The sequence below is a fragment of the Osmerus mordax genome, chromosome 27 (assembly GCF_038355195.1).
Source record: "Osmerus mordax isolate fOsmMor3 chromosome 27, fOsmMor3.pri, whole genome shotgun sequence".
Lineage (NCBI taxonomy): Eukaryota > Metazoa > Chordata > Actinopteri > Osmeriformes > Osmeridae > Osmerus > Osmerus mordax.
Genome location: NC_090076.1, coordinates 5,254,131 through 5,397,624, shown reverse-complemented (window position 1 = coordinate 5,397,624; position 143,494 = coordinate 5,254,131). Strand labels below are relative to the sequence as shown.

Sequence of the window (143,494 nt, the reverse complement as noted above, 5' to 3'; positions counted from 1 at the left end):
TATTTAGGCATATCTAAATATTGATCTATTTAGTTTATAGTTGAGTTTATGTAGTTTACCCAGCAAATTTTAGCTAGAGTTTGAAAGGATTCAAAGCAAAATATCCCACCACCTCCCTTCAAAGCCACTCCTTCAAAACACATGAATGTGCTGCCTGACTACTGCCGGGAGGTAGTCAGACAGACAGACAAAGTAGCCTGTCCAATTTGGTTCGAATGCCGTCCAATCATTAGTGCCGGTCTGACCTTAATGATTGGTCGTGTTTATTACAGTCCTCTGACACCCACAGATATCGGGATTAATTTAATTCTGCTGTCCAACCTTTAGATTTTGTGGTTGCTATCAGGGTGAGAAGTTTATTTCAGCAAATAGGACAAAAAGTGGTTCTCAACATTGCCTACCCTGCCTTTAATGTTTTGACATGGTCACGGTACATAATTTTCCTTTTATTTTTTACCTCTATTTAAAATGTACATGTAACAACAGGTTATCTTGCAACACATCTAAGTTTATAAAGGGGCAGACTTGTTATGAGTATAAAGCTTGTGCTTATGCAACTGTTGGGATTTTCATGGGTGAAATACCCAGTGACTGTGTATAACCTGTATTGAAAAGAATAAAGCCACTTGTATTTGATTCAACCAAAGACTGAGCGTCCTTGTCGATCATCTGAGAAACCAGATCCAACACTACTTCATAAACAGTTTTCTACAATCAATTTCTAGATGTACTCGGGATATGACAGGAGAGTGGCGATCCCGCTCCGGATTCACGTGCACACCGACCAATACGAACGGGGAGCAGTCCGACTGCCACTTCTTCCTGCATGAATTTCAAACGGCCAAAGCATCCGTTATGTATCTTCAGAGTATTGACTCAGTGGGTACAATCTATCTGATGAATTACATTCCAGGTTGTACAGTATATGAATGCTGTTTCTGATACCGCTGTTTGTATGTTCATTGATGTGTCTGTATTTTTACTGTATTCTGTATCTTCTACATTCCTTACCGTTATAGATTGAATCAAGAATGCATTTGTAATTCATCTTTCAAATTTGTATTAGCAATAGACTCCTAATTTGTACTTGTTGTCTCTGCCCAGGTAGTCCAGTTCTGCAATGAAGAAAATCACAACACCAAGGCTCCAAACGATCAGAACAGGATGTGTGGTGGCCGAAGTGTACAGGAAGTTATATTTTATTTTAGCGTGGACTCACAAAATATCCCTTCTACTTCTTTACCATCACCCAGTCCAGAACCCACATTCTCAGTGGTGCAAAGAAAACAAAGAGTAGTTTGTCTCGTTCTAGATGTTTCAGGAAGCATGAAGGTACAGTATGTTGACATTTCATTACAGTAAATATGTTTTTATTGTGTAGATACAAAAGTGATTGAGTGAGTAATATATACACACATTTTTATTTTCTTAGGGTCAGAGAATTGTAAGACAACGTCAAGCAGCTTCACTTTTCTTGAAGCAAATTATTGAAGACCAATCCTATGCTGGGATTGTCACCTTTCACTCAACTGCCTCAGTCCTAAAACCACTGACCTTGATTGATAATTTGGAGACCAGAGAAAAGCTGGCTGATTTACTGCCCACCAACCCCGATGGTGGCACAGAAATCTGTCTAGGTCTTTTTAAAGGACTGGAGGTCATTAAACCAAAGAAGAATTGATCAATTTAATGCAATATCATATCTGACTAGATTGCATCAGTGAACATTTACTTTATATTTCAGGTTCTCAAAACACTTGATGGGTTTTCAAATGGAAAAGAAATTATATTCTTGACTGATGGAGAGTCTAATAGTCCAATAGATTGCGTAAAGGATGCCGTCACAAGTGGTGCTATAGTACACACAATTAGTTTAGGACCCAAGGGAGATCCACTTATGGAAGAGATGTCTAAAAAAACAGGTGAGGTATAGAGCATCCTTTAAAAGGAATGTATAGGCATGCAGCCATGTCCATCCTTTTGATTGCACTATGGATAAATACTTAATAATTTTTATGATCATTTGATTTTTCCTTCTTTCTTCATTACAATTTGTAGGCGGTAAATTCTTCTATGCAGGAGATACTTTGACTTCCAATGAGCTTGTGGATGTCTTTGCCTCACTAACAACTTCTGATGGAGATCTGACACAACAGACAATCCAGGTTAGCTGACTGTAGTCGCCATGATGGTAAGTAAACATTGATCTGCTTTTAATTTAGTACTCTGTTTTCACTATCTGCCACCTCTACCCAACAGCTTGAAAGCCTTGGATCTACTGTGAGTGGGTCTGGCTTGTTCAGTGGGACTGTGTCCATTGACAAGACAATTGGCAACAACACAGCTTTTGTGATCCTCTATGAACTCAGTCCACCACTAATTGTCCTTATAGAAAGCCCCTCTGGAAATAAATATAATACATTTACACCTGATCCTAAAGGGAAATCTCTCACCCTGAATATTCCAGGAACAGCAGAGGTGTGTGTTTAATTACATTCTTTTCAAATGTTAATGGCATTGATTTGTACTTACAGACACGTACATGCAAATTTCAACAATTACTTTGACCTGTTTACATACAGTAAGAATGAGTTATTGTTGCGGTTGTGGTTAGTTGTGACATCTGTTACGTTTAATCTCATATTTAACCCCAGACAGGAAAATGGACGTACACCATTACCAACAACGGACAAGCACAGACTATATCAATAACAGTGACCAGTCGTGCGGTCAGTGCAGACGTGCCGCCTGTTATAGTGAAGACTCACATGAACCAACAGTCCAGTAACGGTGCCCAAGCCATGGTGGTTTTTGCAGAGGTCAGCCAGAATGGACTTCCTGTCATTATGGCAGACATACGAGCTACTCTGGAGTCTGATGCTGGAGACAAACAAGAGCTGGATTTACTAGATAATGGAGCAGGTGAGTTAGAAAGAGCTACATATCGCTTTTGTGTCCTTCAAGGCCCTAGTTAGAGATCAAAATACCCCAAGATCACACTTTTTCAGATATCTTCAAGCACGCAGTTTTGCCTCTAAACATTTGCCTACTTACCCCATGTCGCCTAATAAAGACTCAGCATATGACCTCTAAGACGTATAATATAATACACAATATTGATCCTCTAACACACACTGAAATACATGAAGACTGGGAAAGGGACCTGGAAATTGTAATCCTGGATGATGTCTAGGCTAAATGCATCTCCAGCATACACTTCTATATGTATAATATATAGGAGTCAGGTGGCTGAGCGGTTAGGGAATCGGGCTAGTAATCTGAAGGTTGCTGGTTCAATTCCCGATCGTGCAATATGACGTTGTTTCCGTGCGCAAGGCACTTCACCCTACTTGCCTCGGGGGGAATGTCCCTGTACCTACTGTAAATCGCTCTGGATAAGAGCATCTGCTAAATGACTAAATCTAAATGTATAAGACATGGACTGATACAATTCAAGGTATTTCACAGAGTGCATTACTCCAATGACAGGCTAGCTAAAATATACCCATCTATTCACCCTATCCGTCCCAGATGTGGAAACTGTGTCATTGGGTCACATGTTCTGGTCATGTCCCTCCCTGGTTGATTTCTGGTCCTCCATATTTGATTGCCTTGCAGCTTTATGCAACACATCCCTCAAACCCACTCACTGCTATATTTGGAGTCACATACCACAAGTAATCAAAAGAGAGCAATAGCATTCTGTAGTCACATAACGCATAGGTTAATCTTAATGAATTGGAAATCTAATAAATGCCCACCCTTCTGAAGATGGATCCAGGAGGTGCTATCTTTATTTCAGCTAGAAAAGATTAGACCTACTCTGACAGGCTCTGGTGACACATTCAATGGAGTGTGGACTCCCTTCATTGAGTATGTGAAGGAGTTGAATCTCTAACTGATCATGTTATCATGGTATCTAAGTGCTCTCTCTAGTCAACTGTCTGACCAGCCCACTGACATACTGTACCTCTGCAGAATTGTTTTTTTTTCCTTGCTTTTTTGTACTCTTTGTTCCATGGGAGGGTATATGGGGAGGGTACTAATCTGGGACTATGTTTTGAGTTTGTACGTTTGTATTTGTATGTAAGTATGCTTACTTCTGTATAATTGAAAAACCTAAAGTAAAGAAAAGAGCTACATATCAAAAATGTAAAACTTAAATAAAGAACATGGCATTTTGTCATTTCCTTCATTATTGATCACACAAATCTTTTTTTTTTAGGTGCCGATGTTTTCAAAAATGATGGCATCTATTCCAGATACTTTACGCAAATGAAAGGTGGGAAATACAACTTGAAAGTGAAAGTACAGAACGGATATGGAAAAGCCAGATTCTCCCGCAAGAGACGCAGTGCTGCCATGTACATACCTGGATATGTGGTTGATGGTATGGCTCCATTATACACATTACGTTTGGACACAATGGATCTGTGTGAATTCAAGTGAATGACTGCATCCTCTTAAAATCTAAAGTCCTATGTTGCCAACAACATCAAATATATTTTGATTTCCTTCTTCAGTTAACTGTTTGATGACTGTGCCTTCAGGAAAGTTGGAGCTAAATCCACCAAAGCCCTCTGTTGGTGAGGAGGACCTAGTGGCAGATGTTGGCAACTTCAGCAGGACAGCCATAGGTGAGACCTTCACTGTGACTCTGCCACCTGGTGTTCTTACTGCGACGAAATTCCCCCCCAACACCATCACAGACCTGAACGCAGAGTTGGTGAAGGACAGAGTGCTGCTCACCTGGACTGCACCTGGGGAAGAGTTGGACCAGGGCACAGGTGAGAACAAATGTGTACTCACACAACATGGTTTCTGTTTCGGACACTTTCCTGAAACAGAAGGGACTGTACATCACAAGTACATTTACATTTATTCATTTAGCAGACGCTTTTATCCAAAGCGACTTCCAAGAGAGAGCTTTACAAAAGTGCATAGGTCACTGATCATAACAACGAGATGGCCCCAAAACATTGTGGGTAGCCAAATATGAAGCATACATTGTGAAAAGCAAATAAGTGCGAAGGGGAAGTGGAAGTGGGAAGAACCATAAGAGCATGTACTTAAACAAGTTACAAATTAAACAACATGAACCTCAAAAAGTGCAAGAGTGTACCTGTAGAAAAAGCAAGCAACAATAATAGTACAAGAAGTTAAATCAGTTACAACTAACCAACAAGGGCAACAAGTCCCTCAATAAAAGTCATTGTGTTCCTGGAGGAAGCTAACATCAGGTCCAGCAAATCATTCCTAAGTACCGTTGTACTCCCAGAACAAGTGCGTCTTGAGGCTTTTCTTGAATGTGGGGAGACAGTCAGTGTCTCTGATGGAGGTGGGGAGGTGATTCCTCCATTGGGGGGCCAGACAGGAGAAGAGCTTGGGTTGGGAGCTGTACCTGACGTGTGATTTCTTCTCAGCAAGTGAATACGAGATCCGCTACAATGAGGATCCTGACCTGCTCAGATCCAACTTCAGCACCGCTCATCTGATCAACTCATCTAACCTGCTACCAAATGAATCTGGATCCTCAGAACAGCTCTTCTTCACTCCCACGAATGGAACGATGAGAAACATCACCACTCTGTTCTTTGCAGTTAAAGCAGTTGACAAGGAAATGCTTTCCTCTGAAACCTCCAACCTTGCTCAAGTGACCATTGGCAATGGTGTAAACATTGTTACGTCCCCCAGTCCTGTCGTGTGTTCTGTGTGTGTGTTTGTTTGGGCTCTCTGTGTCTTTTCTTTACAGGTGGCGCCAATCACCCTCATTGCCAGTCATCACTGACTCCTCTCTCCCGGTATCACGTCCAGCTGGTTCCTGTTCCCATCATCCAGTCCCATCATCCCTTCAGCTGTATATCTGTGCCACTGTTTGTTTCGTGCGCGGCCTCTCTCTGTGTATATGGTTGCTCTCTCTTTGAGCAGGAGGGGAAGTACCTTGGGAGTGTTAGGAAAGACGCCCTGGGCTTACATCATCCATAGGGTACATTTAGTCATTTACATTTTACATTTAGTCATTTAGCAGACGCTCTTAACTTCCTTGTCTAAACACATTAGGTTAGATCGGGGCGGACCATCCCCTGTATGTGGTGTTAGGGTGTGGGTAGGGACTAGGTTTATTGTTGGTTATAGTAGGTTTAGTGTTGGTTATAGTATTACAGTGTTCAGCATGGTGGCCGGCCGCGAACGTTGGTACGTTTATTGATGACCCTTCATATGAAGTACATTTACATTTAGTCATTTAGCAGACGCTCTTATCCAGAGCAACCAACAGTAAGTGCAGGGACATTCCCCCCAGGCAAGTAAGGTGAAGTGCTTTGCCCAGGGACACAACATAATTTGGCACGGACAGGAATTTAACCGGCTACCTTCTAATTGGTAGCCCAATTATCTAACTGCTCTGGCCATCCATCTGACCCCCCTGGAAAACGATTCCCCCGGAAGTAATGTTAGGACTGCGTAAAGAAGACCTTATAGCGGTCGCTGGCCATTACAATATAGTAATAAGAAAGCAAGCACTCAAGGCTGAGATAGCAATTTACATATCCATCGCCGTGGTAGCCATAGCGGGCGGTTTGATCGTAGGTGTGACAAGGACTGCACTAAAACGAAAACAGAGTCTGCAAATGACATCACATATTATAAAATAGGATGATTCTGTTTTGCAAGCAAATAAGCTCTGGTATATTGAAAAAAGGATTCTGATGAAACCAACAATGTCCATTCACAAATATTGATTAATTCCTGAACATTGATAAACAATTCCAACACCTTTAGTTGGACCTTTCTTCTGGCATTTATTAGTCTCATTTTAGGTGGAATGATGGTCACGCGTATGTGCATGCACTGTAAGTCTTGGGCCATACATAATGTTAAAATAGCTCAGATTATGCAACATAATGTTTTCAAATAATTTCCAATAGCTTCGCTACATCTGCATTGCAGTGTGTTTACACAGGCCAATTCTAAATGTGTGTTTCTTTCAAAAACTCAATTTATAAACTGAAGAGCCTGTGGTATTTACTACTTTAGATGGTGGAGAATGTCACAATGTCAACTCTGTCAACTCTTATAATAAAAAAATGAAATGTTTTATGTGTCTATTCACATACATTTGTCTGTGCTGTGATTGGTGTAGTGAGTTTTTGATGGTGTGTGTGCAAGCGCAAGAGTTTGTGGGAGCCCAAACATCTTACATTTAGTCATTTTTTTTTTTCTTCAGTACAGTCTCAGAGGCCTGGGATGGAGTCAAATTCCCAACCTGAAGTATTGTCTCAGTCCGTCCCTGGTCAGAATCTCTTTTCACAACCAGATATTTTAATAATAAACGATGGCATCCTCACTCATTTTGTATTTTTCGTCTCTTGCAGGCCACATTTAAATGCAATTATGCAGTGTCACCACTAGGTGACAGGCATGCTCTTCTGTGTTGTCTTCTATACTTTACTGCAACAGTAACCTCCCTACACTGGCTGTCCTCAGAGTTCCAAAAAACTGTTCGATAACAGTCCTAGTGCACAAGAGTATGGTTACATCATGTTTGTATGCCTTGAAAGGATGACTTCCAACATCTCACTAAGCTGACTGGTTGTGTGTGTCTGGACAGGTTTTATTCTTTTTTTTTTTTGGTCTCTCTTATGCAGTCACCAGACACATCTTATGTAGCTCTTTGTCCTTCCACCTCAACATCTGTGTCCAAAATCCGCTGGAATGTTGACCAGTGGGTGACTGGAGAAAGACATCCCCTCATAGAAAACCAGGTTTCTCTGTAACATCGAAGAACCAAAGATAATCGGCAAACGTGCTGTTTATGAATCAAAGCACCAGTATAAGCAGCATGTCTACCAAGTTTCAAGTCAATCGGACCTACAGTTCACGAGAATAGTTTTCCTCCTGATTGAGGAATCCCAAAAATGTCAAATATAGTTCCAAACACAGAATGTGTGACAACCGCCAGCATTGTTTGTTTATCCATGAAAACGAGTTGAACAAAAGTGCAAACGATTAGATTCTGTCATGTAATTATGTAGCATTGAGTATTTAAAAGAAACAAACTGGACAGAAAACTATTCCAGAGAAAATACTGAAACATATGAAAAGGTAAAATGTCCTTTTTTATTACACTGTGAAATATTTAATCATCACATAAATAATGGATAATGAACAAGTCTGTGTGCTTTGTGTTGATATTATTCTCTCTGTATTATATTTATTCTCAAAGTGCTTGTACTTTTTTTTAAAGGCCGACATCATAGTAGATGAGCCAAAGTAATTAAATGGGATTAATCCTTACACTCTTCACTATGGGGAATGTGGGACTGAGGGTCGCTATATCCGTCTGACTCCTGATTTCCTGAAACGTGATGAATTAATAAAATTCTATGGACCCAGAGGTACTGTACGCATTTCCTTCAGTGATTGTATCTTAAACATTATGAATGCTAGTTAACCTTTAACTGGTGTTGGTAGGTAGGGTCCTTGTACATGAATGGGCACATCTAAGATGGGGTGTTTATGATGAATATGATGAGAGAAAACTCTTCGATAAAGCCGATTGAAAACTGGAGGTCATTTACATTTGCAATATTGCAATATTATGAATAGAAGACATACAAACTACGGTAAGGATTGATTTGAATATTGTTTATATCTATTTAGTTTACAGTTTAGTTTATGTAGTTTACCTAGCAAATTTTAGCTAGAGTTTGAAAGGATTCAAAGCAAAATATCCCACCACCTCCCTTCAAAGCCACTCCTTCAAAACACATGAATGTGTGCTGCCTGACTACTGCCGGGAGGTAGTTAGACAGACCAACAAAGTAGCCTGTCCAATTCTGTCCGAATTGGACAGAATTGCAGAAACAGCAGGCTTTGGAGGCCTGCTGTTTCTGATACCGCTGTTTGTATGTTCATTGATGTGTCTGTATTTGTCTTACTTCATTCCTTACTGTTTAAAAATTATAGATTGAATCAAGAATGCATTGTAATTCATCTTTCTAATTTTAATTAGCAACAGACTCCTAATTTGTAATTGTTGTCTCTGCCCAGGTTCTGCAATAAAAAAAATCACAACACTAAGGCTCCGAACATGCAGAACAGGATGTGTGGTGGCCGAAGTGTAGAGGAAGTTATATTTTATTTTAGCGTGGACTCACAAAATATCCCTTCTAGTTCTTTACCATCACCCAGTCCAGAACCCACATTCTCAGTGGTGCAAAGACAACCAAGAGTAGTTTGTCTCGTTCTAGATGTTTCAGGAAGCATGGGGGTACAGTATGTTATGTTTTATGTAATGTATTATGTATTTTATGTAATTATGTTTTTATTGTGCAGATACAAAAGAGATATAAATGTAAACACAAATGTTTTCTTTCCTTAGGGTCAGAGAATTGTAAGACAACGTCAAGCAGCCTCACTTTTCTTGAAGCAAATTATTGAAGACCAATCCTATGTTGGGATTGTCACCTTTCACTCAACTGCCACAGTCTTAAAACCATTGACCTTGATTGATAATTTGGAGACCAGAGAAAAGCTGTCTGATTCACTGCCCACCAACGCCGGTGGTGGCATACAAATATGTCAAGGTCTTGATAAAGGATTAGAGGTAATTAAACAAAAGATTAATTGATCAATTTAATGCAATGTAATCTGTGACTAGATTGCGTCAGTGAACATTTACACTATATTTCAGGTTCTCATAACACATGATGGGTTTTCAAATGGAAAATAAATTATTTTCTTAACTGATGGAGTCTACTATAAATTGCGTAAACAAAGCCATCACAAGTGGTGCTACAGTACACACAATTAGTTTAGGGCCCAGTGGAGATCCAGGTATGAAAGAGATGTCTGAAAAAACAGGTGAGGTATAAAGCATCCTTTAAATTGATTTTACAAGTTTTCAGCCATCCTTTGATTGCACTATGGATACTTTAAAGTATTGGAAAGAAAGAGCCACTTCCTCGGGGTCCCCCAGGAAGAGCTGGTGGAAGTGGCCGGGGAGAGGGAAGTCTGGGCCTCCCTGCTTAGGTTGCTGCCCCCGCGACCCGACCCCCGGAAAAGTGGAAGATGATGGATGGATGGATGGAAAGAAAGAGTGGAAAGATTTTTTGTTGTTTTGGTTGATTGATTTTATTATTTGAATTGATCATTCCTTCTTTCTTCATTACAATTTGTAGGCGGTATATTCTTCTATGCAGGAGATACTTTGAATTCCAATGAGCTTGTGGATGTCTTTGCCTCACTAACAACTTCTGATGGAAATCTGACACAACAGACAATCCAGGTTAGATGACTGTAGTCGTCATGATGGTACGTAAACATTGATCTGCTTTTAATTTAGTACTCTGTTTTCACTATCTGCCACCTCTACCCAACAGCTTGAAAGCCTTGGATTTACTGTGAGTGGGTCTGGCTTGTTCAGTGGGACTGTGTCCATTGACAAGACAGTTGGCAACAACACAGCTTTTCTGATCCTCTATGAACACAGTCCACCACTAACCATCCTTGTAGAAAGCCCCTCTGGACAGAAATATAATCAATTTAAACCTGATCCTCAAGGGAATTCTCTCACCCTGAATATTCCAGGAACAGCAGAGGTGTGTGTTTAATTACATTCTTTTAAAATGTTCATGGAATATATTTGTACTTATAGACATGTACTTTGCAAATTTCAACAATTACTTCCACCTGTGTACATACAGTATGTGTTAGTTATGGTTGCAGTTGTGGTGAGTTGCGGTTGTGATGAGTTATGATATATGAAGAGTATTGCCAACATAATAATTTTGTCAAGTGACTAGTTTATGAAGTGTTAACATTTCCTGTCCTATTCAACCCCAGACAGGAAAATGGACTTACAACATTACCAACAATGGACAAACACAGACTATGTCAATAACAGTGACCAGTCGTGCGGTCAGTGCAGATGTGCCGCCTGTTACAGTGAAGACTCACATGAACCAACAGTCCAGTAACGGTGCCAAACCCATGGTGGTTTTTGCAGAGGTCAGCCAGAATGGACTTCCTGTCATACTAGCAGACGTATGAGCTACTCTGGAGTCTGATGCTGGAGACAAACAAGAGCTGGATTTACTAGATAATGGAGCAGGTGAGTTAGAAAAGAGAATACATTTTCTTAAATCAAGAATATGGAATTTTGTCATTGCCTTCATTACAGTTTTTCACGATGGCTAAAACACATTTCTTGTAACAGTCAACCATTTTCTCAAGAACTGTAAACACAAAACCGAATATTCCAACTCAATTTCCAAAACCTCTGACACTTCTGGCAAAATCAAACACTCGCACCTAAACCATGTAACCTGTGCTCAAAATCAAACAATGCTGTCAGATCATAAACACAGCAAATCAATATATAAACACTATGGAGCAATCATTAGACACAACACAAAAAATGGAGAACACAGCGTCCAGGCCATTTAGTTACATGTAAAGACAAATTTGTTTTTGTATACACAGTAAATGCATTTACGTAGCAATAAAGAAAATGAATTTTGAAACACTGGATTTTGGTGTTTCAACACCCTGTGTTCTGCACCTCTCTTTTGCCAACCGTCTCTGGAGGAGGGGATCCCTCACTGAATTGCTCCTCCCAAGGTTTCTTAAATTTTTCTCCTCTACTGAGTTTTTCCCTGTCTTTCTTGCGGGTTGAGGTTGGCTGAGGGGCAGTTATGTGGCCGTATATGAAGCCCTCAGTGACATTGCTTGTAAAAAAAAGGGCTATACAGATACTGTACATTTGATTTGAAAATATTACAGTAGTTGTGATGGTTAGATAGTCAACAAAGAACAAAGAAAAACGGGGTAAAAACCCTCTGGTGTGCTAGATCCAGCCTTGAAAACAGTCTACACCTATATGTCACCACAGGCCAATTCCATTGCCTGTAGGAGATTTACCCTGGTATATGGGTTTCGGTCATAGATCTTTCACCGCCACACAGAGGAAAAACTCTTCAATTGGGTTGAGAAAAGGGCTGTATTGTGGACGGCAAACATTTACAGTAAAGAATACTGGTTGATGTTGAACTATTCTTGTGTACGGACACTGCAGTGAAGGCTGACATTGTCCCAAACCACCATTAGAAAAAAGAGTGAACAATTTTGAGTTATTGTGTTTTACAGATGACAACTGTGTTGTAGTTTTGTTTACTTTTTGCCGCCTGTGTTTACCATTTTGCAGCACAAGTGCATCACAGTGAAAAATGTGTTTAGTGAATGAGAATATGTTTAGAGTTTTGCCAAAAGTGTCTGATTTCAAAAATTGGTTTAGTTCACTGAACATTTGACTTAGAGAATGGGGTTTAGTGTTTTAGCAATTGTCCATCCATCCATCCATCATCTTCGGCTTGTCCGGGGGTCGGGTCGCGGGGGCAGCAACTTAAGCAGGGAGGCCCAGACTTTCCTCTCCCCGGCCACTTCCACCAGCTCTTCCTGGGGGACCCCGAGGCGTTCCCAGGCCAGCCGAGAGACATAGTCCCTCCAGCGTGTCCTGGGTCTTCCCCGGGGCCTCTTCCCAGTGGGACGTGCCCAGAACACCTCACCAGGGAGGCGTCCAGGAGGCATCCTTATCAGATGCCCGAGCCACCTCAACTGGCCCCTCTCGACGCGGAGGAGCAGCGGTTCTACTCTGAGCCCCTCCCGGATGACCGAGCTTCTCACCCTATCTCTAAGGGAGAGCCCGGACACCCTGCGGAGAAAACTCATTTCGGCCGCTTGTATTCGCGATCTCGTTCTTTCGGTCACTACCCACAGTTCGTGACCATAGGTGAGGGTAGGAACGTAGATCGACTGGTAAATAGAGAGCTTCGCCTTTCGACTCAGCTCCTTCTTCACCACAACGGACAGATGCAGAGCCCGCATCACTGCGGACGCCGCACCGATCCGCCTGTTGATCTCGCGCTCCATCCTTCCCTCACTCGTGAACAAGACCCCGAGAGACTTGAACTCCTCCGCTTGGGACAAGATCTCCTCCCCGACCCGGAGATTGCACTCCACCTTTTTCCGGTCGATAACCATGGCCTCAGATTTGGAGGTGCTGATTCCCATCCCAGCCGCTTCGCATTCGGTTGCGAACCGCTCCAGTGAGAGCTGGAGGTCACGGCCCGATGAAGCCAACAGGACCACATCATCCGCAAAAAGCAGCGACCCGATCCTGAGGTCCCCAAACCGGACCCCCTCAACGCCCTGGCTGCGCCTAGAAATTCTGTCCATATAAGTTATGAACAGAATCGGTGACAAAGGGCAGCCCTGGCAGAGTCCAACCCTCACCGGGAACAAGTTCGACTTACTACCGGCAATGCGGACCAAACTCTGGCACCGGTCGTACAGGGGCCGAACAGCCCCGATCAGGGAGTCCGGTACCCCGTACTCCCGGAGCACCCCCCACATGAGCCCCCGAGGGACACGGTCGAACGCCTTTTCCAAATCCACAAAACATGTGTAGACTGGTTGGGCGAACTCCCACGCACCCTCCAGAACCCTGCCGAGGGTATAGAGCTGGTCCACAGTTCCACGGCCAGGACGAAAACCACATTGCTCATCCTGAATCCAAGGTTCGACAATCCGACGGACCCTCCTCTCCAGCACCCCTGAATAGACTTTCCCACGGAGGCTGAGGAGTGTGATCCCCCTAAAGTTGGAGCACACCCTCCGGTCCCCCTTTTTAAAGAGGGGAACCACCACCCTGGTCTGCCAGTCCAGAGGCACTGTCCCTGATGTCCACGCGATGTTGCAGAGTCGTGCCAACCAAGACAGCCCTACAACATCCAGAGCCTTAAGGAACTCCGGGCGGACCTCATCCACCCCAGGGGCCTTGCCACCGCAGATCTTTTCAACCACCTCGGCGACCTCAGCCCCAGAGATAGAAGGGCCCCTCCCAATGTCCCCAGACTCTGCCTCCACGTCGGAACGCGTGTTGGTGGGATTAAGGAGGTCTTCAAAGTATTCCTTCCACCGATCCAGGACGTCCCCCATCGAGGTCAGCAGCGCACCATCTCCACCATATACAGCGTTGACAGTGCACTGCTTCCCCCTCCTGAGTCGCCGGATGGTGGTCCAGAACCTTTTCGAAGCCGTTCGGAAGTCATTCTCCATGGCCTCGCCGAACTCCTCCCACGCCCGGGTTTTTGCCTCCGCGACCGCCAAAGCCGCATTCCGCTTGGCCTGCCGGTACACATCAGCTGCCTCTGGAGTCCTACCAGCCAACAAAGTCCGATAGGCCTCCTTCTTCAGCTTGACGGCTTCCCTGTTTTACAAGGTTTTTCATTGTGAAAAACTGTAATGCACTTATCACACAAATCTTTTTTTTAAGGTGCCGATGCTTTCAGAATTGATGGCATCTATTCCAGATACTTTGCGCGAATGAAAAGTGGGAAATACAACTTGAAGTACAGAACGGATATGGAAAAGCTAGATTCTCCTTCAAGAGACGCAGTGGTGCCATGTACATACCTGGATATGTGGTTGATGGTATGGCTCCATTATACACATTACGTTTGGACACTATGGATTTGTGTGTGAATTCATGTGAAGGACTGTGTCCTCTTAAAATCTAAAGTCCTATGTTGCCAACAAAATCAAATGTATCATAGACCTCACTGATTTCCTTCTTCAGTTAACTGTTTGATGACTGTCCCTTCAGGAAAGCTGGAGCTCAATCCACCAAAGCCCTCTGTTGGTGAAGAGGACCTAGTGGCAGATGTTGGCATCTTCAGCAGGACAGCCATAGGTGAGAGCTTCACTGTGAATCTGCCACCTGGTGTTCCTACTGCGACGAAATTCCCCCCCAACACCATCACAGACCTGAACGCAGAGTTGGTGAAGAACAGAGTGCTGCTCACCTGGACTGCACCTGGGGAAGACTTGGACCAGGGCACAGGTGAGAACAAATGTGTACTCCCACAACATGGCTTCTCTTTCTGACACTTTGCCAAAACAGAAGTGACTGTACGTCACAAGTACCTGACGTGTGATTTCTTCTCAGCGAGTGAATACGAGATCCGCTACAGTGAGGATCCTGACCTGCTCAGATCCAACTTCAGCACCGCTCATCTGATCAACTCATCTAACCTGCTACTAAATGAATCTGGATCCTCAGAACAGCTCTCCTTCACTCACACCAATGGAAAGATGAGAAACGGCACCACTCTGTCCTTTGCAGTTAAAGCAGTTGACAAGGATACGCTTTCCTCTGAAACCTCCAACCTTGCTCAAGTGACCATTGGCAATGGTGTAAACATTGTTACGTCCCCCAGTCCTGTCGTGTGTTCTGTGTGTGTGTTTGTTTGGTCTCTCTGTGTCTTTTCTTTACAGGTGGCGCCAATCACCCTCATTGCCAGTCATCACTGACTCCTCTCTCCCGGTATCACGTCCAGCTGGTTCCTGTTCCCATCATCCAGTCCCATCATCCCTTCAGCTGTATATCTGTGCCACTGTTTGTTTCGTGCGCGGCCTCTCTCTGTGTATATGGTTGCTCTTTCTTTGAGCAGGAGGGGAAGTACCTTGGGAGTGTTAGGAAAGACGCCCTGGGCTTACATCATCCATAGTGTAACTTCCTTGTCTAAACACATTAGGTTAGACCGGGGCGGACCACCCCCTGTATATTGTGTTCGGATATGGGTAAGGACTAGCTAGGTTTATTGTTTTTTACTGCTTTCCTTTACTGTTGGTTGTAGTATTACAGTGTTCAGAATAGCGGCATCGGCCGTTGGTGCGTTTATTTATGACCCTTCATATGAAGTATTGTTAGGGCTGCGTAAAAAAGACCTCATAGCGGTCGCTGGCCATTACAATACAGTAATAAGAAAGCAAGCACTCAAGGCTGAGATAGCAATTTACATATCCATCGCCGTGGTAGCCATAGCAGTCGGTTTGATTGTAGGTGTGACAAGGACTGCAATAAAACAAAAACAGTCTGCAAATGACATCACATATTATAAAATAGGATGATTCTGTTTTGCAAGCAAATAAGCTCTGGTATATTGAAAAAAAGATTCTGATGAAACCAACAATGTCCATTCACAAATATTGATTAATTCCTGAACATTTATACACACTTCCAACACCTTTAGTTGGACCTTTCTTCTGGCATTTATTAGTCTCATTTTAGGTGGAATGATGGTCACGCGTATGTGCATGCACTGTAAGGCTTGGGCCATGCAACATGTGAAGTTTTTTACAATCACTTTGGCACTAATTTAGGAATGCACTAATGCACTTAGGAATGCTTGGCTGGACCTGATGTTAGTTTCCTCCAGGATCACAATGACTCGTATTAAGAGACTTGTTGCTCTTGTTGGTTAGTTTCAAATTCTTGTACTCGCTGTGAAATATTTTACTGTTGATTGTTTTTTCTACAGGTACACTCTTGCACTCTTGTGGGGAGTTTCATGTTGTTCAATTGTAACTTGTTTAACTGCATGCTCTTATGGTTCTTCCCTTTGGCACTTATTTGGTTTTCCACCATGTATGTTTCATGTTTTGGCTATCTCGTTGTTATGATCAGTGACCAATGCTCTTTTGTAAAGCTCTCTCTTGGAAGTCGCTTTGGATAAAAGCGTCTGCTAAATGCATAAATGTAAATGTAATTTCAGAACCTTGATATCCTTTTCCAAAACTCACAACTGATGCTCAAAAAAAAACCGCTAACACAATTTTCAATTTCTTGGATACAATACACATACACCTCAGATCATTTGTTCATTTAACTATAATCATCTGTTCAAAATGGCACAACTTAACATCATTAACATACCGGACACCTGTTTAGCCTGTTGGTCTGTGTGCTATTGTGTCGTTGAATAACTTGCCTTTCCAGATTAAATGTCTGTTCTTGGTCTTGGATTTTGAAATACATTTCTAAATAAATGCAATTTATAGTCCAGTGGGACTTATATATGTTTTTTTCCTCTTAATTACGCATTTTTGGACTGATGCGACTTATACTCCGGAGCGACTTATAGCTCGAAAAATACGGTAATTGTCAATCGATACTACTGCTCAAAATGATAAGTAACTGTTGCATTACTCTTAATGCATAGTTTTATACACTGTAAACCCAAATAAGTTAGCCGAACTCCAAAAAATTAAGGCAAGTGATTGCCTTACATTTTAAGTTAATAAACTTAAATGTTATGTGTTTTCAGAGTTTAGATTATTGGATTAGATGCTACATGTACCTTTTGATTACAGTTAAATTAAAGTGTTTATTAAGTCAACTCAAATATATCTGTTTTTGACACAAAGTTTTCATTCACCTCTCCAAAGGGATTAATTAACAGAACTTATAAAAAATAAGTACAGAAATTCACTCTATTATTTAAACTTGACTCAATTGTTATTAGTTTCCATTGTATTTTTTTATGACACAAAAGTTAAACACTTTGACTTAGGAAACTCAAAAAGGTGAGACTCAAACTCTAACCCTTTGTGGTAACTCATTGCCTCACTTAAATTGAGTACAAATAACTCAAATAGCTTGGATAAGACTTGAGGGATCTTCACCTTGTGGAAAGTTGGGTAGAAAGTTTGGCTCTTTTAATGTTGGAGTGTGGAAGTTCTTTGCCAGGATTGCTTCTACTTATTTCTCCAGCATTTACAGTGACCTCCTGACATCCAGCCCATCTCATCTTGTTCCTGTAGTTGCCCATCTTAAACTTGATGCTGTTCTGGATCCATTCCATCCAGTTTCCGATCTTACTTTCTGAAGGCAAGGATGCTTGGCCAAAAGAGCCTTAGCTATCATTGCAATGTCTTTATCACTTGGATAAGCCTTGAAGCCATTCATTGAAGCAGCAAAAAAGAATTATGGTGCAGCAAGATGATATGCCATCATGTGTTGGTGTCTAACTGCCATTGTCTTTAAAACGTTTTGAGTGTCATGCACTACTCTTTTGAAAAAGCGTTGTTTGGCCTCAAACCGCATGGTCCAAACATGCAGCATGGGCCCAAAGCACTTGACTAGGGTGAGACAATGCTCAACATAATGATGTTTAGGACGAAGCTTAACCTCAGGGAAAACCTCTAGTAGTACCCGCCTATGATCACTGATTTTGCACTCAAAATAGTCTAAGGTTTCATTCGTATACGATGGACGCAGAGCTAACTCCACCAAGTCTTTCAATTCCATCAAAACTGCCCATGCACCTTCACCCTCTGGTACTACACCACCTACAAGCAATGGAAGCAGTCCAAGCAGAGTGGCATTTTCATGCCCATTGCCACCTATTGTTCCTCGAGACAGAAATGTCTTTGGAATTGGGTGAGGTCTATCCACTTTATCAGTGTGCTGATATGGGAATGATGCAATCTTTTGGTTCAAAAACTCCAGAGTGAAGTACTTCAGCCGGATCAGCTCCTTAATGCAAAGAAAAAGCTCCACAGGAACGATGCCTTCCAGAAGATCATGTAAGATATCTGGAGGAAATCCTGTGATTGGATGGAAGTAATTCAGGGACTCTTGCAAGACACAGCCACGCTTAACACCAAAGTGACTGCTCAGTGTCACTTTCTTGAACATGATGTGCATGAAGGTTATGGCTGTCTTTGGTTCTCTGAGAAAACATCTTCTCTCTGACTTCAGTTGCTTGAAACTGTTCCCTTGTGGCCATACAGAATCTGCAAACATAGCCAGCTGTAAATGACTCCACAAAGCTACTCAATCCATGGGCACCCAGATTATCCGCAGAAACACAAAAAATGGTGCCTTTGACATTCTGACCAATTTTTTTAATGAACACACCATCCTGTTCAAGAGTACGGATATCACGCAATATACAGCTGCATATCCATACTTACGGAGGTCTGTCACTTTTACTAGCATTGCTAGCTGTATAGTGTGTAATGCTGATCTGTATTTTGGTGGCACACAGATACTCTACTGGCATTACACATGGATATTTGCGCTCAATAAAAGGTTTTTCTGCGCTTGGATGAAGACAACTCTGCACCTTTAGAGGTAGCAGTAAACAGAACATTGGTGTCTATGACAGCATTAACAATTTAATCCAGTGTAGGTTCTTCTATGTTGTGACCATTTCTCTGCAATATCTCACTAATCGCTGTTAGGATGATACAAGAAATCGCATGGAACTACCGCTCCTTTCCAGCCTAATGGGTGTTCGCTCTGGCCTGGGTGGACCCAACCCCTACTTTCAAACCTTTCCGTCAATTGTTGGGGAGATAACATTCTTCCGTCTAGTAGCCAGCAAGATCATTTGGCTTGCGCAGTGACTGTATATAGTTCTTATTCAAGGAATGGACGTTTTGCTACTTTGACAGTATCAACGAAGTTCTGCGTACAGGTAAGGGCATTTTTATGTAGCCTACTGTTGGGTTAGTCAGGCTAATTGTAACCGGTAAATTCTAGAGATTCATTTTTATGTTTGTGACCGTGGTAAAGTTGGTTTGAAGTTCGATATTCAACAGATATTCGGACGCCCAGTATTGTGTTAATTTAACCGGGGTTTAGCGCCGCTATCCACCGGTCAGAATGCTTCTGGCTGCCTAAACAACGCGTACGTTTCGGGACCATCAACAAATTACAAATGTCAACAGTCAATAGCTTTTCAACAACATGAACTAGGAGCATAAAAATAATGTTAAACTGTTCAAGATGTATGCATACACGTTGCACAGCCTTTATTTTGTTAATTTTCACCTCACACTATTTTCAGTGAATTTTTGAATATATGTAACTTCAATAGCTTTTTCGCCATGTGACCTATAATCCTCAAATCCATTTCAGAGTGTTCACTGACTATGCATACATGTTGCACAGCCTTTACTGTGTTCATTTTTATCTCACATTATTTTCAGTGAATTTGTGAAAATGTCAAACCACCACCTCAGAGGCTTTTTTCTCCAATAAGGGCTTTTACCTGAATATAATACAATAAAAATGTGGATTGTTCATTTCACCATGGAACTGATCTTTGGAGTCTTCTTCTTTTACATGCTCTACTTTTATGTGTTTAGCATGGGATATGCTCTTGTCCAGAGTGTTTTTTGCATGTTTGACAAGATCACCAGCCTCCATTGAAGTGAGAAGTACACACGTGTTGGAACACAGGAAAGTGCTTCATCCATGCTTGTACTGTTCAACAATAATGCAAAGCAATATGTGACGTACTCCTTCAGTACATTGTCTTGCATCCTTTTCCCACATCCCTGTGAGACAGCTTTTACAATGTGGACAGAGTAAAGGTGTAAAACTGTGAACTTATGAAGGTCACTGTTGATTTTCTGAATTTCTATGACAATATGGGCTCTTTCAAGATAGGCAGATATAGTCTCCCTGTTAAAGGACATCAGCACACTATCCATCAGAGCCCAGCTGTAGTCTGTTTCTACCTGTCGTACTCTGCGCGATGTGCACTTGGAGACTTTTCTGACTGTTTCCAATCAACCAATATGTTAATGTGGGTATATAATGTTGATTGGTGATAAGCTCAGAGATAGGGACAGGTGGCTTATCTTTGCCAATACCTGGCAATATAAGGGCATATCACCCTTTTGTTTTGATTTGGGATCTTTGACGCAACCAGTAGCATCAAGATGAAGAATATTTTTCAAAATGGTATGGGTAATTTTCACCCAGTCCCTAATGCGACGCTGCAAAGTAGCGTCTTCTGAATGTGAGACGAAAGTCGAATATGAAACTAACTTCACCTCGGTCAATTAACACACTTTTTCGATGTATTTAGTGTGAAATGCTCCCACACCTTGGATGACTTAGGTCGTACTGATTTCTCTGCCTCCGCCATGTGTTTCAGAACAACGTTACTCAACAACGTCTCTCCGATGGTCTTTCCTCTACCTCCGCTCTGCTCCGCGCTCAACTTAACTTTTTTTTTAAATACTCAAACATCTCTGCGACTTATTCAACGAATCGATAATGAAATTCGTTGCCAACGCTTTTAATACATTTTAATCGATGTAATCGATTCGTTGTTGCAGCCCTATTTCAGATTTAACTGTAATCTTTCTTTTTCCAAACTCATGTGCAACAAATGCCTGTATTATTGTTTCTCTGCCACCTGCTTTTTTGCCAGAGATATATGAATGCTGTTTGTCCTTTCTTTAGGTGCCCCATCACATGTTTTCATTTTAAACAGGAACACCTATGGAAAATACGTTGTGTACACATTTACATTTACATTTATTCATTTAGCAGACGCTTTTATCCAAAGCGACTTCCAAGAGAGAGCTTTACAAAGTGCATAGGTCACTGATCATAACAACAAGATAGCCACAAAAACAGCCAGTAGCCAAAACATGAAGCACACATTGCGAACAACCAAAGTAAGTGCCAAAGGGAAGAACCTTAAGAGCATGTAGTTAAACAAGTTACAATTAAACAACATGAACCGCTATAAGTGCAAGTGTACCTGTGGGGAAAAAAAACAAGCAACAACAATAAAAACAATATATCACAGCGAGTACAACATTTTTAAATCAGTTACCACTAACCACAAGAGCAACAAGTCTCTAAGCAAGAGTCATTGTGATCCTTGAGGAAACTAACATCGGGTCAAGCGGACCATTCCTAAGTACCATTGTACTCCCGGAACAAGTGCGTCTTGAGCCTTTTATTGACGGTGGAGAGACAGTTGGTGTCTCTGATGGAGGTGGGGAGTTGATTCCACCACTGGGGGGCCAGACAGGAGAAGAGCTTGTGTTGGGACCGGGCGGTCTTGAGCGGTGGGACCACCAGGCGGTTGTCTGAAGAAGACCGTAGGTGACGGGTGGGGGTGTAAGGCTGCAGGAGAGACTTGATGTAGACGGGTGCAGTCCCGTTCAGTGCTCGGAAGGTCAGTACCAGGGTCTTGAATCTGATACGGGCCATGATAGGTAGCCAGTGGAGAGAGATGAGGAGCGGGGTAACATGGGAGCGTCTGGGAAGATTGTAGACCAGGCGGGCCGCTGCGTTCTGAATCCTCTGAAGAGGGTGGGTTGCACATGCTGGGAGACCAGCGAGCAGCGAGTTGCAATAGTCCAACTTGGAGAGGACAAGTGCTTGGACTAGCAGCTGGGTGGAGTGCTCAGACAGGTATCTCCTGATCTTCTGGATGTTGTAGAGGGTGAATCTACACGACCGGGAGACCGCAGCAATGTGGGCCGTGAGGGAGAGCTCGTCGTCCATGGTAACCCCAAGGTTCCTGGCAGAGGATGAAGGGGTCACCGTCGCAGATCCCAGGGTGATTGAGAGATCGTGGGAGATGGAGGGTTTAGCCGGGATGATGAGAAGTTCTGTTTTGGCGAGGTTCAGCTGGAGGTGGTGCTCGGTCATCCAGGCGGAGATGTCTGTGAGGCAGGCCTCAATCCTAGCTGAGATCCCCGGATCGGTCGGGGGGAACGACATGTACAGCTGCGTGTCGTCAGCGTAGCAGTGGTAGGAGAAGCCATGGGAGGTGATGATTGGTCCAAGTGAGGTGGTGTACAGAGAGAAGAGGAAGGGTCCAAGGACGGAGCCCTGTGGGACACCAGTGGAGAGCTGGCGAGGGCCTGACAGTTTGCCTCCCCAGGAGACCTGGTAGGATTTTCCCGACAGGTAGGATGAGATCCACTGGAGTGCAGTGCCAGTGATGCCCATGTAGAGAAACTAAATAATTATATTAGTGTTGTACAGCATCATCATGGCCCAAACATTTTTTTTTTACTGTATTTAATTGTTTGGTAAAACCTGAGGTCCCAGATTGGGTAACCATATTATACTGCAGGTTTCTGCTGCAGCTGAGATTGACCCTATGTAAATTAACATCTTCAACATCTCTCTAGACCACTAGGGCTTCAAAAACACCATTATCTTCGTGCACATATCCACAAAGATCTCCTGCCTCAATGACCATAGCCCAAATATTGTTTCACTCATTCACAGATCAGTTGAAAACACCATTAACGTTGCATTCCACCACCCACAGCACCTCATTCATAAATTCAGTTGTCAACACCATTGATAGACCCATTCAAACTCTTAAAAAATATAGTAGTGAGTTTAGACCAAATTTATTTAAGTCTATATATTTTCCTTATAGTTCTCCATTAACTTCCAATAATGTACTAATACAATATGGATAGTAGCACGATAACTTGTCTGTCAAAACTTGTATACTTGAGGGAATCGGGCTAGTAATCCGAAGCTCGCTAGTTCGATTCCCGGTCACGTTGTGTCCTTGGGCAAGGCACTTCACCCTACTTGCCTCTGGGGAATGTCCCTGTACTTACTGTAAGTCGCTCTGGATAAGAGCGTCTGCTAAATGACTAAATGTAAATGTAATCAAGGACAACCTCTGGCAAAAGTCCAGTAAACTCCTGTACGTGAATTACAATTTAAACCATATATGGCTCTAATCGGCAAAAAATACACTGGACACACTTAAATGTAAATGTGAATGTGATTAGAGAGAAAGTCTCAACCTCTAAATGGACATGATAAATGTCCACCCCAAGGCTATTTTTGACATGATAAATGTCCATTTACGTGTAAATGTACTTTGTTAGCAATTGAACAGGGCTTTGAAATGTACAGGTCACATGACCAAAAAGCTATTGACGTTTGAAAGCACTGAGAGCAGCACATAGTTGACAAAAAATACACAGCGCTATCTTGCAGCGCTAGAGCCATCGTTACTGGAGCAATTAAATATATATCTTGTTCTGCCTGTGTTGTGATATACATGCCTAAAAAGTGCCTAATATTTCTATACTGAAATAATATCTGCATCATAATTATTATGACTATGATGATTTTTCATTAGGCTATTTTTAGTGCCCCCTCAGCACTTGGTGGCTTACGCACTCTCCTGATACGTGTACCTCTTTCTATCTTTGTAGATCATTCAGTAGAAATCTCAGATAACATACCACTCTGAGTATTTGAACCATGGCATCCAAAGTGGCAGTTGTGCTCGTGATGTTCTACCTGTCAGGATTTACCTGTGGGATCCGACTTGATGGCAATGGGTACACAGATATTCTAATAGCTATCAACCCTGCTGTGACTGAAGACCCTTTGCTCCTTGAACGAATCAAGGTAAGATGGAAATAAATATTCTACAATACAAACATTACCCACTGGGAAGAGGCCCCGGGGAAGACCCAGGACACGCTGGAGGGACTATGTCTCTCAGCTGGCCTGGGAACGCCTCGGGGTCCCCCAGGAAGAGCTGGTGGAAGTTGCCGGGGAGAGGGAATTCTGGGCCTCCCTGCTTAGGTCGCTGCCCCCGCGACCCGACCACCGGAAAAGCGGCAGATGATGGATGGATGGATGGATGGATATAAACATTACAAAATACATTTATTTTAGCTTGGATCTATTTTAAGTGTAAGGCTGGGTGTCACCCTGCTGGACGGAGTCTCTGCTTGATGGGTCGCACACCTCATTGTGTAACTTACTGTTGCATTGCTAGGCATATGTTGATAAGTAAGTTAAGATGTGGTCTGATTGGTTGTTCAGGGAGAGGAAGCATTGTTCTATGGATTCTTCATCTCCTGAGGGCTTCTCCTCAGCTCTGGCTTGTCCTACTGATTCTCGTTTGCTCACCTCTTACTCTCCCTTTCTCTCTCTGTCTCTGATATACCATAATCAAGGTAGAGTTGGTAAGATTTAAAACCTTCACTTTGTAGCATGTTTGCCTTTCTTGATTTCATTCATTTGCAATGTTATTAAATAAACGATCACCTTACTTTGACCATCCTTGCTCTGATTTAACCCATAGAATAAAATACCTGCAATTCCATTGGTATATGCAGTATTTGGTTAATGGTAATACACTGTTCAGTCTGCCATCTTCCTTTAAACATAGGGGAATTCGTTTTGGTTGTTTGGCCAATATTAAACCCCCTACATAAGCGTGGAGTTAAGTTGAATCCCTTGACTTTGGCATGACATACTGTGGACCACTCTCGCTCGCCCTGATATAACTATTAATTCATTCTTTTAGGAAATATTGTCTGACGCCTCCTCGTATTTATTTCAAGTGATGAACAACAAATTGTACTTCAAGGATGTGACGATATTAGTACCCCCAAAGTGGACAGGAAAGTATTCCAGAGCAAATACTGAAACATATGAAAAGGTAACATTTTCGTTTTTATTACACTGAAATATTTAATCATCACATAAATAATGTATAGTGAACAAGTCTGTGTGCTTTGTGTTTATATTTTTCTCTCTGTATTATATTATCTCAAAGTGCTTGTACTTTTTTTTTAAAGGCCAACATCATAATAGATGAGCCAAACAAATTCAATGGGAATGATCCTTACACTCTTCAGTATGGGGAATGTGGAACTGAGGGTCGCTATATCCGTCTGACTCCTGATTTCCTGAAACGTGATGAACTCATTCAATTCTATGGACCCAGAGGTACTGTACGCATTTCCTTCAGTGATTGTATCTTAAACATTATGAATTATAAATAACCTTTAACTGGTATTTGTAGGTAGGGTCCTGGTACATGAATGGGCACATCTAAGATGGGGTGTTTATGATGAATATGATGAGAGAAAACCCTTCTATACAGACAATGGAAAACTGGAGGCTACAAGGTAATTTACATTTGCAATATTGCAATATTATGAATAGAAGACATACAAACTACAGTAAAGATTGATTTGAATATTGATTATATATATTTAGTTTACAGTCTATGTTATTTAGTTTACGGAGCAACTTTTAGCTTGAGTTTGAAACGATTCAAAGCAAAATATCCCACCACCTCCCTTCAAAGCCACTCCTTCAAAACACATGAATGTGTGCTGCCTGACTACTGCCTGGAGGTAGTTAGACAGACAGACAAAGTAGCCGGTCCAATTCTTTCCGAATGCTGTCCAATCATTAGTGTCTGCCGGTCTGATCTGTGACACAGATATCGGGATTAATTTCATTTTGCTGTCAAACCTTTATATATGTAAAGTTTATTTCAGAAAATATGACAAAAAGTGCTTCTCAACATTGTCTACCCTGCCTTTAATATTTTGACATCGTCAAGGTACATAATTTTCCTTTTATTTTTTTTCCTCTATTTAAAGCCCCAGACTACTTAATAAACAGTTTTTCACAATCAATTTCTAGATGTACTAAGAATATGACAGGAGAGTGGCGATCCATCCCAAGTGGAGCCATGTGCACACCGACCAATATCAACGGGAAGCCGTACGACTGTTACTTCATCCCGCATAAATCTCAAACAACCAAAACATCCATTATGTATCTTCAGAGTATTGACTCAGTGGGTACAATCTATCTGATGAATTAAAATTCCAGGTTGTCCAGTATATGAGTGCTGTTTCTGATACCGATGTTTGTATGTTCACCGATGTGTCTGTATTTTTCTTACTTCATTCCTTACTGTTTAATAATTTTAATTAGCAATAGACTCCTAATTTGTACTTGTTGTCTCTGCCCAGGTAGTCCAGTTCTGCAATAAAAAAAATCACAACACTAAGGCTCCAAACATGCAGAACAGGATGTGTGGTGGCCGAAGTGTAGAGGAAGTTATATTTTCTTCCAGCGTGGACTCACAATATATCCCTTCCAGTTCTTTACCATCACCCAGTCCAGAACCCACATTCTCAGTGGTGCAAAGACAACAAAGAGTAGTTTGTCTCGTTCTAGATGTTTCAGGAAGCATGGGGGTACAGTGTATTGACATTTTATTACAGTAATTATGTTTTTATTGTGCAGATACAAAAGTCATTTCAATGTACACATAAATATTTTCTTTTATTAGGGTCAGAGAATTGTAAGACAACGTCAAGCAGCCTCACTTTTCTTGAAGCAAATTATTGAAGACCAATCCTATGTTGGGATTGTCACCTTTCACTCAACTGCCTCAGTCCTAAAACCATTGACCTTGATTGATAATTTGAAGACCAGAGAGAAGCTGGCAGATTCACTGCCCACCAACCCCAATGGTGGCACAGAAATATGTCAAGGTCTTTATAAAGGATTAGAGGTAATTAAACAAAAGAAGAATTTCGATCTAATCGATTTAATGCAATATAATCTCTGACTAGATTGCATCAGTGAACATTTACTATATATTTCAGGTTCTCAGAATGAATGGTGGGTTTTCAAATGGAAAAGAAATTATTTTCTTAACTGATGGAGAGTCTAATAGTCCAATAAATTGCGTAAACAATGCCATCGCAAGTGGTGCTACAGTACACACAATTAGTTTTGGACCTAGTGGAGATAAACTTATGGAAGAGATGTCTGAAAAAACAGGTGAGGTATAGAGCATCCTTTAAAATGAAGTTTTAAACATGCAGCCAGTCCATCCTTTTGATTGCACTATGGAGAAATTCTTTATCATTTTGATGATCATTTGATTTTTCCTTCTTTCTTCATTACAATTTGTAGGTGGTAAATTCTTCTATGCAGGAGATACTTTGAATTCCAATGAGCTTGTGGATGTCTTTGCTTCACTAACAACTTATGATGGAGATCCGACACAACAGACAATCCAGGTTAGCTGACTGTAGTCACCATGATGGTACGTAAACATTGATCTGCTTTTAATTCAGTACTCTGTTTTCACTATCTGTCACCTCTACCCAACAGCTTGAAAGCCTTGGATTTACTGTGAGTGGGTCTGGCTTGTTCAGTGGGACTGTGTCCATTGACAAGACAATTGGCAACTACACAGCTTTTCTGATCCTCTATGAACACAGTCCACCACCAACCATCCTCCTGATACGTGTACCTCTTTCTATCTTTGTAGATCATTCAGTAGAAATCTCAGATAACATACCACTCTGAGTATTTGAACCATGGCATCCAAAGTGGCAGTTGTGCTCGTGATGTTCTACCTGTCAGGATTTACCTGTGGGATCCGACTTGATGGCAATGGGTACACAGATATTCTAATAGCTATCAACCCTGCTGTGACTGAAGACCCTTTGCTCCTTGAACGAATCAAGGTAAGATGGAAATAAATATTCTACAATACAAACATTACCCACTGGGAAGAGGCCCCGGGGAAGACCCAGGACACGCTGGAGGGACTATGTCTCTCAGCTGGCCTGGGAACGCCTCGGGGTCCCCCAGGAAGAGCTGGTGGAAGTTGCCGGGGAGAGGGAATTCTGGGCCTCCCTGCTTAGGTCGCTGCCCCCGCGACCCGACCACCGGAAAAGCGGCAGATGATGGATGGATGGATGGATGGATATAAACATTACAAAATACATTTATTTTAGCTTGGATCTATTTTAAGTGTAAGGCTGGGTGTCACCCTGCTGGACGGAGTCTCTGCTTGATGGGTCGCACACCTCATTGTGTAACTTACTGTTGCATTGCTAGGCATATGTTGATAAGTAAGTTAAGATGTGGTCTGATTGGTTGTTCAGGGAGAGGAAGCATTGTTCTATGGATTCTTCATCTCCTGAGGGCTTCTCCTCAGCTCTGGCTTGTCCTACTGATTCTCGTTTGCTCACCTCTTACTCTCCCTTTCTCTCTCTGTCTCTGATATACCATAATCAAGGTAGAGTTGGTAAGATTTAAAACCTTCACTTTGTAGCATGTTTGCCTTTCTTGATTTCATTCATTTGCAATGTTATTAAATAAACGATCACCTTACTTTGACCATCCTTGCTCTGATTTAACCCATAGAATAAAATACCTGCAATTCCATTGGTATATGCAGTATTTGGTTAATGGTAATACACTGTTCAGTCTGCCATCTTCCTTTAAACATAGGGGAATTCGTTTTGGTTGTTTGGCCAATATTAAACCCCCTACATAAGCGTGGAGTTAAGTTGAATCCCTTGACTTTGGCATGACATACTGTGGACCACTCTCGCTCGCCCTGATATAACTATTAATTCATTCTTTTAGGAAATATTGTCTGACGCCTCCTCGTATTTATTTCAAGTGATGAACAACAAATTGTACTTCAAGGATGTGACGATATTAGTACCCCCAAAGTGGACAGGAAAGTATTCCAGAGCAAATACTGAAACATATGAAAAGGTAACATTTTCGTTTTTATTACACTGAAATATTTAATCATCACATAAATAATGTATAGTGAACAAGTCTGTGTGCTTTGTGTTTATATTTTTCTCTCTGTATTATATTATCTCAAAGTGCTTGTACTTTTTTTTTAAAGGCCAACATCATAATAGATGAGCCAAACAAATTCAATGGGAATGATCCTTACACTCTTCAGTATGGGGAATGTGGAACTGAGGGTCGCTATATCCGTCTGACTCCTGATTTCCTGAAACGTGATGAACTCATTCAATTCTATGGACCCAGAGGTACTGTACGCATTTCCTTCAGTGATTGTATCTTAAACATTATGAATTATAAATAACCTTTAACTGGTATTTGTAGGTAGGGTCCTGGTACATGAATGGGCACATCTAAGATGGGGTGTTTATGATGAATATGATGAGAGAAAACCCTTCTATACAGACAATGGAAAACTGGAGGCTACAAGGTAATTTACATTTGCAATATTGCAATATTATGAATAGAAGACATACAAACTACAGTAAAGATTGATTTGAATATTGATTATATATATTTAGTTTACAGTCTATGTTATTTAGTTTACGGAGCAACTTTTAGCTTGAGTTTGAAACGATTCAAAGCAAAATATCCCACCACCTCCCTTCAAAGCCACTCCTTCAAAACACATGAATGTGTGCTGCCTGACTACTGCCTGGAGGTAGTTAGACAGACAGACAAAGTAGCCGGTCCAATTCTTTCCGAATGCTGTCCAATCATTAGTGTCTGCCGGTCTGATCTGTGACACAGATATCGGGATTAATTTCATTTTGCTGTCAAACCTTTATATATGTAAAGTTTATTTCAGAAAATATGACAAAAAGTGCTTCTCAACATTGTCTACCCTGCCTTTAATATTTTGACATCGTCAAGGTACATAATTTTCCTTTTATTTTTTTTCCTCTATTTAAAGCCCCAGACTACTTAATAAACAGTTTTTCACAATCAATTTCTAGATGTACTAAGAATATGACAGGAGAGTGGCGATCCATCCCAAGTGGAGCCATGTGCACACCGACCAATATCAACGGGAAGCCGTACGACTGTTACTTCATCCCGCATAAATCTCAAACAACCAAAACATCCATTATGTATCTTCAGAGTATTGACTCAGTGGGTACAATCTATCTGATGAATTAAAATTCCAGGTTGTCCAGTATATGAGTGCTGTTTCTGATACCGATGTTTGTATGTTCACCGATGTGTCTGTATTTTTCTTACTTCATTCCTTACTGTTTAATAATTTTAATTAGCAATAGACTCCTAATTTGTACTTGTTGTCTCTGCCCAGGTAGTCCAGTTCTGCAATAAAAAAAATCACAACACTAAGGCTCCAAACATGCAGAACAGGATGTGTGGTGGCCGAAGTGTAGAGGAAGTTATATTTTCTTCCAGCGTGGACTCACAATATATCCCTTCCAGTTCTTTACCATCACCCAGTCCAGAACCCACATTCTCAGTGGTGCAAAGACAACAAAGAGTAGTTTGTCTCGTTCTAGATGTTTCAGGAAGCATGGGGGTACAGTGTATTGACATTTTATTACAGTAATTATGTTTTTATTGTGCAGATACAAAAGTCATTTCAATGTACACATAAATATTTTCTTTTATTAGGGTCAGAGAATTGTAAGACAACGTCAAGCAGCCTCACTTTTCTTGAAGCAAATTATTGAAGACCAATCCTATGTTGGGATTGTCACCTTTCACTCAACTGCCTCAGTCCTAAAACCATTGACCTTGATTGATAATTTGAAGACCAGAGAGAAGCTGGCAGATTCACTGCCCACCAACCCCAATGGTGGCACAGAAATATGTCAAGGTCTTTATAAAGGATTAGAGGTAATTAAACAAAAGAAGAATTTCGATCTAATCGATTTAATGCAATATAATCTCTGACTAGATTGCATCAGTGAACATTTACTATATATTTCAGGTTCTCAGAATGAATGGTGGGTTTTCAAATGGAAAAGAAATTATTTTCTTAACTGATGGAGAGTCTAATAGTCCAATAAATTGCGTAAACAATGCCATCGCAAGTGGTGCTACAGTACACACAATTAGTTTTGGACCTAGTGGAGATAAACTTATGGAAGAGATGTCTGAAAAAACAGGTGAGGTATAGAGCATCCTTTAAAATGAAGTTTTAAACATGCAGCCAGTCCATCCTTTTGATTGCACTATGGAGAAATTCTTTATCATTTTGATGATCATTTGATTTTTCCTTCTTTCTTCATTACAATTTGTAGGTGGTAAATTCTTCTATGCAGGAGATACTTTGAATTCCAATGAGCTTGTGGATGTCTTTGCTTCACTAACAACTTATGATGGAGATCCGACACAACAGACAATCCAGGTTAGCTGACTGTAGTCACCATGATGGTACGTAAACATTGATCTGCTTTTAATTCAGTACTCTGTTTTCACTATCTGTCACCTCTACCCAACAGCTTGAAAGCCTTGGATTTACTGTGAGTGGGTCTGGCTTGTTCAGTGGGACTGTGTCCATTGACAAGACAATTGGCAACTACACAGCTTTTCTGATCCTCTATGAACACAGTCCACCACCAACCATCCTTGTAGAAAGTCCCTCTGGACAGAAATATAATACATTTAAAACTGATCCTCAAGGGAATTCTCTCACCCTGAATATTCCAGGAACAGCAGAGGTGTGTGCTTACTTAAATTCTTTTGAAATGTTCATGGAATATATTTGTACTTATTGACATGTACATGCACATTTCAACAATTACTTTGACCTGTGTACAGTAAGAATGAGTTATGGTTGCGGTTGTGGTTGTGGTTAGTTATGGTTGTTTCAGATTTTTGGGATTTTTATTTTTGCAAGGTGAAGACTACATAATACACTTTGTCACGTAACTAGTGCTGTGCCGTCTGTTACGTTTCATGTCCTATTCAACCCCAGAAAGGAAAATGGACGTACACCATTACCAGCAACGGACAAGCACAGACTATGTCAATAACAGTGACCAGTCGTCCGGTCAGTGCAGACGTTCCGCCTGTTACAGTGAAGACTCACATGAACCAACAGTCCAGTAACGGTGCCAAACCCATGGTGGTTTTTGCTGCAGTCAGCCAGAATGGACTTCCTGTCATACTGGCAGACGTGAGAGCTACTCTGGAGTCTGATGCTGGAGACAAACAAGAGATGGATTTACTAGATAATGGAGCAGGTGAGTTAGAAAAGAGCTACATATCAAAACATTTTAACTTAAAAAAGAATATGGCATTTTGTCATTGCCTTCATTATTGATAATACACTTATCACACAAATCTTTTTTTTAAGGTGCCGATGCTTTCAGAAATGATGGCATCTATTCCAGATACTTTACACGAATGAAAGGTGGGAAATACAACTTGAAAGTGAGAGTACAGAACGGATATGGAAAAGCTAGATTCTCCCTTAAGAGACACAGTGGTGCCATGTACATACCTGGATATGTGGTTGATGGTATGGCTCCATCTTACACATTACGTTTGGACACTAAGGATTTGTGTGTGAATTCATGTGAAGGCCTGCATCCTCTTAAAATCTAAAGTCCTATGTTGCCAACAAAATCAAATGTATCATAGACATCACTGATTTCCTTCTTCAGTTAACCGTTTGATGACTGTCCCTTCAGGAAAGTTGGAGCTCAATCCACCAAAGACCTCTGTTGGTGAGGAGGACCCAAAGGCAGATGTTGGCAACTTCAGCAGGACAGCCATAGGTGTGAGCTTCACTGTGAATCTGCCACCTGGTGTTCCCACTATGACGAAATTCCCCCCCAACACCATCAAAGACCTGAACGCAGAGTTGGTGAAGAACAGAGTGCTGCTCATCTGGACTGCACCTGGGGAGGACTTGGACCAGGGCACAGGTGAGAACAAATCTGTGCTCACATGACATGGCTTCCATTTCGGACACTTTGCCGAAACAAGTGACTGTATATCACAAGTACCTGACGTGTGATTTCTTCTCAGCGAGTAAATACGACATCCGCTACAGTGAGGATCCTGATGTGCTCAGATCCAACTTCAACAACGCTCATCCAGTCAACTCATCTAACCTGCTACCAAGTCAATCTGGATCCTCAGAACAGCTCTCCTTCACTCCCACCCATGGAACGATGAGAAACGGCACCACTCTGTTCTTTGCAGTTAAAGCAGTTGACAAGGATATGCTTTCCTCTGAAACCTCCAACCTTGCTCAAGTTGCTGCTGCCCTGAAATTTCCCCCCAACAAAATCACAGACCTAAATGCAGAGTTGGTGAAGGACAGAGTGCTGCTCAAATGGACTGCACCTGGGGATGACTTCCACCAGGGCACAGGTGAGAACAAATGTTTACTCCCACGACATGGCTTCCGTTTCGGACACTTTGCCGAAACAAGTGACTGTACGTCACAAGTACCTGACGTGTGATTTCTTTTCAGCGAGTAAATACGACATCCGCTACAGTGAGGATCCTGATGTGCTCAGATCCAACTTCAACAACGCTCATCCAGTCAACTCATCTAACCTGCTACCAAGTGAATCTGGATCCTCAGAACAGCTCTCCTTCACTCCCAGCCATGGAACGATGAGAAACGGCACCACTCTGTTCTTTGCAGTTAAAGCAGTTGACAAGGATATGCTTTCCTCTGAAACCTCCAACCTTGCTCAAGTTGCTGCTGCCCTGAAATTTCCCCCCAACAAAATCACAGACCTAAATGCAGAGTTGGTGAAGGACAGAGTGCTGCTCAAATGGACTGCACCTGGGGATGACTTCCACCAGGGCACAGGTGAGAACAAATGTTTACTCCCACGACATGGCTTCCGTTTCGGACACTTTGCCGAAACAAGTGGCTGTATGTCACAAGTACCTGACGTGTGATTTCTTTTCAGCGAGTAAATACGACATCCGCTACAGTGAGGATCCTGATGTGCTCAGATCCAACTTCAACAACGCTCATCCAGTCAACTCATCTAACCTGCTACCAAGTGAATCTGGATCCTCAGAACAGCTCTCCTTCACTCCCACAAATGGAACGATGAGAAACGGCACCACTCTGTTCTTTGCAGTTAAAGCAGTTGACAAGGATATGCTTTCCTCTGAAACCTCCAACCTTGCTCAAGTTGCTGCTGCCCTGAAATTTCCCCCCAACAAAATCACAGACCTAAATGCAGAGTTGGTGAAGGACAGAGTGCTGCTCAAATGGACTGCACCTGGGGATGACTTCCACCAGGGCACAGGTGAGAACAAATGTTTACTCCCACGACATGGCTTCCGTTTCGGACACTTTGCCGAAACAAGTGACTGTATGTCACAAGTACCTGACGTGTGATTTCTTTTCAGCGAGTAAATACGACATCCGCTACAGTGAGGATCCTGATGTGCTCAGATCCAACTTCAACAACGCTCATCCAGTCAACTCATCTAACCTGCTACCAAGTGAATCTGGATCCTCAGAACAGCTCTCCATCACTCCCACAAATGGAACGATGAGAAACGGCACCACTCTGTTCTTTGCAGTTAAAGCAGTTGACAAGGATATGCTTTCCTCTGAAACCTCCAACCTTGCTCAAGTTGCTGCTGCCCTGAAATTTCCCCCCAACAAAATCACAGACCTAAATGCAGAGTTGGTGAGGGATAGAGTGCTGCTCAAATGGACTGCACCTGGGGATGACTTCCACCAGGGCACAGGTGAGAACAAATGTTTACTCCCACGACATGGCTTCCGTTTCGGACACTTTGCCGAAACAAGTGACTGTATGTCACAAGTACCTGACGTGTGATTTCTTTTCAGCGAGTAAATACGACATCCGCTACAGTGAGGATCCTAATGTGCTCAGATCCAACTTCAACAACGCTCATCCAGTCAACTCATCTAACCTGCTACCAAGTGAATCTGGATCCTCAGAACAGCTCTCCTTCACTCCCAGCCATGGAACGATGAGAAACGGCACCACTCTGTTCTTTGCAGTTAAAGCAGTTGACAAGGATATGCTTTCCTCTGAAACCTCCAACCTTGCTCAAGTTGCTGCTGCCCTGAAATTTCCCCCCAACAAAATCACAGACCTAAATGCAGAGTTGGTGAAGGACAGAGTGCTGCTCAAATGGACTGCACCTGGGGATGACTTCCACCAGGGCACAGGTGAGAACAAATGTTTACTCCCACGACATGGCTTCCGTTTCGGACACTTTGCCGAAACAAGTGACTGTATGTCACAAGTACCTGACGTGTGATTTCTTTTCAGCGAGTAAATACGACATCCGCTACAGTGAGGATCCTGATGTGCTCAGATCCAACTTCAACAACGCTCATCCAGTCAACTCATCTAACCTGCTACCAAGTGAATCTGGATCCTCAGAACAGCTCTCCATCACTCCCACAAATGGAACGATGAGAAACGGCACCACTCTGTTCTTTGCAGTTAAAGCAGTTGACAAGGATATGCTTTCCTCTGAAACCTCCAACCTTGCTCAAGTTGCTGCTGCCCTGAAATTTCCCCCCAACAAAATCACAGACCTAAATGCAGAGTTGGTGAGGGATAGAGTGCTGCTCAAATGGACTGCACCTGGGGATGACTTCCACCAGGGCACAGGTGAGAACAAATGTTTACTCCCACGACATGGCTTCCGTTTCGGACACTTTGCCGAAACAAGTGACTGTATGTCACAAGTACCTGACGTGTGATTTCTTTTCAGCGAGTAAATACGACATCCGCTACAGTGAGGATCCTGATGTGCTCAGAACCAACTTCAACAACGCTCATCCAGTCAACTCATCTAACCTGCTACCAAGTGAATCTGGATCCTCAGAACAGCTCTCCTTCACTCCCAGCCATGGAACGATGAGAAACGGCACCACTCTGTTCTTTGCAGTTAAAGCAGTTGACAAGGATATGCTTTCCTCTGAAACCTCCAACCTTGCTCAAGTTGCTGCTGCCCTGAAATTTCCCCCCAACAAAATCACAGACCTAAATGCAGAGTTGGTGAAGGACAGAGTGCTGCTCAAATGGACTGCACCTGGGGATGACTTCCACCAGGGCACAGGTGAGAACAAATGTTTACTCCCACGACATGGCTTCCGTTTCGGACACTTTGCCGAAACAAGTGACTGTATGTCACAAGTACCTGACGTGTGATTTCTTTTCAGCGAGTAAATACGACATCCGCTACAGTGAGGATCCTGAAGTGCTCAGATCCAACTTCAACAACGCTCATCCAGTCAACTCATCTAACCTGCTACCAAGTGAATCTGGATCCTCAGAACAGCTCTCCTTCACTCCCACAAATGGAACGATGAGAAACGGCACCACTCTGTTCTTTGCAGTTAAAGCAGTTGACAAGGATATGCTTTCCTCTGAAACCTCCAACCTTGCTCAAGTTGCTGCTGCCCTGAAATTTCCCCCCAACAAAATCACAGACCTAAATGCAGAGTTGGTGAAGGACAGAGTGCTGCTCAAATGGACTGCACCTGGGGATGACTTCCACCAGGGCACAGGTGAGAACAAATGTTTAATCCCACGACATGGCTTCCGTTTCGGACACTTTGCCGAAACAAGTGACTGTATGTCACAAGTACCTGACGTGTGATTTCTTTTCAGCGAGTAAATACGACATCCGCTACAGTGAGGATCCTGATGTGCTCAGAACCAACTTCAACAACGCTCATCCAGTCAACTCATCTAACCTGCTACCAAGTGAATCTGGATCCTCAGAACAGCTCTCCTTCACTCCCAGCCATGGAACGATGAGAAACGGCACCACTCTGTTCTTTGCAGTTAAAGCAGTTGACAAGGATATGCTTTCCTCTGAAACCTCCAACCTTGCTCAAGTTGCTGCTGCCCTGAAATTTCCCCCCAACAAAATCACAGACCTAAATGCAGAGTTGGTGAAGGACAGAGTGCTGCTCAAATGGACTGCACCTGGGGAGGACTTGGACCAGGGCACAGGTGAGAACAAATCTGTGCTCACATGACATGGCTTCCATTTCGGACACTTTGCCGAAACAAGTGACTGTATATCACAAGTACCTGACGTGTGATTTCTTCTCAGCGAGTAAATACGACATCCGCTACAGTGAGGATCCTGATGTGCTCAGATCCAACTTCAACAACGCTCATCCAGTCAACTCATCTAACCTGCTACCAAGTGAATCTGGATCCTCAGAACAGCTCTCCTTCACTCCCACAAATGGAACGATGAGAAACGGCACCACTCTGTTCTTTGCAGTTAAAGCAGTTGACAAGGATATGCTTTCCTCTGAAACCTCCAACCTTGCTCAAGTTGCTGCTGCCCTGAAATTTCCCCCCAACAAAATCACAGACCTAAATGCAGAGTTGGTGAAGGACAGAGTGCTGCTCAAATGGACTGCACCTGGGGATGACTTCCACCAGGGCACAGGTGAGAACAAATGTTTACTCCCACGACATGGCTTCCGTTTCGGACACTTTGCCGAAACAAGTGACTGTATGTCACAAGTACCTGACGTGTGATTTCTTTTCAGCGAGTAAATACGACATCCGCTACAGTGAGGATCCTGATGTGCTCAGATCCAACTTCAACAACGCTCATCCAGTCAACTCATCTAACCTGCTACCAAGTGAATCTGGATCCTCAGAACAGCTCTCCATCACTCCCACAAATGGAACGATGAGAAACGGCACCACTCTGTTCTTTGCAGTTAAAGCAGTTGACAAGGATATGCTTTCCTCTGAAACCTCCAACCTTGCTCAAGTTGCTGCTGCCCTGAAATTTCCCCCCAACAAAATCACAGACCTAAATGCAGAGTTGGTGAGGGATAGAGTGCTGCTCAAATGGACTGCACCTGGGGATGACTTCCACCAGGGCACAGGTGAGAACAAATGTTTACTCCCACGACATGGCTTCCGTTTCGGACACTTTGCCGAAACAAGTGACTGTATGTCACAAGTACCTGACGTGTGATTTCTTTTCAGCGAGTAAATACGACATCCGCTACAGTGAGGATCCTAATGTGCTCAGATCCAACTTCAACAACGCTCATCCAGTCAACTCATCTAACCTGCTACCAAGTGAATCTGGATCCTCAGAACAGCTCTCCTTCACTCCCAGCCATGGAACGATGAGAAACGGCACCACTCTGTTCTTTGCAGTTAAAGCAGTTGACAAGGATATGCTTTCCTCTGAAACCTCCAACCTTGCTCAAGTTGCTGCTGCCCTGAAATTTCCCCCCAACAAAATCACAGACCTAAATGCAGAGTTGGTGAAGGACAGAGTGCTGCTCAAATGGACTGCACCTGGGGATGACTTCCACCAGGGCACAGGTGAGAACAAATGTTTACTCCCACGACATGGCTTCCGTTTCGGACACTTTGCCGAAACAAGTGACTGTATGTCACAAGTACCTGACGTGTGATTTCTTTTCAGCGAGTAAATACGACATCCGCTACAGTGAGGATCCTGATGTGCTCAGATCCAACTTCAACAACGCTCATCCAGTCAACTCATCTAACCTGCTACCAAGTGAATCTGGATCCTCAGAACAGCTCTCCATCACTCCCACAAATGGAACGATGAGAAACGGCACCACTCTGTTCTTTGCAGTTAAAGCAGTTGACAAGGATATGCTTTCCTCTGAAACCTCCAACCTTGCTCAAGTTGCTGCTGCCCTGAAATTTCCCCCCAACAAAATCACAGACCTAAATGCAGAGTTGGTGAGGGATAGAGTGCTGCTCAAATGGACTGCACCTGGGGATGACTTCCACCAGGGCACAGGTGAGAACAAATGTTTACTCCCACGACATGGCTTCCGTTTCGGACACTTTGCCGAAACAAGTGACTGTATGTCACAAGTACCTGACGTGTGATTTCTTTTCAGCGAGTAAATACGACATCCGCTACAGTGAGGATCCTGATGTGCTCAGAACCAACTTCAACAACGCTCATCCAGTCAACTCATCTAACCTGCTACCAAGTGAATCTGGATCCTCAGAACAGCTCTCCTTCACTCCCAGCCATGGAACGATGAGAAACGGCACCACTCTGTTCTTTGCAGTTAAAGCAGTTGACAAGGATATGCTTTCCTCTGAAACCTCCAACCTTGCTCAAGTTGCTGCTGCCCTGAAATTTCCCCCCAACAAAATCACAGACCTAAATGCAGAGTTGGTGAAGGACAGAGTGCTGCTCAAATGGACTGCACCTGGGGATGACTTCCACCAGGGCACAGGTGAGAACAAATGTTTACTCCCACGACATGGCTTCCGTTTCGGACACTTTGCCGAAACAAGTGACTGTATGTCACAAGTACCTGACGTGTGATTTCTTTTCAGCGAGTAAATACGACATCCGCTACAGTGAGGATCCTGAAGTGCTCAGATCCAACTTCAACAACGCTCATCCAGTCAACTCATCTAACCTGCTACCAAGTGAATCTGGATCCTCAGAACAGCTCTCCTTCACTCCCACAAATGGAACGATGAGAAACGGCACCACTCTGTTCTTTGCAGTTAAAGCAGTTGACAAGGATATGCTTTCCTCTGAAACCTCCAACCTTGCTCAAGTTGCTGCTGCCCTGAAATTTCCCCCCAACAAAATCACAGACCTAAATGCAGAGTTGGTGAAGGACAGAGTGCTGCTCAAATGGACTGCACCTGGGGATGACTTCCACCAGGGCACAGGTGAGAACAAATGTTTAATCCCACGACATGGCTTCCGTTTCGGACACTTTGCCGAAACAAGTGACTGTATGTCACAAGTACCTGACGTGTGATTTCTTTTCAGCGAGTAAATACGACATCCGCTACAGTGAGGATCCTGATGTGCTCAGAACCAACTTCAACAACGCTCATCCAGTCAACTCATCTAACCTGCTACCAAGTGAATCTGGATCCTCAGAACAGCTCTCCTTCACTCCCAGCCATGGAACGATGAGAAACGGCACCACTCTGTTCTTTGCAGTTAAAGCAGTTGACAAGGATATGCTTTCCTCTGAAACCTCCAACCTTGCTCAAGTTGCTGCTGCCCTGAAATTTCCCCCCAACAAAATCACAGACCTAAATGCAGAGTTGGTGAAGGACAGAGTGCTGCTCAAATGGACTGCACCTGGGGAGGACTTGGACCAGGGCACAGGTGAGAACAAATCTGTGCTCACATGACATGGCTTCCATTTCGGACACTTTGCCGAAACAAGTGACTGTATATCACAAGTACCTGACGTGTGATTTCTTCTCAGCGAGTAAATACGACATCCGCTACAGTGAGGATCCTGATGTGCTCAGATCCAACTTCAACAACGCTCATCCAGTCAACTCATCTAACCTGCTACCAAGTGAATCTGGATCCTCAGAACAGCTCTCCTTCACTCCCACCCATGGAACGATGAGAAACGGCACCACTCTGTTCTTTGCAGTTAAAGCAGTTGACAAGGATATGCTTTCCTCTGAAACCTCCAACCTTGCTCAAGTTGCTGCTGCCCTGAAATTTCCCCCCAACAAAATCACAGACCTAAATGCAGAGTTGGTGAAGGACAGAGTGCTGCTCAAATGGACTGCACCTGGGGATGACTTCCACCAGGGCACAGGTGAGAACAAATGTTTACTCCCACGACATGGCTTCCGTTTCGGACACTTTGCCGAAACAAGTGACTGTACGTCACAAGTACCTGACGTGTGATTTCTTTTCAGCGAGTAAATACGACATCCGCTACAGTGAGGATCCTGATGTGCTCAGATCCAACTTCAACAACGCTCATCCAGTCAACTCATCTAACCTGCTACCAAGTGAATCTGGATCCTCAGAACAGCTCTCCTTCACTCCCAGCCATGGAACGATGAGAAACGGCACCACTCTGTTCTTTGCAGTTAAAGCAGTTGACAAGGATATGCTTTCCTCTGAAACCTCCAACCTTGCTCAAGTTGCTGCTGCCCTGAAATTTCCCCCCAACAAAATCACAGACCTAAATGCAGAGTTGGTGAAGGACAGAGTGCTGCTCAAATGGACTGCACCTGGGGATGACTTCCACCAGGGCACAGGTGAGAACAAATGTTTACTCCCACGACATGGCTTCCGTTTCGGACACTTTGCCGAAACAAGTGGCTGTATGTCACAAGTACCTGACGTGTGATTTCTTTTCAGCGAGTAAATACGACATCCGCTACAGTGAGGATCCTGATGTGCTCAGATCCAACTTCAACAACGCTCATCCAGTCAACTCATCTAACCTGCTACCAAGTGAATCTGGATCCTCAGAACAGCTCTCCATCACTCCCACAAATGGAACGATGAGAAACGGCACCACTCTGTTCTTTGCAGTTAAAGCAGTTGACAAGGATATGCTTTCCTCTGAAACCTCCAACCTTGCTCAAGTTGCTGCTGCCCTGAAATTTCCCCCCAACAAAATCACAGACCTAAATGCAGAGTTGGTGAGGGATAGAGTGCTGCTCAAATGGACTGCACCTGGGGATGACTTCCACCAGGGCACAGGTGAGAACAAATGTTTACTCCCACGACATGGCTTCCGTTTCGGACACTTTGCCGAAACAAGTGACTGTATGTCACAAGTACCTGACGTGTGATTTCTTTTCAGCGAGTAAATACGACATCCGCTACAGTGAGGATCCTGATGTGCTCAGAACCAACTTCAACAACGCTCATCCAGTCAACTCATCTAACCTGCTACCAAGTGAATCTGGATCCTCAGAACAGCTCTCCTTCACTCCCAGCCATGGAACGATGAGAAACGGCACCACTCTGTTCTTTGCAGTTAAAGCAGTTGACAAGGATATGCTTTCCTCTGAAACCTCCAACCTTGCTCAAGTTGCTGCTGCCCTGAAATTTCCCCCCAACAAAATCACAGACCTAAATGCAGAGTTGGTGAAGGACAGAGTGCTGCTCAAATGGACTGCACCTGGGGATGACTTCCACCAGGGCACAGGTGAGAACAAATGTTTACTCCCACGACATGGCTTCCGTTTCGGACACTTTGCCGAAACAAGTGACTGTATGTCACAAGTACCTGACGTGTGATTTCTTTTCAGCGAGTAAATATGACATCCGCTACAGTGAGGATCCTGAAGTGCTCAGATCCAACTTCAACAACGCTCATCCAGTCAACTCATCTAACCTGCTACCAAGTGAATCTGGATCCTCAGAACAGCTCTCCTTCACTCCCACAAATGGAACGATGAGAAACGGCACCACTCTGTTCTTTGCAGTTAAAGCAGTTGACAAGGATATGCTTTCCTCTGAAACCTCCAACCTTGCTCAAGTTGCTGCTGCCCTGAAATTTCCCCCCAACAAAATCACAGACCTAAATGCAGAGTTGGTGAAGGACAGAGTGCTGCTCAAATGGACTGCACCTGGGGATGACTTCCACCAGGGCACAGGTGAGAACAAATGTTTAATCCCACGACATGGCTTCCGTTTCGGACACTTTGCCGAAACAAGTGACTGTATGTCACAAGTACCTGACGTGTGATTTCTTTTCAGCGAGTAAATACGACATCCGCTACAGTGAGGATCCTGATGTGCTCAGATCCAACTTCAACAACGCTCATCCAGTCAACTCATCTAACCTGCTACCAAGTGAATCTGGATCCTCAGAACAGCTCTCCTTCACTCCCAGCCATGGAACGATGAGAAACGGCACCACTCTGTTCTTTGCAGTTAAAGCAGTTGACAAGGATATGCTTTCCTCTGAAACCTCCAACCTTGCTCAAGTTGCTGCTGCCCTGAAATTTCCCCCCAACAAAATCACAGACCTAAATGCAGAGTTGGTGAAGGACAGAGTGCTGCTCAAATGGACTGCACCTGGGGATGACTTCCACCAGGGCACAGGTGAGAACAAATGTTTAATCCCACGACATGGCTTCCGTTTCGGACACTTTGCCGAAACAAGTGACTGTATGTCACAAGTACCTGACGTGTGATTTCTTTTCAGCGAGTAAATACGACATCCGCTACAGTGAGGATCCTGATGTGCTCAGATCCAACTTCAACAACGCTCATCTGATCAACTCATCTAACCTGCTACCAAGTGAATCTGGATCCTCAGAAAAGCTCTCCTTCACTCCCACCCATGGAACGATGAGAAACGGCACCACTCTGTTCTTTGCAGTTAAAGCAGTTGACAAGGATATGTTTTCCTCTGAAACCTCCAACCTTGCTCAAGTTGCTGCTGCCCTGAAATTTCCCCCCAACAAAATCACAGACCTAAATGCAGAGTTGGTGAAGGACAGAGTGCTGCTCAAATGGACTGCACCTGGGGATGACTTCCACCAGGGCACAGGTGAGAACAAATGTTTACTCCCACGACATGGCTTCCGTTTCGGACACTTTGCCGAAACAAGTGACTGTATGTCACAAGTACCTGACGTGTGATTTCTTTTCAGCGAGTAAATACGACATCCGCTACAGTGAGGATCCTGATGTGCTCAGATCCAACTTCAACAACGCTCATCCAGTCAACTCATCTAACCTGCTACCAAGTGAATCTGGATCCTCAGAACAGCTCTCCTTCACTCCAACGATGAGAAACGGCACCACTCTGTTCTTTGCAATTAAAGCAGTTGACAATGACATTCTTTCCTCTGAAACCTCCAACCTTGCTCAAGTAACCAAGGTCATTGGTTACATTGAAAGTCCTGGCAATGGTGTAAACATGATAGCAATTTACATATCCATCGCCATGGTAGCCATAGTGGGCGGTTTGATTGTAGGTGTGACAATGACTGCACGAAAACGAAAACGGACACTGCAAATTAACCCTCCTGTTGTGTTCCGGTCAAAAATAACCGGTCATTCAATTGAGTGGGTAAGACTATACTAATTTTTAGACTAAAGGTTCCATGACTTTGTCTACACAGGGTATCTAAATAGACAAAACATTTTTTACGAAATTTCATAAAAATGTGGGTGTTTTATTTAACTTTTGTACACCTGTGGTGTTCCCGGTCAAAAATGACCGGTCATTCAAATGAGTGGGTAAGACTATTTTTTTTGTTGAAAATGTTGTTCAGGCACACACCCATACAACAGATGGACACACTTACCCTCCCAGACCCAACATGCACGTGTGTTTGAGTATACATATGCACACACATACATACACACACTGACTATGATCCAGACAAAGAGACAACCGATGTTGAACAATCTAGTGATGAGGCAGAGGGGGGGACTTGGGTGGGGAGGTCGACTGTCTACTGAAAATTTCCCATGGCCAACCAGATATGCCATCTCCCGGGTTAATGACATAAAATCCTGCTTCAAACTGTTCCTGACAGAGTCCATTGAAACCATAGTCATAAACATGACTAATTTGGAGGGTAGACGTGTTTACAAAGACAACTGGAAGGAGATACACCGGACCAACATCCAAGCAAACATATTCAAAATAATCCATTTTATGCTTCTTTCACTCAAAAACGAGTTGCATAGGCTTGTGTCAATGAGGCCTACAGGCCATAAATGGCAAACAGAAGTTTAAAACTTTAATGTTTGCTAGAACTTAAGCTGCTAAAAAGATGTAACACAACATTAGTTATTAATATATGTATTATTATGGAGTTATAGTCAGCTACAATGGGGAGGTCACTTTTGACCGGGAACACAAAGTAGTGAACAAGAAACGAACACAACAGGAGGGTTAATAAATAACAAGGATTGAAAGTACTGAGCACTGCATAGAAAGATCAGACATCACATATTATAAATTAGGAGGATTCTGTTTTGCAAGCAAATAAGCTCTGGTATATTGAAATTGAAAATGAGAAACGTTTAATGATTTCAAATGTTTGTTGCTATTTTGTAACTATGTTTATTTTCTGATATATATATATTATATTCTACGCAATTCAAGACTTGCATGTACAGTAAGTAATGTCACATTAAAGAATGTATTTAAACTCAAGCTTGTGTGGTGCGTCGCTGTCTTCAATGCCACAGCCTAAACTTTAAAAGAAACGTTTTTTATTTCCGTCGCATTCAAACAATCCCCTCAGTGTAGTTTGGCTAGCAACACCAGCTAGGCTACAGTAGCTTGCTCGTAGCACAATTCAGCTTCTCCAGGCAGGGCTCTAGACTGAGACCAAAAAGTTTTTAATTAGCCATTTCCCCCTAAATATATATCAAGCTTATTTACGTGTTTGGGGGCATATTTTCAGTCAGCAGATGGTACTGTTTGAATCGCGATCCATCTGAAAAATACTGCCGATGACAACGTTGTTAGGATGACTTGTTTCAAAAGGGGCTCAGCTTGTTTATTAAATGGACCCATCTGCAACCGACGCAAGCAAGCACACCCTACAATTTCCCCAGAAATGGTATCCTCTCTAGTTTTAGGTGGAATGATGGTCACGCGTATGTGCATGCATTGTAAGGCTTGGGCCATGCATAATATTAAAATGGCTCAGATTATGTAACCTAATGTTTTCAAACAATTTCCAATAGCTTCGCTACATCTGCATTGCTGCGTTTTTACACAGGCCGATTCGAAATGAGGGTTTCTTTCAAAAACTAAATTTATAAAACTGAAGAGCCTGTGGTATTTACTACTTTAGATGGTGGAGAATGTCACAATGTCAACTCTGTCAACTCATATAAATAAAAAACTAATTGTTTAATGTGTCTATTCACATACATTTGTCTGTGCTGTGATTGGTGTAGTGAGTTTTTGAGGTTGTGTGTGCGTGTGCAAGAGTTTGTGGAGCCCAAACATCTTCAGTACAGTCTCAGAGGCCTGGGATGGAGTCTGAATTATTGTCTCAGACCGTCCCCTGGTCAGAACCAATCTCTTTTCACAACCAGATATTTTAATAATAAACGATGGCATCCTCACTCAGCAGTCCTCATTTTGAATTTTCTGACTCTTGCAGGCCACATTTAAATGCAGTTATTCAGTGTCACCACTAGGTGACAGGCATACTCTTCTGTGTTGACTTTTTTACTTTACTGCAACTGTAACCTCCCTACACTGGCTGTCCTCATAGTTCCAAAAGACTGTTTGATAACAGTCCTCATAGTGCACAAGAGTATGGTTACATCATGTTTTCTGATCATTTCATTAATTTGTGGCTGACTTGAAGGAACAACTTGAAAGGAAATACTTCCTTGAAATGTTAACCTCGTCCAGAGAAGAGATCGCTTTAGCTGATTGCATTTTTAAAACCTGAACAAATCAACTCGAAAATGTAACCTTGGTCATCTAACTGATAATGTGATAATCCTGTTTTTAGCGCCAGAAAGCAATGTTTACCAGTGGTGGGTGCCTGGAGAAAGTCATCCCTAAATTGAATTTGATAATCAAAGATAATCTGCAAACGTGCTGTTTGCTTATGAATCATCGCAAAGACCCATCACTCAGCCACCAACCCCCAACACACACACACACACCTATCTGCCTGGCTCCATCCATCTGGAAAATCTCCCCTACGGAATCACAACACGGCCTGCACAAACATTCCCTCATAAGGCATTTCACCTCCAGGAAAATAGCTCTTTGGTATCGCAGTAATCCGGAAAAAAAAAGCAGGCGGGTATCCAATGGGATTTCTCTTTGATGCCAAAAACATTGGCAGCTGGAAGTGATCAAATGATGGTGACCGAATATGACCCCAAGTGCATGATGGAGGAGGAAGAAGAGGAGGATGGAGAGGAAGAGGAGGAAGAGCCACATCTTTCCTCTGTTGCAGTTCACAGGTCAGAGTTGACCGGGCTTTTCCCGTCTATCCACACTCCATTGTTGATGTAACAAGGTCAAATGACACAAGAGGACGAGACGCCTCCATTAAGCATGCATCGTTTGGTTGATGCACCTGGATAATTGATTTGAAGCGGAAAAGTTGTCTTTGACCTTTCTGGGGGATTAACACTCATGAGCTTGCCAACATTTTTGAAGAAAATAAGATATATTGAAATATTGACGTAAGCATGGGGCCTTTCATGTGAACAGCCTGTCTTGGCACTAGCCTCCTCCCGGGATTCATGGGAAAGATTTAACAGCTTGACATAGCAAATCCTGCATTGATCGCAAGGCATTAACTGGTGCAGCAATCGCGGGTGTGGGTTTAGCCCCTGGCATTGACTCCTGTTGGCTCTGAAGACCTTACATGTGGGTCAGAGGTCAGAGAAAGGCGAGTTGACTCGAAAACATGCCCCCGCAAAGGAAATGAGAAAATCCTCCGTTCCTGCCGTATAAGACTGATCTTTGGAGCCTCTCCCTTGAAAACCAGTGTAAACAGAGTGAAGAAAAACTCTCTGTTTGGTTGCCTGGCTCGCATGCGCTGCCTGTTGGCTGAATGGATTTCGGTTGGTTGTGGAATGTAAAGCCCCTTACTAATCTTTCCTCTCTCCCTGACGGTCTGCTTGTAGGGAGACTGACATCAGCCCTCGTGGATGTTTTCACAGTCTGGCCTGAGCAACCTCCACACGGGGAGGAGAGGGAGAGGAGAAGGTTTCGAAAAGGGGGAGTGAGATCGGAGAATGGCGGTGGGCGGTCAGGCGAGGGAATGGAGGGAGAGAAGGTATTTCTGGTATTTGGGACGACTGTGAAGAAGAGTATTACCCAGAAGCCCCCCCCGGGGTGCCTACCTCCCACAAGGCGCTCTCTGCAGCCCACCCCTCTAGGCGTTCGACGGGGGATTCCTCACATCCTGACCTCATCGTTCCATCTCATCCTCGCTCCCTGTCCGCCCACGACACACACTCCTCTTTACACGGCGAACTCCCTTGCATCACTCTTCGTCCCCACACCCGTTCCCAATAAACAACTCACCGTAGACACACAAACACACACACACGGTGTGTACAGTGAGATACACACACGACTGGCGCCGCACACAGAGGAGGGAGCATCGGGGGAAACTCCGCCTCCATTGTCGTTTGAGTCGGATCGCGAATTAGGCAACTAGGTCACCCGAGCCCGTTGACAACAAACAGGATCCAAGTGGGTTGGTTGTGAAGGCGTGAGGCGCACATGCTCGCAACAGAGAGCTTTTGAAAACGACCACGAGCGGCAGATGAAAGGGGGTCACGTATTTGCGAAGCGATGTCTAGTGTAACGGGGCCTAGGAAGAAGGTCTTGTTAAAGCATGGGTCACAAAGCATCTTTGTCTTTGGCTAATTGCACGGACAAAGTGCTGAATGGGTTCTTTTCAGCAAAAGACGCTCAATTAAGGGCCACATTAGACGTTCACTTGGACAGAGCAATAGGGTGTTGCCCTGACACTTTGAACATATCCCCTCAGACGAAGAAGTGAAAACAGTCCTCTGTTCTGGACCAGGTAAATGTTCTTGACTTGAGTCAGAAAATACAGAAGACGACAGGAATGTTCTCGACACTGTGTGTGTGTGTGTGTGCGCGCGTGGACCCCCACTACCTGTCAGCAGCTTAGCTCAGAGGGTTTTCTCTTTATGAGGTGTCTTGCTCCTTTAACACATTACTGGCAGTGTCTGACATTCCTTTGACCTCTGGAGACCAACCAGGACAGCAAAGCAATCATCGCTCGCATGATTTACATCATGTGCCACATCAGTCTGGTTACGTGATGCCAAAGAGACTCTAGGAAAGACAACTTTCTTCAGGCGAGTTGGTCCGGGGGCTGCGTTGCATGAAGCCTTTTTTTCAAGACAGATCGATGCCGTTCCATCACATCAGGGCTGTTTGATCAGACAAAACAAACGACCTCAGCAGGAAAACCAACATACATGGGCGCCCTTGAGGTGAAATGTGGACACATTGAGGCTCTTCCTTCTGAGAACAGCCAGGCCCATAAGGTCGATGCATCCCATCCAATCTTCAGCAAAATGTGATTGATGACACGTACTGCCTTGAGACTTTTTCGCCCACTCCCCCCCCCCCCTCCCCACTCTCCCCCCAAACACGCCCGCACACACTCTAACCGAAACCAGATGAGTTTCGATCCCCAATGTGCCGATGGGTTACCGTTCTATAATCAACAACACTCCTCAGGGAACCCAACAGGCCCCCACACACGTTTGGTTGCATCACTCTGTGGGAACACTGTGGCCTATTTCTGCCCCTTTGTTCAGTTCCCTCGACTTCCCAGAGCTCCAAGCATCCTCCGGGTAAAACAATGTACACTCTCACAACCCATCCCCAGGACAGCATTCCAAGATCCCCGCTGAAGGTTCCTCACCAGCAAGGAAACGACGGGAATTCTAAACAGGGAGAAACAGGACGACACTGGAGCTGTAAGTATTTGTGTGACGCAGGCTGGTTTGAAAGTCAGACCCAAAACAAGATTGAGATTCCAGAACTGAGGTTTTCGGTGACTGTGGTCTGGGAGTGGAGTGTATTTGTCTGGGGTGAGGGGGGTTGTGGAGGGGGGGGGGGGTGTTGGGAGTGGGAGGTAGGCCGCACTAGTGTGAGGTTCAGGGCAGAGTGGAGTAATGCAGCTATGGTTTCCACAGTACAACCAAAACAAAGCCTAGTCTGTTACCATGGAGCTGTTCTGCCTTGCCTGGTCTGATCTAGCTTGGTCTGGCAGGGTCTGGCCTGGGTCTAGCCCCCCCCCCCCCCCCCCATGTTGACGGATAATGAAGGTGGCTTGTGGTGTTATTCTGTGCAGATTTAGAGAGCCTTGTGCACTTTAGAGTATTATCCTGCTATTATCCTGACATAAAGAGGGATTTCGGATTCAAGGCACATATTTGGATACAATCATATCCAACAAACCAAACTGTACTATATGGTTCCATAACCAACAGATCGATTTCCTCTGGACTGGTGTCACTGTACAAAGACTGGTAAAGCCATAAACATGATCAATTCGCCAAGGATTCATTCATTTATTTGTATGCATGTGTTTGTTCAAGTACAAGCATATTCAGGCTTTCAAAGCGTCAGAAGGTCCACCGGGTGAGGAGGTGTGAGGCGTGCACCCAATGTTTCCACACACAGCTGCTGAAAACGCTCTTTATGATCAGGATGGTCTGGTTTTGATTTGGCGTTCACCAACATTTCTGATGGGCTCGTTGGATCTCCGTCTCTCTCCTGCTGATCTGTCTCTCTGGTGGACCCCCCTCCCCCCAACATGACCGAGCCTGTCCTGCAGTTAACCCCAGTCGGCAGCTCTCCTCCCCGCTGTTTCACTGCTCCTTCACAGCTTCCTCGCGCCCTCGGTGCTGCCCCTGAGTCAGCTAGCAACCCTTCACTCTGGCTCGGCTCTGTGGTCACCTTCCCAAGGTGTCTCCATGCGAACACACGCACGTCAACACAATCCATGTGTTTTCCGGTTGCTCAAATGATACGCCCTCTTGGGACTGATTTGTAGCCTGCGTTTAGGGACACAACTCTCCAGACACTCTCCAGACACTACAGATCAATGTCCCCAGGAACGGACACGGGCCGGTGGCACGCCAAGCCGTGGCCATTCAGGAATGAGTCTGAGCTCAGGCGACAGTGTTTTTCAATTTCAGTCTAATCCTCGGGGTGGGGTTGACGGAGGGTTTCGCCCACATCTTTGTGTCAGCCCAGCACGCAACCCCCGCCCCCCCACCCAACCGCTTATCGCTTCCCCAGCTTAGGATCAACGACAATATGCGGGACGGATCCCAAATCTTATGACCCACTCCCCTCGCACCCACCTTCCCCTCCTCTCACCAGGGCCTCCTTAATCCAGTCAAAATATGATTTACGTGCGTCCAGACCAAGAGCAAAGATGTTTATCTGTTATCGAAGAGGTTATCAGATCATTCTGGGATGTGTTTGTGCTTTTAAAACTCCACTCAAGGGATTGAACTGTCTAGTGAAGCTGCTACTGTAACCTAAATTCAATTGCTGAAGTCTCAACACCATTCACCCTACATGTTTACCTTTCCCAACTCAGTGTAAGAGAGTAGTCGACATTAGAAGACAGTGTACATTGGATTTACACTGTACAGACCACCACTAAAAGCATTTCTTTATCTGGCCTCTCTCAGATCCAAAAGTGAACCCCTAAAAGTCCTGTGGAATGTAGTTTATTCAGCAAAGAGTGTTTCCGGTTCAGAAGAAACTTGATATGTGGTGCTAAAAGAACTGTTTACAGTTTTTGAGAGAATGGATGGTGGGAATGGTGGGAGGGGGAAGGGGGGTGGGGGGTGAAAATAATCGATAAGAGAATCCATAGTAGAGGCAGCCCATTAACAGCATGGGAGCCATTTAAAACCATTACACTGCTGAATGAGACTGAGCTGGGTCTCTCGTTAGCTTTCGCTGCTGGGAAATATTTGATCCAGTGCCAAAGTATTCCAAAGACAGTTTGTTGGGAACTGGGAAATCCGACCATTCTTTAACTTCTACCTCAGATATAAGGGTTGAATGAAGGAACACCAAAAAACGGACGTAACATTTAAAATAGCTTTAATCATCTGTTCAAGAAGCTTGCACATTTGCATATTGCATACAATTATGAACATCAATGCAAATATCAATCTTTAGACGTACACCTATGCATTCAAAACAAAACAATAAAGACTTTTATTGGTAAAATATTGCATTTGAAACAAGAAACAATGCCATGAGGAAATGTTTCACTCATACAAGCAAACTGTGTGAACTGGTCCAGTGCATGTCAGTCAGTCTCAGTGGCTTGTCTTCCAGTCCTTCCTGCTCACTGTGGATCAAGTTTAGTTGGGGGCCAGTTCGGACCACAGTGTCCACACAGTGGGGGCCTGTTGCTCTGCACTTCCATCTCTTTGAACAGGGAATTGGAATAAGAACAAAACAAAGTTAAAGTCACAGTGGAAAATAAAGGGAAAACCTATCGTTTAAAAGGCGCCATTCTTTCCTGAGCTGTCAGGTGCTTGGCGACCCCCGTATGCCAACGCCCACCAAAACGCAGGGGAAACAGCAGGAAGCTGGAAGCAGAAGCCTCATTCAACTTGTCGCCGTGTGCCTCCTTCTACTACACCCCTATTTCAACCTCTCAAACCACTTCAACGCGGCCCCAGCATTAGACAAGAGAGGCTGAAAGCTTCTTTGTGATACCTCAGATGGCTGTAACAGGGGAACTTGCTCTGTAATCTTGACAACCACACAGTGGGAAAATGAGGATATGCTCAGGTTAATCTGCCCCAATAGCATGACATTGTGACCTAGCAATGCTCTATTATCCTACGGTATAGTTTGGATGACCAGATGTATTTCCTTACCTTAAAGACTGATGTGTAAACAAGTGTAATTACTGAGCATTAAGGACGGTAGTCTTAACCATGTTCTAATAGCTCAAAGGATGTGAGCAGTTTACAATGTTCTTGCTCTATATTGCTTCTCTATTTTACTGCCAGTTGGAAACATTGTCGAGGCCATTACCATGGTAACTGACTGGATATTGGTTACTCTGCAATTATTTCTGTGTTTGCCTGGTGCCCAGAATAGATGATACAAGTGGAGTACCTGCATCCCAGCCAAACCCTACAGTATGTTGAACCCTTGGATTAGGTTTTGCCATTGCATTTGCACAGCGACTTCAAGTGCAATGTGAGTGATCATTTGTAAGCCTCCCTCTCCTTGTCCAGAAAGGAGCATACAGGCTACTGTACATTGATTTTTTCAATTGTATCTCAGTCAGCAACGTTTAGTGTGTCGTTGACTCCGTTTGAGAGTTGAAGCTCTCCCTTGTTAAGGACAATGATCCCTTCCAGAATGTGTGTAAAGTCTCTTCTAAATATGCTAATTTGGACGGAAAACTACACAGAGTACATAGGTAACACAACACACTCTTTGGCCTGTCTTATTACCAGCCAACGCATCTGGGATAGAAAAGAAATGAAGCTTTACATAACAACATGGCTGCACTGGACATCACGGAACATTCCTCTAAACCGCAAAAAGGTCTTTATTTCAGTCACTGGCATGCACATTCTGACGCTCACCATGGTGAGCCAAGCACAACTAGAACAAGGGATGGGAAAAGATCTCCATGTTGCAGTCACGGGTCACTCGGACTGAACATTCTGAAACCCTTCTGCCTTCTCTCCCAAGACTATTCCATGAGCATTGTTCCCTCTGTGCCACTCTTAAAATACAGTTTGTTTGTGTGCGCTGGCGCTGGAAGTGCTTTTTCCAGCGTGTCATCGTGGTGGTGGAAAACGGGAGGCTAAAATGAGGAAGTGTCGGAGGAAAAGTGCCACGGCGCAGTTTAGCAAGTAAAGGAGGAGCGGGGGGGGGAGGAGGAGACCGAAGACTGCAGGGAAAAGGGAGGAGGTGGAGGAGGCGGGGAGGCTGAAGTGAGAACTCATCTGAAACCCATTAAGAAACTAATGATAGCTGGGCTCAGCAGCGCACGGACAAGCTAAAAGAGGAGAACCGAGACTATAAGCCTGGGGAAAGTCCAAACTCAAAATAATACTATTATTATTCTCCTGACCTGATCTGAAAAATGAGCTTACCACCTGATAGTTTAGTTGACAAGGAAAGGGGTGCATGTAATGCATATATAGAAGAAGTACGGTATATACTTCTTGAATGACTGGGTGTGAAGATCGCAAGTGCACATACTGTTTGTTTTCCTCACGCATCGAATACTGTTCCCACATACAGTTGACCAATGGGAGGGACACTGAGATGGGCAAATCTCAGAATGATGAATGATCAGGAGAGGGAGAGGCTCTGCTTAACTGTACCCCCCTGAGACCCCCCCCCCCAGTGCCCCCCCCACCCCCCCCAGTGCCCCCCAGTGCCCCCCCCCCACCCCCAGTGCCCCCCACACCCCCCCACACCCCAAATCTGACAAACCAGCTGTGCACAGCCAGGCATACACACACACACATACACAAACACACACACTTGGCCAATCTGTCTCTCTCCACTGCTGTCGGTAGTCGTGGCAACCTCAGCCTTTAAGTGTGGACCTTATTAGCTTTTCAGTTGTGGCAGTATTGTGTGAAAAGAGACTGTACAGAGCACAAAAGGGCTCAGTGCTATCGCTTTTTTTCTCTCTGAAGATCGTATTAAGCTTTTCACACATTTTTCATGATTCAGCTAATAAAGTTGTCAGCACATGACATGCAATATTCCCCCTGCAAAACCATCAATTCCCATAGTCAGCAGTCAAGAGAAAACTCTGTCCAATAAAGACACAAGCAGAGGATTTGGAAAAGGCCACAAGAAAAACTCCACTAGAATCAAGATTATCATAACAACAGTGCAGTCATCTCGGCAGAGGAAAAACAAGCACATTTAGTTTAGGGTTACACCAGCCTCTACGACTGCTCTCCAAATGAAACATACTGCCATAATCCAAAAACAACAATAGCATTCAGCCATCATTTTGAGTTTTCAACAATCTCTCCCGCTAACACCTGGTGTACAGAGCAACAGTGCCACAGTTCATATGATATACATATTGAGTTAAGGTTAAGGTTAAGTACTGTAGGCGTCAACTCCATAATGACACAGGTGAGGAACAGTGGGTGGATGGTGGGTCCATTCTAAATGAAAGAACTCCATGCTCTGCCTATGTTATGGTGTGACGCCGTGCTGAATCAAAACAACACAAAGTAGCTATCTGGTGGTTTGCTCTCTACCCCAGATACAAATAGATATAGTGTCAGATACTTTTTTTATATAGTCCATGTTTCAGATCTATTTTAGCATACATTATTTAACATACAGTATTTGACTTGAAGCTAATCAGTGGGGTGGATAGGGATAACTTTGGTCATAGTAAGCTAGCTAGAGGCTACAAAAATGATTGGAACAGATTTGGATTCTTCCAATTTTCTCTGCTATAGACTTTTTTCAAATGCATAGAAGCAGGGCAAATTATTCGAAATGAATTGAAATATAAATGATAAAAGTACCGTCCATGTGCTTTACCCCTAATACTGACATCATTGTTTTGTACGTTTGTAAGTGCATTCACAGAGGAGTGAACAGAAATATTGTATTCTTGCTCAGTCACACCTCCTGTCTTTCCCTGTGGTAAATCACAAAGGCCGTCGTCCATCTTCAAGAGCCATCAGCTTCCCCCCTCGAGTGTAGAAGGGGTCAGGGGGTCAACCATCGCTCTCACAGAAATGTCACGTCATCCTGCGACTGGACCCATCGCCAGTGCGCGTCGTACTCCAGGTGCATTTTGCCGTTCATCTTGCAGCCTTCCAGGTCTACCTTGCCGTTCTTGTAGGGTTTGAGTTTGGGGCTCTGGCTGTTCCCCAGCCGGTCTTCCAGGCAGGTCCGGGCTGTGCCGGGACCCCCTGCTGGCCTGGAGGCCCTCTCCATCACCCTGTTGCTCTTCCCAGGCTGCTTCTGCCCGGTGTCCTTGGTGATAGGGTTTCTTTTGACAGCCTCCGTGGCCTTAGTCCAAACGGGAGATGCATCTTTGGGGGGTTTTGACTCGACTTGGGGAGAGCCACGTCCTGCCCCCTTCGCTGAGATTCTTCCAGTTCCAGAATTGGTACCAGCTACCGGTCCTGTACCGGCACTAGAACTAGTACTTGCTCTCGAAGCACTAACAGTCCCAGGGTTTTCCCCAGTACCTGCCCTTGTTTCTTGTCCAACCTTAGCCCCAGCTCCAGACTCTGCTGCAACTTTAGCCCCAGCCCCGGCCCCAACTCCAGCTCCAACCTTAACCCCAGCCCCAGCTCCAACCTTACCCCCAGCCCCAACTCCAGCTCCAGCCTTAACCCCAGCCCCAGCTCCAACCTTACCCCCAGCCCCAGGTCCAACCTTACCCACACTCCCAGCCCCAGCCCCGGCCCCTGCTCCAACCTTACCCCCGGCCCCTCCCGTGGTCCGGCTGATCGTCTCAGAGGCCAGGGTGTTGGAGCAGAGCACCGACTCGGAGCTCGAGGGGCAGTACTCGTCCATGTCGTCGGCCAGCGTGTCCAGGTAGCTGCCGATGGAGATGTTGTCCAGCTTGTCGTTGGGGTCCTGCAGGCTGCTCCAGCTGCCCCTCCAGGAGGTGTCGGGCCCCTCGCCCAGGCTGTACTGGCTGCTGGTCAGGCTGCTGCAGCGGCTGGTCAGGGTGCTGCGTTCCTCCAGGAGCCACTTGACCGCCTCGATGCCCTCGTGGACCGCCAGCAGCTGCTGCAGGATCTTCACGTCCACCGAGCGCAGGTGAGCCTGGAGAGAAGGAGGAGGGAACAGAGGAGGAGAGAGGGGGAAGAGGAGGAGCAGGGGTGGATTTCAGGGAAGCGAGCGGAAGGAAGAGGAGTGCAGCAGAAGAGGGAAGGAAAATGGTTTAGTTTCATTCTTCACAGATAAAAGTCCAAAAGCAGTCCATCGTGAACTCATGGAACAGAAGTAAAAGTTGGTAAAAATCCAAGTTAAAAATGAACCCCTGGATATTACCATGTGTTGAAGGAGGTTGAAAACTCGAGTTGGGGAGTGGAAAAAAACACACAACATCACTGCGACCATGGAAACAACCCCAGAACACATTAGCAAAGGTCTGCCCTGGTGAGTAGGGCCAGGAAGTAATGTAGTGCACGGTCTTGAGATTAATGGCTTGGCTTGACAACATCCATCTCCCTCTGCAGATGGTCCAGTGCCTGTCACCGCAAAGTATACTGTGTTGTCTGGACATGGCCCAGGCCTAGCAGAGAGACTCTAGCCACAGCACACACTTAAAGCACCTCATTCACTCCAATCTGTATTCACGGATTTCAGGATCAATACACACCGTTAATGTAAGGTTCTTTGCCCTTTGCCCTTTGGCAGTCTTTGTGTACCTCTACTATTTCCCCTAGCATCCATGGTCCCGCAAGTCAAATCAATACATCACTGGAGGGTAACCTATTGATGAATCCATCACACCAGTCTACTTATCTCATAGCCACTGCATTTAATAAGTGTTTGGGCCTTCCGGCCTGTTACTAGGTCTGTTACGGAAATAGATCTTATTGTATCGATCCGGCATCCTTCTTAGTCACCATCATTATGGCAAAGATTATTCTGAAAAAAAATACAAATAGGGTCTGTATAAATGGAGAACCATGTGCGTGGAACAGACAAACAACGTGTATCCGGCCATGCTAAGAAGAAACAAAACACATTTCTCCAATCTGATTCACGCCAGCCGACTGAGCGTCCTTTGAGTGAACTGCACTCCAAGCAGGAAAACAAAAACAATCGGTTGAACGCTGCACTACCGCCGGCCTTTCAACAGGCTTTGGCCCTCCTCCATTCTAAGCGTACCCTGTGTATGCACCTCTGCACACTGCCAGCCCAGCCTGGCCCAGAGGGGAACAAGGCCCAGGAAACACAGACCATCCGGAACATGGAGATGAGGCTGAAAGTCAGAGCTTTCTCAGCACAGTTGGTGTGTGTGTGTGTGTGTGTGTGTGTGTGTGTGTGTGTGTGTGTGTGTGTGTGTGTGTGTGTGTGTGTGTGTGTGTGTGTGTGTGTGTGTGTGTGTGTGTGTGTGTGTGTGTGTGTGTGTGTGCGTGTGTGTGTGTGTGTGGTGGGGAGGTGGGTGGGCACCCCTCTCCCTGGTAATTCAGGTGCAGGAGATCTGCTGATGCCAAAGTCAAATTATACAGGCTCCCTCCCGCTCCCCCTAACTGCAATATTTACGCACAGGCAACGAGTTTTACAGATGACCAGACAAAAGACCAGCAAGGTCAACAAGAGGAGTTAACCTGTTAGATTGGCGGAGGAAAAACACGACAGATCGCACCCACTCCTCCTTCAACATGAGGAAACAATTTAGACTCACGACATACAAGACCAGCTAACCGCAGAGAGTGTTACTTTGAAAGGGTTGACGCGGGATCCAATTCAGGAAAGCTGTTTTATTTCTGTGCTCTTTCGATAGCGTCTTGGCATGCAGACACTTTTGTGGTCTGGTTTGGGTGGGGGCTGGGCTGGGTTGAGGCTTGGGCTGGCAGCGTGTCTAGGAGCTTAGAGACTAATGAGCATGGTAGTAAATTTGCCCGACGCTGAGGTGGCACATGCTGACGAGGTGGTGCGCTTAACCCGCCTCGATGCTGATCTCTGCATGTCTACATACAGCATGTCTTCCTTAGCCAAAAGCCAGGACACGTTCTCAAGAAAATGTGCCCTACTCATGCAATTTGCTTCTTCTATCTACAGTGTGTGTGTATGTACAGACAGCATTAAGCATTATGGTCAATGCGGGCAAACTGTCTTTTCCCGCCATATTTGTTTATATGTCTGTCTGTCTACCTGTCTAACAGGTTTGGAGTGGACAGGATGAGGGGGGGCGGGCGGAAATGCTGGCCAAAGGATTGAAGACGTTTTTTTTCACGGTCAAAAGAGATCCCCCAGTTTTCCGGAGAGCGCGTCCTCCTTTTCTCCGCCATCACTCCCACCACGCTATGTTCACAAAGAAACACACAGGACACGCAGAATACACAGCCACGTTCTGGCCCTAAGAATAGAACAGATGTCTCAATTCGATTTCTGAGAACGTCAGCACTTCAAGCACGTCGAGAGGGCTGTGCTGTCAAGTTGACGACGCCAAGAACGAGCTGAAAGTTGTTTCATCACATCTAACTAAGGAGGAACGTTGCTGTCATGTTTGCAATTTCATCATGCTGAAATCAACTCTTTCGGTGCCTTGCATGGTAGCAACAAACACATTTCACTGTCATATCGAAGGCGATATATTCATGTTTAGTAGTGCAGAGCCCACACACACACATGTTAAAGTCAGTGTGTTTAGATTAGTGTGAGAGCTGATGCCCACACTAGCGAGCCCCATACAAATGATGTCACACTGAGACTATTCTCACGATGTCAAATTATGTCACACTGCTAACGGCCTCCGCGACCACACTGGTGCAACCCTGCAGTACGACAGAAAACAAGGTCGTACTCACACAACCCTGCTCAAACACACACACACACACGACACAGACATGCACACCCCCACCAGCAACATGATGTCTCCCTCTTTCACCTTGTCTGTCCCTGTGTCCTTCCCCATCCAGACGGCGCCCCTCTGCCCACAGTGGAGGACCATGTCCGTGAACAGCCCCTCTCTCTCACCCCAGTCCCCAACACAGCTGAAGGGTGATCTCCCTCCACAGCCCTCCCTCCGTGCCATCTGTCTGCATACTGTCATGTCCCACCATCCCGTGCTTCAGTAGCAACTGACAATTGGCCGTCGCCTACAGTTTCCTGGAAAGCAAAGGTGTCTAAAGACGACTTTAGCCCTCGTAGTCTTCACCCATCTGTCTATCCCAATGGGTATCCGACGTGTCTTTCTGTCAACGTTTCATCTATCGCTGTCTCCCCCGCCGACCCCGTCTCGCTCGCGGTTCAATCGCTTTTTAAGACGGGTGGCTATTCCCTCTGGTCCCATCTGTCTGCACTGTCAAACTATTTCGATCTCGTTCTCGTTCTCTCTTTCTTGTGCGTAAAGGAGACAGAGAAAGACCGCTAGAGATAATGGAATGGACAGAGAATAAGACAGAGACAGAGACAGAGAGAGGTAGAAAGAGCCCTAGGAAGGACAGACTTTTCCTCCAAAACCCTTTTCCACCTCCATCTGCCCGCACTCTATCCCCTGTGACTTCCATCTGGGCACTGGTGAGAGCGAGGCAGGGTGAGTCATCCACTGAACTGCACTGATGACCTGTCTCTTTGATAAGATACATACAGGTGGTGAGGAGGGCTGTGTTCATTTCCATCGAGTGGAGTTCAAGACCCGAGCCAAACAGCCAGTCGTCTGATAAATGCATGATTGCGTGTGTGTGTGTCTAACTCAATATCAGGGAGCAGAGAGAGCAGGCTGTCTGTCTTTGTGGAGTGTGGAGACTGGAGAATAACTCAATTTAGCTGTTTAGAACCATGAAGAAATGTCTGCTATTTCACATCTGGTAAACTGGTAGTGGGTAGCACTGAGACTGCATTCACATTCTTGATCGGGAGTGAGTTGTTTCAAGCTCGCAGTGTTTTGTGGTCTAGTCTGATGAGGCTAAGTAGCTGTATCTGGACAAGAAATGCCAGATGTCTGAGACTCAGAAGATTGAACTTAAGACTACCAGTCATCAAGCATTATTTTGGTCATGGGATGTTTGTATAGATTTCTGCAAATTGAAAAGAACATTATAGATCATGTCTCGAAGAAAACTATTCTAAACAAATTCTAACTCTAGAATGGAAAGAGAGTATTACACGGTTGTCTAGATACCCCTGCCAGCCTCACTGTGAACTCAACCAGACAGATGCTTCAGTGTTATCTCTTCAAATAGGGTCTCCCACGCTCTCTCTCTCTCTCTCTCTCTCTCGCTCTCTCTCTCTCTCTCTCTCTCTCTCTCTCTCTCTCCCTATCTCTCTCTCTCTCACACACACACAGTAGGAGGTGAGGTCATAGCTCAGCTATAATGAGTGTAGGCAATGAGTGAAGCTGAGAAAAGGATTTTGTCTGTGTGAACAAGAGTATCTGTACAATCAACATCTGTGCAATCAGCAGGAAGGATCAAAGGTGAAACACTGAAACAAAAGACACCTCTACCAGTTATGGTGTGTGTGTGTGCGCACGCGCACAAGCACAGTGTGCCAGTGTGTGTACGCGGGAATCTGATGAGATTGCAATGTCCGGTAGTGACTCCTGGGCAGCGCCACTCAATGACGATGAAATATATGGCCGAGAGAGGCCAGTTCTGCATTGCGTTGGCAGCCTCTCTCTGCCTAAGAGGGAGCTCTTAATCACTTTCTCCCCATGCATCCTCCCATCCCAGTAAGGCTGATATATGAGGAAGGCGGCTAACAAATCAGCCAGCCATTTAGTCAAACTGGGCCTCCAGAGATACTGTATTCCCTTTCACCAAGTCCTCTCTCATTCCGACTCAGCATTGTCTATTAAAACATCTATTTAATCTAGTTTGCTTTTTTGGAAATCCTTTTCTTCAGACCTGTGGGGGTGTGCATGTCTTGCTTTTCTTCAGACTTGTGGCCATCTGTTTTGAACTGCAAGAGATGATTAACTTTTATGTTCTTTGGGCCGCGGTCTTACGCCTCCATATTGTGCAATAAATTCAGGTAACGCACAGACCTTTACACAAATGTCCACATTGTACAACTAAATTGACACGACACTGCGCAAGCGCCTGGAATGTGTAGGGTAGGCCTACGCACAAGGGGGAACAACAACAACAGCCTAGGAGCGTCACTGATGTAGTGCTGTTGTTTATGGATTACGGATGATTCACTGCGCATTGTAAAACAGTAATGCATGCCTTTTCTGAAAAACTAGCTTTTGACTCGCACTAATGGATTTATCTGAGCCTATGTCTAATTATTGGCCGATAGACTCTCCACCCGTATGCTCTTGCCTCTGAGTGGACTATACCTGTTGACACAAATTACTATACAACAAAGAAATATCAATCGACACAAAAAAGGAAAGCACTAATTAGACAACTGCAATGTATGTGTGCTTTTCAGGGTGTTGCCTACGGCCACGTTATCCTTTAATAGCACCCACCTGCCGCTGATGGCATGGAGGCGCATGTTAAATTATTGATTGTTGTAGGCCTTGTCTCTGGATTAGACTAAAGGTGCAGTAAACCAAGAGCACTAGGCGTACTGTTCCTGATGAAGAAACGTTAACAATAGTACCTCTTAAAGTGAGTTGGGAGGTGGGAGTATAGACTACATTGACCATCCAAGATCTACAGCCTACCGGGCGCACAAATCACAGGGAGAAAGTGAGAAAGACTATTCTATTCTTACCATGTCGACTTTTAATTTCCTTATCTTTTCATCCAGACTCTTTCTTCCTGTGTCACTGTCTTTGGGCTCGTGCGAATTTAACTTGGCATCTCCGCGGTGCGAGGATGCTTCTTCCCGCATCCACTTCAGTAAGCCCTCCGGAGTCTTCCGTCCAATTTTGACTTCTATGTCTTTCAAATCTGGAATAGACTCGCTGACTGTGCCTTCATCCATAGTGGTCCGCGTTTTGATGAGTCAACGGCGCACTATGTCCTTTCTGTTTCTTGGAAATCCTTGTTTGTGAAGTGGCAAAAGCAACCTCTTTTTGCAACGTCTGGCATCCTACAGGACTTCAATCAAATTGAGTTGCATTGATTAAAAAAAAATACTGGCTACCATGGAGCTACTAATCCTGTAGATATTCAATCTTTTTATCGCCTAATAGAAATCCACTGTCCTTTGGCAAAGGTATCCTTTACATGGTAGGTCAAAACACAGCCCCAGTTTCAGTACCAATCGCTGAATATTATGCAAATCGGTGTTTTAAAGTTGGTAGCCACGAAATGTTCTGATCCGGTCAGGAGACTCGTGTGTTCACATTTCTCATAGTGTTTTCATTGGCCAGCGTGCGCGATGCACCTATAATGCGGTCCATGGTATTATTCACAGGCGTACCGAATGTTATTCTCACGTCCTTCTGATAAAATCATCAATTGGTTCGTCTATCCCTCGACTTTGCTGCAGCGAGCTGCACGCAGGCGTCCAGACGCAGATTCCACCTGCATGCGACAGCCGCAGAATGAAAACTGAGCCAGAGCGCACAATTTGACTGCCGTAAGTACTGTAATATCTGTACCAAAATGTGTGTACCATCGCGCCGCCCACATTCCCCTTTCCTAAGAACGTAGTTCATACAAATACCCTAGTTATTACACTACAATTCAGCGTGTCCCGTTGAATCTAACATTGGATTATGTGTAGGGACCGAGTTAAACGATTAAACGATCAGAGCGTGTTGCGGATTTCTTTTCAAGTTTCAGGGTTCATTCGGTGGTAAGATCTTATTCCATATGAGGGGTTAGAAAAATCTATCAGCAGGATGTTTTGCCACCGCACAACTATTGCTATGATAGTCATCCATCATAGGATTCACACCAGTTGTATCATAGTAGGCCTAACAGATTTGAGCATTTGAGTAAACAACAAAGTTTACTCTTAAAGGGAGAGGTTATAACACCTCAGTCACTTTCAGTGTTTCAGGCCTCAATTTTTTTACGAATGAATTTCAGAAACGGCTTAATTCACAAAACAGTGGAACACAGTACATTTTAGTACAAGTCACCCGTTGTTATGCATTTCATGGCTCGTACGTATTCTTTCCTCGAGCATTGTGCAGTCCAGATTCGAACCGCCTCACCATGAGCTCCAAACTGGGAAGCTCTTTGATGAGGGTAGCCTAGAAACGGTGAAAGAACTTGAGTCATTTTCACAATCTGCCTCTCCATCATTGGTGTCTGCTGTTCTCCCAGTTCCAACTCCGAAAAGTGGGTAATCAGTCTCTCATTGGCATCCTGAGTGACTTCCTGTGCCAGAGATCCTCTCAGCTCTCCAGAAGCACTGTCTGGTTAAAGATTACACTTCTAAAAGGTCTGTACACTGCCAGCTGGCTGTCTACACCGTGGACTGGACGTTTTTACTGTAGTTTTTACTAAGGAGATTCAGACATGATAAGGAAATGGCCCTGCTCACTTTCTTAGAGTGAGGCAATGTTGGAAGGTGCTGGTGATGTGAAATCATCTGGTCAGCAGGTGTGTGTGTGTGTGTGTGTGTCTGTGTGTGTGTGTGTGTGTGTGTGTGTGTCTGTGTGTGTGTGTGTGTGTGTGTGTGTGTGTCTGTGTGTGTCTGTGTGTGTCTGTGTGTGTCTGTGTGTCTGTGTGTGTGTGTGTGTGTGTCTGTGTGTGTGTGTGTGTGTGTCTGTGTGTGTGTGTGTGTGTCTGTGTGTGTCTGTGTGTGTGTGTGTGTGCGTGTGCGTGTGTGTGTGTGTGTGCGTGTATGTGTGTGTGTGTGTCTTAATATATGATTAATGATTCAAGTGACACTCTTTCACGCTTCATTTCTCTGATTAGGGCTGATCTCCAGTCCGATGATGACATAAGCTACATTGAACTTGGAGAGGAATGTTCCAGTATGATTTTAGCCAATCCAGATTTTGGGTCTCAACCTTCTCAAATATGAGAAATGTTTTAGTATATATATTTATTTATTTTTGTACAACCAAAGGATGATAGAATGTAGGTTGTTGATATGTCTGATGTTACACAATGCCAAAGGAAATAAAAGATTGACATTGTCCCACCTCCACATTCAAGATAGAACTCTGCCCACTCTGAGATATGGATCACACAACCCACTCCAATGAGTTATGCAGATAGAACATTGTATAACATTGTAAAACACAAGTTACACAATGTCAAATCCTATTGAATAAGCCTAAAGTATTTGAATTAAAACCTCTAACACTGTCTATGTCAGTTTACATGAGAACAGCGATGACCTCATGAACACATGTGCCCCCCCCCCCTCTCGCTCACCTTGGTGTTCTCCCTGGCCCTTGTCCCAGAGTGATGACATCACCAAGCAGCTGCAGACAACACAACAGTGACTTAGCTCCTGTTAAAATCATTTAGGAGGAAAATAGAACGGGTGAGAGAGAGAGAGAGAGAGAGAGAGAGAGAGAGAGAGAGAGAGAGAGAGAGAGAGAGAGAGAGAGAGAGAGAGAGAGAGAGAGAGAAAAGGGGAAAAAAGCTCACAAAAAAACGAATTTTCCAGAGGTAAGCAAAATAATGTTAGTTGGGGGAATTCTGAATATAAACCTAATGAATTATCAGCAGTGAGGATTATGGAATCATTCAGAAAATATTAACCCATGAATACGAGGCTGGAGAGACAATGTCTTTATACATACATGATAGTTATACAAGGGAAGCCAAATCAAAACTCTTGATGTCATAATTGTAATGAATACCCACAGAGAAGGGAACAGCTGTATCCAAATGCTGGGGTATTTATTACAACCAAAAACACACACAGGTCCACATACAGAGAGTGAAAAGGAACAAAAACAGAGATTCAGAACAAACTGTCGTCACTTCAAGAAAACACTAGCAGGCTTGGTAGAGTGACACACATTACCTCACAAAGGACAAGGTGTGAATGAACAGTTTATGAAGTGGCAGTAAGTGGTAGAGGGAGAACAGGTGAGTGAAAATTTGCAATCAGTATACTCTGGGGACTGGGATCTGCTGCGAAAGGTGTGTTCATGGAGTCCGGTGACAGGGGTGTGTTTCCCAGCCTTGTGGGAAGGTTCGGGAAGAGGGGCCGGCCTTACATTAATGAGGTTAAATAAGGAAGAATGTGTTTACTAGTCAGTAAGGCTTGGCCCCTATAAGGAGAAATGTTGTTTTAGAATGCGGTTTCAAGTCTAGACTATTCAAAATCCAAAAGCTCAAAATGATATCAGGTTAGTTGCATGGCATTTGTGGTATCCACATTCGAAGTAAGAGCATTAGAAACATGTTGAGTAACAACAACATGGTGGTTTATGGGTTCATCTTCTAGACCATTCATGCATTATGATACAATGTTATGAAAATAATTTGGACTAGACAGATTGTAAAAATTGAAAATCTCTTCATTTATTAACTTGTGATTTCAGCTTACATTTACTTTTATGCATTTAGCAGACGCTTTTATCCAAAGCGACTTCCAAGAGAGAGTTTTACAAAAGTGCATAGGTCACTGATCATAACAACGAGATAGCCCCAAACATTGCGGGTAGCCAAACATGTAGCATACATTTTGAAACCAAATAAGTCACAAAGGGAAGAACAATAAGAGCATGTAATTTGACAAGTTACAATTAAACAGCAAGAACCTCAAAAAGTGCAAGAGTGTACCTGTGGGGGGAAAAAACAAGCAACAATAATATATTTCACAGCGAGTACAAAAATTTTAAGACAGTTACAACAAACCAACAAGAGCAACATCTGCTTATCTGCATACCTGATCAAAACACACATGCTAAATCGGATGACTTGTTGCTGCTCATCACATCCGTTCAGTGATCCCTCCAAAGCCAGATGGGTCACATTCTGTTGTTCCCAACTTGCCACTCAGAACAGATCTTTTGCTGTTTTATGTCCATTTTAAAAAGCGCTGTGATTGGTCAGAACACAAAAGCATGTTACATGATACGTGATTCGAGTAAATAAAGGACATGCTGAACACCAGCACAATCACATGGTATTTCCCCCCAAACAATCGACTACACCTTTCACTCGAAGAAATACAGATAAGGATTGCACAAGGGATTAAACACATTGAAATAGCCTATTCAAGTGATTGAGAAATGAAGAGGTGGCACCAGAGCAAGTACGGATCTGTGCATGTCTTTTCTTATTCCTTTCCCCACCCAGTCCCTCCCCAGTCCTTCCCTAGTCTAACCTGTAAAACCTGCTGGCACCTGGAAGACAGCAGCCAGTCGACTGTCAGCTTTTTTAGAGCAGTCAGTGGACTACATGGGCTTCTAAGTGGGAGAGGCTATGGAGGAGGCCAACACAGAGGAGGACATTGAGGCGCTCATCGACGGCATGGACTACATCCCGGGTCACTTCCACCTGGACCTCAACCTCAACTGTGAACCTCAGGGCCCGGGGGAGCTGAGACGCAGGGACACCCACCTGAGGCAGGACAGCCTGTGGGCCGAACTGGAGGCCGAAGCCGGATCTTTGCAGTACGCCGTCCGCAACCTCCTGGGTCTCCTGGCCTTCCACCTGGACCATCTGGAGCAGGCTGAGGAGGCCTTTAGGAGCATCTGCCAGGAGGACCCTGGAAACCTCAACGCCTGGGCCAACCTGGGATACGTCTACGACCGCCTGAAGAGGGAGCTGGATGCCGGGGAGTGTGTGGAGAAGGTGTCCCAGCTGATGGGCTTGGAGGCTGGGGAGGCCGGCCAAGCGGAGTCCAGGCTTCTGGCGGCCCGGTGCCTGGCAGAGCAGGCTTATGCTCACCCCTATGATGTGGAGTTGGACAAAGAAGAGGACCTGAGAGAGAGACTGACTGCTGCGCTGACACTGTACAACCGAGCCCTATACTACGGAGGGCAGCTGGTGAGATATGACATCACAGAAGAAGTTATTTCATTGGCAAGTTTATTTCCTGCTGTATGTCATTCAAGGGAGGATGGTTAAACAATGTTTTCGACAGATACCAACAGAAGAAAAAAGAGGCTGGTATTTCAAGATGGCGACGATTTATATAAGGTAGTATTCAAATTTGTGTAAATGCAGTATTGATACAGTCTCAGACGTTTGACAAAAAGATTCTGCCAGCTAGCTGTAGCGTTGAAGAGTAATACCATACATCTCTGCCTTTAGACTTGATGATATAGTAAAGGACAAAGAGGATTTCGAGTATGCCAGACTGTCTTACTACAACAAGGGCTTGAAGCTGCTTGCAGAGACCTTGAACTCCGAAAACACACAACATAAAGGTATGCCTGGACAAATAATGAAAGTGTATCTCCTGTTGATGTCCTGAACATGGATTGATTGGTCAATCAGTAAGAGTGCTTCCTACATCCCCTCCCCCTGCTGTCCACCCCTCATGTCCCCCCCTCTCCCCACAGCTCTTGGCTGGTGTTACGTTGGCATCCTGCTGGAGAGGAAGGAGGTGTTCACCACTGTCCCCATGTCTGTGCATGACTGTGGCTTCTCTGGCTCAGACCCCCTGTCCTGCTATGGAACGGTACGTGCACCGCAAAGCATGGGAAACAGATATTAGTAATAAAATCTATGATTTACATAAAGAAGGCCATTCTGGCGCCTGATATTGTCTGAGTCATGATGTCTACTTCCTGGACGCACGCAAGGGCTATAAACTTGGCGCCATGTCGGGTGTTCATCTATAACTGTAGATGTCGTTGATTTTTCTCCCAGGCTATAAAACTAGCCAAGGATGATGCATTCATCTTGAACTGCTTGGCCAAGGTGTTCGTCCTACTGGGTAAACACGAAATGGCCACAGGGATCTGCAACATGGCGCTAAACGTGTTGCCTGACGCCGAACTCAACTGGCAGGCCTACTGCACACGTGCAAAGGTGAACCCACGCCAACGTTAACTACCCAAATATTTTCCAGCCCCCGTAGTAGTGTGATATTCAAATATAGAGTATGTGGAACTGGAGAGTAACGGATCTGCTGATCGCCCCCAGATCAACGTGACGGCTTACGTGAGGGATCTGGAGAGAGCCAAACAGGACCAGGCTGGGATACCTGACAGACACAATCTGACGGCGGCTAAGGCAGACCTGGAGAAGGTGCTGGTCGTAAGGCCCTGCCTACGCACACACCTGGAGATGGGACAGGTGAGAGGAGTAGAGGGCTGAGTCATGATGGCTAGTGGAGGTATTATACTGTCGGTAAGGTTCAATCATGAAGAGAGGATGGTTGGTTATAAATTGCATAAAAGTAGAGCAAAAAGTAGCCATTGAATTGCATAACTACTGGGTGTGACCTCTTCCTTCACATCAACATGTTGTTTATGGAAATTAGGCGTGAGTGCTTTTTGGCTGTGAAGTAACTATTGTGAAATGTGAACACCATTTACTTGATCGCACGCAGTCGCTATATGCTGTCATTTCTTCACACCTGTGTTTTACACCGTACAAAATGTCTGCGTGCGAGTGGACCGCGTGGAATGGTTGCATGTGGGTGTTTTCTTGTTTGAGTGTGCACACACAATACCTTGAATAAACAAGCCTTGGTCTATGTGTGCCTCAACGCAGGTGTATTACTACATGGGCGTGGATGCCGTCCAGGAGAGTTTGCTGGTGGACGAGGGGGCTTTGAACAGCGCCCTGGTGAGTCTCTCCCAGGCCCTGCAGTGCGACCTGGGCGACAGCCTGCCCGACCTCCACCTCCTCAGGGGGCGCTGCCTCCTCCTGAAGGGCGAGGAGCAGAACGCAGCCGACTGCTTCAAGAGGGCCCTCGAGCTGGAGCGGCCGGGCAGTGGGGACACGTCTGCTCTGCGCTGTCTCCTGGAGGCCCTCTTGGCCCTGTTTGCCCAGAGCGGCCCCGACCCCGGCCCCGCCATCAGCCAGCTGGAGGTGTGGGTGCGGCGGGCCGAGGAGAGGTACGCGGAGGACGTGGTGGAAGCCGAGCTGAGGTATCTCTGTCGGACGCACACGGCCGAGGTCACAGAACTCTCCAGGGCTCTCATCAGGAGAGGAAGGCTTGACCTCGTGAAGAGGCTGCTTAATACTGTGCAGCCCAACCGCACTGCCAGTAAGAAAGTACTGGCAAGGTCTATGTCTATTTGAAGAGGGATTTGATCTTTCACCAAGAATGGAAGATAATCAGTTTCTCCTCCGATGAATTACAATGAATATGTTGGCCATTAAAATGTTCCCTATAAGTTATATCATTTTCTATAAAAGAGAAGAAGTTGTTTATGCTTCTTTGTAGCTATTCAGATATAGATATACTGTATATTTTCTTAGCATGACCCACTGCAGTAACTAAGAACCCAGAATAACTACATCTAGACAGGCAGCTATACACCAATGTATTTCACTGAATAAAGAGAACAAGAAAGTAGATTAATGTTCAATTTCAGCCCAATTGATGTATATAAAAACAAATAAGAGGTTTTCATTTATACTGTACACAGACAGAGTTGATTTATACCAGATATGGAAATTTCATTTGTTGACAATAAAATAAAAGTTTAAATAAACTGTAGAGTATGTTCATGATGTAAGATTCATTTACAATCCTGGAGCCCACTACACATTTAGCTCCAGTACTTTATGACCTGTGTACACATATCTGCATGGATCACAACTTCTTGGAAATGCCATTAAGTTTTATTTTAGATTCAAAATATACTTTGTGTGCTGCTTGTAGGGGCACAGACATTCCTAGGTGACAGGGCCTCAGTCCTCCTTGGGGATTCCAGAGGAACATATCATCCTCTTCCAAAGCCCTCTGAAGAATGCACGGATTACCTTCTTCTTCTTCTTCTTCACCTGTCTGTCTTCATCTGCTGAATAAAAACAGCATACATCACTGAATTAATTTCACACATTTCAAACTGAGGTAATGGAGGCCAAATGATCGTGGAGCTTTGAATTACTCACCAGCACACTTGGCAGCCTCTCCACTGCACTTCTCAGGAACAAGATCGGTGAGCTGAATACAGAGACACAGAAATTAACATGTGTCTGAAAACATCCAAAGGTGAAGATGGTAGTTGATAAAGAAGGGCAAGGTGCAAAAACCATAGAAAACGTAGTCACACATATCGTCTCATACCTGAGGAAGCTGTGTGGCCAAGAGAGGGCAGTCAGAGACAGAGATCAGGGCCAGGGATCTCCTCTTCTCAGACTCTTTCACAACCTTGTCCAGGAGTTCATTAAGAACATCCTCAGCAGCAATTTCAGACTTCCCATTGATGAGGGCCACCTTCCGGGTCTGAGAGGTCTGTAAACAGCAAATCAATGTAAAGACTTAGATAAGTTACATATACTGTTGTCTGAACAGCAAAGTAAGCTTTGATGAATGATGCCAGACCTGGGTATCCAGGGGAGTGGTCATGTGAACCATCTCTACTGCAGCTGCTATGAGGTCCTCCACAACTTTGGAAGCTGCAGTCTTCAGGCTGTCCATCACCAGCTCCTTGGCTTCAGCCTTCATGAAGGCTTTTTCAGCACGGACATCAGCAATGTGTCCAGTTGCCACAAGCTGTATGGCTTCAGGAGGCAGTAAGGCCAGGGAAAGACTTTTGGAGACAGCAGCCAGGGATGCCTTCTCCTCAGACTTCTTCTCTGTCTTCTCCAGGAGTTCATCAGGAACATCTTCAGTAGTAACCTGAGACTTAGCCTTGCCAGTGATCAAGGCAACCTTCTTGGTCTGAGAGATCTGTAAAAAGTTGTAGGAAACCAGTGAAATATGTCTGTTCAACAAAAACATTACAAACCCAACATAAAATGGGAAGGTTGACAGTGCCATGTTGAGGTAATTATTTCTCACCTCAGTATCCAGGGGAGTATCCATGCCAACCATTTCATTGGCTGCTGCTATGAGGTCCTCCACAACTTTGGAAGCTGCAGTCTTCAGGCCAGCCATCACCAGCTCCTTGGCTTCGGCCTTCACCAGAGCTTTTTCAGCACGGACATCAGTGATGTGTCCAGTTGCCACAAGCTGTATGGCTTCAGGAGGCAGTAAGGCCAGGGAAAGACTTTCAGAGACAGCAGCCATGGATCCCTTCTCCTCAGCCTTGCCAGTGATGAGGGCAACCTTTTTGGTCTGAGAGATCTGTAAAAAGTTGTAGGAAACCAGTGATATCTGTTCAACAAAAAACACTACAAACCCAACATAAAATAGGAAGGTTGACTGTGCCATGTTGAAGTAATTATTTCTCACCTCAGTATCCAGGGGAGTATCCATGCCAACCATTTCATTGGCTGCTGCTATGAGGTCCTCCACAACTTTGCAAGCTGTAGTTTTCAGGCCGTCCATAACCAGCTCCTTGGCTTCAGCCTTCACCAGAGCATTTTCCACACGGACATCAGTGATGTGTCCAGTTGCCACAAGCTGAATGGCTTCAGGAGGCAGTAAGTTCAGGAAAATACTTTCAGAGACAGCAGCCAGGGATCCCTTCTCCTCAGACTTCTTCTCTGTCTTCTCCAGGAGTTCATCAGAAACATGAGAGATGATGTATCCAGCTGCAGCAAGCTCTTCATACTTAAAAACACATCGTAAACATAAAATATGTTTTAATATGAACATCGAACATGACAAGGCCGGTAAAAGAACTTTAGATATGTCTAGGTTCATACCAGCTGTTTGGCAAGGATAGGCCTGTGAGAGTGAAAGTGGTCATCCAGGACCAGGAATCTCTTCTGCTCTGAGTCCACCACCTTCTCCAGGAGCTCACTGGGGACTTCCTCAACAATGATGGGTGCCTCGATATTCCCACGAAACTCCTCAAGCTCCGAGGAATAATCATCAGCCAGGGGTAGCTGGTACTTGTAGGCAGCAGCCATTTTGCTTTGATATATCTTTCCCAGATAGGTCACCACCGCCTGGACCACAGGCTTCAACTGGAAGAAGGTGCTGTTGAAGCCCAGTAGGTTGAAGGTCTTGGCTGTTTCTTTGAAGCACCGAAGCACAGCGGCCATGCTGTCCCGTGCAATCACGCCTGTAACTGAGGTCAAGATGTGCCTGGAGCAGTTTCCACAATGGGACAGGAAGACTGAAACCACTCTCATGATCAGATTATAGATTTCACATGTGGTTGCCACAGCCTTCTGTCCCACAACAGAGACAAGGTCCAGGTTACTGAATTGTATACTTAGCTTAGCCAGAGACTGCTGGACCGTCTCTCTGGGTTTCTCTAGCAGGTGCTTCAGGGAACAGGTCATCGTGCCTGGGACCAGGACCTCAGCTCCCATGGTGAAGTCAGGCACAGTCAGGGCTAAAAACTCTGGTTCAGTTTGTCCAGACGATGATGTGGAAGTGCTGTTCATGCTCCCTGTTGCCATAATAGGAAGGCCTATCAAGGCCGGAGAGAGGCATTTCCTCACATCCTGGGCTGCCGCAGACCGGATCTTTTGGAGGAACGTGTCCAGACCCTCCGACGTGATCTTCACGGAGAGAGAAAGAGACAGGGAGATCCAATTTAGATATTTTAGTCACCAAACTAAATCTGCCCAGTGTCACGAGAGAGGCCAAGGACAGAAACGCCAGAATGCTGTGTTGTCGTTCATACCTTTCTGTCAAACAGCTCCGACAGACGACGTTCGTATGCTTGCATTTCACTGAGAATGTTCTCCAGCTCACAAACTACCTCACGCATTTTGGTGTTCTCCTCCTGAATCCAACAATTGAAACTCTTAACGCTGAATGATCATCTCCAAAATGTCACTCAAATAATGACTTCTGAGCCTTTTTTCTTTACAGACAAAACTACAATGCTAACTTTGCAATGAATTGGATTTGCAGCTTTTAGAAACCTTACCAGTTCGACTAGATTTAGATCAGTCTCTTGTATATTGTCCCCACTCCTTAAAATGAACATAAAGATGAGCAATCACATATGTTTCTATTTATATGACACTATTAAGACTAATTATTTACATGAATGCTTCACTCACTCCACATGGACGGGTCTTCTTGACATAATCCCATTCCTCATAAATGTTGAGGTATTGTAAGAAGGTAGGCCAATTTCCTTGTCATACTGCGATTCTAGAAATTGTCTCATAAGGTTGAACTGCAACATTTTGAATAAGCATGGGTTACTTAATCTTTAACATATTATGTATTCAGCAATAGCAGATTTTAATGAATTCCTACTGTGTAATCTTACCTCAAACTCATCATATTCATTTTCTCTGTCCATTTTGGTGAAACAGTCATTTACCTAAAGAATGACTTGCCAATCAAAATGTCTATAAAATGAAAACAAAAAATCTAAATAACGTCCATTACGGTTTACAGATAATTATTGCAGATACGGTTTACTGCAATTCTGGTGCTGTTGTGAAGAGGACAAAAACAAGCTTTTACTTTAGTACTTCAGAATGGAATGACATTAAGGAATGTTAAGACATTGTGACATCACAGTTATTGATGCATCATAGTTCTTGTCAAAACCATAACAACTGTACACAGAAACTGAATATTGATTAGGGTACTGTTAATTACATAAATGTAGATGTGGAAATCAATGATAATACCAACTAAAGAAATATTATGATGCACAGTATGGGTCATTTATATAAATCATAGCTTATACTGTACATTCATATAAGCTGCCTACATGTTTGAAAATTTTAATCATGGGAAACCACCAGCGCCATCAGTCTATCAAACATTCAAACATTTAAACTGCCTCTACCACCAAATTGACTTAAATTGATACGGCATAATTGGAAATATTAATAGACGGCGGTAATTTAGGGTAGCCTAATAACAGCATAGCGCAACAGTTTATCTAACAAAGACTCAGTTCAGAGCTGATCACTGGCTTTGCTTGCCACGTTCAAAAGGTGACACTGACTTCCAGATAGCGGCACGTACAGGCCTGTCCGAGATTGCTTTTGAACCACATACTATATGAATCCAAATCAACATTCATGGATTGACATAGAAAAGAAGACTAAACCTGTTTAAGTATTAAAACACATGAAATTAAATAACACATACCGTAAGTCTTACCTGAGAATTCGCCTATTTAAATAGAATTCGTTGTGTTTTTCTTCTTCTCTTGCAGTAAATTATTCAACGGAACGCGACATTGGTCGTAACATGATCGAGGTCAAATAACTTCTGGTGACTCAATGTTGTCTTTTCATTTATAATATTAACTTTGACATATCCATTATGACGTAATCATTCCAATAACTCAATGTTAACAGATCCGTGCGGTTCTATTGTCAATCACTGATGGTGAAAAATAACGGTACAGTTCAACAAACAAACAACAATAACAAGGAAAGAAATGCATAATTTAATCAATAGGACAAGGATATCAATAACTTTATATATAAAAGAGTCAACAGAAGAATCCATTGGTGAATTTAGAAAGGAAGTAACACAAAACTGGAGAAAAACGTGAAGAGTTTATAATCGTTTTCTTTTTACCTGTATGATTAAAAACTCAAATAAAACCATATAAATGCAAACAAAACGACTGTGGATCACAATGGTTTGCAAAATGCCGGTTTATCACTGATAAATTAAACAGATAATTGAAAAGAAGCAGTTACTCTTGGGTGTTATTTCCACAGGGGGGCGCTTTTAATCAAATCAGAATCAAATCACACCCTTTTATTGTCACTCAACCAAACAGACTGCAACAGAGGGTGAAAGTCTTGTGTGCAGTTTCAGGCAAATAAGCAATATATAACAATTATAACAACATGATAACTTCTTATTTACACATAACGCAATTTACACATCTGTTACACAACACAATGTACAATATACACCTAACAAATTACAATATATTTATACACAGGTACAATAAAATACACAACACAATATATGCAGTTGAGGGCAGTGCTGTTGCCGTACCAGGCAGCGATGCAGCCAGTCAGGAGGCTCTCCACAGTGCTGGTCTAGAACAGCGTGAGGATGTGATGGTTCATTCCGAATTTCTTCTGCCGTCTCAAGAAAAAGAGGTGCTAGTGTCCCTTCTTCACAACAGCTTCAGTGTGGACAGACCATGTGACTTCCTCAGTAATGTGGACAGACCATGTGACTTCCTCAGTAATGTGGACAGACCATGTGACTTCCTCAGTGATGTGGACAGACCATTCGACTTCCTCAGTGATGTGGACAGACCATGTGACTTCCTCAGTGATGTGGACAGACCATGTGACTTCCTCAGTGATGTGGACAGACATATATTAAGGCTAGATGTCTTGTCCGCGTTGCCGGACAACGGAGTCGAACATCCGCACATGGCGGCCATCTTGCTACAGTCAACTCGCTCACCCATAACATTGTGTTGGTGCTTAGACCACAAACTTAGACCACAAATCGTTCATTGAAAGTGCGCGTGAGTTCACGCGGTCCCAGTTTTTTATGCTATGAATCATTGATAAGGTTAGAGTAAGGGTTTCTAAATTAGTTTTCTTACTGATTTGTGTATTGTTATTGTTGTTGCTTTTATACCTGTACTCTGTCAAATGATCAGATCCACAAATCTCCTCGTAGTTTAAAATTATAGTCGAAATATCCAAAAGTAAAGTCAGTTTCCAGAATAAGAGTCCCTTAATCAAATTAATATAAGATAGTCATAAACAACCCATATATATTTGAAAAGCAGAAAAAAAACCTAATAAGAATTAATAGCAAAAACATAAGGTAATCAGGGATGACAATTAATTCACATCTCCATTAATTTGGAGAATTACTATTTTATTGTTTTTGTGTTTCTTGTCATTGAATCAATTGCCATTGTTGTATTTTTGTTTCTTTTTTTTACATAAGAAAAAAAAATTAAACAGAGGTAATAGAGAAACAAAATATCCTAAATAATAATTTGATTTATCCCACTAGGGGAAATTTTGGTATTTTAGGTTTTAAAACACATTCAGTCCATCATGAGTACTATAAACAGCATACCTGACACCACACAAAGACAACAACACAATACAGTAAAGTACAAGAATCACTTCATGTTGAAATGTGTCAGGGTGTTTCATTCTGTTGTGCAAACGACCATCTTTCAAAAGACCTTAATCTTCTGATAAATTGTCCCATTCAGTATATTATTATTCTTTTGTAGTAGTGTTAAAGTGAATCATTCGTTACATGTGCATCCAGGAAGTAAACATCATGACTCTACAATATCAGGTGCCAGAATGGCCTTCTTTATGTAAATCATAGATTTGATTACTAATATCTGTTCCCCATGTTTTGCGGTTGATGTACTAGCAGGACATGGGATCCTGCTATGGAACAGCAGGATCCCCTAGGTCCTAAAAAACTGTAAGCAATCGTGAACTGGCGTGGCAGATTGGCATTAGGACCACACTCAGTGGACCAGTAGAAGGGGTCGTATTTTGTATTGAATCAGTAGTTTGGGCTTGAGTAGTCACCCCTTTAGTAAAGAGGTGGGTGGTTTGTTGGGTGGTTGGTCACAGGACCAGCAGTCAGAAGTGGAAAAAGTACTCAAATATTGTACTCAAGTAAAAGTACCAATACTTGTACTTGTTTGAAATATTACTCAAGTACAAGGGAAATTACCTATCTGAAAAATTACTCAAAAAGTAAAACTAAAAGTAATAATAATAAGTTCATTTAAAATGTACTTTAGGTAAAAGTTAGGCTACTTAATTGCATCAAAAAATAAACTGTAAAACGGGGTGGGGGATCTCTCCCATGTAGAGAAAATAGGACAAGGGGTCATAAATCCCAAACTATGTTGTTTTTAATTAAAGAAAAATCTATACAAATCTATACAAATGCAATAACAACATAAAACATGTCACATATGACATGTAAGACCTTTATAAATGTATAATGTGCAATTTTAGTACATAACATCCCATAAAATGTTTTCAAACAATCAATTGAAAGTGAAAGTACCATACATTTTTCGTTTTGAGGGCCATCCTTCTTTTCTTCACAAACATAAACAACAGTTAACCCTTGTGTTATCTTAGGGTCATTTTGACCCGTCAGTCATTGTGACCCCCCCACGTGTTGCGACAACTTTACCTCATACAAAAATAAAGTGAAGCATTTTCTTTTAACCGTCAGGCTGTCTCACACCCCCCACAACGCAAAGGTTAAAAGAAAATGCTTTTTGTTTGTTTTTGGAATTGGGTAAAGTTGTCACAGCACAACGATAGGTCGTTGTGAAATTTCGGGTCATAGTGACCCGAAGGCAGCACAAGGCAAATCAAGGCCAAATAAAGTATTTGACTCCATAAATGAATCCATAAATGACCAAAATATAACTAACATATCAGTGACCTCGAGAAACGGAAATCTATGTGAAAACTCGGCGGATTTCTCCTTTAAGAGGACTAGTCTACAAACTTATTGTTAAATTTGAGCAGCAGTTTATTTTTTGTTGAAAGTTTGTTGTGTTCATCCTTGATCGCTTTGCAGTAAACGGTAATCCAGAACAACAGATTTTTACTCAACGGATGGGATTTCTAATGTAGAGAAATACAATACCTCACTCAAAACGTAATCAAGTACATTTTAAATGACTGATAAAAAAATAACTACTTGAAAAATACAAAATACACAACTAAACTAGCCTACTCAGTAACGTGAGTAAATGTATTTTGTTACTTTCCACCTGTCCCAGCAGTGGGGAATATGATATTCAGCACACTGGTAGTGCTGGCTGCGATATTCTTCACACGACTGCAGGAAATTCCATCTTCAGTTGCAGAAGGCACAAAAGTGGCCATCAGAGACGCACTGCACATATTTGAGGATACACAGCCCTTGAAGAAAACCGTGCTTGCTGTAAAAGAAGAAAGAACAAATATACTGACCTTCTCTTCAGGGCACACAGGGTTCTACTGTAAGTACTCCAACACATGTTCATGATCATTTCATCATTGAGACACTCACCATTGACCACAGCACATGTATCCTCCAGTCCGACACAGTTTGCCGGGGTGTTACACACAGTGTCTGAGTAGCTACTGCAGGAATCACACTGTAGGCCGTTTGGATCTTGACTGGGGACTGCAAAGAAACACAGATCCCATCAGATATACTGTACTGTTCTGTTTCAGTTATATTCATTATTGTCTCCTCCATCTATGAAAGTTGCAGTTAGAATGGATCGTTTTTACTATGTCTAATTTAGAAAAATATCCAAGTTACAAGTACTTGTACTTAAGATTCCTAATTGTCTTTGTCAACCTCCCATTCTCATACAGTATTTATTGTTCAATGGCAAACCCCTCTTATTCTAAAAATACAGTGCAGGAAGGCTCCATTGTCATTTTACGTAGTGCTCATAACACTTAATAACCTACCTAAGATGCGTTTGAAAAAAAAAACACATCTCTGAGAACATATGAATACTTTCACACATGACATATTTAAGGTATATCTCATACCTTAAATATCTTTAGCTGAAATTGTTTAGCTAAAACGACACCTTTGTTGGTCTTACCAGGTAGAGTCTGTTTGTTGCAGCGATCTGAGTCACAGCAGAGCACAGATTCAGACATCGGATCGACACCGAAGTTCAGTGAATAATCCAGCTGAACGTTCAGACGTGTTCTGCACTCCACCGATTGTGAGCAGTACTTTCCCTTTGTAATTGTTCTACCAACTGGATAAAAAAAGAACATTTCAACATACACATCAAATCAGAGCATTTAACATTATTGTTATCCTTTTTGATACCAAAGGAAATGCTAAATGAAATGAATGATAGTTTGGATGGAAGAAAACCACAAGAAAAAACCTTATTTCAAATAAATAAGTATACCGAACAGGGTATGTGTCAGACATACTGAGTCTGAGTGATATCGGCAGATCTTTAAAACTTCATTTGTGCATGGTGGTTCACATTCAAAACACAGCAACGATTCCACTGGAAAAACAGAATAAGACAAATATACATTTAGTACGGTTGTCCAAGAATTGTATTATAAATACTCTATAGAATATATACAGTAAGGACCCTACTTTACACCTCCTTGTACTTAAATCTCACCATAATTCATGTCATTCATTCTTGAGAAACTACTTGGTACCAGTTCAGCTCAGTCAGAGTATGTTGTATTACCTGTGAGGAGAAGAGCCCAGTTAATGGAGAGTGTCAGAATCAGCTTCATCTTAGATCAGCAGGTGAGCATCTGTATTTTGAGCTGGGAGCAGCTCCTTATTTAAGCATTCAGAATGCAGAAAGGTGGAACAAAAAAACAGACTGTGACGTCATAAAATAATGGTCCAACCACATTCCCATCATTCAAAATGGATGCACCCATGTATATATGTCTATGGATGCACCACCCACAAAAATAGAAAAGCAGTTCTCATTGTGACCCACCGTTGTGTTGCGACAACTTTACCTAATGAAAAAATAAAGTAAAGCATTTTCTTTTAACCTTTGCGCTGTGGGGGGTCTGAGACAGCGCAAAGAAAATGCTTTACTTATTTTTTTTACTTTATCTTTGTATTAGGTAAAGTTGTCGAAACACGACAATGGGTCAAAATGACCCAAAGGCTGCAAAAGGGTTAAGTAAACACTTTCAGGGTTGGTCACATCTGATTGATGCATTTGGACCTGGCTTAGATCAGGTGACAACACAGAACAGGTTGCACAAGACAGCCCATTTATACTGGGACAGAAACCCACTCATCCACGGAGCACCTTTGCCCATTCTGTGAAAGAAATAAGGGATTTTCTTTATGCTTATGTTCATCATAATAAGTAGATCAGCTATTGCCTTATTATCTGGTCATGTATTCTCCTATTATTCATTCACATATATGAGTTCCTATTGTAACCTATAGTGTACTCTAATGGCAGTCACAGGTCTGTGATGTGGTATCCCTTGAAGCTAATAATGCTAACTATGTTCCCACACTGAAGAGTTAGCCCTATTCCATGTGTAGGGAAGACTAACCCTAATGAATATGCTGGATCCTGAAGTTTTTTTAATGTTACTTTTAATCCTGTTTTGTGTATATGAATAGTGAAGAGTAATGATTGACGTCATACCACATCCCTCACTACTGGTCCGGTGACTACCACAGCCCCAATTTCTGGACCGAGACTACGACAGCCATCACTACTGGTCCAGTTACATTTGATCCATTTCGGAGGTGCATTTTTCCAAAGCGACATACAAATAGTGCCTATAGTTGGACTGATATTAAAGGACTAGATGTATACATCTCTCAGTGGTTCGTGCCAGGGCACGTTCTGTATCCTAACCATACACAAGGCAACAAACAAAGTATCTCAATTACATAACTCTGATGATTGGACAACACTACAATAACAATAAGACAATTCCGTATCCAAGTGCAATATTGTCAAAAGAATGTTCGACATGATCCTTTAGAGCACATTGACATAAGTATCTGACCAAGTAGATGCCTAAGGGCAAAGACACATACCAATAACTGCCACACCTCACTTAGATTATTGTGTGTTGTGCATCAGCCTCCTCTTCTCCACATACCATTCTGACTCACCTAGGCGGTTCCCCAAATTGTCAAAATGATTGAGAATTGAAAACCAATCAACTGAATACATGCTATTTTGTGTCAGACAACACAGTTAACCCAAATGCCCCAGGACTCCAGGCACTGACTACCCAATATTAATCACCCGAGGACCTGGCCACAGACCAGCAGTAAAAAATGGGTTGGCAGTCACAGGACTAATAGTGGGGTCTGTGGTATACACAGAACTAGTAATCACCAGATCAGTAAATCAAAATCTGAATCAGCTTTATTTGCCAAGTAAGTTTGCACAAAAAGGTAGGAAACCTAAGGAAGGTGCAGAGGGGCACTGCAAGAACATTACATGGTACACACGTGATTCGAGTCAATGAAGGAAATACTGAACACCAGCACATTCACATGGTGTTTTCCCCCAAAGAATAGACGACACCTGTCAAAGAAATACAGATAAGGATTGCGCGAGGCATCAGTCACATTCAAATTCACATGATTGGTAAAGGAGGAGGCACCAGAGCGTGACAGATCTGCACATCTTTGATCTATGTGTGCCTGAACGCAGGTGTATTACTACATGGGCGTGGATGCCCTCCAGGAGAGTCTGCTGGTGGACGAGGGGGCTTTGAACAGCGCCCTGGTGAGTCTCTCCCAGGCCCTGCAGTGCGACCTGGGCGACAGCCTGCCTGACCTCCACTTAAATGCCTTTCTGTAGCTATTCTGAAATGTGTTCGTAGTTCATAGCATGACCCACATCAGTAACGATGAAACCAGAAGAACCAGATCCAGACAGGTTGCTTTACAACATTGTATTTCTGAGATAAAAAATATGGAAAAAAGTAGATTTACGGTTTGAGTACAACATGGATGATAGAAGGTTTTCATTTATACTGTACACAGAAAGAGTTGATTTACATCAGATATGGTATAATATATAAAAATATATATATTTGATATGTTGATGATACAGAAAAGTTGTAAAAAAACTGTAGAGTATGTTCATGATGTAAGATTCATTCACAATCCTGGAGCCCACTACACATTTAGCTCCAGTACTTTTTGACCTGTGTACACATGGATCACAACTACTTGGAAATGCCAATAAGTGTTTTTATTTTGGATTCAAAATACTTTGTGTGCTGCTTGTAGGGGCACAAACACTCCTAGGTGACAGGGCCTCAGTCCTCCTTGGGGATTCCAGAGGAACATATCATCCTCTTCCAAAGCCCTCTGAAGAATGCACGGATTCCCTTCTTCTTCTTCATTTGACTTTATCTGCTGAATAGCATACATCACTGAATTAATTTCACGCATTTCAAACTAAGGAAATGAAGGCCAAATTATCGTGGAGCTTTGAATAACTCACCAGCACACTTTGCAGCCTCTCCACTGCACTGCTCAGGAACAAGATCGGTGAGCTGAATACAGAGACATAGAAATGAACGTGTTTAAATACATCCAAAGGTGAAGATGGGGGTTGATTTAAAAAGAGCAAGGTGCACAAACCATAGAAACTTAGTCACATATATCATCTCTTACCTGAGGAAGCTGTGTGGCCAAGAGAGGGCAGTCAGGGACAGAGATGTGCCTGGAGCAGTTGACACACTGGGACAGGAAGATGGAAACCACTCTCATAATCAGATTAGAGACTTCACACGGAAATACGTAATTATATTTTTTTTTTAAATATTAAAATGTATTATATTTATATGGATTACTATACAAAAATAAGGATACCTGTAACTAAATATAATCGAGTGAGAACGGAAAATCTTTGAGTTAATTTAGAAAGGAAGTAACACAAACTGGAAAAGATTTTTTTTTATTATTGTATAATTAAAAACTTCCCAATACATCCATATAGCCGGAAACAAAACCATGGAGTTAGTCTGTGAATCACAAAGGGTTTACAAAATGCCTGTTTAGTCCTGATAAATTGAACCGAGAACTGGTAGAGTTGCTCTATGGTGTTATTTCCACTGGGGGGCGTCATTAGCAAATTGTTTCCTTGTATTGCATAGAAAAGAAGACAATACAGTAGTGTAGAAAATTGGATTTCAAAAATGTTTTGTCACTGTTTACAAGTCAGTGGTGTAAACTGAACAATGTGTTCGAAGCATTAAGACTACTAGGCATTTCAGAATCAGAATGGGTTTTAATCGCCATGAATGTTTGCACAGACAAGGAATTTGCTATGGCAGGAAGGTGCATACATTAAACATATAGGAATCTTAAACATTTAAATATGATTTAAATACTATACTAAGGGTACGTAAACTAGCAATACTAAGTTGATTTAGAATTTAAATTAAATATACAATTAAATATACAATAAAATATAAAGTTACCGTCATTTACAATATAAAACTACAAATATTACAAAAAATACAAATGGTAGAAGATACAATTGTGTAATGCAGTGCAAAATGCAATGTGTTTAAGACATTAAGTCATTAAAGTCAGTGTGAACCCTTGGCCTTGTTGAAGAGGCCAACAGTGGATGGAAATAAACTGTTTTTGTGGCGTGTGGTATTGGTCCTGATGGACCGCAGCCTTCTGCCGGAGGGGAGTGACTGAATTAGGGAGTGTCCAGGGTGGGAGGAGTCGGACAAAATCTTCTGCGCTCGCCTCAGGGACCTCGAGGTGTGCAGGTCCTCGAGGTTAGCCAGATTTCAGCCAATCAGCTTCTCAGCATTGCGGATGATAAGCTGCAGCCTGCTCTTGTCCTTGGCAGTGGCAGCAGCGTAGGACGGGATGGACTCAATGATGGCTGTGTAGAAGTGCACCATCATTGTCTTTGGCAGGTTGAATTTCTTCAGCTGCCGAAGGAAGTACATCCTCTGTTGTGGTTTCTTGGTGAGAGAGCTGATGTTCAGTTCCCACTTGAGTTCCTGGGAGAGGATAGTGCCCAGGAAGCGGAAGGACTCCACAGTGTTGACTGGTGAGTCGCACAGGGTGATGGGGGTGAGTGGGGCTGTATTCTTCCTGAAGTCCACAACCATCTCCACTGTCTTGAGAGCATTGAGCTTTAGGTTGTTCTGGTTGCACCAGGTCACCAGGTTGGCCGCTTCCCACCTATAATCAGACTCGTCTCCACCAGAGATGAGCCCAATGAGGGTGGTGTCATCCGCAAACTTAAAGAGTTTGACAGACGGATGACTGGAGGTGCAGCTGTTGGTGTACAGGGAGAAGAGCAGAGGAGAAAGGACGCAGCCGTAAGGGAGATCTGGTGCTGATGGAGTAGGTGTCAGAGACTTGCGTACCCAGCTTAACACACTGCTTCCTGTCAGACAGGAAGTCTGTGATCCACCTGCAGGTGGATTCAGGGACGTTCAGCTGGGAGAGCTTGTCCTGAAGCAGGGCGGGGATGATGGTATTGAAGGCAGAGCTGAAGTCCACAAACAGGATCCTGGCATAGGGTGCTGGGGAGTCAAGGTGCTGTAAGGTGAAGTGGAGGGCCATGTTAACTACATCGTCCACAGACCTGTTGGCTCTGTAGGCAAACTGCAGGGGGTCCAGTAGAGGGTCTGTGATGGATTTAAGGTGTGCCAGCACTAGGTGCTCGAAAAACGTCCTTACCACAGAGGTCAGGGCGACGGGTCTGTAGTCATTATGTCCTGTTGGCCTTGGCTTTGTGGGCACAGGGATGATCGTGGAGGACTTGAGACAGGCTGGCACATGGCATGTCTCAAGGGAGGTGTTAAAGATGTAGGTGAACACATTTCAACTGCTGTGAGATTGTAATTTAACACTGCTCATACCAGTATTTCTATATCACAGGATACACAGTCAACAGCCATGGCCCTCAGAAGATCCAACACAGCATTTGCGTTGGGAATTGTTGATTACCAGGAAAACAGAATCAGACAAATAACCATTTAGAACAATTGTTAAAAAAACTGACTATAAAAAGTCTATAGAATATAGAGTATAGTAGGGACTCAATCAAAACCATACTTAACACCTCCTTTTCACCTGCATCCCACCATCATTCATGTAAATTATTGAGAAACTCCTTGGTTGTGGTTCAGCTCAGTAGAGTATGTTGTGTTATCTGTGAGGAGAAGAGCCCAGGTAAGCTCTCTCTTGGAAGTCGCTTTGGATAAAAGTGTCTGCTAAATGAATAAATGTAATGCAGAGAGTCAGGATCAGCTTCGTCTTGGATCGGCAGGTGGTCAACTGAACATTAAGCTGGCAGCAGCTCCTTATAAAGTACACCACACCAAACCAAAATCTTTTTTTTTTTTTTTTATGAGATGCTTGATTATAATATGATGTTCTTGATTGACCTTTTGATTGTTTTTATAACAAGCTTCCAACTGACCAGTGAAGGTGGTGGCCTGTTACAACGTGAAAGAGACACAATACTAACTGCTTGTAGTTATCACTCGTTTAGTTGCATCACTAAAAAGGATAGATTTAAGTTTGAATCTCTTGGTGTCTTGGCCTGAGTCAGGAAACTGTTTCTCACTCCTAGAGATCGCATGGCACACACTCAAACATCCCGTTTTGATTCAAAGCCTTTTTGCTGTTTGGAGCAAGGTTTTGTAAAGGTTTATTCAGCTTGGTCTGACAAACTGGTTGTTTGAAAACTGTAGCTATCAGAACACCTCAGGTATACCTCTTACTGGCTCACACACTTTACCCTGCAGAACTTACCTTACCACCTTACCCTGTCTGGTTGAAGGATGGCCTCCAAATCCACCTCTCTCCATTATGCTACCTAATATATACTTTACATTTGATCCAAATAGAAGATGCTTTTCTAACAGTGTTTCAGTGGTTAGTGCCAAGGCATGGTGTGAATTTTAACCATAGAGTGCAAAAATAACAAACCCTACTACCATGTTACATCATCATATTCATAGTACAGTGCACTTAATAATAATAATAAATAAATATCATACTGTATATCAGTGCAACAACATACTTTTTGGGGGGGCGTTCACTGTGTTTCGAACACTGTGCTGTGTTTCGAACACAGTGCTACAGATCTATTTCCAGATGAAGCCAACACCTTTACTTTCAGTACTTTCAGTACTAATGTCCATTTAACGTGTCATTCTAAACCATTCAGAAAACCACCCATCTCTAAGATGGTTGTATGCTCTTATTACGGCTTCTGTGTGTTTGCGTGTGCATCTCTGTGTGTGAAGTGAACACATTCTACTGATTACTTTGCCTCTGTGGTTGCGTAGATAGACATTAATTTACGACAAAAGAAAGGCCATCTTCATCACAAGTGTAAAATATTTGTATTTTATAACTAAGAGAACAGAAACAAGGCTCAGCGTGCATGTGTTTGTGTGTGCTTGTAAGGCGCAGGTTTTGCTTGAAAGTTGGTAGGGACACATGGGCGGTGTGGAATGTGGGAAGGAGGTAAACCACAGGTTAAACTAGATGAGGTAAATTTTCTGAATAAATAAAGGGGGCAGGCGTGGCCAGAAGTCCTCGGGTGAAGGGGGCGGCGGCCAGAAATCCTCGGGCGGAGGAGGCGGCGGCCAGAATTCCTCCGACCGGTTTCAGCTTTCCCAAAAGATGAAACAGGTCAGAATGGTTGCGAGGTCAGTTCACCTATGGAGTGACGAGAGTGTGAGTGGACTTAAAGCCATTGCAGACTACAAAGGGAGAGGCTACAGTGAGACCCAGTCGTTTGTCCTACTGGCAGATGAGCTGAATGCCTTCTACGCTCGCTTTGAGAGGGACAGTGACCCCCCTGCAGTGGAGCTAACTGAAGGCCTAGCCAGTGGTGTGCCTACACTAACTGTAGCTAAGGTGAGGTATTGCTTCAAAAAGATCAACCCTCGCAAGGCACCTAGTCCAGATGGCATATCAGGTAAGGCCCTCAGGGGCTGTGCTGACCAGCTAGCAGGGGTCTTCAGTGACATCTTCAACCTCTCCCTCAGCCTGTCTGTACTCCCCACCAGCTTCAAGAGGACCACCATCGTCCCTGTGCCCAAGAACACCAAGGTCATCTGCATGAACGACTATCGCCCAATAGCACTGACCTCCGTCATCATGAAGTGCTTCGAGCGGCTAGTCAAATCATCCATCTGCTCTTCGCTGCCTCCCACCCTGGACCCCATACCGGTCCAACAGGTCTACAGACGATGCCATCGCCCTGACAATGCACACCGCTCTCTCCCATCTGGACAAAGGGGATACATATGTGAAGATGCTGTTCATTGACTACAGCTCAGCATTCAACACCATCCTCCCCTCCAGACTGGTCTCCAAACTTGTGGATCTGGGACTAAGCACCTCCCTATGAAAGTGTATCTTCCACTTCCTGACGGGGAGGCCACAGGTGGTGAGAATCAGTGACCGCACCTCATCCACACTGATCACCAAAACAGGCACCCCCCAGGGCTGTGTGCTCAGCCCTCTCCTGTTCTCCTTGTTAATTCATGACTGTGCGGCAACGCACAGCTCCAACCTCCTTGTTAAGTTTGCTGACGACACAACGATCGTAGGCCTCATCTCTGACAGTGACGAGTCAGCCTACAGAGAGGAGGTTGATACCCTGACATCATGGTGTCAGGACAATAACCTCTCTCTCAACGTCAGCAAGACCAAGGAGATGATTGTGGACTATAGGAGGTGGCAGGAGGAGGAGCATGCACCCCTACACATCAACGGATCCGAAGTGGAAAAGGTCAGATGCTTCAGGCTCCTAGGGGTGAACATCAGCAATGATCTCACCTGGTCTGCTCACACAGACAAGGTGGTCAAAGCGGCCCGGAAACGCCGGGCTTCTTTTTTACAGATGCACTATAGAGAGCATATTGACTAGTTGCATCACAGTGTGGTATGGGAGCTGCACAGACAGGGACCGCAAGGCCCTACGTAGTGTGGTCCAGTCTGCTGAGTTCATCATCGGCAGGAAGCTTCCAGCCCTACAGGACACCTACCACAAACGATGCCTCAAGAAAGCTGGCAGGATTCTAAGAGACTGTTACCACCCATCCTTCAGTCTTTTTACCCCGTTGCCTTCTGGCAGGCGATACCGTAGCATTCGGTCTCGCACACGCAGACTGGACAATAGTTTCTTTCCAAGGGCCATCAGGCTTCTGAATGAACATTGATATGGACACTGATACACTTCTCACTAGTCACTTGACACACTGTCACTTTCAGCTACTGGTTGCATTATCAGCAATATTGAACTATTGTACTTCACTTGTCTTCAGTTAGCATAGGTTTATAAGGTTATTATAGGTTATTTCAGCTACTGGTTGCACTATCAGCAATATTGCATTATTGTACTTCACTTGTCTTAGGTTAGCATAGGTTTATAAGGTTAGTATAGGTAATTATTTAAATTTACATTTAGTCATTTAGCAGACGCTCTTATCCAGAGCGACTTACAGTAAGTACAGGGACATTCCCACGAGGCAAGTAGGATGAAGTGCATTGCCCAAGGACACAACGTCATTTGGTTGGCATAGCCGGGAATCGAACTAGCAACCTTCTGATTACTAGCCCGATTCCCTAACCACTCAGCCATCTGACTCCCCTATTATGTGTATTATGTGCTACCCCTGGCTGTACCAGCTAGTACCAGTCCCAGCTACCCCTGGCTGATGATTATTCCTCGGAGCTTGAGGAGTTTTGTGGGAAGATCAAGGCACCCATCATTGTTGAGGAAGTCCCCACTGAGCTCCTGGAGATGGTGGTGGACTCAGAGCAGAAGAGATTCCTGGCTGACCTCTCTCACTCTCACAGGCCTATCCTGGCCCAACAGCTGGTATGAACCTAGACATATCTAAAGTTCCTTTACCGGCCTGTTTACGTTGTGTTTTTTAAGTATGAAGAGCTTGCTGCTGCTGGATACATTATCTCTCATGTTCCTGATGAACTCCTGGAGATGACTGAGAAGAAGGCTGAGGAGAAGGCATTCCTGGCTGCTGTCTCTGAAAGTATTTTCCTAGCCTTACTGCCTCCTGAAGCCATACAGCTTGTGGCAACTGGACACATCACTGATGTCCGTGCTGAGAAAGCTCTGGTGAAGGCTGAAGCCAAGGAGCTGGTGATGGCTGGCCTGAACACTGCAGCTTCCAAAGTTGTGGAGGACCTCATAGCAGCTGCAGTAGAGATGGTTCACATGACCACTCCCCTGGATACCCAGGTCTGGCATCATTCATCAAAGCTTACTTTGCTGTTCAGACAACAGTACATATAAATTATCTAAGTCTTTAAACTGATTTGCTGTTTACAGATTTCTCAGACACGGAAGGTGGCCCTCATCAATGGGAAGTCTGAGATTGCTGCTGAGGATGTTCTTAATGAACTCCTGGACAAGGTTGTGAAACAGTCTGAGAAGAGGAGATCCCTGGCCCTGATCTCTGTCTCTGACTGCCCTCTCTTGGCCACACAGCTTCCTCAGGTATGAGACAATATGTGTGACTACGTTTTCTAATATTTTCTGCACCTTGCTCTTCACCTTTGGATATTTTCAGACACATGGAGAGGCTGCCAAGTGTGCTGGTGAGTTATTAAAAGCTCCACGATAATTTGCCCTTCATTACCTTAGTTTGAAATGCGTGAAATTAATTCAGCAATATATGCTGTTTTTATTCAGCAGATGAAGACAGACAGGTGAAGAAGAAGAAGAAGGGAATCCGTGCATTCTTCAGAGGGCTTTGGAAGAGGATGATTTGTTCCTCTGGAATCCCCAAGGAGGACTGAGGCATTGTCACCTAGGAGTGTCTGTGCCCCTACAAGCAGCACACAAAGTATTTTAAATCCCAAATAAAACACTTTCCAAGAAGTTGTGATCCATGCAGATATGTGTACACAGGTCAAAAAGTATTGGAGCTAAATGTGTAGTGGGCTCCAGGATTGTAAATTATTCATACATCATGAGCATACTCTACAGCATATTTAAACTTTTTTGTTATCATCAATATATAAAATATATATATATTTGTATATATTATACCATATCTGGTGTAAATCAGCTCGTTCTGTGTACAGTATAAATGAAAACCTCCTGTGTGTTTTTATATAAATGCATTGTGTTATACTTGAACAGTAAATCTACTTTGTTGTTTTCTTTATTTTCAGAAATACATTGTTGTATCCTGTCTGGATCTGGTTCTTCTGGTTTCGTCATTACTGCTGTGGGTAATCCTTTGAACTATGAAAAGAAATACCTCCACATATATTTGATTAATATTGGGTAGTCAGAGCATGGATTGCTGGGGCTTTTGGGGTAACTGTGTTGTTTGACACACCCAAAATAGCATGTATTCAGTTGATTGTCAATTTGATTTCGAATTGAAAACTATTTGGGGAACCGCCTAGGTGAGTCAGAATGGTATGTGGAGAAGAGGAGGCTGATGCACAACACACAATAATCTAAGTGAGGTGTGGCTGTCTAAAATAGTTTCCTCTTCCATGGTACTTTTGAGCTGGCCCTTCAGGTTGGGTTGCGGACAGTTATTGATATGTGTCTTTGCCCTTAGGGCATCTACTTGGTCAGATACTTATGTCAATGTGCTCTAAAGGATCATGTCGAACATTCTTTTGACGATATTAAACTTGGATACGGAATTATCTTATTGTTATTGTAGCGTTGTCCAATCATCAGAGTTATCCAACGTTGTAATTGAGATACTTTGTGTATGGTTCGCATGCAGAACGTTCCCTGGCACGAACCACTGAGAGATGTATACATCTAGTCCTTTAATATCAGTCCAACTATAGGCACTATTTGTATGTCGCTTTGGAAAAATGCACCTCCGAAATGGATCCAATGTAACTGGACCAGTAGTGATGGCTGTCGTAGTCTCGGTCCAGAAATTGGGGCTGTGGTAGTCACCGGACCAGTAGTGAGGGATGTGGTATGACGTCAATCATGACTCTTCACTATTCATATACACAAAACAGGATTAAAAGTAACATAAAAAAACAGCATATTCATTAGGGTTAGTACTCCCTACACATGGAATAGGGCTAACTCTTCAGTGTGGGAACATAGTTAGCATTATTAGCTTCAAGGGATACCACATCACAGACCTGTGACTGCCATTAGAGTACACTATAGCTAACAATAGGAACTCATATATGTGAATGAATAATATGAGAATACATGAACAGATAAGAAGGCAATAGCTGATCTACTTATTCTGATTAAAATAAAATAAAATAAAATCCCTGATTTCTTTCATAGAATGGGCATACGTGCTCCAGGGTTAAGTGGGGTTATAAATGGGCTGTCTTGTGCAACCTGTTCTGTGTTGTCACCTGATCTAAGCCAGGTCCAAATACGTCAATCAGATGTGACTAACCATGTGTTTACTTAATTTCTATTTTTGTGGGTGGTGCATCCTTTTTGAATGTTGGGAATGTGGCTGGACCATTATTGTATGACGTCACAGTTCGTTTTTTGTTCCACCTTCCTGTATTCTGAATGCTTAAATAAGGAGCCGCTCCCAGCTCAATATACAGATGCTCACCTGCAGATCCAAGATGAAGCTGATTCTGACTATTTCCATTACCTGGGCTCTTCTCCTCACAGGTAATACAACATACTCTGACTGAGCTGAACTGGTACTAAGTAGTTTCTCAAGAATGAATTACATGAATTGTGGTCAGATTTAAGTACAAGGAGGTATAAAGTATGGTTTTGATCAAGTCCTTACTGTATATATTCTATAGAGGATTTATAATACAATTCTTGGACAAACGTACTATATGTCTATTTGTCTTATTATGTTTTTTCAGTGGAATCGTTGCAGTGTTTTGAATGCGATCCACCATGCACAAGTGAAGTTTTAACCACCTGCCCATCAAGCTCAGACTCAGTATGTCTGACACATACCCTGTTCGGTAAACTTATTTAATTGAAATAAGGTTTTTCTTCCATCCAAACTGTCATTCATTTCATTTATCATTTCTGTTGCTCTGATTTAATGTGTATGTTGAAATTCTTGAAAATTCTTTTTTATCCAGTTGATAAAACAATTACAAAGGGAAAGTACTGCACACAATCGGTGGAGTGCAGAACACGTCTGAACGTTCAGCTGGATTATTCACTGAACTTCGGTGTCGATCCGATGTCTGAATCTGTGCTCTGCTGTGACTCAGATGGCTGCAACAAACAGACTCTACCTGGTAAGACCAACAAAGTTGTCATTTTAGCTAAACAATATCAGCTAAAGATATTTAAGGTATGAGATATACAGATACATTAAAACAATATGTCAGGTGTGAAAGTATTCATATGTTCTCAAATATGTTTTTTTTCAAACACATCTTAGGTAGGATATACAGTAGTTGGTCATCAACAGGGGCAAGTGTTATGAGCACAACGTAAAATGACAATGGAGCCTTCCTACACTTTATTTTTAGAATAAGAGGGGTTTGCCATTGAACAATAAATACTGTAGGAGAATGGGAGGTTGACAAAGACAATTAGGAATCTTAAGTACAAGTACTTAGGACTAACTTGGATATTTTTCTAAATTAGACTGGATAGTAAAAACAATCCATTCTAACTGCAACTTTCATATAGATGGAGGAGACAATAATGAATATAACAAAAACAGAACAGTACAGTATATCTGATGGGATCTGTGTTTCTTTGCAGTCCCCAGTCAAGATCCAAACGGCCTACAGTGTGATTCCTGCAGTAGCTACTCAGACACTGTGTGTAACACCCCGGCAAACTGTGTCGGACTGGAGGATACATGTGCTGTGGTCAATGGTGAGTGTCTCAATGATGAAATGATCATGAACATGTGTTGGAGTACTTACAGTAGAACCCTGTGTGCCCTGAAGAGAAGGTCAGTATGTTCTTTCTTCTTTTACAGTAAGCACGGGTGTCGTCAAGGGCTGTATATCATCAAATCTGTGCAGTGCGTCTCTGATGGCCACTTTTGTGGCTTCTGCAACTGAAGATGGGATTTCTTGCGGTAGTGTGAAGAATATCGCAGGCAACGCTACCAATGTGCTGAATATCATATTCCCTACTGCTGGTTCTGTGACTACCACCCACCTCTTTACTAAACAACCAACCACTCCCCAAGCCCAAACTACTGATTCGAAAAATACAGCCCCTTCTACTGGTCCACTGAGTGTGGTCCTCATGCCAGTGTGGCTTACTATGATGGTCAAACTTACCTACTAATAGTTTTTTAGGACCTATTTTTAACTAAGACCTATTTTTCAATACTCAGGCCACATATTCATAACTCTTCATACAATTCTCCTAAGCAACTTTCAGCTTGGCACAGCAGTTATTTCCCATTCAAAATGCACTAAAACTGCCATTACACTTTATACATGTATATATCATATATATCACAATATAAACTCATTCTTCAATAACACTTGCAAAGGTTATCAACCAACAAGCACACTTTGTTTATAGGTCAATACTTTATGAGTGACAATGACAACAGGTAGCATTACGCAATGTTATCTTTTGTAAAACGTCTTTATAAAACAAGAATGACACCACTCTACTGTTTAGAATTCCTTGCCGTATACCTTAAAGGAGTGAATCAGACATGATTCAATATGTCAATGGGTATCTTTTCCTAATTTTTTCACACTGAGTGATTCAAAAATACAATGCAGTCATTTGTACACTCTCTACCGATACAGTAACAACACTAGGCAACTCTGTCTACTGCATTTGGTCACAGGTTCTCATCCACATCACATCTTACGTCATCTTGGGCAACACACCTAGGAAAAAAATGGTCCATCCCTGACTATCTTCTGCGATATGTCCAGGCAACCAGCATTCATTGTGTACAATGGGAATCAGCCTCGGAATGTTCTAATTGTTTAGATGGTTTTCATTTTAATATTATATATATATATATATATATATATATATTATTATTATTATTGTATAAATGTAGCCAATTGCTGTCTATTCAATTTTGTATCATGTTAGATTTAGGACTTACGTAAGTTAAACAGTTTTGAGTATGAGTATGTAAAAAGAGTATGTAAACGTGTAAATTGACTTGTGGATACATACAGTTTTGGTGGTGGTTGTGTCTGAGTGAGAAAATAATTAACGTGATTAATCAATGAATGTATTTTGTGCCAAGGCAATGACAAATTATTCACAGTTTAGCTCACATAGACTGCTGTGCTCCCTGTATGATACTTTTTTTAAATGTGACCTAAGTATTAAAATTATTTATTATTTGTATTATTAATTTATAAATAAAGAAATGAAAGCATGATTTTGAATTTTTTTTTTTTTATCAAAACACTACACAAAATTCACACAACAAACACTTCATTCAAAAGTATACAACTATTTATAAAAAAAAACACAATTTTGTTACCGTATGGCACACACATGGTTAACACAATCTGATTCTATTTGAACCAGTCACACTGTTGTGCTCAATTACACTTAACACTTCTACTTTTCTAATGATAGAGCTGGGCTTGATTTTTTCAGTTTCACAACACACAAGACTAGTACTACACAGTGATCCAATGTATATCGAATCTCATCCCCTCTATCGCATTTTTTTCACAAGGGGGGCACGCATTTACAAAGCATGTATGAGTCAAAATAAGAGCAGGAAAGTGTAGCCATCTTGATATTTAAGTTATAGCTTTGGAGCCGACCCTGCCTCCAGGTTACCTCTCCCTCTCCCAACCACTCTTCCTCCATGGGCTCCCCCTCTCATCCTCACTCTTCCTCATCCTTTTCCTCTTACTGCAACATTGCCTTCCATTTTTGTTGAAGACCGGTACCTGTTGCCTTTTCATAGTGCTTGCGCCTGATTGGTGGTAAGCCTGTACACTTGACGGTTGTGATCAATTGGTTCATAGGTGTGGTATTTTTAAGGGCGATGTCTTGAAATGTCAAAGAAATTGCATCTTAGATTTATGTGTCTATTGTAGAAAAGTGAGTGTAGTGCTTTGCAAAACACTGTGTGTAGTGTTTTGCAAAACGTGTGAGGCTGAGCAGGGGCGTAGTCGTAGACAGACGGCGTTAACATTCTCACTGTCACTGACTATCACTCAGCGCGGACCACCAGACCCACAGCCCTTCAGTTAGCTAGTTTGAGCAAGAGACACTTCATTTATTTTGACAGACTTTTACAGCATGTTACGAAAACTCACACATCACACACATTGTTTTTTTGTGGAGATATTAAAATTACATTCGGGGCTACACTCAAAAAGTTCTGCAGCCCCGGAAAAAATGGCTGGCGATGATGCCCATGCTGAAAAAGTGCTTATAGTAGGCTAGTTGTTTTACAGTACAGTTTTAGTTGTTTACTCCCATTTTACATTCATATCTTTTATTTTACAATATGTGGTTTAAATAGTTGGCCATTATCGATACTATAATTCGAGGAATCTGTGTGCGTGTGTCTATATGTGCAAGTTAAACATTTACTATTGTACATTGGTACATGGGCCGCGAATGTGGAAGGCCGTTTGCCATAAATTCACTGACCCAGTGGGTGGCAGTATATGCCTCTTTAGCTGGATGTTATCCACCAACCAAATCTAAGAATAAGAAAAAAAAGAAATTAGACTTCAGTTTGTTTTTCAAGCAACCGTTGGGAGGCAGCATAGGAGGCAGACATGCGTTGGCCGCTCCTACTCTTCCGGAAGGCAAAATAAGCGGAGGAGAAGAAGAAGGGACGCAGCCAGTTCAGGGCAGTTCACCAAAACGACTAATTTACAGCCACACAGCTCCTAACTGTCAGTAGGACACCTTCCATCTCCTTTTGTGGGGACCACAGTCGATTACTAAATTCTAGCAAGATCGCTTTTCAACGACGTATTATTTTCGATACAACAACTGCTTTTGTCTCACTATGACTCTTAGGTGATCTTTAAATGATCCGGGTGATTCTGGTAAGTGCCTTGACTCGTTTTTGGACTGTTAACGCCAGCCCATGTGTTAGCCACTGACGTTATTTAGCCAGCTAGCAATACTATAAGCTGTGTCTGCCATTCTGGTCATTCGTGAATCATGTAGCCAGCGTTAATGACACACTAGCTAAATAGCTACTTGATTGTCAATCCCTGGTCTGGGTACTTCAGTTTAATTGGAAAACCAATTTAAGAGTAACGGTTCCTTCTGAAGAAATGTTTGTTATGTATGTACTTAACTAGCTAGTTAGTGCTAGCTAGCTTGTTGGCTAACACGTTAAACCAGGAAGATTTCTAGCTACCTACGCTAGCCTACCTAGGCTGTTAGTTATTTGACGGATCGATCAATAGCCAGTTAATTTAAACTGTTTTTATATCTATGAGCAGTTACGAGCATCTAAGCAAACTAACATTTAGCTAGCTCCATATTAGTGCTTACCGGCCAGACTCCTGTGTGAATCACACACTTGCCACGACCTGTCAAACAAAGCGCCACTAAATGCGGCTTTTGTAGCTGGGAAGGTAAGTGGCCATACCTTGGCCATGATTAAGACTCAAACTGTTTGGTTATAAAGTAGTATTGTTTTATTTTATATAACTTAAGATTTCAACCTTAAGTAAAAACCTATTGGTGTCTATAGCAATGTAATTTGACAGGTTTGTGTCACAGTACGATCCTCAATGATGATTTGTAAGTCGTTTGCGAACTAACACATGACACATTTTATTGTCGAGACTACAAATTGAAACTAGAATATAGTCACAACTTTATTTGCTTGCGTTATAAACGTTTTAAATAAGTCCATATTGTCTACGTCAAAGTAACTTTTTATGGGGGTGAATTGAGCAAGTGTGTCATTGGTTAGGTAGACTGGACCTTTGGAGCTAGATTTGTCAGTGTAGCTACATTTGACAGTGAAACTCCCTTGCAAACAAAATTATGTTGTCGTTGGGTTAGGGTCATTTAACTTCGAGAGAGGCTTACTGGATATAATGCATGCAAATGTTTTCCTTTTTTTGAGTGAAAGTTGAAAGTCTCTACGAGACCCAAGCTTAGCTCAATCTTCTTGCTAACCGAGCTACTCAATATTGTTAGCTCTGTTAGGCTGATGTTAATAAGCCTTGCCACAAAAAGCGACAAATGTTGGTTATTGTTATAGTCTTAGCAATATGTGGATGTACTTACTTTTGTTCTAACGCCTTAATTGAAATGATGTGTCAAACAATCGGCTCATTAATATTATACATACAATAAATAATTCATGGTCATAGATTTTCTTTTAATACTAGAGTAGTGTAGTAATACTAGTGCATATCAAGGGTAAGTCTAACCCGTGAGTGTTTTGTGAGATTCTCTTAAAGCTTTAAGGTTAGGGAGCACAAAGTATCCATCATGATGTTGACCTGATAACTGAGAACCCAACACAGAACCATCCATTTGTACTCATGTGATATGCTCTGATATACAATCCATTTAATGAGCCAGCAAGGTAAGGCAATATGTCAATAATGTGCAGTTGACTGTCTGTGCCTTTTTAATGTGTTCTTTTCAAACTGCTGGCTTGACTACCTTGCCATGTTACTCTCTTGCATCCTGTCTTTGCGCAGAGAAAGTAGATTCTGTGAGGTGGAAGTCACAACATGTTGGTCATGTTTGGTTTAGACATTAGTAGGCTACAGCCTGTTACATGCCAGTCTCTCTTTAGCACACCAAGACTAACTTGGCTCCATACCTTTATGTACAGTGTAGGCTATAAAGAAAGAAGGCATAATTAAACAAATAAATTGAGGCTAAAGCCTGATCTACTAGCCAGGCGATTTTCACCATAAGTGCTTGTCTGCCACAGCAAGACACTTGGCAGAAGAACATGTGAAGCCACGTGTGAAATGACACTTGGCAAAATCACATTAGCATTGAGCATTTTAGTAATGCAGTGTTGTCTTCTAGTTTAGCTTCGAATTGGTTGTATCGTAAAGAGATTAATCATTTTATCTAGGCCCTGATGCATTAAAGATAGTCTTCTAGTAACAAAGCAATAAACTTAAATTATTTGTGTGTGACTACATTCACCCTTATCTAATTTATGGTAGCTCACCCCTGTATACCGAATGACTCCCCTTTATGATTTTATGCTAAAAGGTGTTTCGTTTTGTGTAGAAATACCCAAATATTTTTTTGATTTGATTTAATAATTGTCTTTACTTTCTTAAAAGAAATGGTGCATTTTCTTGTGTTACATTTCAAGTGTCACTGACCAACCTCAACAAATAGCAAGCCATCAAGAGCTTGAGGTATCAGACCATCCTCAAACCAACAAACTACAGCTACTGAGGTGTATGCTATGAATCACTATAGCACCTGGCTGATTTCTCGTTGTTCAAAAGGAACAATAGGCCTAGCTGAAGTGATCCATACAGCATTACTGATCTACACTTTGGTTTGTATTCTGTTGGTTGTTCTTGCACTGTATTTGTCATAGGCTAGTCGTGAGTGTGATGATGCAAAACATGATGGTGGGCTAGCATTACTAGCTTTTGTTTGCGACTCTTATGTCATCACAAGTTAATATACAATTTTAATTTCATCATTGATTGCTGAAGAACCCGTGGAACAAAGTTCACACCTTCTGGCTGTTGTCCACTTTCTCACAATGACTGTCTCGTGGTTATGACCAACTGTGTTTATGTTCAGAATAAAATGTAGGTTCACAATATTTTAGTGTGTGCCTTCGGTCTTAAAAGCCCACAAGATTATTTACAATAATAATTATGTCTGAGAATTCATCAACTTGGTGGGACCTTTGTCACTTATTTGCATCTGAAAATAAGACTAGGCTAGTATTTGCCTGTCAATGTCCTGGGTGGCCATAATTATAAATTTGGACTCTCGGAGTCTCTGTTTTATTAGAGATCCATTCAAACCTGTCACATCCTCACGTGATATATTTTGGAATTGCAGTTGCAATGTGGTAATATTTAAACGCTTATGACACATGACAGCGATGGCACCAGCAGAATTTGCTGGCACAGTTTAACCAGATGCCAGTTAGACTGTTCATCCAATGGATGGAATAATGGGATGATTTGGGGAAGGTGAGTCATTCATTCCCTTGACCAATCACGTTTGCGTGTGGCCGAAAAAAGAAATGGTCAAACTAATTGAAATGATTTAGTCTACTCCGACAAGTCATCTAGCTTTGTATATTGCACCTTACGTAGTTCCAAGTTTCAGAAATTGTTTAGCCGTCATTCTGAGAAGCAGACCACAGTCTTCCCCTAGGGTTCCAAGCATACAGGGTGTCCTTGCCAAACAGAAGATTTGGAGTTGGTTACGGCGGGCTTTGGAGTGCGGCACCAATCTCCCCCTGAGCCTTTAGCCAATGCTAAAGGGCCTTTCACAGGTGAACTCAAAGACCACAGCCTGTGACAGAAGGTCTGCCAATGTTGATCTGGAGCTGGGGTGTGAAATATCTCGACATGGTGCAAGTCCCTTCAGCAACCTGGTCGGGTTTGTCCTCTGAGCCATTGGGCAGCGGTGCAGAGGTGGGTCTTTGTAGTTGCGGCCCAATTGTTTGCTTTTATATCGGCCAAGGCAAACCAAAGGCCCAACGGCGGGAACAGTGATGGATCAAGGATCTAAGCCACAATTTAACTGACCTAAGAAGGACACCAAAGGCAGAGCCATATTTAGGCGAAACGCTGAAGGTGCAAGCCAGATAGATGCAGTTGTCCGTCCCAAGAGGTACCCTACATGAACCTAGTCTGCCCCAGGTCCTCTCCCTTCTCTGTCGCTCATGAGGCTGAAAGAGGGGTTTAAAATGAAAACGACTATGAAATGTAGGATTGCAACGTTAAACAGTTTCTCTGGCAATGGGTCAGAATGCTGAAAGTGAGCCCTTTCTTACTTTAGATTGGTTTCTTTTTTAAAGTGTCCCAGTAAGGCTAATTGTCATTGTTTAGACAAATGGATACATGCTCAAAACAATCCAAATTGTTTTTGCAGTGGCCTTCTACAATTGTCCCAAGGGGTTTTGTAATTTTGCTTAATCTTTGCAAGAGTGTTCTCATTAGTTTTCCCAGGCGGTGCCACTGCTAATCCACTAGCATGTGGCCCGACTTAAGAGTTCTGTGCATGTTTGATCTCTATTTTTCGTTCTCCCCAGGTTTGTTTCACTGTTCATTTCGCCAGCTTACATGCCACCTTACACGCCACCTTAATCGCCACCTTAATCCTGGGTCTCATCTTGACCCGCAACTCTTTCTTGATCTCCTCTGTGATGGACTCAGGCCACGGTCAGATGATCTTCTAGCTTATTACAGTCAATGCTAGTCTTGAACTAGAACAGGAAAACCGGTGTTTCTAGGTTTGCACGTCTTGTGGGGAAATCAACTGATCAAGCCTACCTACCAGACTTTGCTCTTTTTTTTGTGGGGGGGGGGGGGGGGGGGGGGGGGGTAAAATATTTTTTAGCATTTTTGACAGTTTGAAAGGGGGTGTGATGTTAGCTCTCTACAGTTTGCTGAGGACAGATTTGTGTGTGGTTCGTAACGTTGCAATACAACTCTTTCCCTCGTGCTAAAGCCACCTTTTATTAAGGCAAACAGGGGCAGAGGAAGGAGATGAAGGGTCTCAAGTCAACAAACACAAGAAGAACACTACAGACAGCCTTCAGTGGCTTTGCTTGAGATTTCTCAATAATGTCGAAAACCCGATCTGACTGATAATTAAGGCTGGTTATACTCTTTCGGTCAACCTTTCTTGCGTCCGTTGTTGGGCCACATAACTAAAATTTTATTGTTAGTAATGTCCTTGTCCAGAAGCATACCTAAACCCTAAAGCGAAAGTGTGATGCAGCAATTGCTTAATCCTTGCCAACAATTAATCAGTAAACAACAACTTTCTTTTGCTCATAATACCTTTTAAGAATTTTACAAGCTGGAAACAAAGCCATTCAGAGTTCTAATAGTGGTTAGACAGAAAATTAAGAGAAACCGCCATACTGACGAGAGAACCTGTGTTTTTTTTTTTCTTCCCCTCACCCTCTGCTCGCTCATGCAACCGCACTTTGTACACTCTTGCTTTCCTGGCGTTTGCCTCTCGAGTAAAACTATCGAGCAATTTTCTAATTGCTTTCGAGGAGGTGTCTATAGCGGTACACGTTACTATTGTTTTATCGCCCGGACTTTCTGTATAGGTAATTGAAAAGTGTGTCTTTCAGGGGTCCAGGTTGGTGTTGTGAGAGAGTTAACCGGGGAGAAGGACAGCCTGGTAACTTCACCGCCCAGACACCTAAGGTGAGAATACCTGGTTTCAGCTTGCCATGTGTGGTGCTTCTCACCAGGCCTGGTCTGCTATGCTCAGTTAGTTAAATGTGTCTTTCTCCAGGGGCTTGTCTGACCAAAAACATGAATTGGGGGATCTCTATTTAAACATCTAGACTTGGTTCAAAGACAGTTGCCAGAGCCTCCCTTCCACAACGCCTGACACAATACCCTACAAACATTACTGTTACTTTTTCACCTCCGGTTAAAAAGTGAGCTATTGATGCTATGAGTCCTGAGCAGAAAAAAACATTTGGGGCTGCTGATTAGCCATGCTTTCTCTGTAGCCTGTGACTATGTACCAACAATGTAAAACCGAAGAAACTATGCAAGGCCAAGAATGGCTGTTTTCTGTATAAAGGATCACTTTATGGCAGGCTCAAGACGTGTAACTGTGCCTTAACTATTTGCTCCACCCACACAAGAATGGATATTTTGGATACTGAATTAATATTATGAGGACAGCTAGTTAGACTTTTTCCCAAAAATCGAATCTAATCTAGTTTTGTACTACTTATCAGTAATACACTTGACAGTGATTTATTATGCACACACACACACACACACACGAGAGAGAGAGAGGCCTGTCCAGCCACCAGACGAAGCACCATTCCAGATCCCGTGCTGTTAAATGGTAGGAAGGGCTTGGTCACAAGCAAAATATCCCCGCTGTGTGCCAGGGAACACACTCCCCACTGCAGCGGGGCAGATAAGATCAGGGCGAGGGGCAGGTGGCAGAGGGCAGGGGGAGCCCAGGCGGCGTCCCAACCCAGGGTCACCCCCCCCCCCCCCCCTTCCCCTTTGTCCTTTCTCGCTTATGTCTCTCTTCCTTCATTTCACCCCCCCTCCCCTCCATTCTCTGGCCTTTGGAGCGTTCTCTTAGCCCCTACAAACTCTCCTCAGCCTTTCTCCTTGTCCTTGCTTGCCTGCCGTGCGTTTCTCCATTGTTGATATGACAGCATGTCCTGCCAAAAGCCCCTCTGAATTGCAGCCGCCATCCTGACTCAATCTAACAGCATTTTCTTCTCAAGGCCCTGGGAGAACTGTGTTTGTGTGTGTTGAACAGAAACGGCACTGTTTGATGATGAGCCTATGGCACCACTATAAACCTATTTCTGAAATCAGTGTAGATTTCCCTTTCTTCTGATGCTATACTTGATTCAAGGACCTGGCTTTCCAATGACAGAGTAGTCGATCTAGAGAGAAAGAACCTCGGTAATTAAAGCAAAGGAATGATTCACATTGGCATCATGCTCTGTAAAACTTTGTTACCTACTACTACCAATATAAATAAACTATTACAATAGCCTGTAGCTGGCACCACAGCGTGCATGGGGAAACAATTTTCCAAGATCCCACTGTACACTGCTGGGTAGCTAACCAGGTAATCTGGTGGGAAGCCCGTAAAACCAGCAAGCATATCTGAGCTAAAAATGTTTGGCTGATGACAGCACGGTGCTCAACCACAGTCAGTCATTCTAACCCTCCCATTGACAGCTGACAATCAGCCTGTCCACAACATTTGTACATTAATTGTAATACGTTGCTAATAACTTAAGTTCATTCAACACCCCCCTTGTCTTATTTTGTTGTTCTCCGGGAAAAGCGGACATGACTGAATGTCGAGCCCCATATCAGGTTGGTCAGCTGTTTGATTTCCCTTACCAGAATGAAACAGTTGGGACACAACAATGGACACAGATAGGAGATTAACGAGCTACCTAGCCAGCACGTGGAAGTAGGGTTGTACTGTCCTCTGTTGGTTGAACGTGGCACGGCTGTGGCAAACTTTTGGACAGACAGTCACGCCAACTCATTTGTATGTGGCCACTTCCCTCCACGGACACCATTACTTGGGCTTGAGGCCAGTATGAACCGTGTGGAGCTTCAATGGTTTCACTTAGGATGATTCAGAGAGTAAGAAATTCCACTCAATACCTTTTTTTAATATGACATATGAAATATAGCAGCGGTTGATTTAAAAAAGAAAACACACAAAATAAACCAAGGAGGACTGTATTGTTAATATTTCATGTAACTACTGTGAAACGTTTTCCATCATTGGTTATTCAATAGTCGCTGAATATTCATAGCAAGGTAAGTTACTGTTAACTTGCCATGAACAACACACTAATGCATACACGGATGCCAGAAATGAATACTGCCTAATGAAACATAGCAGTGGGGCCTATTCAGCAAATGCATGTAAAACTCTAAATGAGGGGGACTATGTACAAAAGGTTCTGGAATTTCTAAGTGGTTCATCTGATATGGCTGAGAATGCCTTCAAAGTGTGCCTTGTTGATTTCAAGTCTGAAAGACACAAACTGCTGTAAATGTGTCAGTATCCATGTGATCTGTGATGCTCACAGTAGGTCAAATGAGGTATTCACACCCTTTTTAGGGATGTTGGTGTGGTTTGGTCACTGGTCATCTGGTTTGTGCCACAAATAGGAACTGACTGCATGGTTGTTTGTCTTTCCAGTGAATCAGCATTTCTCTGTGGGCTTGGTGACTTGTCTGCAGCGTCATGGAGAAAGAAGACCTGAAGATCATCAACAAGGGGGAGGAGGATGAGATGGTGCGTACCTTTTCTTCTCTCTCTTTCTCTCTCTCTCTCTGCCACAATCTCATGCACGCATTCTCTGTCACTCATATACGTTTGGAGCATAATTTGAAACGATCCCAAACCTTGCTGCCACTTGATTGGTTGTTAGTCCCACTTGATCGGGGCATACCAGTTCCAAAAATCCACATAAAGAACATATTTTAAAAAGTAACAGGAAAGAATATGATGTTGTTGTCTTTTTGCGTAAGAGGCGGCAAGTAAAAAGAGAAGGCAATAACTGCTTTCCAGGCTGGAGCTCTGACTTCCTGTTCTCCCCCCCCCCCGTCTTTCCCTGCAGGAGCTCCAAGGGTACCGGCTGTGTCGCTGGCGCCTGGGCCTGGTGGGCCTGGGGGTGTTGTGTACTGGGGGCTTCCTTCTCCTGCTACTGTACTGGATGCCCGAGTGGTGTGTGAAGGCCACCTGCACGCGGACCACTGTCAGAGACGCCCAGGTGGTGCTGCTCCAATCCACTGTGCGTATCTGCCTTCTCTTGACTCCCTTGTGTACGCACAGATGCATGCATGCGTGCATACTGTTTGTACATGCAGTTAGCCTTGAAATATTAAATATCTTTCAAATAATACACTATTTTTGGGGGGAAAATATTTCTTTGGTTTGCACGTAATGTTTGGTAACACTGTATAATAAGTACACTGTATGGAACATGAATTGGTTAATTGTTGGTTCATAATTTATAAAACACCAGTACATTATTCTAACATTACTATAAGGAACATTACAAATCCATATATTAACCAGACACACATACACGCACAGGTGGTCAAAGTTGTGCCTGTCTGTGTTACAGGACGAGTTCAAGCGCTGGTTCCTAGCGAAGGTCAGAGTAATGCTAGCCCCAGGAAGACGCCCCTTTGACAGCCTGGAGACTCCTGCTGGGGTCAACGGGCACGTACCCAACCCTTCAGACACCCCAGCTCAGGAGTTCATCAAGAAATATGCAGAGTACCAGCCCACTCAGGTAGCACACAGACGAGCAAACGCTGCTGACAGTTTGAAAACACGGCCTTAAATGTGTCCTTATTTACTGTCTTGCTCTTCTCTACCCATCAGATCCGCTATTTCACACTCCACAGCACAAAGTACTACTGGAATGACGTGGTCCAAAACTTTGAGGCATTACTGTAAGTCTTACGTTTGTTCTTACAAAAAAAAAAGAAGAAATATGACTTGGGCTAGACTTTTTTTTTTGGAACCAAGTCTATTTCGATTTTTACATTAAAGTAACTAAACCTCCTTGCTTATACTTCCTCTTCCGTCAAAATCTGTTGCGCAATTGTTGTTGTGAATTTCCCACTCCGTCTGAGTGAGTTGTAAGTCGGCATGTAATGTTCATGTCGAATGTAATAGAATACGCATGACACCATTGGGGCACAATAGCGTTGTCAGGAAGGCCAACTTTAAGAATCATACCTCCTGTTTCGTTTAGATTTGCAGTGTAGTGTTTTGTACTGTTATTGTTGCACTTTTATCGTCTGTTTTCATGGTACAGAACTGAAAAATGAATTTCCCTTTGTGGCAAAGAACATCTAATCTATAATGAAAGCACAAGGTTCTGTGTTCAACCCTGGGACAAGTCTGACTCATGTATTTTTCCAAATCGTTAGGTCATTGTAAGTCATGTTTAGAATTCCGCAATCACATGTTACCTTGATCTTCTCCCAGTTTTCTCTATCTGTGAACTTGAATCAAACGCTCCAACAAATTCCTGACTCATAGAAGTCTGGCACCCAGGATGGACAAATAGAACAGCTTTTTCTAATAGCATACAACACCTTTCAGAGATGTTTTTGATTACCAATCTTTCTTAATCTTTAATTTATATTATATGGTTTGCAATGGCCTGTTTGTGAATGCCAACCCTTTAATTATTCCTGAGTTGTGCTTTTTTAAACAATGGTCTTGTAAGGACGTCATTTGTATCGTTTCAACTTTCAACTTGGTCCTATTAGCAATGCACAAGCCAATATACACATGCGGACTGAACGCGATTCTCCATAAAAATAATTAATTTGATAGAATATCTATGCTAGTGTGTCAACATTATATACTTACAATGTGCTTTGTCTCTAAACCTATCCAACCACTCACTGTAGAGGCCTGGAGGATCTGCAGGTGAACTGCTCAACCATACACTCAGAGCATAGCACTGGACTAACTAGTAACCAACAAGAATACAGGTAACTGCTTACAAATTCCTTTATTTACCGCACAGAGCTCAGGGTTGCTTTGATCTATATATGCGCATGTTAGAGAGACAGTGAGAGAGAGGGAGAGACTGTGCTGATTGTTCTCAACCTTTGGTATGGTTAACTTCTTTTTTTTTTCTTGTTTTACCCTGGCAGGAGACTGTTTTTTGGAGTAAATGAAATATCAGTAAAAGTGCCTTCAGTTTTCAAGCTGCTAATCAAAGAGGTAGGATTGTCTCATTTCGGGATTCAGACACCTTCAAGGATTTCAGACCAAAGCACACACAGAGATATATAGAGATTTATTTTTGTCTTGCAAATTGTGAGAATTTTCTTACTGAGAATGTTCTTCATATATAATAGGTGAGAAGCACCCTAACCCAAATATTTAGATTTGTTTTACAGGATGGTATCAATTTGAAAGTTTTTCCAATTCATTCACAGTTTATCATACTGCCGTTGGAGTTGCAGTTTCTCCTTTCTCAAGTTTAGATGCATAGGCATGGGTCGTTCTCCCATAAAAGAATGTTGGTTGATATTATTTGTAGAATATTTCACACCACAGGAAAACGTACAAACTTTAACACGACAATTCGAACACATAGAAAGTGAGTCGAGGCGTTGTGAGTAACGTCTGCTTAACCTTTTGTCTTTCTTGCTTTCATTCCTGCGCCTCTCCGTCCTACAGGTCCTCAACCCTTTCTACATCTTCCAACTCTTCAGTGTGATCCTATGGAGTGCAGATGAGTACTACTACTACGCCATCGCCATTGTCTTCATGTCCGTCATATCCATAACTACCTCTCTGTACACCACTAAAAAGGTTTGTTAAATAACCCTGGAGCTGATAATAATATAACAAACACGCGCACAAACCCACCGAGTCTAATCCCGACCTATTTTGAACTTAATTAGACATGCTTATGCATAGTTTAGCGTCACGTTCATCAAGCTGAAAACAGTTGAATTGTCAAACCTCATCTATGGTCCTAACTAATTAGGTTAAAAGGTGCCCATAATTGGGCTTCTTTTTTTCCCCACTCAGTTTTAGTAAATTTTCCATTAATTTGCTAGGTACTTGTGACATTGTATTTAGAGAGCAAAACTTTGGATGGAACTTCTTTACCATAGGCAAAGTTCTCGTGATGTGTTTGGTCAGCAAGGAGAACCTTTTGGACTTTGTGGCGCTATCTGTCTAGTATACCACAGCAAAGCACCCGCTATTGGGCAGAGGTCTACAAAATATAACAATGGTTCCCAGAGTTATGTAACTGGAGTTCTAGTGGAGCGGAGCCCCATAGGGCTTTCACGCCCTGCTGCCTCCTGTGGTCTTCCGTCGCTGGATAGGGGCCGCTGTACTTCTCGTTGGAAAAGTTTGTACGTGACTGTTTTCTCAGGCTGTGTTGTCTAGACAACCTGCCTATACCACTGGGAGCAAAGGGCACCATTCTAATGCTCCGCTCCACTCACAGAACAGGAGTTGCATAACCGTTTCGCACTGCGGGGATCGGAGTGTGACGCGCATGGAAGACAATGGCGCACATATTCACATTTTGGTGTCGTCTCAGCAGAACTGTCAGACCTCCCGAGCATGAACCTCCGTTTCTGAAGCGTAAAGTTGCCTCTCCCAACTTGCTGGGGGGGGGGGGGGGGTCAGACAGTGTGGAGACGATCTTTTCATTCCTTTGTTTCCAACTGGAACTGGTCATCATGGCACAAACGATGTCCCACGACGAGGTGGTTTTAGTTCATCAGGTCCCTGCTAATGCAGCCCTTCGGACGCACTGCACGAGATTGTGTGTTGTTCTGCTTGCCTCCCTGAACGGTCTTTTGTCTCTCTCTCTCAGCAATATGTCATGCTTCATGATATGGTGGCGGCTCACAGTGTCGTCCGCGTGTCTGTCTGCCGGGCCAACAACGGTAAGTCGAGGCATTCAAACGATTTCCCTTGATGTGTAAATTTTGCGTTTGAACACCTGGCTTGCTTTAGAACGTACTCGGGGAGGGTGTTACAGGAATGTAGTGTTTTGCACTGTAACGAGTCCATACAAGCTTCAATTGGCATTAGAACTATAGCGGCCTAGCGTCAACACAAAATCCCTTGAATTCATATGTTTTTTTTTTTTTACATAATGGCACTATTTTAATGCTCCCATAAGATATAAGCTTACTTCCTTATTATGTGTCAGATGAATACAATTACTACAGGTAATTTAACAATTAGAAGGGTTCATGTAATGTTTTTTGTGCATTTTAGATGCCATGCTTCAGCACCTATATAAAGTTAGGGTCTTATTAGGGTCAGCTTGAATATTTTTTCTTATTATTATTATTAGGGTCAGCATAGTGCCGTCTGTCACCCACCTCTATAACTGTTCTGGAAAGCTGTGTGTGTAGTTGAACGTACCAAGAGACGTGTCTTTCTTGCTGTGCGCATGTTGTGTATGCTGGTGATGTCTGCATTGCGTGTGTCCGTTTTTCCCGGTGCATTGACCTGTAAATATGACACCTCAGCAGTTTTTCCCTCCGGCCCAGAGGGGCATGAGTAATGAGAGATGTCTTTGTGAGCAAGACCTCCCCCCAGCTTCCTCCTCCTCTCTATATTCTCTTCAATTCATCCCCGCCTCCCCCCCCCCCCCCCCCCCCCCCGCGTTCTTTCGCCTTTATTCCTTTTTCTTAATTTCCTCTTTTTGTTTTCCCCGCACCTACCTTGTCCACCAACAGAGACCGAGGAGGCCTTGTCCACAGACCTGGTGCCCGGCGACGTAGTGGTCATCCCCAGCAACGGGACCATCATGCCATGTGATGCTGTGCTGATCAGCGGTACCTGTATTGTCAATGAGAGCATGCTCACAGGTGAAGCACTGAACTCCTGCCCCTTCCCGATACTCCGTAACTCTCGAAGTTGTTTTCTTGATGACGCAAATAGCTGCCTCTACACGCAAAAGCGGTATATTCGCTCGTTTCTCACAACATGCAGCACATGTACGGGGTTTGTTATGTAGCAAAATTGATTGGCTCAGAGAAAGACACGTTTCCCAAATCACTGTATCGCTTCACTTTTGTGATGAACTGACTCTCTTGAAAATGTCTTCGAATCTTTGCCAAAAGCAGTGGGTCTGTAACGATAGCCTTTCACCAGGTTCTGGTGAAAGGCTATCGAAAAGAGTGAAAGGAGTTATTTGCGCGATCAGGACGGAGCTGGCGATTTCCAACGTTGTCATCACAAATATCGCTTCTCTTATCCTCCCATCCCAGGTTGTCGTCTTCTCGATCAAATCCGATCCAAGGCGGCCAGTCATCATAACTCGTTTCTCCATCACCCTTTCCCAGGTGAGAGTGTTCCGGTAACCAAGACCAACCTCCCCAACCCGGGCCACGCCCAGGGGGATAAGGCGTCGGAGGACGATACACCGTACAGCACCGAGGAGCACAAGAGGCACACGCTCTTCTGCGGCACCCACGTCATCCAGACCCGCTTCTACTCCGGAGAACTGGTCAAGGCTGTGGTGGTCCGCACAGGTGCACTTTCTGTCACGTGGTTCATTTTGTTGTTGTTGTTATTGTTATCCTCCGGTCTGGTTGTGCGTTTTGTTATTATTACCCTCCCTCCCTTTTTCTCCTGCCCTCGTATCTGGATTCATCTCTTCCCTTGTTCTCCTCCAGGCTTCAGCACAGCCAAGGGACAGCTGGTTCGCTCCATCCTCTACCCCAAGCCGACGGACTTCAAGCTGTATCGCGATGCCTACCTCTTCCTGTTGTGCCTGGTGGCTGTTGCCGGCATTGGCTTTGTGTATTCCATAGTCCTCAGCATCATGAACAAGGTATGGTTGAGTTTTGGTTGGTATGGTTGAGTTTTGCCTTGACGGATTTTTTTGGGGGGGGGCGGAGGAAGTAAAGGATGCCTCTTAATTGTTTGAGTGGAAACTTGTTGATCTCTGACAATGTATAGGCAGCAGTAGCATTTTGTTTTTCTGTTTTTTGTTGCTGCTTTATGTAATGGGGGTACTATCAACAGTAAATGTAATTTGGGCGCCGGCGGGAGCTCACCGGATAACTAACAAAGTTATCCGGTGAGCCCCCCCCCCCCCCGAAAAACTAACAAAAAAATACATGTACCGGTATATACAAATAAAAGTGAATGTAATTTTACCCCTCTTATACCTGTCCATAGGTGCCTGCCAAGACTATCATCATCGAGTCCCTGGACATCATCACCATCACTGTGCCGCCGGCGCTGCCTGCTGCCTTGACGGCAGGCATCGTCTACGCCCAGCGCCGCCTCAAACGGATCGGCATCTTCTGCATCAGTCCGCAGAGGATCAACATCTGTGGACAGCTCAACCTGGTCTGCTTTGACAAAGTAAGGACCCAGAGAGAACCGCCGGCTCCATGTTGTCTAGCACCCTAGGATTTCCGCGTCAAGGCCCCGCGTTAAAACTGAAAAATATGAAAATGGGGGGGGAAAGGAAAAAAAGAACGAGCATGCCATCTGAAAGTTCCGAAAATAAGTTCAAATTAAGCGGTCAAATAACGCTGCTGTTATTTGAGTTTTTCATCTTATCGAGTAGATCTAGCGCAGTAAGCATGGTCTCAGTCACTAACGTGCGGTGGTTCCTCTCAGACAGGCACACTGACAGAAGATGGGCTGGATCTTTGGGGTATCCAAAGGGTAGAGAATGGCAGGTAAGATGGACCCAAATCATAAACTAATAACTTCATCCTGATCATGTAATCAAGAACGTGTAATCGTCTCCGCGTAAACAAGTTGCATTTAAAAGGGTTGTGCCAAAATTCAGAGTCCAGACAAGTTGGAGAAATCTGAATTAACTGTCACTAGAGGACAGTACTGTGGGCCGATATCTTGAAATAAACTCCCTTAAAACCGTTCCTCATCTCTCCCGTTTCTTCCCTTCCCTTCCCAACCCCAGTTTCCAACCATCAGAGGAGAAGGCCTACAAGGAGAGCCTGGTCAAGTCCCAGTTTGTGGCGTGCATGTCTACCTGCCACTCCCTCACCAAGATCGAGGGCCAGCTCTCCGGGGACCCGCTGGACCTTAAGATGTTTGAGGCCACAGGATGGGTGCGTGACGACTCGTCCCTGGATGTTCTGAATCCTGCGCCTTTGCCCTTTGGCTCCCTCACATTCTTTCTCGCTGGGAATAAGATTCCCCCAAGATTATAGCGTGACTACCAAGTATAGCATGTTAAGGTTTGGAGCTATGGTTCGTGTTTCTTCCTAAACTCGGTATCCCCTCTTTCCAACTCTTTGTCCATCCCTCTCTCCCACCATCTTCCCATCACTCCTTCTCACCCTCTTTCCCACCATCTTACCATCCCTCCTTCCCATCCCTCCATCCTTCAGATCCTGGAGGAAGCCACAGAGGAGGAGACCTCCCATCACAACCTCATCATGCCCACCGTGGTGCGGCCTCCAAAACAGCTGCTCCCGCCCGAGCCCACTGCCTCCACAGAGCAGGATATGGTACGTGCTAGAATCCCCTCTCCCCTCCCCCCCCTTGCGAAGGTGTCATCCTCATAAATCGTCATCATTCCTCATCGGGAATAATCTCTCTGATGGACCTATGATCTTTGTTCTTCTTTTCTCCGCCTCTGTCTCACAGGAGTTGTACGAGTTGTCGGTAAGTGGCATGCTGATTTGGTTTCATTCGTTTATTTCTCGAGTGGATTCATCACATTTCTTTTTTGAAGGGTTTTGGAATCTCTACTGTGTGCTCTGTCCCTAGTCGGCCTATGAGATCGGCATCGTGCGCCAGTTCCCCTTCTCCTCCGCCCTGCAGAGGATGAGCGTGGTGGCCCGGCTCCTCGGGGAGAAGCGCATGGACGCCTACCTCAAGGGGGCGCCAGAGGTGGTGGCCAGCCTCTGCAAGAAGGACACGGGTAATACCTTCAAACTGGTTTCCTCGCGAATCTGCTGACGTTGCGTGTTCATCATGCGCTCGGTTCCTGACCGCTTCCGTTTATGGTCGACGGAACCAAAGCAGTTTCCATCTGTTCTACCCATTGAGTGAACGTCTGTTAAGTTAGTCGTATGTGGTAATGTGATGGGGGGGGGGGGGGGGGGAGGAATTGGCAAATATAGAACCTCCTCCAAGTTGACCTAAGCACAACATCTATAAGACCAGGTATTAACGTTTGTGTGTCTGTGTGTTGTAGTTCCAGAGAATTTTGCAGGTGTTCTGGAGGACTTCACGAAGCAGGGCTTCCGAGTCATAGCCTTGGCCCACCGCCGCCTTGAGTCCAAACTCACCTGGCACAAAGTCCAGAATGTCAACAGGTATCCTCCACTCCCCAGCTCATCTCTCTACCCCAAAGGCTGTACTCTCTGAGGTGACGGATCCTCATTCTGTTTGACCTAGGGATCATATTGAAGCCAACATGGAGTTCCTGGGCCTGATCATCATGCAGAATAAACTCAAGGCAGAGACCTTTGGAGTACTGGAAAACCTCCGCAAAGCCAACATCCGCACCGTCATGGTCACTGGTGAGCACACACATGCACGCACACACATGCACACACGATTCGATCAAAGCTAAAATGATTTGCCTACACTTGTCTCGAAAATGAACTGCGTATGCGTATTTACAGATACATAATAACTGAACAGCTTCTACAAGCTTTCTAGACCTATATACCACAGCCTCTATCCCCCCCCCCCCCCCCCCCCCCCCCCCCCCCTGTGTCTCAGGTGACAACATGCTGACCGCCATCTCCGTGGCGAGGGATTGCGGTATGATCCCCCCACAAGACAAAGTGATCATTGCAGATGCCCTGCACCCCAGAGACGGACAGGCCGCCAAGATTACGTGGCGCTACGCAGACAAGCCCAGCCAGTCCCCTCCCCTGGAGGTCAACTACAGGGTGCGTGGCGTGAGCGACGGGCGCCGCATGCGTCTACCTGGGTTTAATCACAAACGCGTGCGCTGGAATTTTGACCGATTTTTGAGATGCGAAAAGCATCTTTCACAGCTGATTACGACGTCTGATGTGTTCTGATATCCTCTTAGACTTAGCGACAGTCATCACTCAGTTGTTGTGCCCGGATCTCTTCTCTCAGGATGTGGAGATCAGCCTGGAGGACGTGTGTCACGCAAACAAGCCCAAGACTCAGGAGGAGCAGTACCATTTTGCCATGAGTGGCAAGTCCTTTGCCGTCATTACCGAACACTTCCAAGACCTGCTTCAGAAGGTAGAGTTGGGGGGGGGGGAATGCATAATTGTTGAAGAAACTTCAGAAATGTCTTGTAAATGGTTGTTGTCGTTGTGGTTATTTTCCACTGATGTTTGATTGTGTTTTCAGCTGGTCCTTCATGGCACGGTTTTCGCCCGAATGGCACCTGACCAAAAAACCCAGCTCATCGAGGCTCTACAGGGTGTAGAGTGAGTAACAACACACGCACAAACAACACACGCACAATCGTTTCTTTTCGATTTGAGTCAACAACATACTTTTGTTCTCCTTTTTCCCTGTCCAGCTACTTTGTAGGGATGTGTGGAGATGGTGCTAATGACTGTGGCGTAAGTACCAACTTTATTTATTTTTCCTTTGTTTCTGCTAATCGGGTCACTTGGCGCATTTCATAGAGAATAATAGTTGCTTGGATATTTTTTCGGGTCACTTGGCGCATTTCATAGCGAATAATAGTTGCTTGGATATTTTTTCAAGGTGTAATTCATGACGTGAATCGGTGATTTTCATCCCTCTCCCGATCCAGGCGCTGAAAAGAGCCCATGGTGGGATATCTCTGTCCGAACTGGAGGCCTCTGTGGCCTCTCCCTTCACCTCGCGCACCCCCAACATCTCCTGTGTCCCCAGCCTCATCAGGTAACGCAACGCTCAGCCCGACACCGCTGTGCGCGACGACAGGCCCGCAGCGCGGGCCAGCTGTCCCGTCTAACACATTGTTGTCCGTCTGCAGAGAGGGCCGCGCCGCTCTCATCACCTCCTTCTGCGTGTTCAAGTTCATGGCCCTGTACAGCATCATTCAGTACATCAGCGTCACCCTCCTCTACTCTGTGAGTGGCCTTCAAATGTACTCTGCCGCCACCCTCTAGTGGCGATGCATTATTTAGCAGTATTTGTTACCACTGCCTGTGTTAAGCAGGAACTACAATCAATAGATGTTTTTAAATAGAATCATTTCTAAGAATAGAAAACTGCTCAAAAGATTAAGTTCCACAATAAACTGTACATTTCCATTTGGGACCCTTTTCGGCTCCAAAATAAACATTTACGTTAGCAAAAATGATTTAGGGTTCTCAATAGCACCTTACAGAGCTTAAAATGGTTCCTAAATGTCAACGTAGGCTTTTTCCAAAGGATTTGTCAATCGCAATATATATGTCAATTCTACATGTCTGGTGACCATGCTTATGAGAAGACGTTTGGGAATAGCAAGTCCATTTTACCAGGAAGCTTTTTTGCGAGGTAAATCTGTGATGGAGCATTCTTGGGCTCGGGCACAATCTGAATGCGTGTTTGTGCCGTCTGTGGTTCTAACAGATCCTCAGTAACCTGGGAGACTTCCAGTTCCTCTTCATTGACATCGCAATCATCCTCGTCATCGTTTTCACGAGTGAGTACCGTAAACGGGAGAGAACCGACGCACAGAGGCCAGCCGATAGACTCTCTTGTGTCCCCCCGTTCTCTCAATGTTTTCCCTCTCTCGTCTTCTCCTAACGCCTCCCTCTCTCGACCCACGCCTCCCTCTCTCGACCCAGTGAGTCTGAACCCAGCGTGGAAGGAGCTGGTGTCCCAACGTCCTCCCTCCGGGCTGATTTCCGGCCCGCTGCTCTTCTCGGTTCTGACCCAGATCATCATCTGCCTGGGCTTCCAGACCATCGCCTTCCTCTGGGTCAGACACCAGCACTGGTATGAGATCTGGACCCCCCAGTCTGAGTGAGTACAACATTTGACCCTTTTTTGTTCATTTTGCAAAAACGCTTCCATCGAAAGCAACGTACACATGAGCATAACTGCCCTTTTTCTTCTCGCAGTGCCTGCAATATCACCACCTACGGCAATTTCTCTCCGGAGCACAACTCGAGCGAGGACTTGGACCACCACAACATCAAGAACTACGAGAACACCAGCCTGTTCTACATCTCCTCCTTTCAGTACCTCATCGTGGCCATCGTCTTCTCCAAGGGCAAGCCCTTCAGGCAGCCCAGCTACAAAAACTGTAAGACGCCCTTGTCACAAAACCACCCCCCAAAAAAATCTCAAACTCCCTTAATTAGTGTTGGATGTGGTGACTCATTCTGCGTGTGTTCTGTTCTGTTCTCTGCAGGGCCATTTGTGCTGTCAGCCTTAAGCCTTTACATATTCCTTACTTTTATCATGTTCTACCCCGTCGCGGCTATTGACGACTTTTTAGAGGTGAGTGGGACGTCAGCCCCGATGAACCCGGCCATTCGCTTTTTCCTGACAAATATCGGTCGAAAGGCAACCGTGAACATATCTGTCCCCCTGTTCAGATTGTGTGCGTGCCGTTTGAGTGGAGAATCACACTTTTCTGCGTCATCGTCGTCAACGCCGCCGTGGCGGTCTTCGTGGAGGTAAGCGCACGCACGCGATCACGCACACTCCCACCCTTACCGTGCACAAACGGTTCGGACCTTTTTCCCCCCTCGGGTCAAACGCTTGTCGCGCAGTGCGCTCGTTCGTTTCACCTTCTAGAATCATTCGACTCGCATTGTAGCCTCCCAAGTCAAGCACGCTTTCTCGGCGCACAAGTCTAAAGGGTGCCACTGCGTCTTACACCACCAATGAGTAGATAATCACCAGCTACCCACAGATCCTAGTCGCTCATCGCCAATAACGATGACCCAAATCCTCTTGATGAAGTGTAGCCATCCAACTATTGTAGATGAAATCACCAGCAACCCTCTCATCTTCACTTGAGTTTGAAAGAAAAAAAAATAACCATCTTGTTTTGCCTCTCTTCCTTACTTCACGACTAATGCACAGCCTCTAAACAAATCACCCTTAATGTCCCTTTTCATAGCGTATGTCAAAGGAATGAGGATAACATGCACAAATCTATTGGAAGTAGCAGTGTGATCAAGTAGCCCTTCTGTCATTCTTTCCCCTGCACACTGCGCCACTCCATAGACCTTCGTGCTCGATGTCGTCTTATGGAAGCTTGTGTTCAGCCGAGACAAGCAGGGCAGCTATGGCGTCACCTCTGCTGCAACCCCGACACACCAGGTTGGGAAATCTGACATGTCACACTCTCTCTCCCTCTCTCCCTTGTCTGGTGCTCTCGTCCCCCTTTTCTCCTTCCTCCTCTTCCCAAGTCACCTGACACTCTGTGTAACCACCTCCTCTCGCATGTGCTTTCTTTGTGCCTCTCGTGCCGGGGGGGGGGGGGTATTGCACTCCTCCCTGAGCATGATCACTTTTCGTCTCTACGCCCTCCTTTCCGATTTTCATTTTATTGCCCCGTCATCCCAGTGGCTCCAGTAAGAGTGCTGCTTTTTTATCTATCAGCTTTTCCTTAAACTGTATATAGTCTCTTCTCAAACTGTGCGAAAGCAAACAGAACCGCCAAAGGCAGGTATGTACTCTGGACACAACAAATGCACAGTAACTTCCAAGGGGTATGTTTGTAGCCAATAAGGATGGGTTGTCAAAAGTTGCAGAAACGTTTCGATTTATTCCAGAAATTGGTAGGTAAGGTGGAATTAATATGATTTTGACTCCATTAGATTCATTTTTGTGAAATATTCACAATCATGCAAAGTGCTAGAAGGCAGCTGCTCACTAACCAAGTGTTGGGTGGATGCATTCATGCTATTTTTAAGGTAATTTTCAAAGATGTATCCAATGGAAAGCTATAATATTATATATATATATATATATATATATATATATATATATATATATATATATATATATATATATATATATATATATATATATATATATATATATATATATATATATATATATATATATATATATATATATATATATATATATATATATATACACTCCATATAGATCATTGATCATACAGTGCATGATAGTCATTCGTTCATGAAAAAGTATCAAATATTTTATTTATTTTTTAAAAATCTTTTTTAATTTGTCATTGTCATGACTTCAGAGTGGCATCGACCTCTGGGGCCGGCGGTGTCTGTCCTGGCTGTGCTGTAGACGGAGAACCATGCCCAAGGCTCTCTACATGCACCTGGCCCAAGAGCTCAGCGTGGACCCCGACTGGCCCCCCAAACCCACCACCACCACCGAAGCCAAACCCCCACCACCAGGACCAGAGAACGGCTCTTACCAGATAACAGGCGACTCCTAGCACCCCCCCAAACCCCCGCCTACAGTTTTTTTTTTTACAATACTTGGACCACGATGACAGGTTGTTGATGATGGCCATGGACGACTCTGAAAGTGAAGTGAAATGGTGGTGAGGAGGAGGGGTTGGGCGACCAGGTCACCTCTGATGCATGTAATGTAGTCATGTCATTTCCTCCTCAGAGCCCTCCTACTCTTCCTTATGTAGGCTGAAATGCGCACTCTCAACACGCGTGTTTTGTGTCGACCCCACCCTCCGAAAGCCACCAAGCCCTCAACCCAACCTTCTCTGCTGTCCAATAAAATATCTGCTGTCCAATATGCGCACACGCACAGTATTTTGCTTTCGATATTGCTAAATATGCAGAGAACTGACAAAATCAAGGGACCTACGCAGGATTCTGATCTACGGTCTCGGTGATTCTCGGCACCCATAGATCTTTCAGAGTACTTGTTTTGGCTTGTGTGTGTGTGCACCTATCAAACACACATACTCTCCAATCGAGCGGTTACCAAGGGGATTCGATGCATGGACCTGCATGAAACGAGGTTGAATACCACCACAGCTTTCCTACAAAACGGTAGAAATATAGGAGTCTGCCGTAGCAGGCTGCCTGCTTTTGAGGAGCAGAACTAGAGGTGGCATGCAAATCTACTTGAGAACACGGGCAGAACCCACGTACATGAGACCTTCCAAAGCTCTTCTCGATCTGCAAAATCACGTGAATTTAGCCATGGTCGAATACTACTGTCTGTCTTCTTTTTTTTATTTATTATTAGATCTTCTCTTTAGCTTTTTCTTCCTATGGAAGACCAATCAAAGAATCCTACTAGTCAAAGGCCAAACATTGTGATTGTCAGTTGCTTGCTGTGCGCACACTCAGTACAGCCGCGCGCCATGCAGCCCCATTGTACCAAGGTACACTGCTGTGGTAATGCATGTCAGTATGCTTTATGGCTAGGATAGGATAGTTGAAAGACCAGGTGATGGTCCAAGATATGTTTCCTGTGCTCTACTACATTAGTGTTCAAAAGACATTTTCAATACCAGAATTTACAGGATACCGAACATGCATTTTGATCCACTTACACATACAGTAAATGTACTAGTACGCACATGGCTATTATTTGCTGCACAGCAATGATGAGCGTTGTTGAAATTCCACCCCGCTTGACTGAATGATCCAGTAGCAAAGCCGTCAATAACCTCAAATAATTTAAGGCAAAGTAGGAATTTATGGACAACATCCATAATGGTCTGTATTTTGAGTTCACAAAATTGGAACGGATTACATTATCAGACTTTTAAAGTAAATCGTGATATACACTGTAAATCATTTTTTTCCGGTTGATCATGAAGCCTAGCTGAAGTGCAGATCATTTGGAAATAGTTTATGGTTTTGACCAGGATAGTGGCTAATAGACCAATTATTTCTCTATAGAAACTGGCTAATATTAGCCAAGGGTAAAAAAGGTCATGGAACATGACTCATGTTTTCATCTGCAGAGAATCTTGCAAATATATCACAAATCTTCAAATATTGACAAATATATTGACAAATGTTGCTTTGTTTTGTACAGACTTATGTACTAATGGAAATGGATAGTTCAATTATTATTATTTTTATCATGATGCATACTTGAACAGCACCCTCAAGATTAGCCCCAAAATATTCCCATTTTGCAGTCCCCAAAGATTTTAATACAATTAAGTTATTTGAGCATTTCATATATCTTCCAATTTCTCAAAAAGACCAACTCAGAATGAGACTGAAAAACAATGGACCTCATGTTGGTAATAATATGAAAACGTTGCTGTATTTGTTGAGATGCATATTTACAGTATTCTGCTCATTTTCAGCATTCTATTATTTAAAACGTCGCCGTTCGTTTTGTAACAGAGGGCTTTGTTGTTGCTTTTTACTTTTGGTACTGTTTGTCATGATACATTTTCAATTTCTGTCTGGGTTTTATGTTTTGTTATTGTTATTCATTTACAGGGCTGTAATTTGTTGATTTAGCTGGTTTGGAATAGATGCCTTTGGCTTTTCTTTGACGGTTTGAACCAATGATTCTGAGGTGGGATTATTATGGCATCTTGACTGAGATGTATTGACTTTGTAACCAAGCACTTGAGCTTTTGTCACTGTATTGTTTAAATGTATGTCTAGTGATTGATGAAGAAGGGATTCCACATTATTGGGCAAATAAACCAGGCAAATTAGATACTCTGTGCTAAAAACCTTTTCAGTTTGTGAAATCAAGATGCACGTTACATGCTGAAGAATGTGCAATGCTGTCAGTGTCTTTTTATTGATTTACTTTCAATATCTATCCTTGTAAGGATTATTTTGCTGCTTGGGGACAATGATTATTTATCAACTGTCATGATGGTGCACCTTTAATCCTTTTTGTAATCTTAATATTTTATGATTACCATAAATCTTGTAAATTCAGAATTCATGAAAGCGCTTGATAGTGTTCGGCTCAATGGATTACCAAGACATAACAATATCAAACCGATTGAGTGTATGCTGAAAGCCCTATGATCTTTTACAGGTACATGATTCCAAGGGTTGACACCTTTATGCTCTAGAATTGTATTTTGAATTTTTTTAAACAAGACCATCGAGAGACTTTAAGAACCGATCAGCCACTAAAATTGTACATGTTCCAGTGGACATTATTTCCTCAGGGAAATGTGTATTTGTAACAAATAAAGAAATGAAGTTGATACCTAACTAATTGACAAATGCTTGTTTTTAGACAATTTATTACAGTTCTCCTGTATGTCAGGTGTTTGTTCTGTGTAGATTATGCTTCAAAACCTGTCTTCAGACCCTTTATAGTCTTCATGGAGTAATTATCCTTTTTCTTTTTTTTGCAGAGATGTAAATTACTCACAGAATTTTGTACTTTTATTTATTTTGTATTTATTTTCAGTTATATTTCATTTCTGAGCATTGCATGTCTGATTTCTGTAGATTTTTTTTTTCTTTCATTTCAATAAATGTGGTCAAAACATCCTACAAGTTTGGATTCATTGCACAAAAGATAATTTACATTTGAAAACATATCGTGATTATGAACTAGAACATGGTGAAAGTTGCAACATAACATAGACACAGAGGAGGGTAATACGATGGTGTTTTCTCAAATCTGCCCATTATCCTTATTTGATAATGCTTAAGTTGTTGGTTGTGCTTGGCTAAATGATTATAAAAAATGACTGGACTGGCTAGAATCAGAGCCCTCCCTTCAGGTGAAAACCATGTTGTAGCAATCAGGGATTTAACACAGCTAGCATTACTGTCAAAGAAGGACACCACGGGAAAAAGGCTACAAAACACTAAAACGTACAATAAAAAGTTAAATGAACCACATAAGTATACGATCCATTAGCTCATTCAGATACAAATAACAGCTCTCTCTCATAAACACACACACACACAGCCCTCATCACCCTAATTAGTAATGACTGCCCACTCTGTCTAATCCCCTGCTCTATGAGTGTCTCGCACAGGCGCTGATGCATGCATCTCTCCCTCTTCCCAACCCCCCCCCCTCTCCCCGACTGACTGTGTGTTGTGAACGGCTAACAGGGCCTTTGTGTCCACTAAGGACCTGTTGCTGAGTCCACGCCATGAACAGGCCAAGCGGATCCAGGAAAGAGCTCGCATGAAGGCCCGCTCTTACCCACTCAAGGCCGACCACACCATCCTACCCGTCCAGAGGGTCAACTCGTGAGTGGCCTATGAAAATAATACGTTTGTTTATTTGTGTTTGTGTGTGTGTTTACATGCGTTTCAGGGATGGACTGTTTTTTGCTGGCCAGGCTAATCTGTAGCAGGCACCTAAACCAGCAAGCTCTTTCAAAGAGTATATTTGCTCTCTTCCCTCCCTCTGTTCATCTCTATATTTGTGGGACCCTGTGCCCGTAATTAAGTAAGGACATTGTGATCGGTGGCTTTATTATGTTTGGTGTATATATGCAGTTCTGTCAAGACACATTACTGTGGAGAGATTAACTACATCTAATGGTGCTGCTTGTTTGCTGGGGTAGTTTAGCCTGTTATGCCTTTTATGAATGCCCAAATGCCTGACGTGTCTGTTTAATATATGTCATGGCCATATATTAGGAAAACATTGCCTTGCTTTGAGGTATTGCCAGATAATTTAGATTTATTTTTGTTGACATGTATACACATTTTTGGACTGTTCTCAACTATGCTCCAGAGATATAACCTAAAAATATTATAAAGCCTTACATGGTATAGTTTTTAGATACAATGTACTAGCGCTGCAATGTAGTTGTGTTCAGTGTAATCAATATAGTCAGTTAAATATCATAAAACGCATCATAATTATGTCAATAGTAAAATAAGCATAATTTGTTATCTATCTTATTCTCTCATTCAGGCTCTCATAGTCCTTTTCACAGAAAGAAATATTTTCTGCACCTTCTACATGCCTCCAATCTCAGTCCTAAAATAATTTCTGGTATAGTGATCTTTTGGTGACATCAGCATATTCACCTGAACGGAGGGTGGGATACAGCTGCATGTATCCCATGCGACACCTGTCCATCCCAGATCAGAATAATCGAAAGGAACATTTTGGGACATCGACCAACACACTACAGAGTACACCTTGATATATGTAACCAAAAAATGAAAGTTCTTGAAGACAATATTGCATGCTTTGGTTTGATTTGGCCGCAGAATCTGTTTGATGAGGATCATATATACAGTGCCTTCGGAAGATACTTAGGCCTCTTACCTTTTCCGGAGGTAACGCACCGCATGCACACCCTCACGGCCGTTAGTATCAACAGGATACAGTGTGCTGATGTCAGCACAGCACTACCTCTCCTCTCTTGGCAGCTTAAGAAGGTAAACAGCCATGTAATACTTACCTACCCCACAATCTAACCGTCTGCATAACAACAACACAGTGCAGTCAGGAAACCTCCAAACAATTTGACCTCCTCCATCAATCAAATCTATACATTGTTCATGTCAGGCTAGCTCAATTCTGTGCTCCGCTTACTGGCATAGAGGGCCAAAGAAACGGTTGGGTATCTTTCGGAAGCATGTTGTAATTGAAGTAATGGAGCGATGCTCTTGCAGCTGCTGAGACAAGATGATTGGATGCAGAAAGAACATTTATACTGAGGATGGCTTTTCTCTGCCTGCCAAGCATGTGAAGAATGTTAAGGCCTGGATTTTGGAGAGGAATCCCACAGGCATGAAATCAATACTCTGCCCAGAAAGTAAAACACTTGTATGCTTTTTGTGTGTGTGTGTGTGTGTGTGTGTGTGTGTGTGTGTGTGTGTGTGTGTGTGTCCACTTACAGGGAGCCTTTATCTAGGCCCGGTGTACCTCTGCACTGGCCGTATCTGGCGGGGAAAGACGGAGCGTCCGATTGTATCAGTACGTCCTTGTCGGGGAACCACGGCGATTCCTCTGGAACGGACTCCGTTTGCGCCCCCAGGCGATGGCCTGGTCAATCTCCGACGCGGGTGCGTTTTGAAGACGAAAGTGAAACCGAAGCAGAGATCCGCTACCTGGAGAGACTGAGGCAGAGACAGAGAGCGGTAGAGAGGGCTCCGGCGCTGCTCATGTCAAAGCCCCATGTTTCCTCTTTCGTCAACAAGAAGAATGAGCCCACAGGAGCCGCAAATGGAATATCAACCGACAGAGGATGTTGCCCTGACGGTGGTGCTGTATGGCCTAGGAAGCCCCACGGTGCTCAGGGGATCTTAATGAGTGGTACGTCGAGCCATTACGCAACTCTAAAGCCACAAGATGTGTTCGGGAGACAGTGCAAATCATGTGGGACCCTTCTAACAGCAGAGGTCCCCAACCACAACCTCAAGCCGAACCCTTCCCCCCAGAACTCGTACCTCCATCGCAATCCTCCTGACCCCCCAGTTGGGCTTGCGAAGGGTGTGACTGACGGGGCGCCGTGCTGGGTGCACTCCGAACGCATAAAGGAGACGTATATCGGCACAGTGGTTCCGGCCACTAAGGGGGATAGTGACAGCGTGCGTAGAGGTTCAGGGGATGACACGACAGAGAGTGGAGGCAAAGCTCGTGGTTTCCATATCTCTAAGACGCGGGTGAAGAGGTGCAGCCAAAAGGGAGAGCGAGCGGGCACCCACAGACCTACAGTGCCTGTGGCGCCCGATGACAACCGCGCGTCGCCGCCTGCCTTGACCAATGGCACAGTGGCGCTACCACCCAACCCATATGCCATGGAGCAGGCTGTGGTAGTGCCTGTTCTAACCCCACGCCTGGTGTCCTCGGTCAAAGAAGCCAGAACCTTGGGTACACCCAAGAGCGACCCCTCTTCCCCACTCCGTATCAAATCCGTGTTAAATCCGGGTCTCAGGAGCCAGTGTAATGGCCAGTGTAATGGCCAGCAAGCGGCGAAGAAGGCCCTGGAGGTCCAGGAGAGAGGTGCCATAGCCCGTGGTCAGGAGGGACTCTGTGTTGAGGGAGGTCACGGAGATGTCACGGAGGTTTGTGTCTCTTCTGTGCCCCCTTCTTGCGGAGTAGCGATGGCCTCTTGCATCGACCCCACTGTCCCAAAACACTCTTCATCTCCCGCCCGAACCACAGGAGAGCACAGTCACACCGCTCCCCTCGCATCAGGTTAGACTAACTCCTCCCCCAACACCCTCCCTCACACACCCCCTCACGCTGACCAATTAGAAATTGGTAATTGACTGAGATCCCAAACAAAAACAAACAAAATGGGATCCATTGTTTTATTGATGTTGATGAAACACAAAACTGCATGTGCATTATATTTTTCCATCCCATAGCCGAGCATTTAGGTATGGAAGAGTACTGTCTAAAAGGAGTGAACAACATACCATCAAAGGACCACTGTGCGGGTGACGGAAGTGACAGAGGGCAGATGGGAGCAGAGATCCAGAGGGAGGACGGCCGCAGTCCTGTTGAGTGAGTCCTTCTCCCATTCGTCCAATTGCAATATCCATTGTTCAAGGATAACAGACATCACTCGAACTTGAACCTGTCCACAGCTGTGTAAACTCCTCTATTAACATTGATAGAGAAAGTGTTGTCAGTTGAGTTATCAATGATCAATCTGCAGATCAGGGGAACCAGACCCCTGACAAGAGATGACAATACAATCCAGGCTAGGCCTCAATAAAGTCTCTCTCAGCTCTGAAGGCTAGAGGACCAACTTTTATGGAAGGAATGTTAACACAGATAGGAACAACAGGCACACACAACTCACAGCTGGCAGCCCATGATTCATCTAAGGGCGAGAGATTCTAAACTGGGCCCTTCCCGTAACGTTTACAGCCGGGCACTTGAGGGCCCCTGACAACTTCCTCCTCTACCCTCGGACATCTGTTCAGTCTGCTCAATGGATACAATCAACTATTTTTAGATGAAGTGCGCATAATAATCTAGTAACTAGAAACTAACTAGTTCTACTGATTATTTATTGACATAATGGGAATCATGTTTCATTCACAACAGTACGATTTTGTTCTGAATAGAAGAACCAGTGAGATGAGCTCCCCTTTATATGAGTAACTCGTGCCTGTTTTCTTCCATCCTTCTTCTTTTCTATCTTTCTCTATCTCTTTCTTTACTTCTCTACTGTCAAATAAGGTCAGGAAAAGATGCAGATCTGAAACTGGGACATTCCAAACTGTCACTGAAGCGCTTTTTCTCTGCCATTGGCCTCAACGGTGTGGGGACTCTGAGTAAAGGGCGCTCCAGGAGTTTGGAGCAGTTGAGCTTCCAGCCCAGTAACAACCCAGCCTCCCCCAGCCTCTCCCCCAGCCCCTGCCCGAAACCCAGCCCCAAAACACGTCCTCCGGACACCAGACAGCTGAGGAAATCCCCCTCACTCCAGTCCCTTCGCTTGGTGAGGATGCTGTGGAATCAAATACTCCTATTTCTTGCATCTGAAACAAAAACCGGATTTTCTGAGACCATGTACACTGTGAACCATGAGACTTATTAAATCACAAGCCACCACATGCTCAAAATGTGATTATGTTATATGGCTTGTTCGAAGGAATGGTTTGATTGGATTCTGAGTTACATGAATTGATTAATTAATAATTTCCCCTCCAGCTTTTTAATCAAAGATGGATCTCACACAAATGTTTTCTGCTTTATCTTCTTAGTCTCTATGACTCATGTTTTAAAGTTTAATTTAACCAAATCCAAAATGTTAACAATTGAAACAAATGTATTTCACCACAAGGGGTCACCATTTCTCCAGATGAGGAAATCGTCATCTATCCAGAATGTACAGATGCCGAAAAAGAACCGAGATCGCTCCAGTGCTTACATTCCTGGAGATCTGTCTGGCAGCCCTATTCTCAGGTACTTCAGCCTAAACACACAAATACAACCACATGTTTACGAATAATAGTCATTTCAACTTGTTTAAATCAAAATCAAATTCTAATATAGCACCTCTTTTTCCCAAAAATACATTATCTTGTATGAATTATGAATGAAACAACAGCAATCAGAAGTCCATCCTAATATGGACTGGCATGTGGACGAGGCCTCCTGTATGGTGTTCAGAGCGACTACTATAAATGTTTGGGTGTGCATTTGTGTGTTGTGCAACCAAATAGTGTGTTGTGCAACCAAATAGTTTCCACTCCCTGGAGTCTCTGACAGTGTCTTCTCTGATGGCATGTGGTCCTGCCATAGAAAGAAAATGAATTCCAAAGAAGACCACATAGCAAACAGTACAGTGCACGGACACCCATACATTGTGAGTGTGTGTGTGTTTACTAGCATCTGATGTATTATAGAAGCCGGAGAAGACATTCCAGTCCTTCTCCATGGTGTTGAAGTGTGCTTACGTTACCTTCCTCAAAAGACAGAAACCTGATAGCCACATGGCACATTCTAAGTTATTAATGGATTGTGCTCCAAGTTCTGGGCTGTGTGGGTAGTAGAGACAAATGTATGAAGTACAGTGAACCTTTATGGTTGTCCTTTAGATGACATCTAATATGTAATTATACATTTAAAGAACCCGGGGAGGTTCATTTCACTTTGATTAGCAGATACAGTAGCTTAAGCAGAAAGCAAGCTCATCAACTAGCTTTGTGCCAGTGTGGCTCCTACCCACATCCCACCAGTGGAAGAGGTGAAAATGACCTGTGATCTCTGCACTAAATAGGACAATTTTGGTCAGAGTTTTATGACCAAAGTGCATTCTTAAACAGTGAAGAGTGATGGAAAGTGGGTTGTCACATGTATCAACACAAGATATTTATAACTGAGGATCAGGACAGATGTAGTAGCTATTCGGTACACGGTAGACCTCGAATTCTGAGAGATTGCTCATGTCTATCAAATTCACTCAGGTGCCTCTGGAGGTTGATCGAGGATCATTTTCCGTTCAGATTGGGTAAGCCTGTTTTGAACTAAAGCTCAACTTGATCTCCCCTGTCCAGCAGGAGCCTCCATAGGCCCCTCAGCGTTGAGGACGTCGGCTGCCCCAGTGCAGTGCGCTCCGTGGGGAGGGTGGCCCAGGCCTTCCCTGATGGGACCCTACTGCTGGAGCTCAACAGACCGTCCGACGGACCCTTTGGTTTCCTTATTTCCCGGGGAAAAGGACGGCCAGACTCAGGTCCAAATGCATATATTGCTTATATCCTACTGCTTTGATTTGAATGATTGTGGGCGAGTCTGTTCTATACATATGCCCAAAGTATAGGCCCGATTACATTTTTGTAAATTAAAAGTTTACAAAGGTTTTGAAATCAAAATGATTGGGACCCACATTAACATTGAATTGCTTTAGTGTGAAAAAACACAAAAATGCTAACTAAAACTTCTGGACAATATTGTGGGCACTCTACAGAAGTACGGTAGTTTTACATCATTCGATTTTAAGCAGGTCATTCGTATACAGAAGATTGCAGCAAGGGATTGGTCCAATGGTGAAAATAAGCATGTTTGGATGTATTTCATGTATGTTTTATAGCACTGTACAGTACCTGGTGTGTACCATTCTTTACACAACCTACTGACAAATGTGTACTGCTTAGATGTACCTCCTCTGTGTGGAGCCTGTGTGTCTATTTATCAAAGTATTTTTGCTATGGGAAAAGTCTGCACAGTATGCGTTCATTTCTCAAATTGATGTACGTCCATGCATTTTCCCATATCCTCATGTTCCACAGGTGTGTACGTGGAAGAAATGGTCGACAGCAACACTGAGAAGCTTTACACGGGGCTCCTAGGCATTGGAGATGAGATCCTGGAGGTGAACCAAGAGAAGGTGGCTGGTCTTAGTCTGGACCTGGTGACACAGCTCATGACCAAAGACAACATAGCATCCGTCCGTGTGCTGCGTCACCGGAAAGCCCCTCCCCACTAGCCCACAATGATGATAATGATAATAGAATAAGAAGAATGTGTTTATTGAGCAGACACTTTTATCCAAAGTGACTTGCAGGGGTGGATTGAATCCGTGAGCTCTTGATCTACAGTCAAATGTTCTACCACTGAGTTGTACCCAAGAACAATGTCCGCGCAAGTCAACCTTGAGCATAAAACTTTTTTTTTTTTTTATGTTTTACTTTCTTTTAACACACCATTGGCTCGAAATGACAACTGGGTGGTTTATCTCGAGTTTAGGTGCTCATCAAGAGAACAACTTTCACCAAGCAATAACAATATCTACTTTTTTTTTTTTTTATGTTTTTTCCCTCCACTGTCATAAGGACGATTGTGGTACGGACTATTTAATACATAAAAAGAATGCTGGAAGGGCATGTTTTTTGGATAAACTGTATGCAATCTAATAGTCTTCCCATTGTGCGAACTGCTTTAGTCAAAGAGCAGATATAGATCATGCATGAGCGTTGATTCAACAACATTGTAAAGAGATTATAAACCAATAACTCGCGCACTCCTATGTTAGAAATATATACTTGTCTTTAATAGGTGCCCTTTCAGGGAATTTCAATATCTTTATTGAGATATCTTGGTCAGGTAAATGTTCAAGACAAATCTGTGGCCCACAGCATTGAGGTACTGCTGTGGGTGATTTGTATGAGCCAAACAATTCACTGAAATTCAATGCAAAAAGCAGGTAACAAGGCCATTAAAGATCAAATCAACTCCAACGGATGAGGGAAAATTGCTTTGTCACAATCAGATCTATCATGTAAGTCTTTTGGAACATCCTAACATCACAGACAATCATCAAAAAATGTATGTACCAACGTAGGCCTACTAATACAAGAGAAGTGTTAGGAAAGATTTGAAACGTTTATTACACCTTTTCCCATCATAGACTTTACATTGAGTATGGTATAGCAGTGTATCCTATTGACTTAATAAGGGATCATCCACTTTCTGTTCTGCTTGGTAAATAAAATCAATATTTATTTTATTGTACATTAAGTGTTTCACTCTTGTTCCCTGTATTGCTAACAAAATTGAGTGCTGTTGAGAAATTGCCACTCATTATTTTTGTATTTCACATGTATATTTGTAATGCTGCCAATGTGAGTAAAATAACATGTTGTCTATTCTAATGCTGCTTTTTATGCTATTTCCGAATGCATTGTAAAACAACAAAAAACAAAGCCAAATGTTATGAACACTTGAACCCCAAATGGTTCATATAGACCTTTTTTGGAACGTAATCTGTCAAATAGAATTTGAAAAAAAGGGAAACTGTATATATTGATACAGTTCCATTTCAAAAGACTTCCTTATGTAGCTTGTTCCTCCACGAGCTGTAATTCAAAAGTAAGAATGTGTATGAGGTCACTGTTTACCTAAGAGTCGTGCTCTGAAAGTACAGAGTCTACCCTTAAGGCTGTCATTTTCCCATTATACATTTTTCAGTCAACATCTGTAATTTTTAATCCAGTCCAAATAAAGAAAACCATGATTACTCCCTTTGAAGCAGCCATCTCACTTTTAATTACCAAAAAGGTGATTTTTTTTTTTACGTGCACAGTGTACCGTCTCTACTGTGCGAGACTGGAGGACCACTTCACTGGTGGCAAGCCGGAAATTCAACATGGCGTTGACCGTTTTGCGAGCCTTGACACTCCAATGAGCGGGTGTCATAGTAACGAATAAGGTGTCATCTTTCAACATCTTTGATGCTCTAATTCTGCCGAGACAATTCTAAGACATACACAGGAAACAAATCACATATTTCAGATTTTAATGAAATGAGCTGAATCAGGTTTTTCAGTTTCAGCTCTAGGGCTTATTAGTTAGTACAGCTAATTAACGACAGACACTCAAGGGCCAAAAAGCAACAGGATGACTTGCCGGATACAACAGTAGCACACTCACACACCCCAAAGCATGAACAAAACACCAAACAATATTCACACACACATACATAATACGACTTGATTGTGAAATGTAAATTGTATATGTTTGTAAGATTACAATAATAGATCCCTATCTGTAGAGACACACCGCTTAACATACGGATTGATATTTTAGCTAATACATAGTTCCTATGTGCATCAATGTGTTATTTTAAACCTCCGCCACCTCAAGTTCACCAACAGGCCATTTTTTATATATATTTGAATGCCCTTCTAATCAGTTAACCCCTGCAAGCCATGTATCCCTAAAAGAGACATATCTTTTTAAATGGTTGCTCCCAACCTTGCACAGCGTATCACTGGAAGCCAACAGGCTAAGCACTAGCCTTAGCATTAGCACAGATAATGTCCCTTTTGTAAGTGTGAGATGCACAATGAGTCAACATCAAACACGCCATGCATCTCCTGTAGTGTCTCATAAGATCCCTCCATAAATAGATCTCCTATTAATGTATTTCACTTTATTTCTCACTGGATTACAATCCACTTTGTAAATGTCCAGGTGAGAAGGTGTACCATTACTCTAATGACATCTTTGGTTGCTCATCCTAGTTTGACTGTATGAAATAGTATTTTCAACTTAATTTTTGCTTTGTGGAATATCCACGTTTCTAATACTTTACTCACAATCTCACAGGTGTTAGGTTTCTGTAGGTACCAGATTGATACTTGAAGCCCTATTTAGGGTTTGTTATTTTAGGCCCACATTTTTTTAAAATATGCTTCAGGTGGAAGAGGTGAACAAAATGTGTAAACTTGGAAATTCTAATAATTTCAACTACAATTTCAGCTCTATTACAGTAAAAAAAAGTAGTGAGGTGAGAGGAGATAAAAAAAGTAACTATTTTTAGACGGTTGGGGTTCAAGGTATTTTGCAATTCCTACCTACATGTTACGATGCTTTTTAAGAGGCCAAATTTTAAAAGTATATCATTCCAGCCCTTGTGTCACAGCTTAGCCTAAGGCACTGGCTATTTATTTTTCACAGTTACAACCAGTTAAGTCAGTGTGTTTAGATATGCAGTTTATAACTTATTAATGTGTATATTCATAATGAGTTTCCCTGGGAACTGACATTCAATACTGAAAAGGAAAACCAGACCAGACAGACTTGATAGTAGAGCGAGAGATGACAATTATAAAGAATACTTGCATTGTTGTTGTGGAATGTTACAGATGCGTCAACTGATACATTCTGACACATGAGCTTGTATTGCTAGTCTTTACTGCAGTAAACAAATGTTGTTAATATTAGTACAGTCAGAGTATACAGTTTGGAAATAATAATACTCGGTTAGTCATATTTTCAAACAAGTACAGTGAAACCATAGAGTTGGGTTCTCTTATGATTTATGTGCTTATAGGTACAATAACAAGTGAAGTTAGTGTTGAAAACAAATGCCATTTTTTTAATTACAAGTGTGTTGCCAATTTTGGAGTGGCTCTATGCAAGGTAAATGTTCTGTTAGTTTAAAGTTCAATTGCTTTAGATTGTTGCTGTGTTTTGCCCTATGGCAATGTAGCAGACACACCGCACCTGTTGCCTGTAAATAATATACAGTAATAATGATGTTTGCCTTGGTGGTGTTATGTAAAATTATAATGCAACAGTAGGTCAGTAAAATAACAATGAAAGAACATAGATAAATAAATAGAAATAGTCCACCAGTTTTAGTGCTAGCAGTCATACTGTATACATACCTAGAAATAAATTGTAATTTTCTTACTAGTAACTTCAAGGTCCACAGAAAAACACGAACATAATTGTTACAATTGACAGTAGTCGTTATATTCAACCAGGTATTCAGCAGTCAGTGCACAAGACAACATTAAATAACAATGAAGAGGGCAGCCCCTAAACACTTTTCATTGAAAATGAAATGTCAGACAATGTCCTGTAAGTATTATTAGGTCATTATGAGTTGTACTAGTTTTTCCACACAGTAATAATAAAACATTACGAGGTTTGCAACCACCCTTTTCCAGCCTGGCGACATACTGTAAACCTTATTCAAAATAGTTTCCAGGAATTTAAGAGCCAATTCATTTTCAGTTGTCTGTATGCATAACAGCACATGCATCTATTGATTCAGTATTGTAGGAAGATGGCCAAGACAGTGAAAATAGTGCATTTAACTCTACACTTGCAGTGCCTTTTTTTGAGTTGAGAAAAAAACATTCTTGTCTGAATAATTAAAAAAAATGAAATAAACAGAACCTGTTCTCACCATCTTAATACAATACCTCATGTTTACGAAGTAAAAACCTTCTGAAATGAAAAAAACACAAATACAGAAGTATCTAATTTTCATATGAATGCACATTACAGAGTACAAATTACTCATGTTTGTTACTGGTCATTTAGTCAACCAAGTATCCCATACAAAGTCTGTTTGTTACTTGTCATTTAGTCAACCAAGTATCCCATACAAAGTCTGTTTGTTACTGGTCATTTAGTCAACCAAGTATCGCATACAAAGTCTGTTTGTTACTTGTCATTTAGTCAACCAAGTATCCCATACAAAGTCTGTTTGTTACTGGTCATTTACTCAACCAAGTATCCCATACAAAGTCTGTTTGTTACTGGTCATTTACTCAACCAAGTATCCCATACAAAGTCTGTTTGTTACTTGTCATTTAGTCAACCAAGTATCGCATACAAAGTCTGTCACAGACTAGGATTCCGGACTATGGCTGAATTCTCATAGACATTAAAATTCAAAGCTTCAAAGAGTGAAAAAGTATCAAGATATGGGGGATCCTGATTATTTCTGTATTTAAATTTGCAAACCTTTCTAAATTCACGTTTCAACTCGAGTTTTGAATTCAGGCTGTAGAATTGACAGAGGTGGATGTTTTGGTAGGGGGTGTGGACTCACAATCACTGTTTGTTTAAGATAAGCAAGTTTCTGTTTGTGGGAATGGAATTATGTTAGATGGTACATCACAGAATAAAGAAGAGCATGAGGATGACTAACAAAACGGCAAGCAGGATACCAATAGCACACCACTGTCGCCGATCTGGAGACAGGAAGGAAAGGAACAACACAAGTGTTATACCATAACCATTTACTGGTAACTGCATTAAAACATGCATTTATGTACAACAAAGAAATTATTATTCTAAGCACTTCTTGGGAAATTGTGGACGTTTTTTTTTATTTATTATTTAATGGCTTCTTTAGATATGACACAGATAATACAGACATAAGACCACACAGTGTCACTTAAGTGATGTCATGTTTTGGCCATATTGAAACAACTTTTGCGATATTGATATTTCACCCTGTGTTCTGAAGTGTAAACAAGAAGCCGCACGTGGTAGCTGGGTATGGCCACGGGCATACTTTTTCAGAGAAATTTCAGAAAAAGCATCAGTTCTCCCCCATATTGAACAGCCATCCACTGAAAAAGTCCAAAAAGGAAAGTAACTTACCACTCGTCATGTGGGAAACCTTTGCCAGCTTCTTCATAACACTGTCCAGTCTGGAATGAGTGCTGTCCATCTCGTTTCCAAAGTCATCAAGCATCCTTCAAGAGAGAATTTCTACAATTATCAACCAAACAAGACAATACGTGTTGCCATGTAACATATTTCTAGGAGAAAGAGTATGAAAGAACCGTTTTATTTCCAAAACTGGGTAATAAAAGCAACAAGCACAAAATGCTTTTTTTTGGTCCACTTCTGTATATCTCAAATGTTAGGAGGAATGAGTCTGAATGGAGATGGTTGTGATACATACACGGCCTGTTCATCAAGTTCCATGCCGATCCTCTCAGACATGTTCTTCAACACCCCAATGGTCCCAGAGACCAGCTCCAGGTGCTCATCCTGCTTCTCTGCAATGAGCTATCATACACACACACACACAAAAACACACACATTGACACCCGATGCATGGGAGAAGATTATTGAGAGGGCAACAGCCAACAATGTGTTTCCTAGAAAACAGCGTATGATACCTGTTGTTGAGTTTGTTGTTCATCTAAGAATTGGGAGTTTGCGGTTTGGAGTTCTCCGTCCAGACGTGTGTATTTGTCTGACTCTGGTTGCCAAACTGGACCCTGAGATCCACTGTTCCCTAAAAGAGCCTGCAGATATAAAGCGAGTTACGCTGAAGGTTATTGGAGATGGAATATATTCACGAAATCATGACATTTCAAAAAATGGTTCTCTATGTGAGGATACAATTAATCCATTTAGGTATGTGTTGTGTATGATGATTGCCAAATAAGACCATTTCTTGTCAAGGAACAAAAGAAGGAAGCATCAGATCTGACACCTCGGGCAAATGAGACTCCTAAGGGAGCCACTTCTACTGAATTCTATAGCTTCACTTTGCTTCCAGCACAGCTTAAAAAAGAAGAGTGTAAATTGATGACATCTCTGACACGCCCTTCCTCATATTTCTTAGCAAGAGGTGCATTCGGCAATTCTGTTCAATCACAAACTAACCTGGCGGTTTTTCCTGTCTGTCATGGCCAAAGCCGTTGGACTGGACATGTGTTCTTTCATTTCCTAAAAAGGCCAAAAATACAACAAACCTATATGAAACTAAAATGTCCACTGACATGCTCAGAGTACAGTTGTATTAAAACAATTTCATTCTGAATATCTGTTGTTCGGGATGCATCCATATATTTACAATCAGTCAATATATTGGGTATTTACTGATAGTCACCTGCTTTTATTGGACTGTAAGCACATAAGCGGCTTCTCACATGCACAAAAAGTATAAAATCACTTGACAATTCATGCTGCTTTGTTGACAAAGCTATACTTTATATAAGTTTGCCTGAAAGATTGTTGTTGATAACTTGATCCAACAGAGATTTGGGAATGTGTAACATTATAAGTTAATTCATCGCACAACACAAAAAGATAAAATGCAAAATTGGAAAAGAGCATGGGATTTTTACTTTTTTTGTTTCCAATAAACTGAAAATTGCAATACCAGACTTTTTAAATTTTAATTAAAAGGTGGACATTTTGGTGTTTGACTGAGAAGCTACTGTGTTTTAATTTTTCAAGCTCTTGGAACAGACCAAGCCATGATAATGGGAATTATTTCTAGTTGGGACTTCCCTCTTATTGGTCAATGAGCACCACTAGTGTCTGGAAATTCCAGATATTAATGACAGGTTAATCGTTAACACTGCGCAACCAACATTTGCAGTGTTAACAATTAACCTGCCATTTTTATTTCAATACTAAACTGAAAACACTTATCTTTACAGTTACACAAAGGTCTATTTGTTTGTTATGTTTTACTCACCTTAACAGTTTGTCTGGTGCTTGTGATGAAAGCTTTACGTTTAGTCATTTCCAGAGAATCCAAGTTGAATTTCTTAGGGTTGGATTCAACAATACTTATGTTAAAATTAAAGAAAAGCTTCCGTCTCACCCATAATTGTATGAGTAAAAGAATGTGTGTTGGTGTGTGTATGTTAAAGTCAGCAGTAGTGAGCTTCACCAAAGGCTTCTTGTATGCAACACTACTTGGATCAACACACAGAACATGGCTTCATAGGATTACTTTAGCATAACATATGTGCTACTGGGATCAAGACAGGTAGCTTGCTTTTCAGCCTTTCTTAAACTATCCAAGTCAAGAAGTGAAAAGGATATTGATTGTCTCATCAAGGTCTTCCAAGTCCCATTCAATTGACCTCAGGCTATTCCTCAGTTCATTGGTGGTCCAGTCCACCTCCTCTTTGGAAACACCACCAGGGTCCTGCAAAAGCTCGCTCCATCGCTGATGCAGGCCTTGTGCTGTGTTTACGGCTTTCTGTACCTCACTATAAACAATTAAAATACACGCCTTGGTTACAACTATTATTAGAGCATGCGCATTACTGTATTTGATATTGAGCTAGCCAGATGAGTAGGGTATACTAGTGAGTTTCCTAAAGCACAAGTCATAAGATAACTAGCTCTATCCCACACATCCTTTGAGTTAGCTGGGACGTATAGCCATGGGTAAGCTACTCGTCACTAGCTATCGAAATGTCGAGTCTAAACAGAATTAAGTAATCGAAGGTGTACTGTACACCATTTATCAAACCAGCCCAACAAAATGTTGAGTAACGGTGCTGCTTGTAAGAAGACTACCGGCTGTACTCAGCTATCTAGCTAGCGAAACCGCCCCTGGCATGTCAATTCTCCATTGTTTATAGTACAATAAGCTAGCTAGCTAGCTAGTTGTAGCCCTATTTACTGTAGCCTAGCGTGGCTAAGCTAAGTAGGTATAGACAAAATGCTATTGAAGCAAGATTGCTATACATCCCAGGTGAGGTATCGCTATGGTGACGTGATGTTACTCACCCTTTAACGACGAAAAACGGATCTTCCATTGACATCTTGAGAACCGAATTGTTTGCCAAAAAAAATGAAAAACTTAGTCTCCACACTCATCTACCTCATACATGCTTGCCTTCTTCTCTGTCTGTGTAACAACAAACACAGAGGATGGAACGTACGGAACCCCTACAGGGACATAATGATGCAAAAATTATGAAGTGGGAGGAAAAATATTTTGCCAAACTTTGCGTTCGCTTGCATATTTTTTTACATTCTCTTGCAGAGATATTTTTTTCTATATAGTTGGGAGCAGAATTTCAGCATTTGCTCTCAACCTGTCAGAACAAATGCTACACAAAACACCTAATGGTTAATTTGGAGTGTGGATTGCTTTCATAGCACTATAACAGTACATTTCATTAATAATAATCACCCAACAGTCATATTTTGATTAATCAGAAAATATATAAACTGGATAAATATGATTCAAAACAGAATGAAAACTTCAAGGACCCCGGGGTCCATTGTTCACTTGCAATAGTAGTCCCAAAAGCAGTTCCTTTCCTCTGAAAAGCAGAGACAGAGATTGCACTTTCTGCAGAGAGTATTAGAATAACCTTTTATGCAGTGTCCTCTCGTTGTCTTCACCGGAAATGTGCGACCATGTCACTGCGCCACCCATTGGTGGTTCACTGGGACCCCATTTGGTGGACCCCCATTACCTGAGGATGGTCTCTTCTGAGCAGTCACAGGTCTCTGAGGTGTCACTGTTATCGATGTCAAAGGGCTCCCGCTGGCTGAAGATGGCCGCCCTCTCCTTGGTGTGTTGACAGCTGTGTTTGTCAGGATGAGAGAGGAAGCTAGTTGCACCTGAAACAGTCTCCTGTTCAACATCTTTTTCTTGGGAATATTGAGAGCCTTACAGTCCTGTTTGTAGAGGAGACAGGCGTTGATCACAGCAATGATAATAGTGTGCCAGAAGATGTAACTGTATCAGCGGCGTGATTTCATGAGGAACTTGTATTTGGCTGCAAATGAGTCCAGCAAATCCACACCGCCCATGTATTTGTTGTATGCACCCACAATATGAGGTCTCTCAAATTCAATGTAGGATTTGGTGGCTTTGTTCCAGCGTTGAATCTTTTGCACAGGATCAATGCCAGCAAAGGATGACACAAGTGTAATTGCCCTGTTGTCATACCACTTGACAGCGCATATGTTGTGGTTTGGTTGGCTTGCTTGATGTCTTTACCATCATCATCATCATTTGGACAATCAGTGGGTCTCTGATTCTCTTTTTCCACTTCCTCAACATTTTCAACCACCTCCTCATCACTCGAATCACTGGTGTCTGATTCCATGTCAACATCACTTTCTCCATTTTGGATAGCATCAATGACATCATGCACACTGAAGTAAACTCTCCTTGCTGGTGTCATTCTGAAATGGCAATAATAGTTATAGTATGTTCAAGTACAACTAATTCCAATGCAAATTAATCCTATTCATGCAATACATTCCACTGAAGGCACACAATACTGTCTGGCTAGCCTAATGTGCTTTCTACTTAACATTCTAAAAGGAAGATACAACCCCCCAGACCTCTTACATCCCCATATTGCAGAACATTCACACCTGTCCCTGAACAATGCACCATACATGCAACCCCCACATTCCAAAACATTTACACTTGTCCCTGAACAACTATCATCGAAAGCATTCCACAAACAGTATTGCCCAAAGCAGATATTTGGGCAAACAAACAAAGTCCAGATTTAAAAAAACAGTTGACTATATTTCACTGCTAACAGAAATAACATTGATTTAGAATTATGCAAATCTGGTCTAAACTGAAAATTATAACAAATAACCCATTTGTAAAGTGTGAATCATCAAATACATTATTTCTGTAAGTATTTATCCTGTATCTCAACATTCGAGAAGTGTAACGCTACCATTTTCACCCAACGTTGTAAAATTACAAGAAAGACAAAACAAGCTGAAAATCAAATGTGATGCATGAATTCCACAATAACATTGTATTTACATGAACTACATATTTTAACAATCACCCAAAAAAATATTTCAAGGAATTTACTTACTTCAATGTTGATATATCCAGTCAAATGAAACAAGGAGATTCGCTTCCAGGAAAGTTTGCTGGTGGAGGGAGTTCGTGGCCTTATAAAGCCAGATCTATATACACATTTAGTATCCAATGGCATTGCAAGGAAATACAATAAGACCCAATGGCCATGTAAATGTGGTCTTTCCAAAAATCTTTGCAAATGTGATATTTGGAGAGGTAAAGGTGACGTTGTAATATTACAACAAGGGGTCTTACAGGGTTAAGGTTTAATTTCGCGCTGCCAGTCGAGCAGTGGTTCAGACAGCCAACTATGCAATTGAGTGGTTCATAGTTTTACTTTGAGTTTGGACTAAAGTATAAAGAAATAAGGTCGTTCCTAAGCTCATTGCTCAAGGCATGGTTTTCACTTAAATATAAGACACCTAAAAATGAAATTCTCATGGAAAACGTAGTCGGATATAGTGGACAATAATGAGTTCATCCGTAGTCAGCTGCAGTAGCCTGCTCTTGACAACTTCATGCTAGCTAATAAACTTCAGATAGTTTTACAGAATAACAGTCAGTTAGTCTGTTATATGGTCATTTTTTAGTTAAATGTTTTTGTTAATTAATTAATTCCTTTTGAGGTTGCAAACTATCTAGCTATCTAGTTAGCTTTAGATAACATTAAAAATTAATAGGAGTTTTAATATAACAGCTATGTTATAGCCCTGTGCATTTTATTGTGTTCTATGTACTGCTAGGACAAGACTACCAAAATCCCAGACTACAATGGACATCTTCCACACACATGGCGCACCAGAGGTCATCCTGATGGACCAGGGCAGAGAGTTCTGGAACAAGGTCAATTAGATGGCAAATAAAACATTGGATCTCGTAACTGTTGTGGATATACTACACACACACACATAAACCAAACATATCCAATTTTTACTTATTTAGGTTTACCATATCTTGTTTGAGAAGTGGGGTGCAAATCATTGGATTATGTCCACCTACCATCCCCAGACCAACGGACTGGATGAGGGGACCAACTGACACAGAAGAGGGCCATAGGGAAGTCTCTGGATGGGCCCCAACAAGTGCTTCCACCAGGTACTCACCCTACCAACTGATGCATGGTCGGGAGCCAAAGCTGGCCACTGACTGATGTCAACTTTTTATATTGTTTTCTTAAATATTGCCACATTTGCTCGTAATGCAATTTATTTACTGCGTGTTCTGTTGTATCATGCCATTTCAGATCACAGGCGACCTTCCTCTTGTGGAGGTCGAAGTTGACGGGCCTGGTGAGGTCGCCAAAGAAGACGACCTCCAGGCCAGGGCCAACAATGATGAGGAGGTTTTTGACAAGGTGAGAGATGTGACCTAACATTACATCACATATTACGAGACCGTACACTAGCTTTCACCCCAAGGTGCACTCAATTTTTGCAACACCCATGTGTGCCACCCATCTGAGTGATGCTAAGTAATTTTTAAAGCAATAACAATGCATCACTGATATCGAGTTATAAAACACTAGAGAATATAAAGCTTAGCTGCTTTCCTTTCTCTTGAACGTTCAAGGTGCGACTCAACGTGGTGGCACTAACCCTGTTTTTAGAGGGCATTACTGTAATAACGGCAAGGTTCTTTTTAAATTTGAAATGTACTGACATAGCCAGTTGACAATACGCCTGCAGAAATCCTGAAATAGTTGCAGAATTCAGAATTTCAACTTACCACTTTACAATATTGATACATAAAACGTATTAAAGTATGAAACAAATTAAAGCAAGTCATTGAAGCTAAATTGTTTATTGTTCACAACGTTTAGTATTACTCAAATGTAAACAAATTACTACATTAAGGCCTATTTAAAGGAAAAGCTATCCGAAGTATAGCGTTATTTTCCCCATGGAACGCTGAATATTTCATAATGAGTTCAGAATTTCTGACATAACGTTGCAGATGATTGAATACCATCTGTTCTTTCTGAGAGCGAATCACCTGTGATGTTTGAAGTAGCTGTGCCACTTTTTTTGGCAGTGTCAACGCGATTTTATTTGTCTGGTACTTTCATCAGTACAAATTGCATGGTTTTGGAGAAGCAATCTATTAGCTATAATGGCTGTATGAGCCATTGTTTGTATGGCAGCATCCAAGGTGGTTCTTGGAGGGATACAAAGATAGCCCATTCTTGTAAAGAGGTCAAGCAAAAAAAAATCTGGTCGTTGCTGCCCTCTGGTGTTTGGAAGTAGAAACACCTACAACCATTGCTCGTTCATACCTTTTGTGTTATTTAGTTATTCCATATTCCAAAAGAAAACAAAACAACGGAAGACAAGCATTTTTCTGGTTCTGACATCCGAAATGGACGAAACGATATTATACGATTCGTTGTACCATTTGTGTTATATGGTTATTTAATCATTTGAAATAAGAAAAGAAACAACAACAAAAACAAGCCGATTGAGTCTACCTAAATGTGGGTTTGAGTTCCTGTGACGTAACGATATTGCATTATTTTGGGTTTGCCAACACGGGTTGTAGAAAAACGAATGGCCACCAGGTACACGGACCTGTTTCATTCAACATTTGTCTTTGAAAACACGACATACAAAGACGTCACCCTACTGGAAAAGTCAAAGCATCAGCTTATGCTGTCAAAATAAAAAAGATATAGGCCTACTAAACAAAACCATTTATTATGGGAAAGAACAATAACCCTTAGCCTATACTAACCCATGAATCGCATTTATTTGCATCATTGTAAGGTCAGTGAGTGGCATGCGGTATCATTAACACATCATACAATGCAGAGCCTATCACTTTAAATGTCTTCGACGTTACAAGGTTATACGCTGAAGTGACCTTCCAGTGCGTCTATTGGTCCAAATAAATTGGCGGGTGTAAATCATAGAGGTTGTAAAGGTTGATCTGGATGTTCATTGGTTATCGTCGTGGTTACGTTTCCTGCGTTATAAATGCAGGTTAAAAATAGCAGCGGGTCTCATTCCTGTGTGCAGTTGACAAGGAAAATATTTTGAGTAACCCTTTAATCTGGGCGACATGAAGCTCGTTGAGCATTTACAGTAGGCTTTTTCTTTTAAGAACACAATCGTTTTTGCGCAGTTGTGAACGTGTCTAATCACTCTTGGAATTTGGGAGCGCACAGGACTGAGATATTTTTAAACAGAATTTGGATAGGTTTTTTGTTGTTACATCTCTGGACTAAATACGAAAACATTTTCGTAGGCTTGCGTTTGATTACCCAAACATTTAGCGTACCACCATGGAGTATAAAATTGAGGCCCATCGGATTATGAGTATGTCTTTGGGAAAAATTTATAATTCCCGAATACAACGCGGTGGTATCAAACTACACAAGAATCTACTGGTTTCTTTAGTTCTTCGTAGTGCAAGGCACATCTATCTCAGTCAGTACTATAGCGGGATGTGCTTGAGTACCCAGCAAGTAGTATCCCAACAAGAAGAAAGAGAATGGCGCGAGGGGGAGTACATGGATTTGAATCAAGATAAATGTATCTCCATTGCGCCGGATCATTTAACTGGAGCCCCCGCAGAGGATGCCCCCGTACAGTTGAAAGACAACGGCCCTTCAGCTGTGGCAAACGAGGAATCCGATGATGTTGATATTGACACGATTCCACAAACAAATTGTACAACTAAACTCGAGAGCCCTGATTTGCACTACGCATCCGAAGGGTCGGAGACCCCCCCAGAGGCCTCCGAGAACACAGACATCACCACCGACTATGTGACTGTTATCTCTTCGAAATGTAATAGTGACAAAGAGTCACCAATCGATGGCCAAATCAGCAGGACATTTTTGGGAGACAAGTCAGACATACTTCAAGCGCACCGGTCTTGTGCCAACAGAAAACGGACTTCTGAGAACCTTGAACTTCAACCAACAAAAAGAACAAAAATATCTGCCCAAAGTGCATACTTCGACGCAGACAGTAACGAAGTATGCGAAGAAATGGACACTGGCAATGTAACGAGTTTGATAACCATATTTGGTTCTAGTTTTTCAGGACTTTTAAGTAAGGACACTGCGCAGTCGGGTTCGGAGGCTGCCGACTCGGGGTTGGGGCAGGTCTGTGATCAGATGCTCAAAATACCCAACCCGTGGACTACTGCAATTGTCGCATTTTAAATAGGATACTTTCATTGTTCTCTGTGTTATGCATTTGAGCTTTGTTTGGGGGGTCCTTCTGAAAATGCCGATTATTTTGTGCTCTACAGCCATGCTTATTGTGTTGCACGTGGTCCCCTGTAACATTAGGGAAGTAGGGGATCCTAGTCATGGACTACAGTTATCCTAATCAACGAGTGAGCCCTATATTTAGTTGGAATTAACACGTAGTGAGATGTGGGTATGTTTATTGTATATACTACCAGACGAAACAGAAAATATGCAGTTTGAAGTGCAAGAAAACCTCTGTATGCTATTCTGTATGCAACATGAGAGTTCTTACGCCTTCTGTTTCACATGATGAAGTGAGGTGCATCAGTCTATCAGTGCAATGTCTTTGTTTTATAAAGACCTTTAATGCCCACATTTGTAGATTTATGTCTGTAAATTTTGCTTTTTAATGTCTGCCCTTTAACCTGTGTTTATTTGTTATTCACCTCTGTTAACCGCATGGTGGACACATAATGAAAGTATTTTCAAATCAGTTGTTCCACTTGTCATATTCATTACATGACAATTCAATTTGGTAACTAAATTATTAATGATCGTTTAATTTTTTTTCTTCTTTCCAAAGTCCATTTTAATGTCTATTGTACTATTCAAATATATGTTCTTCACCAATTCACATAATGTTATTGTAGTGGGGCATGCATACTTCATTGTGTAATAATGATACTCCAACGGCAATTCAGCTACTTCAACATGTTCATTAAAACATCAACAGGTCACGTTCTAAAAGTCCTAAATCAATTATGAAAGGTGCAATAGTTATATTAACAACAGTGTTATTACACATTGTACTCTAAATTAATGTTTTATTATTGACCTTCATGAAGCAGCCATTTCTAAACATTAGATGGATGTATGAAGAGTCCATTTAAGTGACACAATGTTCATCCAGTCCAAATATTGCAACCACACTTTGTATAGCTCCACCAAGAATCAAACCTGTCAAGATATGTTTACTATATGATTTATGACTCAGTGGGTGAAACTAGTCACAGGTCTAAAACCAGTTTCCCTGCTTGCTGTAAACATATCTATTGTGCCTACAGGCATGTCAACTATGCTGTCTCGGGTTTCAGGTCTAACAGGAGCCCTACTTTATCGAAGCTAATCCTGCTATGTTGCAATAGTGAATACGATTACTGCACGCTACTCAAAATGTAAAGAGTATGGCCATCATGTTGTGCTTTCATTTAAAATGAATTATCAAGTCTAAGTCCACCACCAAAGTCTGAACAAATTGACATCTAATGTACCTCTATGTCAATGAGGTAAGCTGCCAGAGCTGTTGGTCTACTTGAGGTTAGTACAGTTTCATCAGTAAGTGAAAGTTGACCATGCATTGCCACTACATGACAGTAGCTTTCATACCAAAAATGTTTTATACGTTGTCTCATAGCCCATTTGTTTGCTTTGCTAAATAGTCTACTTGTTTGCTAAACATGGCTAAAATCACGTATTTATCACAAGTTTATTTTCCCATAAAGTTATTGAGTTGATCGTACATATAGCCAAAACTAAATCTTACATTCAAACAGTCTTGTGAATGACAGAAGGGGTTGTAGAAGATAAAGCAAAACAATGTGACTACACACCAGATATCAGTTGGTAATGAGACACTGTGTATAACCCCCTGTTGAGGTATAAATAGCCAGCTAACAATCTATCAATGGACTCCTTGGTTCGTCCAAAGCAGGCATTCAGCCCCACAGAGAGAGAGAGAGAGAGAAAGAGAAAATTAAATACAGATAAAATGGGGGGGGGACTAACTTTATTAGGGGTTGTAAAAAGGCAAGTAA

At 43.1% G+C, this 143,494-nt stretch overlaps 9 protein-coding genes and 2 pseudogenes across 11 annotated transcripts in view; 8 read left to right on the top strand and 3 right to left on the bottom strand.

The window, feature by feature from the left end:
• LOC136936716 (calcium-activated chloride channel regulator 3A-1-like) overlaps window positions 1-7,095 on the top strand; it is a 10,116-nt gene extending 3,021 nt beyond the window's left edge. The window contains exons 5-14 of the mRNA XM_067230338.1: window positions 726-879; window positions 1,105-1,332; window positions 1,433-1,657; window positions 1,745-1,922; window positions 2,059-2,165; window positions 2,260-2,478; window positions 2,655-2,922; window positions 4,226-4,390; window positions 4,551-4,787; window positions 5,424-7,095. Coding sequence (XP_067086439.1) covers window positions 726-879; window positions 1,105-1,332; window positions 1,433-1,657; window positions 1,745-1,922; window positions 2,059-2,165; window positions 2,260-2,478; window positions 2,655-2,922; window positions 4,226-4,390; window positions 4,551-4,787; window positions 5,424-5,788 — 2,146 coding nt within the window. The 3' untranslated portion in view covers window positions 5,789-7,095. The remainder of the gene's footprint in view (window positions 1-725; window positions 880-1,104; window positions 1,333-1,432; window positions 1,658-1,744; window positions 1,923-2,058; window positions 2,166-2,259; window positions 2,479-2,654; window positions 2,923-4,225; window positions 4,391-4,550; window positions 4,788-5,423) is intronic.
• A 3,090-nt stretch (window positions 7,096-10,185) lies between these two features.
• LOC136936714 (calcium-activated chloride channel regulator 4-like) lies at window positions 10,186-15,666 on the top strand (annotated as a pseudogene).
• Window positions 15,667-23,905: 8,239 nt separating this feature from the next.
• On the top strand, window positions 23,906-43,826 carry LOC136936550 (calcium-activated chloride channel regulator 3A-1-like). The gene is made up of 18 exons (XM_067230170.1): window positions 23,906-24,055; window positions 24,966-25,100; window positions 25,240-25,390; window positions 25,467-25,572; window positions 26,099-26,255; window positions 26,434-26,661; window positions 26,757-26,981; window positions 27,076-27,253; window positions 27,389-27,495; window positions 27,590-27,725; window positions 27,845-27,948; window positions 30,969-31,146; window positions 31,282-31,388; window positions 31,483-31,701; window positions 31,959-32,226; window positions 32,340-32,504; window positions 32,677-32,913; window positions 43,390-43,826. Exons 1-18 carry the CDS (start codon window positions 23,906-23,908, stop codon window positions 43,824-43,826), a joined length of 3,288 nt encoding a protein of 1,095 aa, XP_067086271.1.
• Window positions 41,732-43,378, top strand: LOC136936551 (uncharacterized). The gene is made up of 4 exons (XM_067230171.1): window positions 41,732-41,933; window positions 42,037-42,384; window positions 42,488-42,835; window positions 42,939-43,378. Exons 1-4 carry the CDS (start codon window positions 41,732-41,734, stop codon window positions 43,376-43,378), a joined length of 1,338 nt encoding a protein of 445 aa, XP_067086272.1.
• A 7,619-nt stretch (window positions 43,827-51,445) lies between the features above and the next one.
• On the bottom strand, window positions 51,446-61,909 carry lurap1 (leucine rich adaptor protein 1). The gene is made up of 3 exons (XM_067230190.1): window positions 61,647-61,909; window positions 54,909-56,066; window positions 51,446-51,695 (listed from the first exon to the last, which is right to left on the bottom strand). The coding sequence occupies exons 1-2, from the start codon at window positions 61,857-61,859 to the stop codon at window positions 55,014-55,016; spliced, it is 1,266 nt and encodes a 421-aa protein (XP_067086291.1). The 5' UTR covers window positions 61,860-61,909; the 3' UTR covers window positions 51,446-51,695; window positions 54,909-55,013.
• A 4,213-nt stretch (window positions 61,910-66,122) lies between these two features.
• ttc22 (tetratricopeptide repeat domain 22) lies at window positions 66,123-69,425 on the top strand. Its single transcript, XM_067230500.1, has 7 exons — window positions 66,123-66,793; window positions 66,891-66,946; window positions 67,061-67,176; window positions 67,312-67,430; window positions 67,622-67,783; window positions 67,898-68,050; window positions 68,471-69,425. The coding sequence occupies exons 1-7, from the start codon at window positions 66,227-66,229 to the stop codon at window positions 69,002-69,004; spliced, it is 1,707 nt and encodes a 568-aa protein (XP_067086601.1). The 5' UTR covers window positions 66,123-66,226; the 3' UTR covers window positions 69,005-69,425.
• An 8,075-nt stretch (window positions 69,426-77,500) lies between these two features.
• LOC136936576 (phospholipase A2 inhibitor gamma subunit B-like) lies at window positions 77,501-79,036 on the bottom strand (annotated as a pseudogene).
• Window positions 79,037-90,832: 11,796 nt separating this feature from the next.
• LOC136936980 (phospholipase A2 inhibitor and Ly6/PLAUR domain-containing protein-like) lies at window positions 90,833-93,577 on the top strand. The gene is made up of 5 exons (XM_067230699.1): window positions 90,833-90,891; window positions 91,098-91,202; window positions 91,326-91,487; window positions 91,963-92,079; window positions 92,186-93,577. Exons 1-5 carry the CDS (start codon window positions 90,843-90,845, stop codon window positions 92,500-92,502), a joined length of 750 nt encoding a protein of 249 aa, XP_067086800.1. The 5' UTR covers window positions 90,833-90,842; the 3' UTR covers window positions 92,503-93,577.
• A 1,579-nt stretch (window positions 93,578-95,156) lies between these two features.
• On the top strand, window positions 95,157-119,732 carry LOC136936788 (polyamine-transporting ATPase 13A3-like). Of its 3 annotated transcripts, XM_067230421.1 has the most exons (34): window positions 95,157-95,222; window positions 100,460-100,535; window positions 103,048-103,143; window positions 103,469-103,642; window positions 103,979-104,149; window positions 104,242-104,312; window positions 105,285-105,368; window positions 105,534-105,603; window positions 106,066-106,200; window positions 107,225-107,297; window positions 108,102-108,233; window positions 108,711-108,899; window positions 109,044-109,201; window positions 109,552-109,740; window positions 110,002-110,063; window positions 110,309-110,459; window positions 110,742-110,861; window positions 111,001-111,018; window positions 111,124-111,277; window positions 111,554-111,674; window positions 111,757-111,881; window positions 112,087-112,259; window positions 112,456-112,587; window positions 112,699-112,778; window positions 112,874-112,916; window positions 113,114-113,223; window positions 113,318-113,414; window positions 113,902-113,974; window positions 114,120-114,297; window positions 114,396-114,580; window positions 114,689-114,777; window positions 114,876-114,956; window positions 115,513-115,608; window positions 116,510-119,732. In XM_067230421.1, the coding sequence occupies exons 3-34, from the start codon at window positions 103,093-103,095 to the stop codon at window positions 116,711-116,713; spliced, it is 3,789 nt and encodes a 1,262-aa protein (XP_067086522.1). In that variant the 5' UTR covers window positions 95,157-95,222; window positions 100,460-100,535; window positions 103,048-103,092; the 3' UTR covers window positions 116,714-119,732. The 3 variants fall into 3 exon arrangements, with proteins under 3 accessions (XP_067086522.1, XP_067086523.1, XP_067086521.1); XM_067230422.1 differs by lacking the exon at window positions 115,513-115,608; XM_067230420.1 differs by lacking the exon at window positions 116,510-119,732 and having other exon boundaries at window positions 115,513-116,163.
• Window positions 119,733-130,206: 10,474 nt separating this feature from the next.
• stx6 (syntaxin 6) lies at window positions 130,207-135,542 on the bottom strand. Its single transcript, XM_067230548.1, has 8 exons — window positions 135,421-135,542; window positions 134,726-134,894; window positions 134,372-134,467; window positions 133,552-133,614; window positions 133,059-133,187; window positions 132,839-132,945; window positions 132,532-132,626; window positions 130,207-132,116 (listed from the first exon to the last, which is right to left on the bottom strand). The coding sequence occupies exons 1-8, from the start codon at window positions 135,453-135,455 to the stop codon at window positions 132,040-132,042; spliced, it is 771 nt and encodes a 256-aa protein (XP_067086649.1). The 5' UTR covers window positions 135,456-135,542; the 3' UTR covers window positions 130,207-132,039.
• Window positions 135,543-140,500: 4,958 nt separating this feature from the next.
• Window positions 140,501-142,311, top strand: ier5 (immediate early response 5). Its single transcript, XM_067230547.1, has one exon. The coding sequence runs from the start codon at window positions 140,763-140,765 to the stop codon at window positions 141,648-141,650; it is 888 nt and encodes a 295-aa protein (XP_067086648.1). The 5' UTR covers window positions 140,501-140,762; the 3' UTR covers window positions 141,651-142,311.
• The last annotated feature ends 1,183 nt before the right edge of the window (window positions 142,312-143,494 follow it).

Coding starts and splice junctions, on each gene's coding strand:
- lurap1 (XM_067230190.1), bottom strand. CDS start 61,859: ATGGATGAAGGCACAGTCAGCGAGTCTATTCCAGATTTGAAAGACATA. Junction 56,067..61,646: donor GGAAATTAAAAGTCGACATG/GTAAGAATAGAA, acceptor CCTTCTCTCCAG/GCTCACCTGCGCTCGGTGGA.
- stx6 (XM_067230548.1), bottom strand. CDS start 135,455: ATGTCAATGGAAGATCCGTTTTTCGTCGTTAAAGG. Junction 133,615..134,371: donor GCACCAGACAAACTGTTAAG/GTGAGTAAAACA, acceptor TGGCCTTTTTAG/GAAATGAAAGAACACATGTC. Junction 133,188..133,551: donor CAGACAGGAAAAACCGCCAG/GTTAGTTTGTGA, acceptor TTATATCTGCAG/GCTCTTTTAGGGAACAGTGG.
- ttc22 (XM_067230500.1), top strand. CDS start 66,227: ATGGAGGAGGCCAACACAGAGGAGGACATTGAGGCGCTCATCGACGGC. Junction 66,947..67,060: donor ATGGCGACGATTTATATAAG/GTAGTATTCAAA, acceptor CTCTGCCTTTAG/ACTTGATGATATAGTAAAGG. Junction 67,784..67,897: donor CCTACTGCACACGTGCAAAG/GTGAACCCACGC, acceptor GATCGCCCCCAG/ATCAACGTGACGGCTTACGT.
- LOC136936551 (XM_067230171.1), top strand. CDS start 41,732: ATGAGAAACGGCACCACTCTGTTCTTTGCAGTTAAAGCAGTTGACAAG. Junction 42,385..42,487: donor TGACTTCCACCAGGGCACAG/GTGAGAACAAAT, acceptor ATTTCTTTTCAG/CGAGTAAATACGACATCCGC. Junction 42,836..42,938: donor TGACTTCCACCAGGGCACAG/GTGAGAACAAAT, acceptor ATTTCTTTTCAG/CGAGTAAATACGACATCCGC.
- LOC136936550 (XM_067230170.1), top strand. CDS start 23,906: ATGGCATCCAAAGTGGCAGTTGTGCTCGTGATGTTCTACCTGTCAGGA. Junction 25,391..25,466: donor TCAATTCTATGGACCCAGAG/GTACTGTACGCA, acceptor TGGTATTTGTAG/GTAGGGTCCTGGTACATGAA. Junction 27,254..27,388: donor AGAGATGTCTGAAAAAACAG/GTGAGGTATAGA, acceptor TACAATTTGTAG/GTGGTAAATTCTTCTATGCA.
- ier5 (XM_067230547.1), top strand. CDS start 140,763: ATGGAGTATAAAATTGAGGCCCATCGGATTATGAGTATGTCTTTGGGA.
- LOC136936788 (XM_067230420.1), top strand. CDS start 103,093: ATGGAGAAAGAAGACCTGAAGATCATCAACAAGGGGGAGGAGGATGAG. Junction 110,064..110,308: donor CAAAGGGTAGAGAATGGCAG/GTAAGATGGACC, acceptor TCCCAACCCCAG/TTTCCAACCATCAGAGGAGA. Junction 110,460..110,741: donor TGTTTGAGGCCACAGGATGG/GTGCGTGACGAC, acceptor TCCATCCTTCAG/ATCCTGGAGGAAGCCACAGA.
- LOC136936980 (XM_067230699.1), top strand. CDS start 90,843: ATGAAGCTGATTCTGACTATTTCCATTACCTGGGCTCTTCTCCTCACA. Junction 90,892..91,097: donor CTGGGCTCTTCTCCTCACAG/GTAATACAACAT, acceptor ATGTTTTTTCAG/TGGAATCGTTGCAGTGTTTT. Junction 92,080..92,185: donor TACATGTGCTGTGGTCAATG/GTGAGTGTCTCA, acceptor CTTCTTTTACAG/TAAGCACGGGTGTCGTCAAG.